Consider the following 109,517-nt stretch of genomic DNA (forward strand, 5'->3'; position numbering starts at 1 on the left):
GGGGGGGGTTGTTGTTCAGACTTTGTGTTATGTAGTACACTGTACTTGCATGATTTCATAAGTGTTTAAGGTCTTATAGCGACGAAAAATGTTAATTGTTATTATACAATTAAGATGATCGATATCTTTTGGAAAAGGCCTTTTTTGCCATAGTTTGGTCAATTTTTAGTTCGGAGTATTGTTGTATTGACAATTGAGTGTTCTCTTGTTGCGTTTGGTTATACCGCGCTGCATAAAAAAAATCTATACGAAATTCTGTCCATTTCGAGTGCTTGCATCACTACTAAACAAACACAGTTGTATTTGTACGGTTTGAACATACTTAAGCACTTGATGCTACAATGTAAATTTTCACATTGTACGATATGTTTTATAGACTATTGTTTCATTGTCTTTAAAAGTTTCTCGTAAACCATTTATGACAGAATGTTTATATTTAACTTACATTGGTATTCACTGACGCTGAAATAAGTTGTTGTGATTCTCTAATAACCGATATTTTAAACCGAGTTACTTTATTAAGTATTCCGTACAAGTAATGAAAATAAATAAGAAAGGCAAATACACATTTAATCATACATTTATTATACCCTTGGATATCGCAGAGACATGTACAAATATATTTATCGTTATAAATCTGCATCACATTAATCAGGTCATAGTTTGAGTTAAAGGGCACCGACAATTTAAATGATATATTAATACCACTGTCACTGTTGTTTCTTCTTCAAAAAAGGATTTCCATAGAAAGCACATGTTCCAATGGTTTCACAGAATTATGATAGTTTGAAATTTGATAATGGAAATAATAAGAAAAAGAAAATGGAAAAACAGACTTCACAAGTGAACCAACGCCAGAGCCTGGACCCAGCCAACATCACAATGTATCCAACATTACTATCTCTGAAAATTGGTTTCTCCAACTACTTCAATACCTAGATCCCACAAAACTACTGGACCTGATGAAGTCTGTTCTCGCCTTCTTAAAGAGACAGCCATGCAGTTTAAGCCAGCTCTAACACTGCTCTTTCAAACATCACTTGACCAAGGGAAAGTGCCACAGGATTAGAAATCTGCCAACATTACACTTCTCTTAAAGAAGGTCGACATAAGTGACCAGTTAACTATAGACCCGTCTCCTTATCATCTGCTACAGCAAAATTCTTGAACACGTAATCCACAGTCATTAACCCGACATACGTGTTACTTACAGTGAGACTGACTTAGTCCAGTGGACCCAAATCGATGACCTATCCAGGAGTGTGGATATGGGCGAAATAAGTCAATTGTATCCTTTTGTACGAAGGCATTCGGAAAAAGTAACCCCCAACAGACTCTTTATGAAATTCAAAGATCTTTGCCTTCCTCGCAAACTGATCGACTGGATTTCCAGGTTTCTTTTGTAGACAGAGCCCTTCGTGATCTTGACGGCAAAGCATCAGCTTACAGTACGGTTTCATCTGGATCCCTCAGGGCACAGTGGTTGGTCCACTAAATTTATTTCCTACTTGTAAACGACCACACAGAGGCAGTCAAATCAACCACTAGACTGTCTGCAGACGATTGCCTCTTTGAAGATCACCGGAGGACCAAGTTATATGTATCAACTGTATTGCTTGGCAAAACATTACCGTTGTACAACCAAGATCAAGGCTCAGTGCCACTCCACACTTGTTAGATCACGGATTACGCATCGAAAGTCCCAGGAAAGCATGGTACCATCAACCAACTGGAAGCATTACAGAGAATTGCAGCCCACTTCGCACCTGTGGACTTTCAACGTATGAACAGCGTGACATCCATGCTGCAGAACCTCTAACGGGAGTTACTACAGACCAGAGGAGGCACAGCAAGGGGGTTATGATGTCAATTAAGGAGGGTATATCGCCTAGTCGACATGCCACCAGACTCCTACCTACAATATAAATCATTGTGTATTCTTGGCCATTCCACAAGATTTCTGGTTATTTACATAACAACTGTACGCAGAAACTCCTTCTTTAGATATACATACCATCATATTCTGGAATTAGTTACCAGACACCATGACCAAAGTTGCAACACTATAATTAAAGCATTAAGTCCCAGCTGTGCGGGCTAATTAAATTCCTGTAAATATACGTCACACTCCCATGAAGAGCACGAATACTTAAGTTGTTTCCGCACTATACCATAAGAAAAGGGAGAAAAAATTGTGGCAGGAGAGAGAGAGAGAGAGAGAGAGAGAGAGAGATGTACGCTGTCCTGCGACTGAACGCATCCATATGGCTTACAAAATGTACATGCACGCATTCTTTATCGAGTCCTTTATTGAACCTACGAGTCTAATGAATTGACTAAACACATACATGCATGTATACGTACTGCCTAGCATATTTTAGGACTGACTCTTGCTTTTGTCGGTCTCATAGGGTGATAAAATCAATTGTGCGCGAGACAAAAATTGAAATGCAATTCCAAACTCAATGCATCATCCTTTGAGATTTAGAGAAGCAATTTGCAATCCTTAGATTAATTCAAATCATGCAAAAAAGCAAAAATATATAAATCATTTAAACAAAATAACACTGAAAATTACTATTAACATATGGAAAAAGAAAGGAAAACAATAATAAAGCAAAACATGAGAAAAATGCACACCTGGGATTAGAAGCAACATAACCCTTTTGTCATTGTCCGTACCTTACGCTGAGTAATGACAACCGTTTAGTCAATATGACTGTTTCGACAACAATCCTCAGTATTTTTTAAACTCTTGTTACCCGTTACATATTTATCTGTAGTCCCTATCTGAATATCGACTCGCCAGTTGTATGTAGTAAATACAATTTCAGTTAGTTTAACCTGTAAGCCTTACGACTTATAAGATACAAAACGTAATATTAATACATATTACCAGGTTAAACAGAGTAAAAGTGTACAGGAGAGTGATACTTGTATGTAATCGTATCATATACACACACACACAAGAATGTGATAATACTATAATGACTGAGAACGCTTTTAATAGCAAATCTCATATATTTACCAAGATTACACATTTTTTTTACTTTATTAACACTGAGCAATTGAACAAGTTTAAATACACTGGGACGACTAAAATAATATGGCTTCAGGTATCTCACCCGTAAATCTGATTAAATAGGACACTTAAGGATGAAGTGAAACTCATCCTCAATATCACGAGTATCACATAATGTACAAACTCTATTGGACCTAGCTAAATTATTGTATCTTCCACTTTCAATATTGAGATTATGAGAGCTTAAGCGAATACATGAAATACTGTTCTTATACAACTGATCAATATTTATTTTCAGGTAGTATTGCAGACCAAAATTATCTACTAAATGCTGATACAATGTTCCTTTTGGGGAATTCTGTATTTTAAACAATTTTTCTTGTACATGCATATCATAAAATGTGTGCTCCATTAACGTATACACAATATTACTTTCATAGCAGTTATTCGATAAATACCCTTATCCTAACTTATTCAATTCTGATACAAAAACAAATAAAGGAGGGTTCGGTTTCTCACAGAAACAAACACCTTACCCTTGATTTATGGTTTTCGGTTACTTAAGAGACTTCTTTTGCTGAAATTTTGTCAAATATTTCTTAAATGATAAAAGTATTTACAAGAAAGGAGAACTCGTTGAATATCTTGTTATATGACTTCATAAGAATACCATTTCTAACGGCGACAGATATCTTTGCCACACAGAGTCTTGGCCATAGATTATAGGTTTTCCTCTTCTTTATGTAACATTGCTTGGATGCAAAGGAATTTGAATTTAATTGATGAAGTAACAAAAGCTTGCACGGATCATACAGGTTTTCGTGTTTAGTTATTACTAAATAGCTATTCTGATATTGCTAGAAACCTTATCTAGTTATTACTAAATAGCTATTCTGATATTGCTAGAAACCTTATCTAGTTATTACTAGATAGCTATTCTGATATTGCCAGAAAAAGTACCCAGTTATTACTAGATAGCTATCCTGATATTGCCTGAAAAAGTACCCAGTTATTACTAGATAGCTATTCTGATATTGCCTGAAAACGTACCCAGTTATTACTAGATAGATATCCTGATATTGCCTGAAAACGTACCCAGTTATTACTAGATAGCTAGTCTAATATTGCCTGAAAACGTACCCAGTTATTACTAGATAGCTATTCTGATATTACCAGAAAACGTATCCAGGTATTACTAGATAGCTATTCTGATATTGCCTGAAAACGTACTCAGTTATTACTAGATAGCTATTCTGATATTACCAGAAAACATATCCAGTTATTACTCGATAGCAATCCTGATATTGCCTGAAAACGTACCCAGTTATTACTAAATGGCTATTCTGATATTGCCTGAAAACGTAACCAGTTATTACTAGATAGCTATTCTGATATTACCAGAAAACGTACCCAGTTATTACTAGATAGCTATCCTGATATTGCCTGAAAACGTACCCAGTTATTACTAGATAGCTATTCTGATATGACCAGAAAACGTATCTAGTTATTACTAGATAGCTATTCTGATATTGCCAGAAAACGTACCCAGTTATTACTAGATAGCTATCCTGATATTGCCTGAAAACGTACCCAGCTATTACTAGATAGCTATTCTGATATTACCAGAAAACATATCCAGTTATTACTCGATAGCAATCCTGATATTGCCTGAAAACGTACCCAGTTATTACTAAATGGCTATTCTGATATTGCCTGAAAACGTAACCAGTTATTACTAGATAGCTATTCTGATATTACCAGAAAACGTACCCAGTTATTACTAGATAGCTATCGTGATATTGCCTGAAAACGTACCCAGCTATTACTAGATAGCTATTCTGATATTACCAGAAAACGTATCCAGTTATTACTCGATAGCTATTCTGATACTGCCGGAAAACTCATCTGGTTTTTAATTGGTATCCCTTTAGTTGTTATAAGATAACAATTCTGATATTACCAGAAGATATATTCAGTTATTCCAGGATACAGTGTAGCTATTCCGATGTTGTAAAACTACTTCTATAGTTATTACTAGACGCTGTCTGATATTGTTTATGAAGCGTATCTAACTATTACTTGATAGCTATCCAGTTTTGCAATATATTTGGCTTTTTAATACAAGATTACGTGTGATGCAATAACAATAGAGCGGAAAATCTCCAGCTGACCCGTACATTATTCAGTAATAACGTAATACCTATCTTGTAATATTAAGGTAAATCTAGATAGGTAAATATCGAGATGACCCATTCCAGGTAAAGACAACTTCGTAGAACTTTAAATCAGCAGTAAGCACTTCCTGCATCACAGCATATTTGATAATATTTTCATTTGTTATATATATAGTAGCACAAATCTTGAGTCAATAATGATGTCAACTGATAACATCAGCTAGGTGTTACAAGATCTATATAGAAAGGTGACGGTATTATCAGTTGTTCTGTTGAAGTAACGGTTGTTACAGGAAGTGTTGATTTTAAATGAAGACCTGTTAAACATCACGTAGTTCTTTGTGTCACATTGCTGTCGTCTTACCTTACCGTCCGTGTTAGCTTATTGTAATAGGTACGAGACAGGTCACAGGGGTGTGGTATATTAAGGAATAATCATAATGATTCTGTTTAGGGTTATGCAGTATATACAGAAAAGACCCGTTAATTCATTCCTGATAAAAACATAATGCACAGAACAAAACTTTGCGTTGTAATTACATAACAACTTCAACCAAGCAGAGGTTAGAATTACTAATACCGCACCAAACATTGCAGTGTATGACGTCAGTAACTTTTATACCTTATTTTTAGGTTATACGATATAACTTGAAAAGGGTGCATCATTGGGAAATAGCCAACATTATAATTTCTATAAACCTACCACGGAGCTAGGAATTTCTGCCACTCCCTTCTTAAATAGGCGAAATGATGACATCTCTTACTACGCCCCGGAGACATTTGAAAGGTGACACGGTATATGACACGTTAGTATCTGGGGAAATTGTTATTCAGAAGCGTAATTACCTAGTGTTTTGTCTTTTGAAAAAATGGAAAATGTTTGGGATTTCGCGGTCACCAAACAAGCCGAATTCTTTTTGCCAGCAGTGCTTGCAGATAAAGATAAAGTTATGAGATGATTTGTTACACATGTCTATCATTTAGATTCAAGAAATACAGACTTGAGTTTTGTTGTCATTTAGTATATCAAAATGGTGATTACTATTTGTTTCACAAATACATATTCTGTGTTTTGTAGACTACTAAGGCGTGTAGGATGACAACTGTTTTTCGTACCTAATAGTGTCAGTCTGATGAATAGTATATTTAACCAGTGGTTGTGGTTAGCTTTGCAACAAATGCAATAAAACCAAATCGTATCAGAGGTCAACTCAAGTCTTGGAATATCTGGGCCAAGTACAATGTCTGAATCGAATAAACCGAAAAAGAAGAGGAAGATGCTGTCAGGAATCACAACGGTTTTGTATCTTCATAATCAAAACATATTGATGTTTACATAACAGTTAACGTTCAATAACAGATAGACTGTTTTCAGATGTCTATTTTCCTTATAATCTATACCGGAAATGACGCGTGTTTGTAAAGGTGTATGCATTTCAATGTGTGTGTTTCTGTTTGTACCGTTAGGAAATGTTTATCACGTAGATGATTTTAAATTCCATCTGGCGTTAATTTTGTAAATTGAATATGATTCTATAAACTTTCTAAACACGCAGATAACTGGACCCCGGTAAAATCACCTCGTTGCACTCTATTTTTTATCATTTGCCAAAGTTAAATTATTTCTAAAAATGTGCATATTTGTTAAGAACAATTTTTTACAATGCCTCTGGTTATAAATGGCAGAAGCTAAACCAATCACGCAATTTCTGTTCATTTTCTTTTGTGTATTGCTTTGAAAAAAATCAAAATGTTAATGAGGGCAAAATTGCCGGAACTGTAGTCGTACATATTTTCAAACACACTAGCAGTGACGGTCTGACATATATGACACCAATTCAAACAGCGACTGTAAGTTTTTTTATAAAGGACATTCGGGTAGTAAAACCACCTGTCATTTACATCTTATGTAAGTATTACATTATCTGATATAAATGTAGAAGTCAAACGATGAGGCTTTTCTTTTTACAGCTATTAAGGTATCTATAATGGAAACAAACGTGCATCACGAACACTGATATCTTTTGTTTAAAATCCAGACAATGGCAGCTAAAAGGAGGCCAGCTGTGTAAGCCTTTATTCGCCCCCCAAGCTGTCCGTCTGTCCGCCCGCCCCTCCGTCAGGGGCGTTGTCCATATCATATCTCCACATAACGTCACCGGCAATTATCAACCTTTGTATGCAGGTATGCTTGGAAAGGTGGAGTGATTTGTGTCTATAAACTGACCAAGGGGCTAGGACATTCTGCCACACCCTTCTTTAGTAGGCGAGATGATGACATCTCTTACTACGCCCCTCTGAGACATTTGGAAAGATCACACGGTATGTGACATGTTGATGGGTATCTGGGGAAATTGTTATACAAAAGCGTTAATGGAAAATGTTTAGATTGGGTTTCCTTGGTCAACAAACAAGCCTAATTATTTTTGTAAGCAGTGCTTGCATATACCGATAAAGCTATGAGATGATTTGTTACACATGTCTATCATGTAGATTGTTGAGTGTGGATTGCAAATCAGGTTCAAGAAATACAGACTTTTGTTTTGTTTTTATCAAGTATATTAAGATGGCGATAACTGTTTGTTTCACAAATACATATTCTGTGTTTTGTCGATTATTGAGGCGCGGTAGATTACAACTGAGTTTCGTACCCTCTAGTGTGAGTCTGATTAATAGAATATTTAATCACCTCAGTGCCACAATATCGCTTCCTGTTGTTGTGATTGACTTTGCAACAAATGCAATAAAACCAAATAGTTTCAGAGGTCAAATCCAGTCTTGGAATATTTGGGCCAAGTACAATATCTGAATCGAATACACCGAAAAAAGGGAGGAAGATGCTGTCAAGAATCACAACGGTGTTTGTATCTTCATAATTAAAACATACATGTATTGATATTTACATAACAGTTAACGTTCAATAACAGATAGACTGTTTCAAGATGTTTTTTTCTTCTAATATTTGATACCGGAAATGACGTATGTTTGTAAAGGTGTGTGCATTTCCAGCTTTTGTATGGCGGTGTGTGTGTTTCTGTTTGTATCTTTAGGAAATGTTTACGTTTGGTGTTTTATGGACGCACCGATCGCTTGTGATTGTGACGGAAATAATCACCATTTTTTGACAGCTACAAAGAAAATATGGCGGCCTCCATTGGACAACACGATGACTTTCGATTTAATCAAAATCCATGTAAAGATATTTAAATATAATTTACTTCATAGGAGTACCTCACTGTATATAATATATCTTATTTGTGCCAAAGTTTCAATTCTCAAACATGAATAGGTTATCAGTTCTAATATTCCCCCAAAATTGAGGTAAAATATTCACGAGTCACTCATTTATATTTCAAATAAGACTATTTATTGAGTGCGTGGCAAACGTTCAATCATGGCTATAGGGAGTTTGAATTAATAACTTCTAACATTGAAAACGACAATTCAGCACAGTTTGTAATAAATGTAATATTTACACATGAAATAAAGGGACCTGAAGGTCAATTATTAGTGTTTACATGAACCTTAATCCGAAAAAGGACACGAAGTCTAAAAGTTTTTTCTCCATGATGTGTCGACGTAATAGATAATTTAACCATTTAGTTTACCTTTCCCATTCTATCTACTGTAACCGTTCATATTTCAGCAATAATCTCATTTTACCGATTTCGTGTTTATAATCTTGCCATAATTTGGATTACTCCGATTGCAGTTACCTTATATAGTTTTCAATTGTGCACTTTGTATACACCAACATTGCTAAATTGGATTATGACTAAGATATGTGTGCGATATGGTAAGTATTGTGCAGGCATTGTGCATTACTTACTTACTTACTGCCTATTACGCCCGGTGGCGTTTAGGGCAGCAACAAAGTTCCTCCACACCTGTCGATCTTTTGCTAAACGCTCGATAGTTCCCCAGCTGTGATCCATGCCACTGAGCTCTGTTTCCACCGTGCGTCGCCATGTGGTTTTTGGGCGACCCCTCTTCCGTTTACCTTCAGGAGTCCAGTGTACTGCAACCTTTGTGATGGAGTCACCTTCCTTTCTTAGCACATGTCCAATCCACCTCCAGCGTCTATTCTTGATGATGTCTCTCATACTCTCCGTGTTGCACTGTCTCAGCAGTTCATCATTGGAGATTACTCTTGGCCAGGAAATCTTCTGTTTAGGGTTATGCAGTATATACAGAAAAGACCCGTTAATTCATTTCTGATAAAAACATAATGCACAGAACAAAACTTTGCGTTGTAATTACATAACAACTTCAACCAAGCAGAGGTTAGAATTACTAATACCGCACCAAACATTGCAGTGTATGACGTCAGTAACTTTTATACCTTATTTTTAGGTTATACGATATAACTTGAAAAGGGTGCATCATTGGGAAATAGCCAACATTATAATTTCTATAAACCTACCACGGAGCTAGGAATTTCTGCCACTCCCTTCTTAAATAGGCGAAATGATGACATCTCTTACTACGCCCCGGAGACATTTGAAAGGTGACACGGTATATGACACGTTAGTATCTGGGGAAATTGTTATTCAGAAGCGTAATTACCTAGTGTTTTGTCTTTTGAAAAAATGGAAAATGTTTGGGATTTCGCGGTCACCAAACAAGCCGAATTCTTTTTGCCAGCAGTGCTTGCAGATAAAGATAAAGTTATGAGATGATTTGTTACACATGTCTATCATTTAGATTCAAGAAATACAGACTTGAGTTTTGTTGTCATTTAGTATATCAAAATGGTGATTACTATTTGTTTCACAAATACATATTCTGTGTTTTGTAGACTACTAAGGCGTGTAGGATGACAACTGTTTTTCGTACCTAATAGTGTCAGTCTGATGAATAGTATATTTAACCAGTGGTTGTGGTTAGCTTTGCAACAAATGCAATAAAACCAAATCGTATCAGAGGTCAACTCAAGTCTTGGAATATCTGGGCCAAGTACAATGTCTGAATCGAATAAACCGAAAAAGAAGAGGAAGATGCTGTCAGGAATCACAACGGTTTTGTATCTTCATAATCAAAACATATTGATGTTTACATAACAGTTAACGTTCAATAACAGATAGACTGTTTTCAGATGTCTATTTTCCTTATAATCTATACCGGAAATGANAAAACATTTCTAAGTCTGGTTGTGTGAAATGTTGACAATTTCGATAAGTCTTCCCCTGTCATCCCCCAACATTCTGAACCATATAAAAATGTTGATAGCACACAGCTATGGTATATATGCAGCTTGGTTCTGGTGCTATACTGTGCTGATTTCCACACTTCCCTCATGCTTATGAGAACAAATCTGGCCTTGTTCAATCTGTTAGCGATGTCCTTGCTAGCTCCTCCATCCTTGCTGATTGTGCTTCCTATGTAGGTGAATGTATCAGTGCTTGTGAGGTCAGTATCCCCTTCATGTACTGGTGATGGTGCTTGCACATTGAGTGTCATTACTTCAGTCTTCTTTGGTTGATCTTGAGTCCAACTTGTTGACTGAAGATGTTGAGTCGAGTTGTCTTCTCCTGGATGTGGTGGTATGAATGAGACATCAGAGCAATGTCATCTGCGAAATCCAGACCCTCTAGCGCTGAGAACAGTGTCCAACGTATTCCTCTAGGTACATCTTCCGTTGTCCTCTATTCTATGACCATGTTAAACAGGATCGAGGACATGGCACACCCTTGCCGCACTCCAGTCTTGACTTCGAAGCTGAGGTCGATGTTTCCATCACTACATCTGATGACATTAACCATCTTAAGTGGTACCCCATACGTACGCATGATTCTCCAGAGTTGTCTTTGCCATTCTAAACACTGCTCTATGATGTTTCTAAGTGCAAAAATTTGGTCAGTACATCCTCTTCCCTTTCTAAATCCAGCCTGTTCCTTCCTCAGCAACGTGTCTATTCCATCTGTTATCCGCCTTACAATAATTTTACACAATATCTTGCTGGGTTTAGAAAGTAAGGTTATTCCACGCCAGTTGTTGCAGTCATATAGCGATCCTTTCTTTGGTATTCTTACAATTAACCCTCTGTTCCATCCTGATGGTATCATTTCGTCCCGCCATACAATCTTAAATAAGGGTTTTAAAATGGAAGCTGCAAGCTCTGGGGCAGCCTTGAACAGTTCAGCATTCAAGTTGTCGTGGCCTGGGGCCTTTCCATTCTTCATTAACTTGATAGCTTTAATGACTTATTCTCTAGATGGTATGTCGGTGCTGACATCTAAGTCGTCTATAGCCTCCTGTATGTCTGCTTCCACCGCCGGTGCCTGCCTGTTGAGAACTTCTTTAAAGTGTTCTGTCCATCTCTTCTCCTGCTCATTCTCAGTTGTCAGTAGTCTTCCTTTTTTGTTCTTTATGAGTGCGCTGTTGTTTGTGCGGCACTTCCCAGAGATAAGTTTCGTAATCCTATATACAGTACCTTATTCGTTGCGGGCTCCTGCTTCTTCTGCTTTTGACGCCATGTCATCAAGACTCTTCCCTTTGTCTGCTCTTACAAGGCTCTTCACAATTCTGGGTGCTTCTCTGTACTCTTCCAGATATCTTTCTTTCAGTCTCTCAGACTTTGCACCCATCACCTTCTTCTTAATACCGCGCCTTGACTCAATTGCTTTCCAGGTTTCATGTGTCATCCTGTCTTTTATTTTCTTCTTTCTGTAGCTTATGCATTTCTCGCTGCTCTGTCTATACACTAATGTTATCATGTCCCATCTGTTGTTAAGGAGCTCATCCTGTTCTCCCTCCATCGGCTCGTCATGGTTCTCTAGAGCTAGAAACCTATTCCTCAACTGAAGGGTAAATTCTGTTCTTAAACCTGCATCCTTTAGTCTATCTACGTCGAAACTTCTGTGACCTTTGGGCTTTGGACCAGTGCCTCTAAGCTTGAGCTTGATAGAGGCTGCCACCAGGAGATGGTCGCTACCAACATCAGCTCCTCTCCTCACCTTGACGTCCATTAGTGAACGTCGCCACGTCCCGCTAAACATTAAATGGTCTATTTGATTCTTGTCTCGTCCATTTGGGGAGCACCATGTGAGCTTGTGGATCAGTCGATGCGGAGACAAGGTCCCTCCAATGACCAGGTCATTCATGTTGCTGAAGGCCACCAGTCTCTCTCCGTTGTTCATGCTACCACATCCATGTTTCCCCCTAGCCCTGTCATCCTCTGTACCCTCATTCCCCACGGTCGCATTTAGATCACCCATCACGACTATAAGATCGTGCTTAGCTGTCTTTTCCATTTCTGCCTGAAGACTTAGGTAGAAGTTGTCTTTGGTCTCGTCTTCGCTGTCTTCGTCGGGGCATAGCACTGGATTATAGTGATGTTAATGTGCCTCCCTTTCAGTCTAGCTCCTATCAGACCACTGTTGACAGGCTCCCATTCTAGCAATGATTGCTCTACTCCCTTTTTCAGGATCAATGCCACTCCTTCTGTGTGTTGACCGTCATCTCTACCTGAGTATAGAAGTGTCTCACCCGTTACTGTCGTCTGTCTACCTGATCCTGCCCATCTGCATTCACCCACACCCATGATATGTAGGTTGTAGCGTCTCATCTCCGATGTTACCTGTGTAAGCTTACCTGCTTCGTACATAATACGGACATTCCAAAAACCACGGTTGGTTCTTGATTTTACGTTCAGAACTTCCATTGTCGTGCCAGTAGCCCCCATTCGGCTTTCACTACTGTCAGTCATACGAGTCGTTGCCCCTGGAAGATCTTTACACAGCGTTGTGTTAGATTTCTTCGTTGCTGTTTCCGTAACGTTATTATTTTTATAAGACTGGGTTGTTAGCCCTGTGCTCAACCCCAAACCTGGAGGGCTAGGGTGTTTCTGTTAAGGTTGTCCTTCCCTTAGCCACGGTTTTCCAGTTTTTTGAAGGCGCTGGAGGCTCGTCTTTCACCACTGTCATTCGGCTACTTAATATTGCTACTAAGCATTTCCAGGGCCAACGCGGAGGTGTGACATGTGGCTTGCTGACAGAACCTATTTGAGACGGTAAGGTTTCCCAGCATTTACAAGAGGCACCGTAGTGACATTAGTATCTCTTGCCGGGAGCTATATCAGCATTTGACCCCAAGCATTGTGCATGCAAAACCTTATCTTATAGGAAGGTCAAGAATTCATGAAGTGCATGTTTTAAAATTTGACTTTGAACATATGCTGTATACTTGGTCATTTTCACCCTCTGTAATGAGGTCGAATTTATCATAACTGTAAATATAAGTATGCAATATATTATATAAAAAACAAATATAGAGAGTTTCGTAGTACCTCCCTAGCGCTTTTATCTATTTAGAGGTTCATCAGGGGATCTATATTATATATATAATTAATTACGTGGAAAATGTGAAATTAATTCCAGGTGAATACAATTTTTACATATGAAGGGCGAATGTTTTACTGGGGTAAAGTGTCCCGGTATACAATAATATTGACAACTCACAACGTATATTTTTCAAAATAAATGCATGACCTAAAACTGAATTAGTGAGTCAGCATGCATTCTCTAGCCTGTTTTCTCCTCCTGTCGGTGTTTGTCATATATATACAATCTGTCGTACTTCATAGGGCTCTGACGAGTTAACTTTCACCCATTATATATATATATATATCAATTTCTCCCACAACCGCTATAGATTTCCTGCCTTTATCATGGGATAAAGATGCCAGGAGTTGGTAGCCACTTTTGGTTACCCACAAGTGGGTAACACCCTGGACGTGATTTCATTGGTCAATCTTCTAATAATGACTTCACGTAACAACGCTTGACAACGTGATCTGTCATTGTGACGTCATAGTGCAGGGCAATCGTTTCCCCGATCGGAAACAGGAAAATGTATTCACAAGGAAACAAAGATTTTCTAGATGTAATACAATCTGTATCTTAACGTTATACGAGAAAAAGTCCCGTGGTGGTTGTTAATCATATTCATCTATCTCTCGTTAAATTCATTCTTTTACAACCTGAGTAAACTCACTCGAGTCAGATAAACATGATAACCAACACTAGTAGGAAAAATTCTAATTAAATACAATGTTATATCAAGGACACTATAAACATTTTATGATTTAAACGACATTTTAAAGAATTACAATTATACAATTACATCTTTTTATCTGTCTATCACTCTCATCGGTATTTAACTAATATTGCGTTACCCACAAAGATGAAATCTCCTGAATAGCTAAATAGATCGCGTATGGCGAATGCTTTTAAATCATTAAGTAAGATACAAGTATTTTCCATTGACGTTAAATAATACATGATCGTGCATTCAATTATCAATGTTGATACAGTTTGTAAAATGTTTAATAGCATAACACACTGACTTTATTCTGAAAATACGAATTTATTTCATAACATGTGATTACGTCATTTTGTGTTTTTATGACTGTTCTTATCGACAAGTAAACTAACCTCGCTGGTATTTATCTGTTTGTTACTCAGACCGGTCAATACACTTTAACTGTCTCTGTCTTCCTGGTTTCTAACAATTGGCCAGCTATAAATTCAGCTTTGTAATTTATGATTCTTGGAAGGTTGTTTAAACTCTTGCTTCATAGCTATAATAAACTGCACGTTATTAGACTTTCTTCTTGGAATTGATTTTCATGCACATGACCACTGATTATTTAATGGACAGGTATCAAACGACAATTTCATTGTGGCAGTAAGGGACAATAACATGAGCGGTTTGAAGTGAAGCAACGTAAGTACCAATATAAGCCATGATATATCGATCATGCCCAAAACGTAATGATTGAAAACGGATTTGTTTATTGTCATTTTGTGGTAAATAATTATATGATTATATAGATAGATCTATATAGATTGTAAAACAAAAATTAATATACACGAACTATGATACAACTTTTTCACAAAACTTTGTTTTTTTGTTGTTGTCATATCGATTTTTTTTTAATGTTTTATCATGTTTTGTCAATACTGATTTTATAATAATATACAACATTTGATACGGCGCCCTATCTAGCTAACATAAACCACTCTAAAGCGTTTTATAGTACATAGATATACAATTTATACAATTAGCATAAACATTAATCAATACAATTTTTGAGGAATTTGCAGGCACTGCCTTATCAGGCGCTAACTACTAGTCCTATGCCACCTGGCTAATATCTTCCTATGTGTGTATGCCTGCGTGTGTGTGGGACCGTGCTTTGATTGATTGATTGATTGATAGGTTTTACGTCCGCTTCACTACCGCGTATTTCGGTTATCCAGCAGACGAAGAACAGAAAGGAAATGAGTAGAATGGATAAAGTATGGAGTAAAAGAGTAGAGGAGGGGGAAAGTTTGGAGAAGGGGCCGTCTATCCTATATATATTAACTGTATAAGTCTAGTTTTTGTAAGACGGCTCCTATGCCTAATAATGCCTTAACCTAACACTCATCGTACAGCATCACCAAGTCAGGACCGGAAGTGAGGTACTGTGCCACCTCCAGCCACACCAGCGCCTGCCTATTCTATGAATTTGGTTTGTGTATAAAATTTGGAAGTCCATCTAAATGTCTTAATAAAGAGACCCTAATTATAACGGCCTAAAATTTTGGATACAATTTTCACTATCCTCTGTGTCGGCGTTTAAGCGCCTACTCTTTTTCGAAAAACCCAGAGGGATTTTTTCCGTGCGTGATTGGACAGTTCTCACACGGGTCACCATTTATAGTCCCATCCGACGGACTGTATATTAGTGGTTAGTGTCATGCATGTGCTGTTTTTTTGTTGTCCGTTCCATGTACTCCTCTCCTCATCATTCGTCACTGAGAATAAACATGACTATACTTGTACCAATGTCATCTTTCTTATAAACCTCGACTTGTCTTTCACTTATTTCTGTTCATCGTTCCGACATTTATGATTTTTAGTGAATAGTGTGATCATTAGTATGGGTAAAGAGGAAAAACGGGNAAATAAATGCTGGTAGTCTGGACCGGAGTGGTGTTGGGGATGGTTTGTGGGAGGGGGGGATAGGTTGATTGGTTGGTTGGTTTGTGTGAGGATATTTTAGTGGTTGTTGTGTTTACTTTTAAGTGTATTTAGTCATTTATACACGTATATATAGTATTTTACTCTATTAGACATAAGATTGCTGTGGCGTGGGAGACTCGTTCGTAAACGGAACTACCCGCACGTGGTCAGAACACATACGTTGCAGCTTTCTTACATCAACCGGAAGTGAGATGTTTTATGTGTTTTGAATTTGATAAATGTTTATTAGTTTTTGTAAGATTAGCTTGCTTTGTTTATTATTTAGAGTGATTGGATATTTTTGTTATTACACTATTCGCTGTGTTAGATAAACAGATATTGATTATTAGTTCATTATTCGTTTATCCCGTCTAAAAAAATCAGTCTAAAAACGGCGTACCGCTTCAGGTTGTACATCGCCCCACGGTGGTAGAACACGTTTTTTTCTGAATATCCATGCGTTCGACGACTTCGGGGATCGAACCCCAGCCGCCTGCGTGGAAGGCCGGAGTGTTATTAGTGTTATTATTTTGCTGCTAGTTGTATTTGCCACTTTCTTATAAAGTATGTTATACACTTCTTCGCTAGCATTACTCCGCATTCATGTTACTTTACGTTTATTTAAAACTTTATGACACACACAATATAACATTTTATCTATTTTTTAAATATTGCGCGTCACCTCCATTTTCACTGTATAAAGCCCTTCGTACGTTGTAACGCAATGAAAACATTTCACAATAATAAGATACCAGAATGTGTATTTACGTGCGTTTTGTTTCTTATCCAATTACATCTTTCAATTCAGTTTTCGTTTTGCTCTTTTATACTTTCATATGCAATCTTATAAAATAGATAAATAATTAACGAGTAGACGAGTATTTTGTTTACATAAAGGATTGTTTAATTCCATTTATTATTCGGTTATATAAATATAACTCTTTGACAGACACAAATCCATAAAATATATTTCTAATGAGATGTTCCGTTTGAATACACTAACAATGAGATGTTTCGTTTGAATACACTAACAATGAGATGTTCCGTTTGAATACACTAACAATAAGATGTTTCGTTTGAATACACTAACAATGAGATGTTTTAAACGAAATATGTTGTGTTGCTCTGAAACAATTGCAATGACATTGCTAAATCTGCATAGCTGGATGTACGAAACGTAAAGTACTGCAACAATGACGGTGGTGCGTGTATATTACGACAGTCCGATACTTGTTTATAAACCTTACCAGATAGCTATGTAAATATGTACATTAGTAACATGAATACATTATGTGTATTGTATGATGTAGGCATCCTTAGTGTATCTTCGAAGCATCATGAGTAGGAGGATGTTAATGATGGCTCGAACAGCCACCTCCATTTTGTAATTCACCAAAACTGTTTGTTAAAACATAAACAGATACCCGCATTACCTATAATATATACTTATATCATATATATAACACATATACATGTTATAGAACATGTACATAAACATGTTTGATAAATATACTGGGATTCGCTTTATACAATTTCTGTATCAGCACCTGCCAAAAAAGCTAAAAAACGAATTGAAATAAATTGCCTTACATTAGACGTTTTTTATTGATTTAGTCATTTTTCTAATCGGAACATGTGCTCATCAAAACTTTACTCGACACAGGACTATTTAATGTGATAAAGTTATAAGGTGCAATGTCTTAAAGCAAATCAAAAGGTAGATGTGAGATGTATGGGTGACTATCAATGTTTGAAGCGTTATTTTACAGATACACGGAGCCAGGCTAGTCTTATCATATGTAAACTATGTACCTTGGTATGAGTATCATAAAAACTAGAATTCACAACAAATGACCAGCAAATAATTCTACAAATATTATTTTTAGTGACAAAACACGGAACAAACACAAAAATTGTTCATATTGTCACTTATGCAGTAACGACGTTGTGTAACGACACAGCAGCGTTTTACGATTTCAGTTCTAACTGACAATGCTTTTCGTTTTTTCCATTTGTTAAAAAACACGTTTTATTTTTAATCTTTTGACAATTTTAATTTAAGAAGAGCTCTGCAATGTTTATGCAATGAATAGAGCGATGTGTTTTTTATTATTTATTATAAATATCACTTTTATTAGAATTCCGTGATTCAGTATAGTTGGATGTATAGATATTTCGCTGCATTAATTGGGCGGGGCCGCAATGGTTGAGTGGTTAAGGCATCTAACCGTCTTGATCACTAGCTCTCCACGACTGGGTCGCGGGTTCGAGGCCTTCGTGGGGCAGTCGCCAGGTACTAGTCATAGGTCCTCAAATTACCATAGCTTATGTTATAATAGGACGTAAAACAAAAACGAACCTAACCAAAGCTTTAACAAGGATTTATACGCACTTAACTCGTTAAGTGCAGAAAAGTTACGCTTAGTCTGTGAAATGGATGGAGTGGGAAGGCATAATGTCCTATACACTCCTTACAGCTGTAGCACCACTGATTTTGACCCGTTGTAGATAATATCGCGTTAAGGGCGTTAACATTGGTTAATGTATCTGTCTCGATCTTCATGCAGGTATGAACTTGGGCTGCATATTAAATATAACGTCACAATCACTTACATTGGCGCATTCCTTGTAGGTATTGTAGTAACCGTATCATATTTTCGACGGGTTAAACGTCCTCGCAACATTTAGGTTATTATAAATACAGAGTGACGACATGATTATCTGTTTATTTTTTTCATTTTTTTTTCATAGACAAAAACATATACATTTTATCGTAATACATAGCAGTACAGATACATGTGTACATAAACACAAAAATGCATGCATGCACTCATACTTATCATACATATATAACATACATACATACATACATAATTAATTAACATACATAATTAACATAAATAATAAACATACATATATAACATAATACATAACATACATGAATACATATATACATACATACATGCATGTATACATACATACCCACATGTACACATACATACATACATACATACATACATACATACATACATACTTACATACATACATACATACATACGTACATACATACATACATACATACTTACATACATACATACACGCATGCATGCATGCATAACTACACACATACATACATACATACTTGTACTTGTACAGTATATTATTTGGCATTGTGATATGTTATAGGTATACAGTAAACAATTTGACCTGGTGATATGTTATAGTTATAAATTATACATTTTTTTGTTATACAATATCTGTTTATTTATAATGTAAACGAGGCAAAAGAGTCCCCCAACTCTCGTGATTACATGGGTTGTCACTTCAAATATAGACGACATGTGCAGACTTTAAACGTTAACAAAGCGAACTGTCCTGATCAACGGAGCCCGGAATTACGATCTGTTGTAAATAATCATGAGCTACAGTCTGTAACGATATAAATTCGAATCAAGCATTTGTTTTGAAATCTTTACAAAGGTCTGTTGGGTAAAAACTTATTTAATATATAACTTTTTCTTTTATACAGAACCCCGGGACAAGAGGAAACAAGAAACCAGTCGGGTTTTCTTATGATTTTGGTGAATAAAACATATTTTGATCGACTCACAAGAGAGTAACATCTTCATACCAGTGCCTTTGATATAAATATGGGGAATGTCTGTACAGGCGGAGTCGTCCCGGGAAGTACTATACGTGGATCCCACTATCCTATACAAGTGGCCATTCGCGTACAAGGTCCGAAAGAAAATCAATTTGCTGTCAGAAATTCTTTCAAACATTCCGAATCACATGGCGTCCACGAAATCCGAAATTATACCACCAATCATTGCTGGCTTCGATGCTTTGATGAACATGTGATAAAGCTCACTGATAAAACTGGCAAGGTGACCAAGCTATTCAAAGTGGACCAAGCGATTGACGGATTTACATTGCAAGGCGAGGATATCCTGCTTTGTTTCCTCGATAATACTGTTCGAAAGATACATATTCCGAGTGGAAGGGAAACTCACCTATTTGATACAGGACCTCTATGTCCTCTACAAATAGCTAACATGCCCAACGGTGATATCCTCCTGACATTGTGTGACAAGGAAACGATGACTGTAGAATCACACAGTCAACGAGTGGTGATACGGTACGATTTGAACGGCAATGAATTAAACAGGGCTCAAATCACGGCCAAGGGGCACACCATCTTCGTCGTACCTCGGCGATGGTCTACGAACAAATCCGGTTCCACCGTAGCTGTTACCAACAAAACGGCCGATTTATCTGCACATTTGGTGCTCCTTAATGAACAGTTAGAGCTAACTTTAAGATACACTGGACACGGAAAAGTACTGTACGGTGATGTAGCCTTCAGCAAGGCAGACGAGCAGTTCTGTGTCAATGATGTGAAGTTTACCTCCACTGGGGATATACTGATAGCCGAGGAATGGTCCAAAACGGTCCAACTTTTGTCTCCGTTCTGTCTTCCTTTGTGGGTAATTCTCCATGGCAACGTATCCCCTACATCTGTATCCATACAGAACAATGGTCATATATGGGTTGGCAACAACGACGGATCTGTGATGGACGTGTATTGACGAAGCCAGCTAAAGTGGTTACAATTTCTGTTATATAACTCCAAAGAGCTGAATGCCTTACGGAGCTCATGGAAGATATTAACCTTTGCTTTTTTAACAAAATAGCAATCTAAGCTATAAGCCGTGGTTCTTGCTTTCAGTACTTAACATTACTAGAATTAGACATAGATCTACAGGGCAGCTTTCATCGATAAAGCACAAGATGTTTAACTTTTCAGAACAGCTGGCCTTTTTACTGTACCATTTAAGTGGTCTCCGTGTTAATCTTTCCATTGTTTATATGTTGCCCTAGATTCATTGATTTTTACTTGGAATTACGGATTCGTTTTCACTTACGCATTTTTATCCAACCTTACTAACAAAATCATCAGTCATCATTCCGTAACAAAAAGGAAACTGCGTCGAATGACCCAGAAACCGACTATTCTATATAGGCGAAAACCCTACATTAACAGACCGCTTACCTGTAATACACCCGATCGATAAATGACATGGACATAGTTCTACGTACTAAACTAAATGGTTGTAACCAATGTGACAATGAAACTCAACCTTTATCGTGAACTCAAAACCGTTTACATAAATAGAATGAACTATTGTCAACTTATATTATATTATATAAATATTGTAACCAGCATATTCAAGTTAAAAGAACTTCTGACATCAAACACGCTAAGTGATCTACTACTGGCTGTTATCAATACCATAAAACATTTACAAATAGACACAGTCTGAATATGATATGCTCACCCCATAAATCAGCATGGGCTTGTATTGTGCACTTAGTAATTAATAGCAAGTAGTTGTATAATTATATTTTTAACGTATTATAATGTGAATATACCATACAATATTGACAAAGCTTATTCATAGTATTCAATGTACATCAGCTTAATATTTAACTATCTACGAGTCATTCTGTGTGGATTTTGAATTCTTAGGAAGGATCTAGTGAAGGAAGATGGCTAATATTCACTCATTATCCTGGTAAGGTCAAGATACAGCACAGTTTGACCTGTAATATCTAATCAGTTTGAGTTATCTCTCCTATGCCCTTGACTCGCACATTGATTTATGTTTTAAATATAATTTGTATCTTTTTTTCAATCTTTCATTTCACTAAAATTTATAATATATATATACTGTTTCAAACAAATGCGTGCATGAGAGAGCTGATTTAGGCATAGCATGTTGTTCGATCCCATTCCTTTGCCATCATGAATACAATTTGTTGAAATGAAGAAAAAAACCATGGTCGTAGCAAACAAGGCCACTTCATGGAGATAACACGTTAAATATCTGTATATGAATATCGCTGGTGTCTAAATTATATAGACTGTTATCCATCGGTAAACAGACATGCGCGTTGTGTCTTTATAATATCTTCTGTAGCTTAATTGTTTGTATTGATCTCCCATTTCTTGGGACTTTGTTATTGATTAAATTTAATATTTTCGGTTTCTTTGAATTCTATTAATATACCTAGAACGTTTCTTAGAATACAGATAGTACGACTGATACAGGAAGAGAATTGTTTTTAGAAACTACGCTCACGCGTTTTCGTGACAGTTGTTAAAAGATAAAGAGAACCAACATCTTTTGTATAGCGTCAGTACTTAGTAACCAAATTTCCATGACATGTGATTGTTACGGGGCAAACATTTGTTGTCTGCAATCTCACTATTATCATGTTTATATGTATTACCTTATCTGCCATAGTATTGTTAGATAAGTTATTTTTATGAATATATCAGGGAAACAATTTGTCTTTAAAATCGAAATCAACCGACAATAACAATAACAGAAACAAACATATACTCAAAAACAAATTGTTTTATCTTGGTTTTGAGCGTTCTCAAATCAGTACATTTTTCATTGTAACTTTATCATTTATATGCAACGTAGGTCATCCCCAATGTGTATTATGATTTTAAACATATGGTTTACAATCTTCTACAATTATAAGACTTCAGGTGAATAAAGAACTATCATTCACAAATGGTGTTTGCTTTGTTAAAGTGTTTCAGTCTGGTCACGGATGTATCAAAGTGTGAATTTGAAAGGTGAGATGATACTACAGTGTTCATATATAGGTAGTTTTCACTAGTTTATATCATGATGAATTGATACAGGTTTGAATAACGTACATTTTGAACCAAAAACGTATTTGACGTATCATAAAGCAAGAATTAACCATTAATCGTGAATATTTATATTTCATATTCTTATAAGTGCCTGGGCAGAAAAAGTGTTGATTGCTTTTTTTAAAATAAAAGGATAATTCAAATAAACAAATGAAAAATAAACAGACTCTTTATTGTCTTAAAGAGTCTGAAAACGTAAGCTGCACATACAAAAATCTGCAAATGCATTGAAACCATTGATTGTGGTATATGTTCACTACATTGTTTTGCCTCTGCTATTATGGGATACATATAGGGTTTCAAATAAACCTTGCCATAATAAACTACATCTACATGACCACGGCAAAAGTCGGGATCTGAGGGCTACAGGAGACATAATAATTTATGAGGTAAAATAACATATGGACAGGAAGATTTGATAAAACCTAGATATCCGTCACTATCCCGTTTATCCTGGGCTACTTTGTATAAGAAGCAAACAATAACAACGTGTCATGTGTATCTTAGCCTGAGCGAATTATCGGTGTTTTTTTAGACCTATAGTAAGGTTGTAGTTCATATATTGTTGTATATATTATATGTACGTTATCCATAAAAGTACAAACATCATATGATTCACGTAAAACAGTTTATGATGTCGGATGATAATGCGATTATAGTAATTATAATACCTTGACATGTAGCAAACGCTTTTAAAATACACAAAGGTTATTGAATGGTTTCCTGTTGAAAACACTTCACAATTTCACGAGCTTGGAAGTATGGCAATATTTTTCTCAAAAGCGTAACATGATTGAAGAAAAAACGGTTTATTCTGCCAGACGTGTGAAATATATATGTGGTATTCAACGAATTGTCTTCTGTCCGGGGCACATCTTTTGTACTATTTCACCTAGAGTAACTAGATATGTTGTATAAGGACATCTTTGGATGGCGGAGTGCAGAGTGCAAGAATTAGGTCACTGTGACCTATGGCTTGACCTTTGACCTTAACTTTTGAAAAATTTTGTCCGGGGCATAACGTCTATACTATTTCACCAAGAGTAACCAGATTTGGTGTACAAGGATATTTTGAGTTGGGGAAGTGCAGACGTACATCACTGTGACCTATGACTTGACCTTTGACTTTTACTTTTGAAAATGTTTGTCAGGGGCATATCTACTAAAACATTTCACCTGGAGTATTCAGATTTTGTGTACAAGGACATCTTGTGATGGTGGAGTGCAAGAAGTAAGTCACTATGACCTCACTGTGACCTATGTTTCCTGACATAAGTGTAATATGTGTTAAATATAGGAATCATTACCGGGTACTATGGATTGCCTTGCAGTACTTTGCATATGTCGACTACTGTAGCATATTCATAGGTTATTTCTTCAAAATATTCAATTTAGAATAACTAAAATAAACAACAAATTAAAATTGCACGTGACACTTTTATCTCATTACTGGTGTTTAAATTTCAGCGAGTTTATTTTCCGATTCTTTCATACGTTTTGAAATTAACTAGTGGTATTTAGGCAAATATGTTATTGAATTACTAGGAGTAAGGGGATATTTTCCTTAAAATACGTAACTATTATATCCCAAATTCTACTACTTCCAACTTCCAACCCGCATAGCAACGCAGACAATCGTATTAACTTTTATTACATACTTACTAATAAATACGTTTTTTTTGCATATGCGATACGTCACCATTGCTCTAACCCATATCACCCCTCGCCGTATCACACCCCAAACCCCGTATCAGCCCGCAAAACCCATATCACACCTCTTTTGGGAAAAAAATCGTTTTTCAATACTTCAAAAATAAAGATAAATCATAAGATAGTAGATTTTATTAGTAAGTATGTAATAGATAGAATAAAACACGCTTTTTCCCATATCATACCCAGTATCACCCCTCGACAAATATCAGCCCTCGCGCCTTCGGCCCTTGGGCTGATATTGCAGTCTCGGGTTGGTACTGGGTGTGATATGGAAAAAGGCATGTATTATTCTCTATATATATTGCCTAAATGCAGCATGTCGTCACAATAATTGTGATATTGCATTTTCGCGCAGTGCAGCTTACCAATGTGATTTTTGGATGAATTTTAGTTTCCTAAGCCATTACTCAAAAACTATTGTTGTGTCATTTACAATTAAGTTTGAACGAAGTATGTAATGGTTATCGACCTCAGTGGTGTCATTATGCATGGTTATACTGTTATAACAAGAGTGGAAATATGTATGGCCAGATCGGTATTCGAATGAGGGACCCCCGAGCTCTAGGTAGACGTTCCTAAATATTGAACAACCTGGTCGTCGGCTATCAACCAAGTCCATTGCGCTACACTATCCTTTGCCCGTACAACGCCCGTGATCTACAGTAGAAAATTAGCTATTATCAATCAATCACAAACTATAAAAATTAGATACAAATGTTGCTGTCTCTTCAGTTCTTGTTGTTGGTTCGGGTTACGGTGTCTTTCGTTCATTTGGATGGCGCCTTTAGTTAATGTTGAAGCTCGGAACTGCGGTTTCTTTCCCGGTGTCTTGATTTGTCCTTAGTATCTGTTATTATCCTGGTCTACGATGTTTTGTTCTCTCTTGTTTCTTAACTCCTGATCAGTTCCTATTGTTAACTTATTTCAACAGTTACAAAAATATCAGGACATTTACCAGAAAGTGACTAACAGTTTTACAAAAATAAAGCCATAATTTCAATTTTTAATTCATACGGTATAATAAAAACGAACAAGCTAATATATTACACAATATAGTACAATTCGAAAATTCTTAGGTCATGGTGTGTTTCGTTGTTTCAGATTCTTCGTTCCGTTTTGTCACGGTGTATGTCTGTTGAAAGATGCTTCACAATGTTTTGCCACGATGTATGCCAATGCCTGAGGTGATGGAACATGTTTTGTCGTTTAGTCTGTCCCGACTGCTGGAAGTTGGCTTATGTTCAGGTATACGATTTGTTCTTGATTTAGATATTGACCCTTAAACATGCTTTAGATTCAGATGTGTAACAGTATCAGATATATCATGCCTCAGTAACATGTTTGTTCATTAGCAACAGCCAGGGGACCAATATCCTTTGAAATGTTCAGGGTTGAAAGCTGCAGAGTTTTTTGCGAAATTAGCGGGAATCATCTGTTTGTGATATTCAGCTATTTTCTTACTCAGCTCCTCCGCAATATTGCTGTGTGACAGGGACAAGTCGTGATGTTCATACGGGTCATCTAAACACAGAACAAGAATATTTTTATTTTAGAAGATATCACATCTTACAGGTATGTGATGAACAAATATATATTTCACAATACGATTTGACATAAAATGTCTTGAAGCGGGTATTGTCAATCAAGCAGGACGTTTACCCTTCCGGAACACCTGGTTATATTATTAAGGATAAGATCTGGAGTTCCGCAAATGTAGAGATACGACCAGGTGGCGTGGAAGGGTAAGCGTCTTCTGCTTCATCGGCAAAATCCTCCTTGTAAATATAGTCTGTATTCAAGTAATGCCACGTCCTAATAGCGAGAACATTAACCCAACAAAACGAAGTCTACATACCCTTTAAATTGTATAGCTCCCTTCCTAACCGTTTAACGTTTCCTTATATCGCTCGTCGTCGGTGGTATTTATGTCATTCTTTTTCGTTTGGAGGTTTATTGTTTCCGTTTCCGGTTTGTACCATCCAGGATACAGTCCGGGGCATCCTTCTATCGGTTTGTAATCCCCCACTCTGTTCAAATAAATATTTAGCTAATGATAAGATGTATTGGAAAACATGTACATGTATGAACAGATACGTTTTTGTAGAATAAATTATTACATATTAGTTAGTGAAATATCAGAAGTAATTAGTTTGATAAAAACTTACTTATTCGCCAGAAGATAACCAAAAGCAGTATTAACCAATAAGAACGGTACGTTCTATTCACTGCAGATTTTCTGTTCGACGCAGATTAAGTGACAGTAAAATAAGCCTTTGTTTAGGTACCTCTTTGCTAAGAATACTTAATTGTTTACCTGACTTTTTAACATTTACATTAGCACATTCAAACTAGTGTGCAGTCTTGTTGTCAAGTGTGACGTCATATAAGATGATGTCGAAAATAACGCACAATTTACGAAACCTATGTATTAGTATTTTGAAACTTTCTACATGTACCCGATAGCCGCTTGTCCTTGTAAAGCGGGATTCATATCATCCAAGTTGTATATTAACTCGTTTGGACAGGGCACCGGTCCTCAGGCTATCCCATTGGTCAATTCCATCAATGTCCTTTTCTTTGGGAACATAAACAAGACAACGTTACGCTCAGTACACTTGAACTGTTAATTTTATAGTTAATATACATTCAAATTGTGACTCTCAAGTACGTATGTCAAACGTCTACGCGTTACAATATGTTCATTTCATATTGTGACGACAATCCGTTGATATGTTCAATTAAGGGGTATGCCGACGAACGCTTGAGTCTGGCGGCTAAGTTTAGTGTTGCCATTAAGTGAAGACTTGTGAACACCTTCTTACCTGAACGCACATTTCGACGAATTAGTTTTGACGATATTTCATTTAAAAAAATGCCGTACAGGCAACTTGAATGTTTGTTTTTAGAATACTGTGCGACATCATGGAAATTGCAAGTCGCCGTTCAATGCTATGGAATTATATCAGCATATTTCTCATAATTTACAAAGAGTTCGAAAATACGATAAATGTATGTGATACATATACATGTTAATTAGTTATAGGTAGTGCAAGTTGTTCGAAAAAAACCCACTACAAATATTAATTCAGACACGTGATAAGTATCACTGGTGAGGAGTTTTCGCCGATACCAGGCGGCGTGATTGCAAGTCTATAATAGGTATTGATTGGCCCATATAGGAATATTCTGAGCCATTGCTGAAGCTGTGAGGAATTGATCCAAAAATGGCCCAAGTACATACAAGCCTCTGAAGTGAGGAAAATATCAAAACCACTCACTTGCAACAGAAGCCTACTTCGTGTGATAACCGCCTGGAAAGTAGCAATATCCGGTGTCGTTAACACACAGTGACAATGTAACATTGTAATTTTCTCGTATGCTCAAATTTCCCCGGTTTTTTTCTTGGAACGTCTGTTGACAAACGAGTAAGAGTTGGCTCCTTTAGTTTAGTTTAGAAAAGGTGTTCTCGCTTCAGGAGGTGTCGGCGGTTCCCGATTGAGACTGATATTTCTTGTATCGCTATGTTCTAATTATGATTATAAAGGGCAATACATTATCACTTTACCGAACAATATTAACTGTAGCGATGATTAGGCTTACGAGCTATAAAGTGCTATCGTCTCCTTGAGTAACTCAGTGCTCAGATGTAGTTCCCCGGACGCATTTTTCAAGGGAAATATGATTGATGAAATTTGAGTACGAGAGAAAATAACGCAATTTTCTTTTTCTATTATATGATCAGTTTAAATCCAATCAGGCATGATGTTATATAGATGATGTATAATATCATTTGCATCATGTCCGATTTGACAGTGGATTGAATATCAGGATATAGCCCATATAACAATAGTATTATATTTCGTTACAGTATCTTCGAACATGTCTGTTTGCAATATAAGTTTGATCTGACCCGTTATATGTATATCCGTTTTTCCCCGTCCTTTTCCGCTGATAAAAGCTGTCGCCCGGGTACCGCCCTCGTATTTAGTAATTTTCCCGCCTCGAAGTGGGTAGTTGTTGCCGTGGAAGAGTGGCCACCCCCATTCTATCTACACAACAGATGAAAAATCAATCGGGGAAGTAACGATGAAATTAGTTTGGATTTTGAGTTTTGGGTTGATCGAACTAGATACTATTGCCGTTACCTTTGCCTAAGTTTGTCTAATTAGAAATATACAAAATCTTTGAAACATTATTTTCCAATTTTTACCTGAAGCAGACATTTTTTTTTCTTAAATTGACGTATTTAATTTAAACCGTACAATACTGATATCCAGATACAAGGTTAAAGTCAACTTTGAAGACTGACGGTCCACCAGCAGATATGTCACCATATGTTTTCTTTGTGACTAAAAATAATCATTAGAAATAAAAATTGAGGAAGCGCCTATTCAAACATATAATAATGCCATGCAGAAAGCGATAAAAGCATACATTCTTATTACATGTATTGCCAGTTCATCCTCATATAACTCATCAGTGGTTCTTAAGGTCAAAGTGTTGAAAATATATGTCCACAGTAATCCGAAATACATGTCAAATAAGCAAAGGAGGGAGATGCCTTGAAAACCCTTAAAAAGTTACAATTTTACAACCCATGTCTTTCTAGCCTTTACACCATGACTTACGTCGTTGGTGAAAATAATACTTGCTTGCTAAAATTAATAACCTGACTTTCGTCGGCTGTGTTGGTAAAACTGGTGTGCTACAGTTAATATCCTGACTTACGTTGGCAGTGAAAACAAAAGTGGCGTGCAACAATTAAGACCCCAACATTTGTCGTCGAGGAAAACACAATTGTATGCTTCAATGAACACCCTAGGGTGACTTATGTCGGCTGTGATCACGAAAAGTATCTTTTTCCAATAAACATAATCACTTACGTCGGCGGTGAAGACGAAGAGTGTGTCGTCATACATGCCATTTTCCTTCAGGGCGGCAGTCACATTCCCTACCAAGTCGTCCATAGCCGTCACCATACCTTCACATATTATTCTACACATTCACAGCTAAACCAAAACATTTAGGACATGTCTTTACTTACAGTTGATGTAAAGAATGCAGATGCATTTTTGAGAGAATTTCATTGTAATGGAACTTATGTTTTCAAGATTAAATAATCAAATACATCGATAGTTTTGAAAATATACATACGAAACTGATATTGTTTTATTTGTAAAGTTTACATGAAAGATGTTGTCTTAAATACAGGTTTGTTTAAAGATATGATAACATTGAATGTTGAGATTAAAAATATGGAATATGTAAAAACTTAGCGAATAATAAAAGCTGTTTATGTAACACAGCATCAATGCACTGATTTATCAACCCATCTATAACTCACCAGAGTATTTCCTTCTTCTTCATTCTTTATGTTGCTGTACATATTCTCATAACTTACGGGAAGCTGAAATCAGTATTCATTGTTTCTTACGGTCTTTGTCCCATATTTATGTTGGCACATACCGTCAAAAAGCATTATTAACAGGGACAACGAAAATAATGATATTAATTAATAAGTTTATAATTAAAAGCACTAATAGTGTATATCTTATGTAGGTATGTGGGATATGAATTTCTCTTACCCTGGACAGGTGTATCCGCACTTTTACCGGTGTGAGCTTAATAGAATCCATCCCTGATGTGAGGTATGGATAAGGTTATTCAAACCCAAGGGATAAAGTTTTGAGCAGGAGACCCGAGGCTTTGCCGCTCAATATTTTATCCCGAGGGTTTGAATAACCTTATCCTTACCTCATACAGTTAGAATTACGCCCAAGTATCCACCTAGGTTCAGTTCGTTCTGCGTGCGGCTTGCATGCGGCTTGCGTGCGGTTAGCGGTAGTCTAGCGTCTAGAAAGCGATCGTTCACCGTTCGAGCACCGTTCGTATGTTTCGTCTGTTTCGTTCGTATCAGCTAAATCGTTCCGTTCGGTTATTTCGACCGTCCCTATGGTCCAATTATTTCATTGGGTCGTTTAGTTCGGCTACTCCGTCCGGCTGTTCCGTCCGGCTGTTTAGTTCGATCGTCTAACTTACTCTGTCTTTTTGGGTTAGGATGCGCACGCAGTTTATCAATTCACTTAGGCAAATGATAGAACTGCAGAAGATCTCACGTTTATCTCCAGAATTACGAACCTCAATTATCAGATACAGTGACAAAGGCTACGCTATTAGAAAGATTATTCGTTGTCAAGCACATACGCACGCCGAATTGCGTATTTACGGTATTTATAGGAACTCTTCAATGCGGGAAACCACGTTGTTGTCGGTAAACATAAAAACAAAATGGAGAAAAGGAAGAGTACAGAGTATATTGGGCGAATTTAACTGGATTTCGGATTACGAAGTTGTTTTCGGAGCAAGAAATGGTCAACTATTAAAGCCTGCTGTTCCAAAGACTGGATGACAAAGTCGCAAAAGAAATGCAGTGTGGCTAATTACCGCCTGACTACTCGTAAGCTCCCCGAAGTGTTCACAAAATTCGCATTGTAAATTTCCCATTTATACAATACCCTTTTCACACGTTTATCAAATTAGTATGTCGTTGATTTAGTTTGTATAAAGTCTCGAGTAATTGTGTACACGTGTTACACTTTGAGAACTGTACTGTCTCTCTGTTCAATACATGGTGGAAAAAAAGTCCCGAAACGTACCCCCCCCCCCCAAGAGGTTTAAATTTCTTAGGTTTAAAAGCTTTATCATAATCAATGCACTATTCACACTTCCTGTACTACGACGTATTTGACCTTTGTCATACAAGAATTAATTTTGTCTCAAGCTTTTATATAATTCTCAATTGTTTGAAAATGAAGATCAAAGGAACAGAGTACTATTGAATAAATATATATTTCTACACTTAGTGTAAGAGGGGAACATACAGCCTTCAGTATATACTAGAAGGATCATGGTGATGCTGTACATCAGATATTACAATTCCCTGTCAGACTTGGATCATAAATGTTTACCAAAACATGTCATTACATGTAAATTTCTTCATGATTAAAGACTGTGATAAAATGTATTTCTGTAAACAGAAGTTAATATTTGCTTATTTTAGACACTCTAAATAACAATTAAGTTAGGAATTATTTGATAAGGTAAATACAATTCGTCTTCTCCCCCACCCTTATTTCGAGTTATAAATTTTGGTGTATAACCATAAATATTATATTATAAATATTGAGATAAGATACAATTGCATGCAAAACATTTAGTACACAGGATAATCCTGGAGGGCATTGACCCCTCAAAAATGAAATTGACCCTTCCATGTTCAAATTTAATCTTACATAGAATAACCCTCTTAATTTTGATTAGTCTTATTTTTTACATTATTATTTAAGGGAATTAATGGAAAAAAACTATAAGCATCACTTTCGGATAATATTAATGTTTTAATTAGTGATGAGATGAAGTCATGAGTCAATGGCAAGATCAAAATGATCTTTTTACATTTGAGATATATATTTAATTGAAATTGTCAAGAAAAGTTAAACTTGCTTCTATATTTGATATGATTTTTATGAATTTCACGGTCAATATGAATGCCTGTATCATGCAAACTTATCCTCAACCATGCCATTTTACACAATATTATTTTTGTATTTTCAGTTCCTATCTCAACTTAAATTGTTACCAGTCTGCCATCATAATTGGGGCACATTACAGCAACAGATTNGGTTGGATTCTATTTCTTACTTATTACCTAAAACCCGTAAAACAGCTCTTCTAGTAAAGTTGTAAACTGTCCGCACATTTCTCATTTACATATGAAGCCCGGATGGCAATTGTTAGTGACGTCAATGACCCTGACTGACCCCAATACGTCATAAAATAACGTCACGAACAATAGCGTGACCCCGAAAGGTCACTATAATTCCACCGCCAGTCTGCGTGTGTAAGCGATCTAGACCCGTGGGTAGGATAGAATTTAACAGCACTGCCGGAAATGCAAATATCTCGGTCTAGTATGCAAGAATTCCTTGTCTCACCCTGGGGTTGAGACAGGAGATTCCCCTATTCATAAAAATGGTATGACGTCACTTCAACAATACATTGAGGTCACGTCAGCAAACCATCAACGTCACGTTATCATCATTACATTGTGAATATGATATACAATAGGAGAACAGGGTAAGAGAAAAAGAAACATTCAACCCCTTAGGGGTGAGAGATTCTAGTAATCCCACATACATATACCTATATCATAATTGACTCCCCCCCCCCCCCCCCCCCCCCCCACAANTTTTGGTAAAACAGGACATCAACAATGTAAATACAACACCATTTGTAGATTAACCTACACACAAACTAAAATCATATTTGGGAGAGAAGAAAAATACCGTTTAGGTTTACCTGAGATTTAAAGGTCCATACAAGACCTTCATGGTAAGCTGTACAACAATGCTTACATTCATAACAGTTGTTACGTCATACTAAAACCCCTAACCCTATTGTGCCGTCATAATCCGACAGTCGATAAAAGATGACCGATAAATATAAGCCGTCACGTTTGTCCTGTTTTTTGCCCGTTGTTTAATGACATTAACATCCAGAGGGTTAAAATGTTTTAATAGTTCTCGAAGTTTTGCATTTCAATGACAAAGCAACATTACATTCGAATATGAAATTTAAGGTTTGGCTAAATGTATTCTCTCTATTCTTAAGTAGATTTAATATACGGTATAGATATATAAACAGTTTGATCTTTATATAAAATATCTTAAATTTTGTTTAAACCATAGAACAGCCATATCCAAATTCGTCATAACGTATGACGTCATAAGAATTACGGCGTCAACAATCGGACAATGTCATATAAAGCATTTAGTACTAAAAACTGCAGCTGACAGGTTTTGGTTTAAATACCTTTACCCTTATTTTGTTGGCATTCGGTGAACAGTGACAATACATTTAGTTATTATATTAATATAAAGTATGCTACCTCGATCGGCTCATGGACGGACTGGAATGGGAGATACAGGTGGAATGGCTTGCTCTTGTCATGTTGGGAGATCAACTTCCGCGCACAATCGGCATAGATATACCGAAATTAAATTGCACTTCATTAAACTGTTTTCCTTCAAATGCTTCATTGTCGAGGATATAAGTATGTTAGCGGAATGAACGTTATCGTTACTTTAATCTGTGTCTAATAAGATATTATAATTTGTGTTGATTCCCATTAGGGTAGAAATCTCACAAGCTCTGTTTTTTTGTCGTGTCACAAAGAAAGAAGTGCTCCAATTTGTTCAGCATTTTGTCTGACTTGGAGTTACTATACCAAAGCGTTTTATCCGATTGAAATTTATCAATTATCTTTTTCTTTCACCAAAAACATCACTGCTGTGGGGATGGGACTCCCGCGCCGCTTTGTTATAAAGCATGGAGATTTTCCACTGCGCTGCTGGTCATAATAGTCGTTTTGCATTTTCCAGTAACATCACCGGAAATATTCTCTTGAAAGGCTCTAATTTTATACATATTTTATTGACAATTTATTTGAACAAGGGTTTAGGCATACGTTATTACAACTTAGCACAGCCTTCTCTTGTCATACATTTACAATCACATTATAAAAATGAGAATAGGCATAAACATGAAATAGAATATCTAATATTCACACAAACACAAATACACAACATAAATAGACACCGTTGAAATGATATTGCTGAATTTGATAAAATGATGCACATGTCTAAAAACGTAACAGTTTAGGTCTACTGAAAGATCTGAGCTGACAAACAAAAGAAGCTCTAAATTTGACTCCTAAGGCATTCAAATGTCGAAACATAATACGTCTTTCATTGCCAAACAGTTGACTCTCAAAGACAAAGTGAAAGCCATAGTCTCACATGGATGTCGACAGATGCAAACAGGCCTTTCGAGAACATTCACTATAAAGGTAACTAGATAGGAGGTGTGGTTGTACATATAAGGTAAGAGAGTTTTTAAAAAACATTATGGAAGGCAACGATCGTACTGGTAGACCTGACGAGTTCCAGCTTTAAAGAGTGAAAGGTATAAAGGAGAGATTTTTAAGAGTAGCCCAAATAGAGGGTCTTGAAAGGTCCGCAACATATAATGCTCTTTATACGAATAAAGAGAAAGAAAAAGAAATCAACAGCGTAATAACTCAATTCAATGCCTGTATACAAAACAAAATAGTGGAGCTATCTACCTAAAACCTAAAGTACATGACTCTCTGTTTCTACCACGCTTTCACACGCGAAACATTTTCTTTCACTCAAAGGTTTTCTCTCATACCGGCCTGTCTCGATGCGTATCGGTGCAACCCCACACCTAAACTTAGCTAGCGCGCACTACGATGTGATTTAGGCATTACTAACATATTATAATTTTCTACCTCATTATCAAACTTAAATAATCTGTACGTACGTAGTTTGTTACCTCCAGAAATACAATTTTTGGCTCCGGGACGGTTAAGTTCCCTTATCCAATTTTCAATAAACAATTCCAAGCCAGTTTTTAAAAACGGCGGTAATCATTGATAATAATTATAGTATATATATATAATACTATAAAAACAAATACAAAGAGATTCTAAGTACCTCCCAAGCGCTTTGACCTCTTTAGAGGTTCATCAGGGGAACTGTATTATACTATATATATAATAAGGTACTTTTTCGCTAGGGAAACACTGACAAATTATCTTCTGGATGGAGTATTTCTAATGAAGTAAAATGAAATGTAGGCTTTTTTGTAGGGATCCCCTGTGGCACGTTTTCGGATTCAACACTCAAATTCACTAAACATTTGTTGAAATAGTAAGTAAGGTTTTATATGCCACCATATGTGGAAAAACGTTTGGGTCTGTATATTATAAAATATTCATACGATTTGTAGGAGGAGCAACGCTGGGACTGTGAAGCCGTCATTCCATTAAAGGGTCATTCAGGGTCAATAGTCAGTATGGTACATGTAGATATATAACTTTCTAACGCATCTGCTATTCTCTATATCCCTATCGCATTATTAATACCATGAAAAGTAAGTAAATGAGAAAAAATATTACAATGTATATTGTACTATATATATTCCTGGAGGTTATAAATTGTATACGTGTTAGTATACTTTTAATTTACATTGATAAAATTTACCACTTTGGTGTATACCATTCTTTATAGAATACAGTTTTGTTTCTATACCCATATCATTTAACAAATAAATGAAAAATATGAGGATACTACGGAGCCCATTTGGTGACACGATCATTTTATTTTTTCATGATCATGAAATAATAAATCGTGCGGGCGAAATAAAATAAATAATAAAGTGACATCAAAGGGTATTATATTTAGTGTTATTATGCCGTTTTCAGAGAAACCGGGATGTATTTACCAATAAAGCAAACGTTTGCAACATCAGCTATCTTAGCCTAGTACAGAGTTGAAATGATTGGTTTTAACAGACAGTGTTCGGTTATAGTGTACAGTTATATGAAGAAAAAGCATGGAAGGAGAGAATGTGTGGTGACCGCGATTTCTGCAGATTTATAATTGTTCATGATAATTTGGCTCCTCATATATTGTGGAAATTGTTAATAAAATTTCCTTAAAACAGAGAAGCCATACGTAGTATAATGAAATTGATTGTATCTCTAAGACATTCAGAAAAAACTGGATTATGTCATAAATGTGGACAAATGTATAACGATATATATACCCACATAGTTTTACAATGTGATTGTACAGAAGACTTACGAGAAATAGGCTACATTGAAGCATTGACCGACGATGTCGACATTCTTTGTATAACCGAAACTCATTTGGATCCTTCTATTACTAATGAAGAAATTACGCTACAGGGCTTTAGTGACAAACCGTTTAGAAAAGATAGGAATATGTTCGGAGGGGGTGTATTGTTATACTATTCTCCATCTCTCGTAGTTAAAAGAAAACTTGAGTTAGAATTTGCTAATGACGAAGTAATATGGGTACAAGTTTATTCAAATAATATTACACATATAATAGGAAATCTATACAGACCACCTAATCTAAATTATTCTGACGGTATATGGCAGAGACTAAAACATTCCCTCGACCTGGCATTCGATATTACAGATAATGTTATTTTGATGGGCGATCTAAATGTTGACTTTTTAAAATCCTCCAGAGATGAATTATTCGACCTTCTCACTTTGTACCAGATGTCAAATATTATAACCGAACCTACCAGAATAACGGACCATTCAGCAACATTATTAGATCCAGTAATTATCAGTAACACAATCAACACTTTTTTCAGTGAAGTTATTAATATAGACGACAATATAAGTGACCACAATGCTGTTTTTACAATAATTGAAGTACCGAAACAAACCCAAACAGTTTTCAAACGAAAGGTATGGCTATATGACAAAACAGACATCGAAAAGCTTAAACATTTTATCACAAATATATCATGGGTAAACCAATTTAATATGTTTAATGACGTTAATGACATGTGTGATTTTCTGACAACCACTATACTTAACGCTGTAGATATATGCATACCATCTAAATATGTGCAGATTAGACAACATGACAAACCCTGGATCAATAATATTGTCAGAAGACAAATACGTAATAGAAATCGATTAAAAAAGATACTTATAAATAATAATAATGATTTTAATAGGACGAAATTTAAACAATCAAGAAATAAAACAAATAATATGATAAAACGAGCAAAAGAACTTTTCTACGAAAATATCGACTCTATCATAGTCAAAAATAAATCTAACCCCAAAACATATTGGAAATTGTTAAGGTTTGTACTGAAAGGAAGCAAAACTACTGATATATCACCACTTTTTGATGACAATGCTAACGAATTCACGAATGATAATAACCATAAATGTGAACTTCTTAATAACTATTTTTCTTCAGTATCCAGTCATTCCGAAGTAGACCAAAACAAACCTATTCCCATTTTAGAAAAACGAACAGACTCTCTTTTGTCCGAAATTCATATTATACCTTCTGAAATAGTTGATATTATTAACATACTAGATGTAAATAAGGCAACAGGGCCTGACGGAATCAGTCATCGAATGTTAAAACTTGTAGCAAATGAAATTGCCATTCCCCTTTCCCTCATTTTTAATCACTCCTTAAACAATGGTATATATCCCGATAAATGGAAATTAGCAAACGTCATGCCGATCTTTAAGTCTGGCGACGCTCATAATGCTTCGAATTATAGACCAATATCATTATTAAGCTGTGTTGGAAAAATTTTTGAACGTGTAGTCTATAAACATATTTACAACTTTTTTAACTCTAATTATCTTATTTACAAACTTCAGTCTGGATTCTTACCCAATCATTCTTGTACGCATCAACTCATTGAAATGTACCATTCTATGATGTTAGCATTAGAAAACTATGAACATATAGCTTTTACTTTTTGTGATTTTTCAAAGGCCTTCGATCGAGTTTGGCATAGAGGGCTTTTATACAAACTTCAACAACATGGTATTTCAGGCAGTCTTCTTAATTGGATAACAAACTATCTTTTTGAGCGTAAGCAATCCGTCTTTATTCACGATTCCCATTCTTCTGTAAGAAATATAAACGCCGGTGTTCCCCAAGGTTCAGTGTTAGGCCCTTTATTCTTCTTGATTTATATTAACGACATTTCAACCGAACTCTCCTCATTATCTCGTCTTTTTGCTGACGATACGTCGCTTTCATACTCATCACCAAACCTAGAAAATATTGTAAGTGAAGTAAATAAAGACCTAAAAACTCTAGAGAAATGGTCTAAAAATTGGCTGATGTCTTTCAATCCTAAAAAAACCGAAATCATGATTGTTTCTAATACAAATCTACCCTTTCAACCCCAATTTATTTTTAACGATACTTCTATCCTTTTAACAGATAGCCACAAACACCTTGGAGTTATACTAAGTAGCGACGGTAAATGGAATAAACATGTAGACGAACTTATCAAAAAAGTGGCTAAATATATAGCAACCCTTCGTAAAATGAAATGGTTACTCAGTAGAAATAACCTTGAAAAACTATATTTAACGTACATTCGACCATTATTAGAATATGCATGTGAAGTCTGGGACAATTGTGGAATGACAAATTCATCAAAACTTGAAAATATTCAGATAGATGCTGCACGAATTGTTACAGGACTACCTATTTACACAAAAATTGAACATATATTTAATGAAATTGGCTGGGTTCCACTAAGTAATAGAAGGAAAAACAGAAAATTGTCCCTATTCTTTACAATTAAAAACGGTACAGCTCCTAATTATTTGTGTGACACCTTACCAGATAGCATTGGGGATATTTCTCGTTATAACCTAAGAAATTCCCAACATTTAAGACAACCAAACTTTAGGCTTGAAACAATGCGCAATTCTTTTTTCCCATCAACTACAAAAATGTGGAATGACCTAGATATATCTATAAGGAATTCGGCTTCTCTCAGTTCATTTAAATCAAATATAAAATCAAAAGGTAAACCACAAAATAAATGCTTTCTGGTATGGGGTTCCCGTAAATCAAATATACTTCATTGCCGTTTGAGAAATCGTGCGAGCTCCCTTAACTATGACCTATTTAGAGCAAATTTATCAAATACAGCTGAATGTGCATGCGGTAATCCATGTGAAGACTCTTATCACTTCCTTTGTGTCTGTCCCTTATACACCCAGCATCGCAATCTATTAATAAGAGAGCTTCAACCTGTTCGTGATGATTTAACTTTAGACTTGCTCCTATATGGCGATCCTAAATTCAGCATTAATGTAAATACCTCAATTGCAAAATCTGTCCAAAATTATATCAGCAAATGCAACAGGTTTGACTGAATGTGATCATCTTTCTCTCTCTATCACTCTTTTTTTTCTCCGACTCTACCTGTGTTACTATCATTTACTTCATTACTCTATCCGTCTTTTCTTCCACTCTATTTTTCATCTACTCTATCTGTGTTACTATCCTTTACTTCGTTTCGCTCTCCTTCTTTTCTTCGTCTCTATTTTCCATTTCCATATAAAAACATAATTAATGTATATTGCGTAAATTACCTTATCAAGTTATTGTTTATATTCATGTATTTGAAGAAAAGGACTTTGATAAGTTGGTAAAACTTGTGTCCAATTCTTTTGTAAATATTTATTTGCAATAAAATATGTTTAAATCAAATACTTACGAGATCAGTTATGGTGTCAAGTCATTAATGCATGTGAACTTATGATGTTTAGCGTATATTTACACTCTCATTCAGACTATGAATTGTTTCACCTACTGATTGGTGGCAATATAACGTATGAACTGAATACATTAGAGTTAACAGAATTTCGTATGGCATCAGTCAATCATATTTCAAAAATGCTTAATGCATACTTCAAATGAATATTCAATACTTTTGTGTATATCATTCTTAACATTATTAATTATGTATTCTTATGTAAACTGTACTCAAATTGATTAACCTATTCCTATTATGTTAACTTATTACGTTGTGCACTAATTTTACCTTACCATCTATTTGATTTTGCATTTATTATCTAATTTATCATTGTAACTACATTATTCTATTTGTAAAATCTTCTTAAAGGAGGAAATAAAGAGAATAATAATAATAATAATAAGACAGCAGTTGATGAAGTACATTTTGTAATGCATCGTTACTTGCCCCATCCCGGCTTTCCAGGACATCCTGGATATGTCACATGTCTAATTATGTATCATATTGATTTCGAAATAGGAAAGTATTTTGAAATACTGCATTGGCTTGACCGCTGATACTTTGATAGTATCTTCAGGGATTTAATCGTCCCCGATATATTGTATTCACGACAAAATTATTTAAATTCAAAGTTTAATAGAAATATCCTACAGGCGACAGTCTAGTCGATCTAATTGCATTATCTGTCGACACGTGATATACGCACTTGGACAACACCTACTTGTTGACGACAGTATTATTCAGGGTTTAAAATAGACGCTCTTTTGTGGCGGAGGTAAAATTGGTTGTTTTCGTGTTTGTCAACATTGAAAAGTAGGAGGAGTGACGTCTGCGGTAGGCTATAACGATGAATTCAACCTCGGACACTGACTGTCCGTTATTTCCGGACAAGCCCGGACAATGTGTAAGTCGATGTCAGATATTGGATAATCTTGACACATGTTTAAGTTAGAAAGCTTCGTCTATAGCTGGTCAATAGAATTGTATAATCGAGACTAAACTTGGTCGTCTCTACTGAATCTACGGGTCGGCGGGTTTGCCTCTCCCAGCGCTGATAGGTGTTTACTCTGTCCGGTTGCGGAAGTAATTAATGTTTCATATGTGTATTTCTTACCTTGGAACCGTCAGGATAACATGTATTTTAAATAACTATTTCTTAAAATGATGTCATCATTCTAATAAAGTTACCTGCTTATAATCAGCTGATAATTAGTATTGGTAAAAATTCGAATCCCAATCATCTATTTTTGGCAATGATGTGAGTGAAGGACGATTCTTTTATTCCTTCAGACAAAACTGAATTTCATGAACGTTTATGTTCTTAATAACATATCAACATGTAAAATGCAATAATTAATTCTGTTGAAATTTGGTACATGTCACAAACTACTTGTACCTGTTTCAGAAAAGAATATGTACAGTCACAGAATTTGATTTAGAGAATCCCTGCTATCTAAGTCCGTGGTACAGTGTATTACCATGTCCAGTGCTTTTTCATTTACATATATAAATATGTACATCAAAAGTGATCAATTTATTGCAAATCTAGTATTTGCACGCAGAACCTGTTTTACTAAGTAAGATATTGAAGGGACCTTTTCTCTGTAAGAAAACATTCAAAAGTCATTGATCAACAAGTTACAACTGTAATGCTTTTGATCATGCTGGTAAAAATATGTCCAGAAGAACGGTGCAGATTGCGTTATGAATCGTTTCATTTATGCAAGGACAAAGTTGTACCACAGGTATTTATACGAAGTGAAAATTTTACATATGAGTCCCGAGTGCTATATGTACTCATAAAATTTGGATAGGACTCATAATTGAATCTAACATTGTGTGACCCATTATAAATAAACACATGTAAACTGCATATTGATCATTGAATATTTGTTGATTTGTTTTACAGGATGTTTTGATAGCAATAAGACGTACAACTGGTGCTCTATCTTTGGTTGGTTGGTAAGTACATACCTGTTAACCCTTTTACTCCTATGTAACTTTAGTATATACTCTACCATGCATTGATATGGATGAGTTCATTGTAGTCTAACAGTGGTTAAAGGGTTAAAATACTCTGCAAACAGCCTCATTGGTAGAACTGGTTATAAATGAATTATTCGAAAATGGAAGGGAGCAGGAACACTACTTTACACAGTTTTGTCAACTACCGGTATTTATATTCGCAACCAAATAAATAACTTCTATGGGAACCTTCTTTTCAAAGTGCTAGCACTATCTATGAACATTCTTGGGAGAAACTAGGGTTTAAAATGATACTGCTAAGATAAACTAGGATTTGTTTCCTGGTGTCTGGGGCAACATGTGGCCAACATTTGCAAAATATATAAAAATATGACTAAAAATGCTAGTGTTACTATTGAACAAATTTGGTTGCCTGTATCTAGTTCATTGCTGTTTATTCATATTTGAAATCAAGTAAATCATGAAACAATGCCAATTAATATACTGTACAAGTAAAACATCTCACGATGCAAAATTATTTACGTATAAGAATATTATAACTCAATGTAAAATTGTATAGTGTATACCTTTAATGACTAATATGCTTACAGCACACAAGCGCATCTGCATGTGTGTGTTTGTGTGTGCATATGCACATGTGTGTGCATGTGTGTGGGTATATGTATATATATATATGTGTGTTCATCTGTTTGTGTGTGCATGTTGAGATGTGTATGTGCGTATGCATGTAAACTATGTATGTGTGTGGGTGCATATATATGTGCATGCATATGTATGTATGCATGTATATGCAACATGTGTACATGCATATGTATGTATGTTTGTATGCATGTATGTAAATATGTATTCATGTATGTTATGTATGTATGTTATATATGTATGTATGTAAGTATGTAAGTATGTAAGTTTGTATGTATGTATGTATGTATGTATGTATGTATGTATGTATGTATGTATGTATGTATGTATGTATGTATGTATGTATGTATGTATGTATGTATGTATGTATGTATGTATGTATGTATGTATGTATGTATGTATGTATGTATGTATGTATGTATGTATGTATGTATGTATGTATGTATGTATGTATGTATGTATGTATGTATGTATGTATGTATGTATGTATGTATGTATGTATGTATGTATGTATGTATGTATGTATGTATGTATGTATGTATGTATGTATGTATGTATGTATGTATGTATGTATGTATGTATGTATGTATGTATGTATGTATGTATGTATGTATGTATGTATGTATGTATGTATGTATGTATGTATGTATGTATGTATGTATGTATGTATGTATGTATGTATGTATGTATGTATGTATGTATGTATGTATGTATGTATGTATGTATGTATGTATGTATGTATGTATGTATGTATGTATGTATGTATGTATGTATGTATGTATGTATGTATGTATGTATGTATGAGTGCATGCATGTTTGTGTTTATGTTTATGTACACATGTAACTGTAATACTATGTATTACGACAAAATGTATATGTTTTTGTCTATGAAAAAAAAAAAAAAATGAAACATTTGTTTTCTTCAATGATGTTTACTGAAATGATATATTCATGTACTGCAATGTGCATATTCGCAAATTTTTTCTCATCATTAACAAATATCTACAGGGCTTTCAAGACAAAATGTATATGTTTTTGTCTATGAAAAAAAAAAAAAAATGAAACATTTGTTTTCTTCAATGATGTTTACTGAAATGATATATTCATGTACTGCAATGTGCATATTCGCAAATTTTTTCTCATCATTAACAAATATCTACAGGGCTTTCAAGTGCCATTTTGGACAAGATTTTGTCCCCATTCCAAATGAAAAATAGAGCTATTTTTGTCCTCACCTCTTTCAAAATTTCACCTTTGATATAATTTCAAAAATTGTTAATTAGAAAATACAGTCACATAAACAATTTTCTCAATTCCAAAGCCATAGGCCTTATTCAGAATATAGTTAAAAATCTCTGGTGTTCTGTTTCTTTAATTTCTTAATACCATGATGTATGATTAGCTAAAATGTGAATCTTTGAGGAAGTACAATATGGTAGAATTATACCAAAGATAATTATTTGTCAAGCAAGGCTCCATGTACAGTGGGTGTTTATTAAAGATAGCGTACAGTTTATAACATGGTGAGGTGGACATTTTTAATTACTCCAAACACAATGTGACCTATTTCCTACAGCGTATCTCTACCACTGTTTCCTTTATGTACACATGTATCACACATCAATAATGAAGACAGGATAATATATAAAAAGTAAACATAGTCACAGACTCAGTAGTAATGGATGAAATCTGCAAGACTATTTTCTGAGAGTTTAAGAATGAATGGTGTTAAATTTGTATTGCCAAGGAATGCCTCCATGGTTTTATGCCTTTATGGCTGTTGATTTCACTATCCTGGTTATGTGTAAATGCCAGTGTTTCAGCAATGAAACTGTTTAAGCTACAGCCGTTTCCTCTAGTCTGGATATGTTACTGAAATGAATTATTCATGATGGCGTCACCATCAGGGATATTGTCTGAAGTGACTACCTGATAATTACATTTACTGCAGCATGCTACATGTACAGAAAGGTGTGAGTTCTCATCATGTTGGCACCAACCAAATCTGACTGTTAAGAACATAACTAACTTGACACATACTTGTTACGGTGAAGTATTGATTTTACCCACCTACTGGTGCAATGTAGTCCCATATGGTGTCCATGAGCAGACCACCAGGATGGGGTGGAGGTAGTCCAGCCCCCCTCCCGATCTCAAACCCACTTACATTTTTTTGCCATCAGAATCATTGGTTCTGGCTGTATTTAATTGGTAAACATTTTAACAGAAAATCATCCTTATATTTCTGAGAAAATCTGTATTGCTGCTTTTGACATTGAAGATTAAGGCCCCGGTGTTGCATGGTAATGTGGAGCCCATGGTGAAATGAACACTCCACATTTTAATGGTAATATAAACAGCCCCCATGGTGAAATGAAAGCTGTCTGGGGTAGAGAAATTAAGGGAGGGGCAAAGGGGATTGGGGGTCACTTTACCGTAATGGTGAAATGAACACTCCGCATTTTAATGGCAATATAAACAGCCCCCATGGCGAAATGAAAGCTGTCTGGGGTAGAGAAATCAAGGGAGGGGCAAAGGGGATCGGGGGTCACTTTACCGTAATGGTGAAATGAACACTCCACATTTTATTGGTAATATAAACAGCCCCCATGGTGAAATGAAAGCTGTCTGGGGTAGAGAAATTAAGGGAGGGGCAAAGGGGATTGGGGGTCACTTTACCGTAATGGTGAAATGAACACTCCACCTTTTAATGGTAATATAAACAGCCCCAGTGGCGAAATGAAAGCTGTCTGGGGTAGAGAAATTAAGGGAGGGGCAAAGGGGATCGGGGGTCACTTTACCGTAATGGTGAAATGAACACTCCACATTTTAATGGTAATATAAACAGCCCCCATGGTGAAATGCAAGCTGTCTGGGGTAGAGAAATTAAGGGAGTGGCAAAGGGGATGGGGGTCACTTTTCCGTAATGGTGAAATGAAAGGCACTTAATTACAGTAACAACATCAGAAAAAAATAGTTGATAATCAGATCATCATCCTAACATATTCTAATGTATCATGGTATAATTAAAATATTATTGATTTTAGTGGAGAAATAATCACATTAAAAGATCACAGTAAAAAAAAACATGGTTTTACATAATTATTTGACAATAAGTTCAATCTTAAATAAACCACAGAGCACCTTAACTTCTGTGTTGGGCTTCACCCTAAATTAGTATCTCAATACACAGTTTTTTCAAACTATGAACTATTTCAAAAGAGTATTAATTCCAAATTCTTTAGGCATCAAAATTTTGTTTGAAAACCCACCTGCAATTTGTATGTTGTAGCTACGAAAAGAAATTTTGCCTGCTAAAAGTTGCTTGCTAATTAGCAGTGCAACTCTTTATCAGACTGGAATTTGTTGTAATTCTACTAAGGTGCAATTAAAAAAACATGAATGCTGAACATCAAACAACTGTTTAAATGACCTAAACCTTGCCTTAGGCTAGACATTTGAGAATCTTACCCCTTGGGTTGGGATTTTTTTGTCTTATCCTGAAAAGGGGAATGATTCTTTCAGTCATTGCCCATTCATATCTGATTTGTGTAATTTTTCAATTTCAAATATATTTTATTGATTAAACAATCAGATTGGGCAACGGGGATAGCATATATATATATATAAGCCCTCTCTTCGACTTTCTTTGATGTAACAATATTTGTGATTTGTGTGATAAAAGTAAGATCAAATCAAACTAGAAATACATTGGTCATGCTTTTCTTTAATTTCTTATCAATGGAGAATAATACTTTCTTTCAGTATCTTCATGATAGCAGTGATTTGGCTTTTCAAAAAATATGCTGCTTTTTCTCAAGTAAGTACACTACCAGTATTTAATTTAATTTTAATAATACAGTATATTATCTTGTGCATACTATGTATAAATTTGTGTAAAACGAAATCTCTGTATATGAGTTGTTTAAATTTTCAAATGTAATGTATAATGTTGAACGAAAAAGGTCTTACGGGGATATTTGTGGCAAGGAGATACACTACACTACTTTAAATAGGTAAATTTATAATTGATAAAGCTACCGTGCATAACACAAAAAGTAATTATCTCTGGGTTTCTTATTTGACTGGTTTTCAATTTTGTAAAAATGTTCACACTTTCAGAAAAGTTTACTTCTGAGTAAGATGTTCTGACATATCTTTAGACATCAGGCTGCATATTGAAACAAATGTTGAAGCAAAAATATACTGATGTGTGTTTTGTGGTTTTAGCGACTGATCCTCTACTTGAGTATTGGTGCCCTGTTGAACTCGATATCCTACCTTATGGTGAGTATTGTGCTTATTTATAGTGAGTGCTGTCTCTCAATATTCAATATTATGTCCATTAAGAAATCAAGAAAAGATGATTCCCCAGGAGATTTAACACTGCATTGTCAAGAACTTTGGATTATTGTAAGAAAATATGTTATTACCCTTTTTGAATTTTATCACAATTTTTACAACTTTTGAGTAAGAAAACAAATAGAAAAAATCAATTGATGACAGTTAATTTTCATTTTTTAACGACCCTGGAGTTTTTAAAATGAAATACCAAAATACATTTCTCCAGTTATCTCCCTTTAGTCTACAGTGTACATAAGTTTTCTTTCTGTAACAGGACAGAAAAAAGCTTTCCTGCCTTTGTTTTGGGGGCTGAATTCCAAAGGGATTTAGACATTTTTATTCTCAAAGTTATTAAGAAAAAGTTTTGAAACATATCATTTAAAATATACCTCATTTCTTTTTCTTTTTATCATTTAAATTTTATAGTAGAAAATAATATCAGCACCTAATTTTCCTTATAGATGCTTTATAACCAGAGGGTCCTATAGAAATTCTACATCCTTCCAAATAAAACTAGTTGGACTCCCACTTTAACTCATCAATTTAATAGTTACAAACCTAAAGAAATTGACAATTTCATAAAAAAAGGTAATTGGTAATAAGTGAAAGCAACAATTTCCATGATTCTATTATTTTGTAGGGAGGTTTGAGACCTGATGGGCCAATGTGTGACTTCCAGGCGTGGTGGATGACGTTTTTTGGTAGGTTGTTATTTCCATATTTATAACTGAATCAGTAAAGGCTAAAATACACATCTCATTTCAGATATAATGACAAAATTATGATTCATTAATGCAAACCTTGTCCGTTTTTATTACCAAATTAATTATAATTATGATAATATAGCCACCTACAGTTACTCTGATTTTTAAAAGAATGTGGTAATTTTTGACAGGTATAAATGTTAACTTTTTTGGCTGAAATATATCAAAACTCATATTTCCAGGAAACATTAATAAAACATTAATTTATTTTTTTAGTTTCACTTTTTTTTTAAATATGTAAAGAAGTACATTATTCCGGTATATGTTTAAGGAAAGAGATTACTTAAAATCAAATTAAGTTCATATTTTTTGTTTACTGTTTTAATAACTATGAAAAATATTCAGATGTGGGTTCTTTTTGTTCAAGAAGGAACAACACTAAAGTAGATTTGGTTGTGGTATATATTTAGATATGTATGTTTTTAAATGGGACTCTGTTCCGTTTACTTTAGAATATGTTTATTCAGCAATGAACACGGTCTGAAAAGACACACAAAGTAGTGGTAAATTGCACAATGATAATTAGCATGAATTACGTATAGAAACTAATCATAACATACAATCCTCTATCTCCCCCAAGTCTTTGGTACATGCGAGTAATAGGGTCACTCGTATTAGTCCTAGGAACAAAGACTGATGTGAAATATGAGTATTATAAAGAAATGTCCGACTAATTGTCCTAAAATAAACAAAATGAAGCACTGAGTCTTCGTGAATAGTTGCAAAACAGATTTAAAACTTAGGAAATGTTCGAAGTAGAAACAAGTCAATTGTCATTTGGACATTTTATAATCTGAATGCCAAGCTGGTTTCTTTGTGGCCCGGCCAGAAGTCCGGATCGGTGCAGCGGACGGAACTACTGCTTGTGGCGTATGTGTCGAGATAGGTGGCATCGTTGCTGTGGTGATTTTGCTCACTGGGGTTATAGGAAAATTAAACGCTAGATGACGTCGACTGAAGATGTCTCGAATACAAAATGGTGGTGAAGGGTGATCAACATCAGATGATGAACGAGGCGAAGGTTGTATGGTTCTAGTAGTCAACAGAGTGGATGGTGGAGGACTCGTATCCTTAATGATTCCAGTCTTGTCCCATTTAAGGGGGTGAGGACCAACTTGATTTTGGATGCGGACATGATCTCCAACTGCAAGAGTTAAGAGGCGTTTGGTGTGTTCAGACCAACGTTCACTTTCTCGCATGTGACGATTCCGTAACGCCTCCTCGCGAGCTGCTAAAGTTTCCAGCCAAGTGTTGTGTGGAATGTACCGACCGGGTGGTATATGAATAAAGTCTCGTATAGGACGACCGAACACGCACATAGCAGGGGATAGTTTTGTGTCTCTGTCAGGTGTGTTACGACACTGGAGAATAGCGCGTTGGAATGCGTCGGTGTTTAAGTCGCCATTGGGACTGGTGTTACCAGTGATCAGACGCTTCACTGTTTTGACTCCCACTTCAGCACGGCAGTTATTATGGGGAAAAGCTTCAGATGACAGTCTAAGGTGAACGCCCCAGTTCCTTAGAAATCGATGTGTGGCCGCAGAAGTGAACCCGGGTCCACCATCTGATGCTAGTTCATCAGGGATACCAAAAGTAACAAATGTCCTTCGGAGACAGTCTATTAAACCATTGGAACCATCAGAGGCCTTCTCCACCACCGGCCAGTTGGAATAACGATCAACTACCACTTGGTAATTACAGCCCATGTAGTGGAAAAAATGTGCACACACGCATTGGAATTAGTCAGGAGTTATCAAAGGCGTCGGTGGTGCATTCGGGTTAGATGGAACAATATGGTTGCAGTGGTTACAAGTTGCGCGTAGGAAGGCGATGGCAGGTGTTTAACGCCTGCATGTTGTCATCGATGGTAGTAGTGGTTCTAACGCGCTCCCAGGTGACGGATCGTAAATTGATCGAATCTAGTGTTGAAGAGGCTGATGCCACGACATGCTCCTCGACAAATGCGAGTCCTGATGAAGGCATGCGTAGACCACTCATTAGACCAAAGTGGGCGATGTCGACGGCAGAAAATGACAGTGCTGCAATGTCGTCCTCAAGCACAAGTTTCTCAGGCTCACCAATAGGATGTCGGGAGATACAATCCGCAGCACGATGTTGTATGCCAGGCACATGAAGCATACAGTATCGTACCTCCTTGAGGTTACGAAGTCTGTTGTTAGGAATGTTTTCCAGTGATCTATCGCCAAATAACTTCAACAATGGCTTATGATCAACAGCTATGATCACTGTTGCACCCAAGAACGAAGTGTCAAGCTTTATCAAGGGCATCTGCTACTGCCAGGGCCTCGCCCTCAACCGGCGCGTAACGCGTCCCTGACGCATGTGTGAACCGACTACCTACGAGTGTAACTTTCCAACCATCACGGCAGCATAGCAGGCTTTCATTAGCACAAGCGCAGTGTTTCTGTAGCAACCAAAATCCAATGCCAGTCTTTGACCAGTCTGTCGCGAGACACGTCAATTTACTTGGGTCGAAAAATCTGTACACCCTGCTCAATCGCGTTGGCAATGACAATTTTTGATTCCTCAGTCCACTGAAACGGTTGATCTGGTTTGAGCAACTGACAGAAAGGAAGCATATTCTCAGTCATACTGAAGGCATACAACACCTGATTGACTAGTCCAAACCATGACCGCACATCTGTGATGTTCCTGGGTGTCGGAAAATCCAAGATGGCGCGTAGGTATTTCTGTGAAGGCCGTACACTATCGTTGGTTATTTCAAACCCAGCGAATTCGAGTGTGTCCTCTGAAAATACAAATTTGTCAGGATTCAGCATTATACCGTTACGGCCGCATATGTCAAGCCACTGGACTGCCTGAAAGAAGCTTTCTTCAACAGTGTCTGACCATAAAAGAACATGGTGGACACATTCGATTTTGTTGGGGATGTCCGAAACAAGCTCGTCGTAGCGCCTGGTGTATCCGTCGCCCGATGTAATGTAGCCTTGGGGTGGAGTTTTGTAACGGTACCTCCCCCAAGGAGTAATGAACGTGGTCAAGTGTCTGTACTCTTCGCAGATGGGTACACTGTGATAACCGTTCCATGCAACAAATAATGTCTTCTTCTTTCCATGTGGAATAGACCGGGCTTGGTGGAATGGCGAAGGGGTATGATGAGTCTCGCGAGTGGCATGTGCATTTAAGGGTTGGAAGTCAACAGTGCGCCGAGGTGTACCATTCTTTTTGCACAAATAACCATTCTATGGCACCAAGTGACAGGCTCAGCAACCGGAACAGGTTCAATAGCCCCCAAACGAACATCCTGGCTTAGTCCAGCCTTTACTGCACCCTGCCAGTGGATTGGAACGAGTACTGGTGTATGGTGAGCGACAGGTTTCGCGTTGGGGTCCACCATGAGCTTCAAGGGAGGTCCATTCATGAGTGGTAAAGTCTGGTGTTCACATGTGTTGAATGTGCTAGACTTGTAGTGGTCAAGAAGGTAACCTTTTAAGTGACCAACGTTTTCCGTTGTAGCAGGGAAAGGCAGTTTTGTCGGAGGCGGTGGTGGCAGTTGGCGTGTAGGACAATCGCATGCTTTGTCTTGGTGATCCGGTAAGTAGAAAGTAGCATCTACATGTATGCTAGCTGAAGGGACTTGAGCTCCAACGGTTGGAAATGAATTGTGGATAATACCTAATGCAGCGCAGGCTTCGCCACTGAGGAAGAGCTTGTCTGATGAGCTTGTGACATATGTCATCTGTGTAGTCTCCTTGGTGTTTCCTGCCTTGTCTTTCCCAATCAAGCGAAGAATGGTCGCCCCAAGAATTTTGATACCACCGTATGTAGCCGTGTGCATCTGCATCGTTACAGGTATGAGGTCTGATACTGGTAGACCAAGGCGGCGGATTACTTTCAAGCCAGCGAGGCAACTCTGACATCCCGTGTCAGCCATAGCCTGTATTGAGACGATGCTGGTGTCTCATGTTAGTTTGAAGCCTAGGGCGGCGTATTCCTCAGCGGTAACTTTAGCCGTCACGTTCACGAATGGTTGTGGCTTGGAGCGTTGTTTTACCCAGGAATTTGTCAGTTCATCATAGACCTGGTGGTCGATGCAGATTGAGCGTTCGATGCCAGAATCACTAACGGTACAGTGGTGATGTTGTAGGGAATCATAAACAGAGCACAATGCGTCGAACAAAGCACTTCCGGAAAGTGTATCACGGTCTGTCACTTTGGGTTTGTCCTTGCTTCTACATACAATTTCGAAATGATATTTGCAATGGCAATGCCCACATATGTGTCCATATTATAGGTGTGTTGTATACTGTGTGGTATATATTTATATAGGTATGTTTTGTGTTACAGACTGGACTGTACTATTATGGGTGTGTTGTATAACCTTCAACCTTTACCTAAATGTCATCAAGATGATTACAAAGGAGTCATTGGAATGGTGGGTACATCTTTTGTTTTTCCATTTAAATGTTCATTCATAGGAATACTGAGTTTTCATTTTTCAAAGGTTCATAATTGTTTCTTAATTATCACTTGACTTGGCCAATAGTAGAAATTTTAGGGCTGTTCCGATTATTGTATTTGCCGATTGTAACTTGTGCTTTGCATGTGTTGGGTCTAACTATTTGTTGTTTTTGCAGGGTGTACCATGTGCTGTGTTCGGGCCTACTATATATTGTATTTTCAGGGTGTACCATGTGCTGTGTTGGGGTCTACTATATATTGTATTTTCAGGGTGTACCATGTTCTCTGTTGGGGCTTACTATTTGTTGTATTTTCAGGGTGTACCATGTGCTGTGTTGGGGCCTACTATATATTGTATTTTCAGGGTGTACCATGTCCTCTGTTGGGGCTTACTATATATTGTATTTTCAGGGTGTACCATGTGCTGTGTTCGGGCCTACTATATATTGTATTTTCAGGGTGTACCGTGTGCTGTTCTGGGACTTACTACATGTATATATTGTATTTTCAGGGTGTACCATGTCCTCTGTTGGGGCTTACTAATTATTGTATTTTCAGGGTGTACCATGTTCTCTGTTGGGGCTTACTATTTGTTGTATTTTCAGGGTGTACAATGTTCTCTGTTGGGGCTTACTATATATTGTTTTTTCAGGGTGTACCATGTGCTGTACTGGGGCTTACTATTTGTTGTATTTCAGGGTGTACCATGTGCTGTTCTTGGGCTTACTATATATTGTTTTTATTCGCCCGTCGAAGACGGGGACATATTATGTTATCACGCGGGCGGGTGGGCGGGCAGGCAGGCGGGCATGCGAACGATGTCCGCTCGATATCTCAAGTAATTATTAACGGATTAACTTCAAACTTCACAACAAGGTTAATTACCATGAAACTTCAGACAAGTTCGATAACCGTCATTATCCGACCATAATTTGTGGAGTTATGCCCCTTTATGGACTTGCTGAAACAGTGTCCGCTCGATATCTCAAGTAATTATTAACGGATTAACTTCAAACTTCACAGCAAGGTTAATTACCATGAAACCTCGGACAAGTTCAATCATACAAACAACTGCTCATTCAATGTGTGACGGGCGTATTATATACTGCTCGCGGTAACCTTGTTTCAGGGTGTACCATGTGCTGTTCTAGGGTTTACTATATATTGTTTTTTCAGGGTGTACCATGTGCTGTTCTGGGGCTTACTATAAATTGTTTTTTCAGGGTGTACCATGTGCTGTGTTGGGGCTTACTATATATTGTTTTTTCAGGGTGTACCATGTACTGTTCTGGGGCTTATTATAAATTGTTTTTTCAGGGTGTACCATGTGCTGTGTTTGGGGCTTACTATAAATTGTTTTTCCAGGATGTACCATGTACTGTTCTGGGGCTTATTATAAATTGTTTTTTCAGGGTGTACAATGTGCTGTGTTGGGGCTTACTATATATTGTTTTTTTCGGGGTGTACCATGTACTGTTCTGGTGCTTACTATATATTGTTTTTTCAGGGTGTACCATGTGCTGTACTGGGGCTTACTATTTGTTGTATTTCAGGGTGTACCATGTGCTGTACTGGGGCTTATATAATTACTATTCATTGTATTTCAGAGTGTACCATGTACTGTTGTTGGGCTTACTTTATATTGTTTTTTCAGGGTGTACCATGTGCTGTGTTTGGGGCTTACTATAAATTGTTTTTTCAGGATGTACCATGTACTGTTCTGGGGCTTACTATATATTGTTTTTTCAGGGTGTACCATGTGCTGTGTTTGGGGCTTCCGCTTCTTTTGTCATGTCTGCCATTTATTGGGAATCACTATGGCCCTGCGGGAGCTTGGTGGTAAGTAAAGCTATACTAACCCCTGACAATGTTTATAATGCTAGTCCATAACAATGAGAACTCTAAATTGTGACTCCAGGAAATCAGGAATCAGAAACTTAAAGGTTAACTACGATGAGGGGGGTATGCTTGATTCAGCTTGTCTGCCTGTGTCAGAAACAATAGTGATCAATATCATTCCTTCCGACTGATTTCAATGTAAAATTTATATATAATTTTTTAACTTAATTGTTAAACTCATTTTCAATTTATTTGTGAAGGCTATAAGCTGGTACTGTAATACCACAAGATAATCTTAATAAGATGCTTCAGAATGGCAACCACAACTTAATCTTAAGGAGATGCAGGGATACTCATTAGCCTGTAGCTGATATTACTAGTTTTAATGTTCCTTTTGTTTTCGGTTCATCGCCTGTGAACATAGCTGTATGATATACATTTTTTCTCTAGCTGGATTGAAGACAATTGGCACTGGAGAGTAGGAATGTAAGTATGACATTCAATTTATAATCTCTTATTGTACAATACTGAATTACAAACTGACAATATTAAACTTGTCAAACGAGACACATTTTGTAACCGATTATCCGAAAAAATCTTCTGACTGAGTAACCTGTTAATCAGTCAGTTTAATGATCAAACAGTAAACAACATGATATGTTCAGCGAATGTTCTATTCAAAACGTATATACATTACATATTTATTAATTAGCACAATAGCTTACTAATGTGTTCCAAGCTCTCAACACCTAGACGCAGGAAAAACATCCATGTTAACCTGGCATCTTTTATTGACAACATTGATCAGATTGAAACAGGCGCGCTAGGATACACTACAGGTTATTTTTACTGGAACTCAAATGTGGAAATGTTCTTGAGAAACATGATCTGATCAACAAACCTATTTATAGTTTTTTTTGTCTTTAATGTTTCGCTGATATTATTCAATATTGTATTCTCTTGAGATTATTTTTTCGTCCCACCCATAAAAGCAAGTGTAACCTCACAGACTTGGTTTTTAGCAACTTTGTACTATTCTGGCTGTCTTTTAAAATCTGTTAAGCCTTCTTTTGGTGTTGTCAGGATCTCTTTGTCTTTTTTAGTGTTGAGTATATTAAACCAACACTCAAACAAGTCAGTCTGACATTGTTTTATTACCCCCAAATCCAATATCGGTCTCATTAATAGATACATTTTAGGTATTTCAATTTCAACAAATTTTATTGATAAACATGATCTATTGGATTGAACATCAGGCTTAAAGCCTATATTAAGTTCTTTCCATATTACAATACATCTTATTTGAATAATATCCGGTAGAAATGGAAATTAAGTAATATATATACAGTAAGATTAAGTTTATCATATATTTTAACATTTGACTTATTACACTTTTTTTTGTGTAATTTGATTTTAAGTTTTGCAATGATATAAAAGTTTAATACATGCTGATAAATACAAGTGCAGCTGAGGGATAAGTGCCGAATCAACCCCCCGAGTTTCTGACTGTAAAGTCCGTGGGTTCTTCACCCTATAGTCTTCCACTCAGGAATTGGTTGCACACATAGCTCCCAGCCACACGTAAAAAGTGCATGTTATTTCTTCAATGTTTACAATAGACGAAATCCAACCAATATAAAGGAGATGAGATTTTATCAGTATATCAATTAACTATACTTCTCACAAGTCATCAGTGTTCATCAAGGTGCACAGCTCCGCAGTATATATTATCATATTCAATATACATTTTAGGTATAAACCTGGTAAACATATGGGGACCATTGGAGGTAAATAAATGTCCAACTATTTGGTTATTGATATTGGTGACTGGTTCTCAGTCTTCTGACCAAATAATCGGCTAACTGTTGACAACCCTAGTTAATATACGAAGAGGTGTAATGAAAGGGTTTTAGAATTTTCTGAGGAGCATCACATTTTTCAAAATTTTGTTACCGGAAAAATAATGAAATCATACTAAAATAGATATGCATAAAAATAATTTCAGTGAGTGCATAAAAATGCTTATCCTGATAATTTTCTTTACAGATGGTATGGTCCACTTTTTCTGGCGATATTTTGCTTGTTTGTTGTGTACATTTACATCACCTACATTCTCAACAGGAAGGTACGTTTTATATAAGGTAGACATTTATAGTCACAGAGAAATCTTCATTAGTTATGCCGGACGTTTTCCTTAATGTCATAGAAATGTGTGGTTCTTTTAATTGGAAAATCACAACACAAGTTCGCAACATACTGTCACTACTAATTGTAATGTACCTGTGTTCTACCTGCATTTTTAGTAAAGGAAAAGAGACCATTAATCAACCTGTAAATGAAATCTAAATGTCTATATCATTATACGTATTTGAAACCTGAGAGATTGAATATGAATTTTTGGTTAAAGGCAAGTAGATGTGATATAAATAGCTTGGTTTCAAATGTCAAATGTGATATATGATAATTTTGTGATAATTTTGTGATAATTTTAATTAAAGGCATCGTCATGGCAAGGAACGTACGATCCTGACACAGAACGTCATAAGGAACTCATGAAAGAGGACATCAAACCGCTGCGTGCCTACCCTTGTATATACCTAGCTGTGTCTATATTCCCTCTCATCAACAGGTAACTGAGCTAATTCATAGTAGTTCTGTGTAACATGTCTATATGTGTCCCCAATAATCCTAACTGTCAAATGTATTCTTTTCAACATTATTGTCCTTTTTTCCAATTTATTGATAATAACATTTGAAAAAAAGGTGGATCGGTAAGTATGATGCTGTTTGGACTAATTTTAGTCAATAGTTTGTAATTAAAGAAATATTTTATTTTCACATTCAGTTTCAGTAAGGTTCTTGGTTGATTCTGCAATGACATGGTGAATAGAGCAAAGGCTGTCAAATTGTGAAAATCAGATTTGTTTTCACTATCTCCAATATAGAGAATCCAAGTTAAAGGACAGACACAGTAGTCAACCATTTCGCAAGGAACTTCCCTTTACAAACATGGCTATTTGTAGCTCTAATCTGGTATCAAAATGTTAGACAACTGTCAATTATATTTAATATATATATTGTTTTAAAAACTGACAGAACTGAAAAAAATAAAATTGCATGTATGAAGGTATATATTAGGTTCAATACTTCATGTGTCTAGTATTGTTTTAAAATGTTGTCATGTATCTATCTTCTCATAAAATGTCCACACAAAATTCATACTGCCTGTGTGCCAAGCTAAATATAGTTTAAATGTGTTTTTCATTGATTTTTAGGTCACCTGAGCTTTAGCTCAAGTGACCTATTGCTATCCGTTTTCGTCAGTCGTCGTCCGTCGTCCGTCGTCCGTCGTCCGTTAACATTTTACATTTCAAACTTAAAGTCAAGTTCTGCTGGGCCGATTGAACTGAAAGTTGGTAGGAATGATCGCCTCATGGTCCTGACAAAGTGTTGTTATTTTTCGGGTCGATCAGAAATCCAATATGGCCGCCACGGCCGCCATTTTGAAAACCTATTTCAAACTTAAAGTCAAGTTCTGCTGGACCGATTGAACTGAAAGTTGGTAGGAATGATCGCCTCATGGTCCTGACAAAGTGTTGTTATTTTTCGGGTCGATCAGAAATCCAATATGGCCGCCACGGCCGCCATTTTGAAAACCTATTTCAAACTTAAAGTCAAGTTCTGCTGGACCGATTGAACTGAAAGTTGGTAGGAATGATCGCCTCATGGTCCTGACAAAGTGTTGTTATTTTTCGGGTCGATCAGAAATCCAATATGGCCGCCACGGCCGCCATTTTGAAAACCTATTTCAAACTTAAAGTCAAGTTCTGCTGGACCGATTGAACTGAAAGTTGGTAGGAATGATCGCCTCATGGTCCTGACAAAGTGTTGTTATTTTTCGGGTCGATCAGAAATCCAATATGGCCGCCACGGCCGCCATTTTGAAAACCTATTTCAAACTTAAAGTCAAGTTCTGCTGGACCGATTGAACTGAAAGTTGGTAGGAATGATCGACTCATGGTCCTGACAAAGTGTTGTTATTTTTCGGGTCGATCAGAAATCCAATATGGCCGCCACGGCCGCCATTTTGAAAAACTATTTCAAACTTAAAGTCAAGTTCTGCTAGGCCGATTGAACTGAAACTTTGTAGGAATGATCGACTCATGGTCCTGACAAAGTGTTGTTATTTTTCGGGTCGATCAGAAATCCAATATGGCCACCACGGCTGCCATTTTGAAAAACTATTTCAAACTTAAAGTAAAGTTCTACTTGGCCGATTGAACTGAAACTTTGTAGGAATGATCGACTCATGGTCCTGACAAAGTGTTGTTATTTTTCGGGTCAATCAGAAATACAATTTGGCTGCCATGGCCGCTATTTTGCTACTAAGTTCTAATAGGCCGATCTCACTTAAAATTGGTCTAGGAATGATCAGCTCATGGTCCTGACAAAGTTAAGTTAACATTATACTATTTTTTACTCAAATTGGTACATATTTCAACAACAAAAATAAATATTGTAGGACTCAGGTGACCGTTAAGGCCCATGGGCCTCTTGTTTATATTGTGACAATATTAAAGTTCCATTACTGTTTTTGTAGAATACAGAATGCAGTATCACCAGAATACCCAGTGTTTCCACTCATGGTGCTTTCAGCTCTGTCCTCTCCTATACAAGGTTAGTATCAGTATCAGCTCTGAGGGCTGCCTAGTTAATAGCAGTATCTTAACCTCTATGTGCTGGTGCCTAGGTACAGCTTTACTCCCAGCATAGGGGATACTTAAATGTTGAGGCTGGTGAAATGTTTCGTTATGAAGATATAGGCTGGGCTTGTACGTTTTTCAAGTCAGCCTGTAGGCTAGTACCTTACCTTGTATTACCTTTTTTACTGTATTACGTAAATCCCCTCCATGGTTGTCTAGTATACTGGACAAGGTATTATGTAAATCCCCTCCATGGTTGTCTAGTGTACTGGATAAAGTTATGGCTACATGTATACTTTTTCTGTTGTCTTGTACATTAATCATTGTAATTAGATTTTTGACATTTTCAAGCAATGTAGACTCATAAAAACGAATTCTTTGTTGCTATGCATTATAATGGATTTATACAGCTAAGTCTGAAACTCTTACTTTCTGTAATGAAATTCAAAATTGCCCACTGAAGTTTTGGAACGGCTGCCGGCAATACAAGTGATTGTGTCTCAATGCTCATTATGGTAAGGTTTGGGCATATGTAAATTTAAACCTCATACCCCTCACAGTAATCATTTTAGGTTTTCTTGTTTAGTTCAAACAACATTGTCCAATATACTACCAGGAAGTATTGGTAATAGTGTTAAATTTTCCTCTCAGTGAATTGGTTTATGATTTAGGTGCTGTCAATGCTATAGTTTTTGGACTGGACAGGGAAACATTTAGTCGTCTTACCCCATCACAGATCAAGGTAAGTGTATCCCCATTTTACTGGCAATGGTGGTGGTGCTTGTGGTGGAGGCAATTAGGAGGAGGAGTGAATACGAGTATGGATGGGGGAGGGTGTGTGGATGGGAGACCAAAGAGAGTCAGAGAGAATCTGATAGAGTATTGTTTTGAAATTACCTAGAGGTACAGATTAAGGGAAAAGAAAGACATGATAATATAAACATTTTATATATGGGTTATTTCCAGAAATTTATACTCTAATGTACTGTGGGGACAGGATGGTTAGATAATGGCTTTGTAAGTAAAATGTGGATGATAAAGTACACAAATAAAAAAAATATGTCGTGATTACAAGGGGAAAAGAAATTCTGAGTGATGGGGTCACAGAATTTATTTACTGTATACCAGGAAATATTAACCCTGTGAAATATTTGTCCTTCACTGGTAAAATCCATGTTTGCCCAGTGTTAATTTTGCCCTTAAAATGTAATAACTATAATGCTGTTTATTTATATTTGATGTTCTGAATAATTTGAAAATTTCCTGGTGTAAAGTATCTGGAATAACTGTTAAAATTAAATTATATGTTTGGGTTTATACAGACCTCTTACACCAGAAATTATATTTTCGTCGATATTACAGTCTCCTGAGTGTTAATGTTATCTCACAAATCTAGTTTACATTAATGTACTTGACGTTTAAGATTGTACAATGATAGTGTGAAATAGAAGTTTTGTATCAATTGCTTGCTCGAAGGACTATATGACTTGGTTAATATATGTTCAGTGCTGTTCATAAAGCACCATATCACAGTATTAAGGTGAACAAATATAGTGTTATGGATGCATGAGATGTTCATCCTGGGATAATTCTTTAGAACCTGTCTGAGTATTATTGTCTGTTTGCTCTTAGCATATCGCCTGCATACATGTACCTCATATCAGAAGAATTTGTGTAGTCCCCTCGGCAGATCTTTAGCCTCATTTTGAATTTCTCTTCTGGTCAAACCATGCATATCTTGTCTAGTCTACATAAATTAGATAGCATAACCATTTGTATTATAGAAAGAAAACAATTGAAAACTACAATAGGGTTGCATTATGTTTTTCAAAACATATTTGCCAAATTCATTTCATGTCATCATAGCCATCATGTAATTTCCCCAAGATTCTAAGGTGGTATTAGATTAAGTATTATATCAGAGTTGAAATGACACTGTACCTAACGGAAGCAGAGACGTTTCCTACTGTCGGGCTCAACCGGCAGTAAGAGACCCGAGGTACATAACAAATATAATATATATACCTCCCTATAAGAACAGGAATATATGCAATAAATACACTTTAAAAATAGACAAATATTTTTATTTTTTAAGTACATATATACAGTAATATAAGCCACATTGGCCAATTTCGAGTCCCCTCAACGACACAAATACATTAGTATGGATCAACAATCACAGATACATCATCCGGCAAGACACACCATTTCGGACCAAGGAGTCGTCTCCAAATTACAACACAAGATAAGGATAGGATAGAATAGACGACTCCTAACCACCCCCCGAGAGAAGGCAACTTCCCTCACGCCGACTGAACACTGACTTCCGTCAGTGAGATGAAACCTGTAAGGGCGGATTCATGTAGGCGCAAAACCCGTCATCCATCCATCCATCCAGCAGTGTAACTGACGATGTTCGTTTAACATACATAATTGTGACCATACTCTTGGTCTTTCCTGTTCATTGTTCATTGGTTGTCCTTCTTTTCTTTTTTCCTCCGAGTAGCCTTGCTCACTGGCAGTCACCAATGTCCATTTATTCAAAGATTGCATTATATGGTCTTTCTCTGTCTCTGCCTTGTTTTGTTTTACTCTGATGTTTTCACACCTGCCAAGAAAAGTTCTTACAACATCCAGTTTGGGCACTGGCATATCGCGAGTTAAAATCAAACCAACGTCATGAACTATTCTTCTTTACTAATAACTAGGATGTCCAATAATGAGCGTCTCCCACCTGTTTCCTCTTCAGCTGTACATTGGATAGAGTCGGTGAAATTCACCTGATTGAAATGTGCTTCTCAACCTTCCCACTCCTGATTACTTTTAGCGAATCCTCTGATCTCTTCCAAAAGTTTGGAAAACATTCATTCTTACTGTTGTCTTGTCTAAGTACCGAATCAGCTGTTCGACCGTACATTAACTCATGGAGCAATGAATAACCCCACCAAGTACGAATTAACCTGTGAAATATTGAGAAAGGAAAATTAAATCAGAATGATATATTTCGCTGCAGTGACTAAATAACTAAATAATTAAAAATACAGAATAATAAACCAAAAGAATATAGGCTTAAACCAGAAGAATAAAGGCTTAAAATGTGGACAGTTCTTATTTGGCATTTTCTTTGATTCTGGTATCATATAAGTATGTCTTAAACGAGGTTTCCCCCCTGAATTAGTTAGTTATTGCGACGTTCAGAGGCACTCCCACTGTTTGTTACACGGTCATTTTCTTCCGTTTAAAGACCTTTAAAAGGATAATTAATGGTCTCATGTCATATATTATTTATATTTCATTTGTGTGGCAGAGAGGTTACCTATCGTAATGTGACATAGTCAGGCTGGATTACTACATTCCTAGCTGGCTGGGCGTGAGCAATATTTTGTCAGCAGCATAATGTCCTTACATTTTCACCTTCAGTCATAAAATTGCTGTACTTATGTATCTTGAGCAGACAAAGTGTCGCACACTAACATTAGGTCTTTTGCTCAGTTTATAAAATGGGTCTTATTAGATGCATCGTGGTATATGACGGGCCTATCATTTTCTGCCCCGAGGTATCTTCACTATTTATACAAGACCTGACAAATTCCCCCTGTCGTGTCATTGCCACATACACTTAATTGAATTAGTGTAATTGCATCTGTTGTATATTCAGCAATATTTCCATATGCTTGTTTATTACATGTCACTGAGCCCTGCTTTAACAGCCAATATATTTTCGTGAGACATACTTATTCCATATCTGTACTAGTTATCACAACAAAAACAGGAAGTGTGCAAGATGTTAATGACAAAGTTATGTCAGTCATCCCAAAACATTCCAGTGAGTCATTGTACCAGCCTTTCATTCCCTATTGGTGGCTTATTGTCATTTTTAAAGGTGACTGTAAGGAAAACGATTGGATGCTCAAAGGTGTGAAATTAAAGGACAGTTGCGATCTCACAAATGTAATTATCCCTCCCCCAATCTTGATTGTATTTTGAAGACCATGTTTAATGGACAAACAGAAGTTGTCCCTGAGCCAAACTTTCAAACTTGTGCCTACCAGAACTCGAGGGTTCAAATCCTAATAAACTTTATACGGGCTTGTCCATCTACATCCTACCTGTGGTGTCCTTTCTACATCTTGTTCCTAACTGTAACTGATGAGGTCTAGAGTCGGTACACAGATTACCTGTTATAGTTGTAGGTACATTCCCTCCTGAACAATCTAAATAGGCAAAACTTTTTTAAGCTTGTTTTTTTTTGTGCGTAATAAATGAAGACTCTTATGCTAATTAAGTGATATACTAAATTCTAGAGTATGTAACCTGATTGGCTGCCGTGTTGAATTGCAGGTCCAGTTTCGTTAAGTGAAACATTGAATCAAGAAAAAATGGTTTCCTGGTCATGACTCTTTAAGCTTGACAGTGTATATCCTGCAGGTATTAAATCATAGCATACTGCTTGAGGAACACAAATGTTACATCATGTATATACTATATGTACATTGCACAGTCAGTTTTGTTTACTTCAATGGTCGCTCTTCTAACTATTTTTCAAAGGGGCATGTGTCTTTGAACTTTGGGAAATATCACATACAAAAAATGGCATGCTTTTGAGAAAGTAAAACAATTTTTCGCAACAATATTTAGAAAATACAGCAGAAACTATCTGGGGGACGGGGCTTCTTAACGGCCAAACATTTACCCTGTAAAGTCTCCTTTCAATGGGGGTTTATTATGGATTTTAACACGCATGAACTGTATACTATTATATTGTTCACTATTATTTTCAACCTCAACAAAATAAAAGGCTCTCATTAAAAGATGGCTGAGTTTGGTGTATACTAACAGTACTTTGAACAGCTGACATAAATATATAGCCTGAGGTGACAACGTATCAGTACACGATGCTCCGTTAACCCTTCGTCAATAAAACTGTAATCGCTTGGTCTATGATAGAAGTAGCAAATTGATGTAAATGTCATTTGATCTGTTATGTTTGGATGTCTTAAGCTTGTTAACACAAAGACTAAATACCTGCATTATCATAACTTATGAAGGAGTAGTCCAGTCTCAAACAAAGTTATAAAGAATACCAGGAGGTGACCTGACATACACACTGCTATAATAGATAGAGTAGGCGACTTAACACAGCATGACAGAGGAGATTTGACACAAACACTGTTGTGATGTGTTGAGGAATCAACATCAAACAGGCAGTTTTGTGAAATGAACAGAAGGCATCTTGACGCTAGTACCGTTATAAACGATTAGTGTAGGAGATTTGACACATGCAATATTTTGATGGCTAGGGGACGAGTCGCCTCACTGTGGTATAAGAAAGGGATTGGCCACAAGTACTATCAGGCATTGTAGCGGCAGGGCTTTATAATGTGGGGGTATTGGGGGGCAGGATAAAGGATGTGTTACAGATTGTATTTGAAGCTAACTTGATCAGTGTATTTTATGTACAGCTGTTAAATAAATTTAGTCGATGGTCATTTTTTCTTCAGTTAAAAGTTTTTCACTTATTAGGGTGCCCTATAGTAATCACTCTGTCTGTCTGTCTGTTTGTCTGTCTGTCCGTCCGTCCACAAATTTTGTTCCTGGCTGATTACTTTGGTATTTATTGACTGATTTACATGAAACGTGGTCAAGATGTTCAGTACACAAAAATACACACTGAGGTAAAAAGTCAAGGTCAAAGGTCAAGGACATTATCTTCAAAGGTCAAGGTCGAAATTTGCATATTTTCACTGATGAACATTGATCAGAATTAAACAAGGAGTCAACTGACCAAAGGTCAAGGTCAAATTTTGTAGCCTTTACTAATGATCATTTTATGACATTATGAAGCGAAGTTGGTCGGAATTAAAGAAAGAGACACGCTGAGGTAAAAAGTCAAGTCAAAGGTCAAAGTAATTAGGTTCAAAGGTCAAGGTCAAATTTGGTTCTTTTCACTGATGAACAGTTTGTTATGACATTATGAAGCAATTGACCAAAGGTCAAGGTCACTGGGTCAAAGTCAAGGTTAAATTTTGTATCTTTTTCCTGATGAACATTTTGTTATGACATTATGAAGCAAAGTTGGTCAGAATTTAACAAGGAGTCGACTGACTTAAGGTCAAAGTCACTGGGTCAATGCCAAGGTCAAATATTGTATCTTTTACTGATGAACATTTTTTTATGTTATTATGAAGCAAACTTGTTCAGAACTTAACACGGTGTCAACTGACCAAAGGTCCAGGTTGCGGGGTCCAAAGGTTCAAGGTCAAGTTTTGTATTTTTCACTGATGAACATTTTGTTATGATATTATGAAGCAAAGTTGGTGGGAATTAAAGAATAAGTCAACTGACCAAAGATCAAGGTCACTAGGTTAAAGGTCAAGGTAATTTGGGTACAAAGGTCAAAGACAAAATAGATCTCTGACCCTGGCTCTTGATGGGGGAGGTATTTAAGGTGAAATAAAACAAATCAAAAGCTAACAAATGAGTATTGTACCGGTATTTACATTTCTGTTAGCCCAGCAAATATGGAGGTGGAAGGAAACAAGACTCACATTATAGTACATGTAAAATGTATACTTTGCCTCCTTGCGATTTTTTTTGAAGTCCAAATGTCAAACGTCAAGCTCAGTTATATAGGCAGATTGCTTCTTGATGATTATGGGGGATATATTGCCACAAGACGGAGCCCTTACTGACATGTCGGTGTTCTGGTTTCAATTTAAAGAAAATACTTTGCTATAACCTATGACACAATACTGGGTATGTTTGAACAGATTATGGATTATTTATACATTATAGATTGTGTTACTAGTATTGTTACAAACATAACATGATACTGGTAGGTCAGTGGACTTTGGATTGGGCTAATAATGATGTTGACAGTTTCGTCACACTTTCACATCTATCTTTGTCACCTACTTTCTTTACAAGGTATTTTTATTTTTTTTTACTTGCCGGGAGCTCCCTATATCCCCTCTAGTAATCATTCTTACAGAACGCATATACATGCTTTCAACATCTGTTGTTATTGTAGCGACCAGTGTCAAATTCCTTTCTGCAGCGTATATGTGTCTCTTGTTAATTCATGCAATTTTTCATTTTTTTGTGATTATTCTTAATGTCAATTGAGAAGTTTTTTAATCTTTTCTATACAAACACATTTAAGACAGCTTTTTTAGCGGTATAATATTTTTGACATAGGAAAATGAAAGTATCTTGTGTTCACCTTCAAGTATGTCTGTTTCTTGGAAACGTAGTTTAAAATGTTTTAAACTCTCATGATTTCTTTTTTCTGTAAGTAAATTAATTAATGCAAGTATAGACACTTAGTTAGTCATTGTCCTTCAAGCAAGTTTGAATTTTCTTAGCAACTTCTTTATTCAATAGCCTCAATTGCCTGAAGGTGACTAAATCCACATGTTATTTATGACAGATTGGTCTTAAAGGTTTGTAAATATTACTAGAGGAGTAACAAAGCATCGACGTATTTTACATATAGCTTGGGTTGGTTGTTCTGTATCAGTTAATATTAGTTGTTTTCTTTGGACATCAATGGTAAAGATGGAAGTCAAGGGATTGAAATAGTTGACGTATGCAATATTGTTCATATTCAACTTTCGGCAAAAATTGTCCTGGCCGAAATGTTTAGTGTGTAAAAACATGTATGATGATAGAGATGACTGAAAGTTGTTTAGCCTAATAAATATATTTTGCCAGAAATCTCCGTTTAGCATCGATAGCGAATTCAAGTGTGACGCAAACGATAGCACTTGCAAAGCACAAGATACATATACGTTGAATAAAACGCAAATTATTTCTCGCGTTAATGTATAGAGAAAGGTGTGGGAAGTGTAATGTGTCCTAGCTAGTTATTGGTAATAACGTCACTGCAAAATATCTAATCCCTCCTTTGTGATATTTAACAGTGAAACCTCGCTAGTCCAGACATTGATGTTCCGAAAAAAGTGTCTTCTAGACGCAACATTGATATTTCGTTTCCATAAATAATAAAAAAATTAAAATGATATATAATCAAAGCGTTGAATATCGAGGTTTCACTTAAAGTAAACATATGCTTGCTAGCGTAGTTGAAACTATTTGCTTAGAGGCATAGCATTTATAGACAGAACTTAGATCTGATGATACCCTACCTCTGATTATGGGACTCCCGGTCATAAATTATTACTAAGATTTTTATTGTAGGGTTTACATTCCTTCTAGTTATTAGATTTTTTGTTTATATTAAATTATCTAGATATGGTAATTTCTATTAAAGTGATTTAACCTACACATTTTACAAATAGATTAAAATCATTTATCGTATCTGAGTATTTAGTTTAATGAACACTCGATCGGATGTATTCATTAACCTACTGCTTCCATTAACTAACCCACGCTTTGTTATGCATTTGTACAAAAATGTAAATTGTAAAATCTTATATCGTCTAGTGACAGAAAAATATATTGAAAGAATATTCTTTGCAGTTATTCTATATTGTAATATTAATAAAGAATATCCAAAATTATTTTAAAATATCAGCTTTAACTAAAATTTAATATCTCCCGCTCAACCAGTTGGCGGGTGATAAAAAAATGGGTTTGTCAGTGCGTCCGTCTTTGCACATGGTTGAGAAGAATTGCTATCTTCCATATCTTGCCTACTACAATTGCTATGTTAATTAAACTTACATCAATTGTGTATCTAGGATAGCTCTACTGAATGAATATTGTGGATGCAGGTTTTAACCATTTTTTTACGCTTCATGTTAATGACTTTTGTACGGCGAGCGAGGGATATCGATGACAGCGTCTGATAAACGATAAGTTAAACAAACAAAAAGTATAAGCTCTTACTGGCTTTTAAAAAATAAAATTAAAGGAATACTCTGAAAGTGAAAATGTGGCTTTTTTTCACGTAATTTGCATCCAAATCTTACAATAGTGGGAAACAATCCCACTTGAACGTACAGCCATTCAATGATATAGGTCTTTTTGTAACAGTTCTAATTTGAACATTTCCACCTACTGCATAAATGTACGTGTCAAAATTCATAAAATATAAGTACATTGTATATGACTTTTGATATGTCAACGGTATTTGATTGTGGGTCTAGAACACACGGGGTTCAATACTTTGATAACCCGTCGCATTGTGTAGTTTTGAATTACCTGTTGCATTGTTTTTTTTTATCTCACCTGCCCGAAGAGCAAGTGAGCTCAATTATGCCATTGTGCAGCGTCCGTCGTCTGTCCGTCAACTTTTCCTTTAAGACACTACTAGTCCTGAACGGCTCAGTGGATTTTAACTAAGTTTAGTTTGGGGCATCCTTGGGCCAAGCGCTCTAAATTTTGTATATATGGTTGGTGTGGCTCCCCTGGAGTTGGAGGGGTGGGGCCAAATAGGGGAAATAAGGTTAAACCTTTAAAATCCTTCTTCTACCATAGGAATGAAGGGATTTCATCCTAATTTAGCTTGGAGCATCCTTGGACCAAGGGAACTCAATTTTGTATAAACGGTTGGTGTGGCCTCCCTAGGGGCAGAGGGGAGGGGTCGAATAGGGGAAATAGAGGTAAAACCTTTAAAATCTTTCTTCTGCCGTAGGAATTAAGGGATATTATCCTAATTGAGCCTGGAGCATCCTTGGGCCAAGGGAACTCAATTTTGTATAAACGGTGGGTGTGGCTCCCCTGGGTAAGAGGAGCGGGGTGCAATAGGAAATAGAGGTAAAACCTTTAAAATCCTCCTTCTACCATAGGGATTACCCGGTTAGGGATTTCATCCCAATTTGGTCTGGAGCATCCTAGAGCAAAAGGGACTCAATTTTGTATGAACAGTGAGTGTTCCCCACCCCTCCCCGGGGGCAGAGGAATGGGGCCCTATAGGGGAAACATAGACATTTCTTCAAAATCTTTCTTCTGTAGGAATGACAGGATTTTGTCCAAATTTGGTATGAAGCACCCTTGGGTGAAGTGGAACCAAATTGAATAAACTGTTGGTCTGACCCCCTGGGTCCTTAGGGTTGGGGCCCAATAAGGGTAATTTAGCAAATTCTGTTTATTTTGAAGGAATGTCGGGGATTTGTCCGTATTTGGTCTGAAGCCACCTTGGGTGAAGGGGACTTAATTTTGTATAAACAGTTGATCTGAGCCCCCGGGGTGCATAGGGGCAGGGCCCAATAGGGGAAACAAAGCAAATTCTTCAAAACCCTTCTTCTTCTGTTGGAATGACAGGCTTTGTCAAAATTTGGTATGGAGCACCCTTGGGGAAAATGAGGAAAACATGCTTTATAAACAATAGGTCTGATCCCTCGGGGCAGAGAGGCGGGGCCCAATAGGGATATAGAGGAATAGCTTCAATATCCTTCTTCTTTTGTTGGGATGAAGGTATTTTGACCAAATTTGAACAGTAGCATCCTATGGGGAAGGGAAATTGGTTTTGTATGTAATGGTGAGGTTGACCCCTCGGGGGCAGAGGGGCGGGGCTTATTAGGGAAAACATAGCCAATACTTCAAAATCCTTTCTTCTTCTGTAGGAATGACAGGATTTTGTCCAATTGCATATAAATATAACCCCTGACTAACCATGTAATACACTTCCAGGAACATCGGGCTTTTTCAACTTCCTTTTGCTAACATTTCCAGGTGAGCGATACAGGCCCTCTGGGTCTCTTGTTTTTAAATGGCGATACAGGAAAGAGACATTAAATTGCATCTCATCAATATCTTTTAGTAATTGAATAAACGATCATTGCGACAGGTGATTTGTCTGCACATTGCAAAATTTATCCATGCACTGGATACTATGGAGTTGTTTTAATCAGAATATTTATTGTTAACAAAAACTGATCACTGTAAAATAGAGTGTTATATACACATCGTTTATGAAGAAATTAACTACTTTAGTTTGTGATGTATTCATAAAATGTATAGTTACAGACCATTTGATAGTTCAAACGTCTTTGGCTCGAAATTTGCAAATGTATGGGAAAAGATAAACGATATAGAATTGTTATATGATATATATTTTGCGATTGAAATGATAATCAAAAACAACTCCAAAGTAACTTATGGTGAGGTGTCCGCACTCTGTTTAACCAGTACTATCTTTCACTTCAGATGGCCTTTCTAAGCCACAACCAGGCCCCGCGGGTGAGGGAGTACCCCGTGGCCTTGTACTCGCAGGACACACCTTCCTCTCCCCTGACTGCCGATCCCCCTCAACCTAGGTTTTCTCATGTGTCCTACTCCCGACTGACGTAATCACTCCATACCTAATACCAAGAAACAAGGCTAAGTCCGGTACTAACCTGCACTCACACTGAGAGACCCAGAACAGATTTCTTGAAATATTCATTCTTCCATGATCGTTTTTTTCCGAGAATTTCCTTTTGACGATTTTCTTTTTTTTTTTTTGAAAAATTTAATTAATATATTTAACACGAATGGTGGTGGAGTCTGAGAATAGAAGCGACATCTTTAATATTTTCATTAATTTACCCAAAAAAATCTCTTGATTGTGCACAAGCCTAAGCGTAATATGAGAATCTTTTCATTTTAAACGAGGAATACACAAATATGTTTATTTTTCGATGAAATTTCATTAGAAAGTAAACGTTATGGCTTCACTATATATTTTATTATGGACTCTTCAAAAGCAATTTCAACTTTTGTAACAGACACAAACTTAATTCTTTACAGCTCGCTATACATATGACCATATTCTTCCGAATTTGATCGCTTTTTTTGTGACACCAACTTCCTGTTTAAAGATAGTATTTCCCAGACTTCAATTGAATGCCAAAGATGAATTGAGTTTTGAGAAAAATATCACCATTTTTACCATTTTTTACCATACAATTAATCAAAACACTTTAGTAAGGACTGTTCCAGGTATTTCTTTCTGGAAGTCATTTTAAATCCATATTCCTTACAATAATATTTGATATTTATCATTTTAGGCTACTCAAGTTTTGGTCAAGTACATGAAGAGAGTACATACATGTATTAGTAGTTTAGACACATTCTGAATTTTAGACATGGAAAAACATTTCCAACTTTGAATTTGTTTAAAAACTTTATCTTATTCGCTTCATAGAATTTGCATGCTATGTGGAAATTTAAGTTTAACAAACCCTTACGATATAAAAAAACAACTTTGCTACAGTAAGCAATTTGTTGAGATATGTTTGTTGTAAGGAAATATTGTTTCTTTCATAATAATGAATTACTTATCTTTCTTTCTTTCATTCTTAAACCGATATCTAAAAACATATAATTTACTTTCTAACATACATGTCATGCATGTGAAAGTTTCCAACTTAACCTTTCATTCCAATTAGCACGTGTAGGAAAATAAAAATTTAAAATGACTTTCACATCTTCTCAGTGTGTTATGGATGTTGCAAGTACATTGTCCTAAAAAAACACAAATTTTATCCAAACTTCTGAAGTATGTCATCCGATTATTTAGGTCACCTGCGACAAAGTCTCAAGTGACCTATTGCGATCGCCTTTTGTCCGTCGTCATCCGTCGTCCGTCGTCCGTCGTGCGCCCGTAAACAATTTACATTTTCTACTTCTTCTCCAAAACCTCTTAACCAATTTCAATGAAATTTTGCAGAAACCTTTCATGGCCAAAGGTCAACTAAAATTGTGAATTATATGGTCCCCAGCCCCCAGGGGCCTGAGGGATGGGGCCCAAAAGGGTAAAATTGACTAAACTTTCAAAAATCTTCTTCTCAAGATCAAGATATGGTAGAATCAAATACTCTTCATAGATGGAAGGGTCTTAAGGTGCTTTACTAAAATTGTGAATTTCTTGACCCTGGGGTCTCTCGTTTCCCCCTGGGGAGGGGGTAACCCCCTGGGGAAGGAGGTGGGGGGGGGATTTGTTATGGTTTATAATGGCAAATGATACGTTGAATATTACTTGTTGATTACTTGATTGGAATTATAATCCTAAGTTGACAGTTTGATACTTTGTAAATTTTGAGCCATCACTACCCCCAAGGGCTGTAGGGTGGGGTCCAATGGAGTCTGTGTGCTAAAATAAAATTTCTTCGTTTTCCTTGTTTAGAATCAGAGGTGCTAGTTTCAAAAACTTTTCAGTCTTAAATCTGCATGCTAGATATTGAATAAGGTGGTTTTATTGTTTTTTGTCACTTTGAATAATATTTCTGTTCATGTTAAAAACAAAAATCAACTCTCTGTATAAATATATCAGGTGACCGTTAAGGCCCATGGGCCTCTTGTTTTGTTAACTCACCTGGTCCGAAGGTGAGCTTATGCCATACCGCGGCGTATGTTTTCCTTTAAAACGCTTTTGGTCATGAATATCTTTATATATTTCGACTAAATTTGGCCTTATGCATCCTTTGGCAAAAGGGACTGAATTTTGTATAAACGGAGATTGTGGCTTAATCCTTTCGGGTATATATATATAATACAATATGGAAAATTGAGGCTAATGTTAAAAATTTACCCCCATATAATTATGAGGGCAGAGAGGAGGGACCTACTGGGGGACGAGTCTTAATGAGAGACAGAGCCAATATTTGGAAATAGCGGTATTATATGTAATAAGAATATTTTCCCATGGTTGCTTTATCATCCAGGTGAGCAATACAGGCCCTCTGGGCCTCTTGTTACAACATATAACCATATAGCTTTGATAGGTTAGAGACAGAAATCCTTCCAAAAAATAGTATACCAGGTACTTATTTGCTTTTTTCTTAACTAATAAGACATTGTCTAGTTTTTGCTAATTAACCTCGATTTACCAACTTCAATGCATGACTCGTTGCAATCTTGGTCTAGATTGTTTGATATCTTTTTATTTATGATTGTACCGCGGAACTTTCTAATTGCGGACTCTGATAACTTGAAGATTTTTTTCTGGATGCTCAGTCTGTTATACATATTGAACATTTCTGGTGTATGGCTATTCCAAACTTAATACTGAAACTGTAGTGTCTGATCAAACAATGTTCCTACGTATATAGATACAATTTTAAACAATGACTAATATCATGGTAAACATTAAAGCACATTGAAACCTCGTCAGCTGAAACTATATTTTGAATACTCCTTTTCTGATCTTGTTCACAGCCACTATGACTTCCCTAGTTAAAACCTATGTCTGATAAACAAGGTTCCATTGTATAATACCTGGTCCCTTCATAAATATTATATATTTTCTTTTCCCAGGCGGCCTTCTTGAAAAGAATCAGCCGTGGTCCTGGGATCCAGGAGTATCAACACCAGGAGGATGGTGGAACGCCTTACTAATAAGAAATGGACTAAAACCCGAAGCTATCTCACCAGAAGTACTGGACAAAGGAAAATGAAGGATGGCTGTAACTTGAGGGAAAACTAGTCCGTAGTATCCTGTATAGCGGCCAAAAGAAGTATTGATGCTTTGTACTAGATGTGACGCTTTGTGGATCAAATACACTCATTAGGCCCATATATTTTTGGGGATAGAACTTGGGAATACAATTTATTTCCATGTATAGTATCATCGGTAATATTATCACACAGATTATCTACAACGTTCGCAGTTACATAGGTATATATATATTGATGGCAACGTTGAATCTCAAACACATTTACTAGCAGGTAAAACAGTGCGAAAACAGACGAACTGATCAGTGAATGAACAACTAAAACCTGTTTAAACCATGTGAAGAAAAAGAAAAAGATTGAACATGCCTTATTTTAAAGTAGAGAAAAAGTGTGAAATTTTGTTTTCCAGACATTATCGTTTGAAATTCTCAAGAAATATATTTCGCTGTAATTGTGCAAGGTCAGATTTTCAACCTAATTATATAATGCATTATAGAGAGTGTAAACAGCAAAGCACAACACATAAAATGAGCCTTAACGTCACTGTGTTGTCAGCCAACACAACTGTATGACTAATAATTACGTTCCTAGTAGACCAAAAAATAGCAAGATTTTCCTTATATTGGTCAGTATGACCAGTAATTGTGAGAAATAAGTTAACGCTTCTAAAACGTAGTTTTTTTTTTATATCGGACAAGATTTGAAGACCCATTTCTTTGATGTTTTTTATGTTTTAACTTTTTCAACCGATAAGTTCCGCTATTTAATGAATTGCAATAAAGTACATGGCAAAACCACAAAAATTATAAATAAAATGTTTAGTTTCAACATTAAAAGTTATTTTCGATAAAAGGTTCAGTCCACATTTAAATACACTTATACTAAACCTCCCGCGCGTGAACAACAATTATCGGGAGGTTATTACATTCATTGTATTATCCTTCTTATCATATTGGATGAAAAACGTTTTAAAACATTCATCCATTGCATTTTTGTATATTATTACATACAATAGTTTGCTTTATAATAATCATGCTTTTTTGTCTTTATGCTTTTTTGTCTTTCAACTGTCAAATCTACAACGACTGACATATTGATATGTTCTGTTTCGAAAGTAGACATCTCAAAGGGCTATTTCATGAACCTGTCTGTGGTTACGACATGTTGATTATTTTGCACGTAAGAAATATTACTTCAAAAAACCTATTGATGCATGCGGTGTTTATGTAAACACATTCCCCATAATTTACTGCGTGCATTAGCAACGATGTTGATGTGTTACATGTGATGTTAATTGTCTCTCAGTTAAAGGTCTTGACAATTTAAAACGACAGGTAAGTTATAATATGTTTTGTGTCTTGTCACTGTTAGAATAAACTTATGATCATAAAAAGATGTACAGGTATCACATTTGTTTCACTGTTATTGATGAATTATCTCGTATAACGTTTAAGATTGTGTAATGTCAAATACCGCCAGTTTAATTCACGAACGAGAACTGCTCCAGTGTGTTGGTCTTTATGCATTTAAATAGGTATGTGTAATATGAGAGAATACAAGGCTTTACGGCAGATGCTATATATGAAGTTTCAAGTTTTCCATCTAGTACACTTGGTAAAATTGTCTTTGTTTATTGATTTTAAAGTAGTAGATACCATCGAGCTGGACGATTGACACAAACTTATTTTAATTAGCTTATCTGATAAAACGTTTGATGTCAGCCTAATTGAAACTGATTTCAACTAATACAAGTTGAACACTGAAAGCTTATAAACCCCTTCTTTTACTTTAAGATGAGCAATTGTTTTTTTCCCCAGTGTTAATTAAATAAACGTTTTTGTCATATCTTTCAACTCGGGGACTTTATAGCAGAAAAATAATACGTATGTGTCTCAAAACGGTATGAAGTACCCAAATATCGTCTGCATTTTGTGCAATACCCTTTTTAGTAGAACATAATAATTCCACAAAACCTTGTTGAAATGTGTTTTTTTTTAATGTGGTTTTTCATATGGAATCTTGGTACAAAACTTCCTAAATCAGGAATATTCCTTCAGTCGTTATGCAATCCTTTGCAAAATAATACATCCTTCAAAAGATTATCCTCGAAAAGTTATGATAGTATATGTGCCGTTGTCTGTTGATTAATATTAAAGTTTATTGGTGCTTTTATACAATATTTTGTGTCTCACAATTCTATTTTGTATTCAAAAGTTGAATTAGTCTTTCGCGGTTTTCTTGTTGATTTTTGTTTGGGGGATTTACTTTTTCCTATATTTTGCTGATACTTTATATAATTTTTCTTTTGAATGTTACTTCATTCATTTTTTGTACATATTGAATTGCTTGAAGTGTTTCTTCTCAATTTAATGTATGGTATTTTCATTACATAATTTATTCATGTCAGAGTGGTATATGAAAATTTAAAAAAGGACCATCTTGGTCCTATGCGTTGGTCCGTTACCTTTGCAGTATGATAAAATCCTATAGATATTGTATCTTTTGAACTTTTTATCATTCGAATCAATAATATGTAAAAAGTTTGTGTCGTGAAATATAGACTTAATGAACAGGAGAACAAATTAATATTCTATACATTTTGATTTCCTCCTGAGGTACTAGTTAAGAGGGCTGGTTGCAATATTTTTCGCGTTTAATTGATGCAGTTGGCAGAAATTGTTCCGAATCTTACCTCTTTTCGGTGTTGAGTTATCTATTTTTCAAAGTCATAGTACAAGATTTTGCATTCTCATTATGTTTCTCTTAGAGAAATTCTGATTGTGAGATATTGGCGAAGTCGATGGATAAAGGGTCTTTGGAACATGTTAGAGTATTCAAAGTAAAATATTTAATGATTCATGGGCATTTCATTCCCGGGCTTTTACGTTGGGAAACTAATATCCTAAATTATATCATATTAGTTATGCATTCCCCCGATGTAGAAGGAAGCGTTATCCTAATGGAAAAGTATCCACAAAAAAGTATAAACAATTACACTTGTTGGGGCTGAACTGTCATGAATGGCACAATGATAAATACAATGTAAATATCTTGTTTGCATAAAGTAATGTGATAATTTTGATGATTATCCATATGTAAAACATCCATTTTGAAACCGTGTTGCATACCTAAACACGTGATTCCTGTTATATTTTACAATATGCGTAAAAGTCTGAACAATAATGTTTACTTCATAGTGATATACGTGTAAGCAACGATAGTTTGTGATGATATTGTTATTATTCATGAATGGAAGATAACTTATTTGCATTATATGTTTATGAATATGTTTTGATCTATTTTTGTTCGTATCGCTTAGGTCGCCGCCACTAACTTCACAAGCTACAACAGTTGTAATTTAGAAAGAACAGTAGACCAACAGTTGTTTGTTTGTGTAGAACAAATAGAGATTATGAGAGGCAAAACTGCCTTAGAGATAGCCTCTTGTTAAACTACCGGTTTTCAGTCTTCTAAGTGCTTCATTATTTAAAAAAGTAAATAAAAAAGTACGTAAAGTTCACTCCTCTGATTATTTGGAGATATTGTGCACAATAGGGACAATTCATTATTCACCATGCAGATGTATATATTGTTAGACTGTTTTATCTACTTACTTGTTCATCATACAATTATGCTTAAATTTCACGGTGGTTTTATGTTCGCTTTGTTCACGGTCTTAACATGAAATAAAGGTAAGGACTACTTGCTATGAACGGTTGCGGAGAAAGATACTCTGTTCAACGAAGTTTAAGCGCTATGTCGTTCATTTACTTGTTTTGTTCCACCAACGTGATCTAGTGACAAAAATGTTGAACAAATGTATATCAAATTATTCAAATATATAATTTAAAAAACTACGATGCATCTTCAATATATAAACCAGCAATTTCGTTTCATTTCAAGAGATTGGAAAAGCAGCAAGAGAGTACTGAATGTTAGCAAAACTATAATTCGATTTCAAAATCAATAAAATTAGGCCAAATATGAACAAAAAAAAAAAGATTAACTTGAAGACACTTAGCAAAGTACAAGGAAATAAGACCAGACGATCCGGAAGGGAATGTGTCCTATGCTTAATCGACGACACTCGCAATGTAAATCTAAGTCAAATCCAAGGAATACCACGTCCTAACACCGCGAACTCTGTTAGTGTACAAATGAACATAATCAAATACATTGACCTTCATATCATAGAAATAGCATATCTGACATATTTAAGTGGTTAATATCTTTACATCGTTTGCTCCTATAAATTGCTGACTTTTTTTAACAAATTATTTGAATTCAGTTGTGTAATACGTCATAAATATAATGATTGATATGACACAAACGTTATCATATATTTTGTAGATATCGTTACTTGTGGAATAATGAGTGGTAATGTAATAAGGCAGATTATTTACGAATTATTGAAGCTTCTACTGCTGTCACAGGAATGGCAAAGTATGAGTATATTAACCGTTAATTTGAATATTATACACATATTTAACATTAACCTCGCAGCAAACAAAAAAAATTGGTATTATTAATGACATCAATGGAGAGGTCAGCCAAGGAGAAGCGTATAACTTTCGCCGCATCAAAGTAATTTTTCAAGGAGATTGTTTTTGTCAACGAAAAAACACTATCCAATGTTTTCATTTCATCGACTTTCTACCTATTGGGCATAGGTTTCGGATATAAGATTTGGAATTTTTACCAAAAATATCCCTCCGTCATACAGTTTCATTCTTAAATATTAAGCATCAGCCATAATGTAACAAGAAGATATGTGTGCGTATAAACTCACAACAGTGCGCACTGTATTCGGTTACGAAGTCAATGTGATGGGGATTGTTGCTATATGTATGTTAAAAAACTATTAATTGTAGATTTTGATATTTTTGGTATTGTACTTATTGAATCGTCATCTGTTAATATATTTTTGCCATTGTACTTATTGAAACGTCATCTGTTAACCTATGTGTGGAACTTTAATATAACATTGCAGTTAACCATATAAAACTTTTTGATGGGTTTTCGTGTACAGTATTGGGATTATTTTGTAATTTTGTAAAACACATTATGATAATAATAAATCTTACTGAAGGCTGAATATGATAATTGTGTTCCTTTTCTTAATCTCCTCTTCCCGTCATTTCATGATGTCAAATAGTGTTACCCGTCCCTTTACATCGCACTACATACATGTCCCTCCCGGTTCAGGCTTGTAACACTCAAATGAGTGGTACCAGTTTGGGCCTTCTGGTAGCTATCACCGATAACTTTTTGCATATACATTCTTTGGGCGAAGAGTGGGGGACCAAAATCACAAATGGCCTCTTTTTGACAAAACTGCATGTTATGTTTTTAAACTTCATAATCTTTATATATTGTGTTACAATAAAGCTAATCTTCAAATAATTAAATTAAGCGAAAGAAATCTAGCATATTATCAATTAACTAGGTACGGTGACCTTGTTATATATGATGCATATCGGCTTAATTGTGTCATCAATACTCTTTAATTTTTGCCTCAATACACATCAAATGCAATCAATAATCTTACCACCTTTTGTCGACCACAACATCACAGATGAGTTCTAAGAGGACAAACAGCCGTAATATACATTTGCTTCCAACTTTTTGTCTTACGTTTACTTTCAACAAAGCGTGCCCGGGAAACCATACCATATTAGATGATCATTTCGGTTTTGAAAATACTTAGTAAGTTATTCCAATTAACTATCTACAATTATCACTGCCAGGATCTCGATGCGACTATTGGTTGCAAATGTTGAAAATGTATTCATATAAAAACAACATATTTATAATTTACTGCGTTTATGAGCCAAGTTGTGTGTGGTTTGTTGGAAATGTTGTTTTGAGGTTTATGGTTCATATGATCATTTTTTAACCTTTAGTTCATGGTAAATATGTACATGCTAAAATAAGATTCCCAAGTTCTTTTTAAAAAAAAAAGATTTCTCATTCTGTCAGTCCGTAATATTTGCCAGCCGTTATATATAGTGTATCTCCGAAGTTGCGTTGGTTTTTCAATTGCCAGCACAAGGTGTTCATTTTGAATTTGTATTTAATTACCTAAGTAAGGCGACTTATCATTATAATATTGTATACACCCAATGTCAGAATGAGTAATATTGAAGGAAGATAAAAACAGTTTCATTAATATTATGCAGTACACATGAACTGGCAGTACTAAGGTGACAAAGTTGCTTCATTAAATATAATAAAAAATAATCTGCAAATAACATTTCACCTTAACATTTTTGATAAATAACTACATCCTGTACTTTTATCCTGAGATTGTGCTTGACACAGCCGGTTTTGACGTTTACTGGTTGATACAGTTTAAGGAAACGTTTAAGTGACACTCATGAGACACCAAAAGAAAGAACACATTAATCGCTGTAAGTGGTTACCATAAAATGCTGTGTTAGCAATTACATCATCATCAGTTTCTCTTGTTTTCTTTACGTGTTAACTTATGTGTTATTTGTCTTTCGCTGAGTTTTTTCATTCTATAGAAGCGTTCCCTGAAATGAAATGAGCACATAACCACGACGTTATCTCCTAGGGAACGAAGTAAAAATGCATGCAGCGGTTGTTAAAATCGAATCTATTGTATGCGTTGCGCAGCGCTGCGTCCATCCTTTGTCCTTAAGTCCGTCATGTTTCCTTTTTATAATTTAAGTTTAGAGATTGTGCAAATCAAAGGTTCCCAACTCACACAAACATAAATGCAGAGGAACTTAAACAGAAGTATAGTAATCTTCAATGTTTCTACGGAATTTGATTAAATGAAGTGATGATGTAAAAATGTAATGCCCAAAGAGAAATAATGGTTGATCTTTAAAACACTACTTCTTAAGTATGGATGAAGGAATTGTGACATATTTTGGCATTCAAAACCGCTTGGTATGTGAATCAATAAAGACTATATGACCATATACCGATACGTTTGTCTTGGAATGTAACCATTCAAGTCCACTCTTAACATGTCCATTTGGTCCATGATAACATGCACACATTAATACAGCTTCAATTTTAAAGAGGCAATACAATCTAAGGACACTCAATAAATCAACAGGAGAAACTGTTCTATCTTGTCTTAAAGGTAATTCTCAAGATTTCTGGCGCCATTTACATCATGTACTTTAGGTAAGTAGAGTGTAGAAAAGTTCATAAAAGTCTGCAATAAACACACCTATCTATTCTCACCAACAATTAAATATAGGTGCATGACTATTTTGTATGCGAGACATTACAGGTAAACATTAATATAACGAGTTAATTAATTCCTGTTTAATTGCAGTACATTTCAAGGGATAACATATATTTAGCATATACTCATGCTGATATGATTTGTAATACCAGTACCATGTGTATTACCTTTATATGTATACAGTATAGAAATATTTCTAACGGTGACGTTATAAGTAACAAAACGATGAAGTCACAAATACATTGATGATAACATTTAATATAAAAAACGTGAACTTTTACATGTTTTTGTTCAGCATGTGATAAAAAGAACATTGAGCTCGGTTTTTTTCAGCTGACTTCAACCAAATGATTTGAATACATAATTTTCAAGATTTTTCATGTTAACTGAAATATTATTGTAATATTATTATCGTTGCGTTAGTTTGCAGAGAGATTTGTTTCGAACAGTTATCGATAATTTATTCAAGAACATTCGGAACAAGGAAACATTTATCTCATTTTGCGATTTTAAACCTTGTTTATTCAAAGTTTCTTTTTACATACTGTCTCATCTGTAATTCAAACAATTCATGTTTTGATTATCGATTTATATCTCAATATAATCCTTTGTGAATAGACATCTTTGGTATTTAACTAAACACTTTCATAGTAAATCATAGAATTGGCGACATAAATGATGATGTATATGTGTGATAAACAGATACGTAATTATCGGCATGTATTAAGTTCCTTTTGATACATTATTACATATATCCATTCGTGATACACATTCATACACAATTAAATGGATGACATAAATAAAAATATGTTCATTGTGACCATTCCATTGAACATTTATGTTTCAATATGAGTGATAAACTATCATAACTACAAAATTGTTTTCATAAAATTAGGTCATATATCCTAATCACTCTGCGACATGACGACAAAAGCACACATGGGTGATATTGATCGCTTTTTCGTAGTTAGTGATTACACATAAGTTATAACAAAGGTAAACATAATGGTTAAAGCATGAATACGTATCCAATGTCGGCAAATATGGCAGCATTTCACTGCCATGTAACAATTATACTATGATACCAATTACGTTAGTACTGTCAAAAAGCATGTTTTAAATACAAATGTGATTACGTTCATGCAACATAAATATAGTATCTCCTATATTCCCCCCCCCCCCCACCACGATTGTGAGTGGTTTCTTTCATGTCAACTACGATGTCTCTTTCAATGTATAATCACAAAATCTATGGTTTACATCTACTTAATTTACGTTGTAAGATCATGTCAAAGAATTTGAATACCATGGCTTCTAGGATAATAATTGACATGAACCTTTTGCTCCAATAATAAACTGTATATAGATTTGATTATGAAACAGTGTTTCTGTTTCAGTTATGTGAGAAATATCATAATAAACATTGCATAATTTGCTGGTTCAAGACTGTTTGATATGTATACAGTTAGTTGAGCTAAAATAATTCATAAGAATGCAGAAATATAATCAAAACTGTGAAAAATATAATTGTTACAAATTGTGCCGTCGTACACTATTCAAGTCATTGAATTCGCCAAAACTGCATCACATACTACTAAATACATTTATCATTTAATATCAAACTTAGGTACTTAATGTAAATACATTTAACTGAATCAATATTACCTTTCATTTAAGATGCCTTAAACTTTGTGTTACAGTATGCAACGATCGAGTCCAGTAAAGAGGACCTATAGAGTTCCTGTACTAGACACTTACTCTAAGTAACACTAAGTATCACTTTTGGAAGTACAAAAGCAGCATATATCTACATTATAAGAATTTGAGAGTATTACAGATTTGATAATTTCGTCATCTGGTTTGTGAAGGTTGTAAGGTCCAAGTGAGTTGAGTACATCAGCATAACACCCCTTTACGAATATTTCTCAATCTTTCATCGCTATCTACATCCACACTTTATTCAAGAACTACAATCTTTTAAATACCAAGCACCGCGTTTCGACGGAAGGGTTCAGCACTGATATCAAGATACGGAATCAATTACGTTTACTGGTAATATGCATGAACAAATAGGATTATATGCAGTGGATGATCATGAACAATGATTAGTTTCATTTTGTGACGAAAATTATTTTCGAATTAAATCTAACATATCAAAACAATTGAGTAAGCATAGATATAAAAGGTAAAGATCACAACAACGCATACCATTAGGGATACAATTTGAAATACGTAAACCCGTTATTTTTGGATTTTTTCTTGCCAATATTTTGGAGTTTTTCTGGAAAAACATCGTACCCGAAGAGAACTGCGTCCACGTACAGAGCTTCCTTTAGCCTGTCCATAGTGACAGGGGTTAGAGTACTATACGCCTCAAGGAAAGCCTCCTGTCGGTTCTTTTTACGCACTGCGGGGTCTCCTGACTGCGCATGCGCATCAAGTAATTGTCTTTTAAATTCATTTGGATGAATATTATCAGCATAATTTAATGGGTACGGAAATTTGATATGTTTGCTAATAATGCCTCTTATTTGTAATTTTCTCCATGCCCGAAACAGGGCCTGAGTCAATGTCATACATTTCTGTATCGGCCGACGCATTGAGTATACATAGTCTACGGTATCTACAATGGCGTCTGTTTCAGTCTCATTCTGAAAATTATTAAATGTCACCATTTTTTCTAAATTAAGTGTCTTCAATATATGAAAAGTGTCTTCTTTAAACGTTTCCATTTTACCGATGTAATCGTATTCTATCTCGCAAGGTCTGCAGTGCTCGAAACTAGGCACAAAATGAGCGTCTCTATGTTCGTTAGTACTCTGGGAATATATAAAATACTCCACAAATTCCTGGAACGTTATATCATGCCCGCATTCTGCGCTGTGATTGGATGGGTTCTCCCGGAACCTCGTGACGATATATCGACCGATGAAATTCCAGTAAGCCGCGTTCGGTGAGTACAGTTTGTCCACATATCCTGATAGAAGCCTTTCGAATGGCTCTCGCACAAACATGAATTTTGTAGAATGCGCAAGTATATTATAAATCTTGTCGAATGGCATTCGCTTGGCTGTCTGATACCCTTCGTATGCATGGATACCCTTGATACGAAAAGGGTCTGTCACATTTTGCCATCCGCTGAGAATTTGAAACACTCTCTTCCAAAATGTGCAGCCAATCTTTTCAATGGCACAATATGTGATCCTGTTCTTACTGTCTACAACCAAGTGCTCCTTTACTGCAGCCTCCGAGTCCTGTACAGCGTAGTATTGTTTTAGGGTTTGGCACCCATCACGCAAGACTGTGTTTCTTTGTAGAAATCGGTCAGCAACAGGGTCATCTGATGCCTGTAAGAAAAACGGGAAGTTAGAGCTAGCGAAAATGATCTAAAAAACACACCGACTTAAAGTTAGGTCTGTACCAATACCTTTTTTAATACTAATACTCTTTTATTTTTCCATAGATGTTTTTAAAGTCCATGTGATATTTGAATCAACTTAACTAGAACAACGGCATTATGGTTAGTGTATCAGACAGTTTTTGTGATGTTATGTATTGCCGATGATTATGTTTCGGTCAGAAATCTTAATTCATGCTTTCGTTTCTACAAACCTGGTAAATATTTGGTATCCGGCTAGTACGTGAGATAGGGTCTACAGCCACGCTGTCGTATGTAGTATTAAAATCTGTAAAAGGAAATCGGTATAGATTAATAATGATATCGTATATAATATCAATATTTGAAACAAGGATTGCATTCAGTCAAATAGTGACATCGTATGTGAAACCGTAAAAAAACAATTATATTACCATAGAAATGTATCAAATGACATTTCAGAGAATGCTATGAATGTTTCTCCCAGTATGCACATGTACATTCTCACTTTTTCAAGGGCATAGATTATAAGACTCTTTCATGCCCAGGGGTGTAAGATAGGGAAATTCCACCCGAGGGGTTTCCAAATTTGGTAAAACCCTAGGCTTTGCCGAGGGTTTTGCCAAATTTGAAAATCCCGAGTCTTATATTTTTCTCTCAATCCAACCACCAGAATAAGCCCATGAAATGCGTTTGGACTGGCCACCATTTTGAAAATATCATTTTTTCTCCCGAGCTTTTAAGACGAAAACGAATCAGCCAGCCAGATTAAGTATATCCCATATTTGCAAACAATGTTTGCTCAGAAAAATTAATCACAACTTTCTAACGTTTACGGTAAATATATTGTAAAAGGTTTTAAATCATCACGTCGCCTTTTCCGCATGGCGCCATCGGATCGTCACGTCATTGTTGAACCATTGTGACGTCATGTCACGTGAAATCGGGCGTAAGATAGACCTTTCCTAAACTTCGTACTTATCCTGGGTACCGTTTCACAAACCGGGTGTAAGTTACACCCTGTTTGTGATACGGTACCCTGGACAGCTCTTTCTTACACACAGGGAAATGAGAGAAAACCCTATCTTTACCTTCGTATGAAAAAGACAGATCACAAGCGCTATTATTCTCACATTGTTACCATCGCGCCATTTACGCTAGGAAATTCTGAGAGAAAATGATCAATTATTTCATAGTGATGAAGACAGAAATTTCAACTCTTGGGATATTTTTTTTGAAGTTTAGAACTCTGCAAATTCTCGTATTAGTCTTCAATTTTAACTCACAGATGAGTGATAGATTCAGTTGCTGCACCTACGCAATGATCTTTGTAAAGTTTAGATGGAAAGATTTACATAACTGGTTACATTCATTAAGTCAAATATATGTATTTTCAACAACTGGAGAGAACAATTAAACATTAATTTTCGCGTGGTTTTTCATCTTCATATTATTATTTGTATCACAGAACATAAAAATCGCTAGATTTCCATAAAAGAAAACACTAAAAGTATAATTGTGACGTAATGGAATAATTCTCATTACTAGTTTGAAAAGGTATATATATATATATCGATAAAATTAAAAAAGGTAACAAGCTGTGGCGTTACCTTTAAGCAATACTGTTTATGAAGTTTTTAAGATTCGTCTCGTCATAATATCTCTGTGCATGTATTACCGAACCAACATATTTAATTTGCAAGAGGGCACCCATCCGGCCACTAACCATTGTTGCCGAACTTATAGTGAGTTTGGATTATACCAAATCGTTGGAAAAGTTAGTTTGCTGGTAAGTCAGTATTTCCCCTTTTAACTTATACACAGATCATTAGGATCAATTGTATAACGCCTTTCCTCTATAATCAATCAATTCGGATTGAAATAGCATCATTTAATTATTATTTATATCAGCATTTCATATCATTAACCCATTATGAATTTTGACATCATTATTCAATTAAATCGTTTTATGAACTTCGACCTCATACAGTGGAAATATATCTGTAGTTATTACATTATTATACAAATTTAATGGACTCTTCATTATAACATCATCAACGTTAATCATGTCTTAAATCATTCTGTAATTAGTGTTACTATCATATTAATTAAATCGTTAATATGTACGTCTGAACCTATAAAGTACTAAAAATAGATGTCATCGTTATATAAATGTGTAATCATTACTTTATCATACAGGTTGACGATATCCTCATTACGACTTCATCAACGTAAATCCTAAGTGTTACGAGCTTTCCTATCATATTTGCCAGCTGAAACTGGTTCCATTAAATCGTAATATACTGTTTGTACTTTTGAACTCATACAGTGGATGTGTTAACTACGTGATAAATCACAATAATTATGAACTACGTGTAACTATAAATATTTTTCACTTCATCCTAAAATCTGCCTCAACTGGTTAGCATAAGAACATGCCCAATTGGAACGACGTATGTCACATTCACTTCAACATATGCTTACAACACTTACATTTTTATGAGCAGAATAGTTGCATCCGTAAACTAAATGCACCACTTGATATTTTATTCTTCATACAGTTGTACAAGTAATGCATCTCAATAAAAGTTTGGAAATGATATCAAACTGACAATGGTTTCTGTTTAAACTAAATGTATGTGAGGTTAATGTGATTTTAAGGTAAGCCTATGTAGATACTTATGACAAGGGTAAAGATGGTATAGTCTAAGATGAAGATTTATTGGTTAATTCAAGCATAAATACACCGTTATGGTCATAAATAGGTTAAATATGTTCTGAATCTTAATTGATATCAATATCCTGGCATCAATGTACTTACGTTATTTTCGTTTCATGTTTGAATAACTTGTTAAATGTTTGGTAAACATGTGTATACCGTTTTGATAACTTATTTAATCCTTTAACTAATTTGTTTGAATTTTAGGTAGCTAGTTTGATAAAATTAGTTTATTCTTGCCTGACAAGTGTATTGCTTAGTTAACTTGTTTGCAATCTTTAGTTTACATATTTAGTCATTAATGTATTTATTTCCTTTTATTTATTTGGTTTCCAAACATATAGAGATCACAAATTAGTCCGTTAAATAGAGGAATCAACGATACGCTTTACTATTGTCTTGGTAGTAAACTATTGCACTTATCTTTTTGGGAGTCCCTTAGATTTTGTTATCGTAAACGTTTTCATTTGTAACATTGTGAATTATTCTGTTATCTGCACTGGTATGAGTAACAAGAGTTAATCCATATCGCGGTTATTTTAGTTTTGATGTTAAGTGTTTTACACATAGACATATCGATATCATCATAGGAAAACCTTTATAGGAGACCATGCCTGAAGGAGCCCGGCTGTAGAGAAGGTTAGACCATCCCTACAACATCTACACACAGGGATAAAATCAGAACCAAGATTCGACCACGCAACGTTACAACAGGAACAACGACATCAATAACGCCCAGCACATACCCCGAGGCTACAATAGGTTCTCTTTTTCTGTGATAAATAATGATACGGTAAGCCTGAATATCAGTTTCACCTATTATTTGCTTAGAGAAAGATGTTTGGGTTAATAACCTTGCAAATAAAAAATCGTTGACATGTTATTTCATATATACACAAGTCGGTGAACAAAAGAACACGGATATCACTAAGACATTGATTATTTCAAGGCTGCGAGGTTCAAATTGAGGTGTTAATCGTGATCAAAAAAATTACACATTTATTAGGGTACTCTATTTGATTTGATTATATTATAAGTATTTTTTTCCAGATATTAATTAAAACACCTGTTTGGTATCTGTGATGAATTGTTATTGGTAGAAAAATGTAATTACATCGGGGGTCCAAACCCACGAGACCCTTTAGCTAAAACAACTGATTCATTTATTCTCGCTGAAAATAGTGAAGTCATTATAGTAAAAAAGGTCCCGAGTTCTACTCGGCATTTCTTTCTCATTTTGTCTTTTTTCAGATATTCAAATTTCTTTTTGTCTTTTTCAGATTTTCAAATTTCATTTTGAACAATGGTAAATCTATATAAATCATCGTAACAAATGATGATTTAGTATTTTACAATATTGAAAATGGTAGACATATCGTTTAACTGGTTGGAACCCATTACCCTTTAACAGTGTTCTCAGTGATATAGTATAGTTAATGCCAAGTTATGTAATGCCAAAGGTCCGCACGCAATATCCGCGTTTGCTCAACATCATGTCATTGAACCCCACAGAGAATGCGATACATTTATATGGTGCGATACTGTAGAGCCTTTCGCTCAGGTGACCACTAAATTGCTATTGCTGACATACTTAATAAAGCCCATTGTTGGTCTTTATGACGCTTGTCAGAAATATCAATGCTTATAACAACACCACAGTTCATCCGTTAAGATATTCATTGCTTACAAACGTTTGCTGTTTCATATTCTTTGCAATATTATATATTCTATTGTTCATTTGAAAGTTTATTTTACAAGTGATGCCTCCAGGAAATGTGGCATGAAGGAAAATGAAAAAATGTTAATTACAGCATACAAACCGGTATTTACATACGTTTCCTTGTAATATATATTAAATTATTCTTTGTTAACAGTGCAATGCGTTGTTCTGGCCCTATTGCATCTTTACACTCAGTTTTTACACTCAGTTTTTTACTCTCAGGACATGAATATACATTTATTATTATACTTTTTGTTATTTTCTTGTTTTGATAACAATTTCGCAAGGTAAATTTTTTTCTAGAAATGATTACAGCATAAAGGCAAATGTTATGCCGGAAAAAAATCAATGCAAAGTTTACAGTTTCAGGAAGTGGTGCGTATATCCTTACTGTACACTTATTGTCGTTTCACCGACTTATTACATAATTATGTTAACTGTTAATCCTGGTTTTTAGTGGAAGGTTTCTGCACTAAATGATATGCACTAAATTGTAATGCAATACCTTTGAGAGAGCACTATGACAATACCTTTGAGAGGGCACTATGGCAATTAACTTTGAAAGAGCAATATGACAATACCTTTGAGAGAGCACTTTATTGTATGACAATACGTTTGAGAGAGCACTACATTGTATAGCAATACCTTTGAGAGAGCACTATGACAATACCTTTGCGAGAGCACTATGACAGTACCTTTGAGAGAGCAATATGACAATACCTTTGAGAGAGCACTACATTTTATGGCAATACCTTTGAGAGAGCACTATGACAATACCTTTGAGAGAGCACTGTATTGTATGACAATACCTTTAAGGGAGCACTATATTGTATGACAATACCTTTGAGAGAGCACTACATTTTATGGCAATACCTTTGAGAGAGCACTATGACAATACCTTTGAGAGAGCACTATGATAATACCATTGAGAGAGCACTATGACAATACCATTGAGAGAGCACTACATTGTATAACAATACCTTTGAGGAAGCACTATGACAATACCTTTGAGAGAACACTATGACAAAACCTTTGAGAGAGCACTATGACAATACCTTTGAGAGAGCACTACATTGTATGACAATACCTTTAAGAGAGAACTATGACAATACCTTTGAGAGAGCACTACATTGTATGACAATACCTTTGAGAGAGCACTATGACAATACCTTTGAGAGAGCACTATATTGTATGACAATACCTTTAAGAGAGAACTATGACAATACCTTTGAGAGAGCACTACATTGTATGACAATACCTTTGAGAGAGCACTATGACAATACCTTTGAGAGAGCACTACATTGTATGACAATACCTTTGAGAGAGCACTATGACAATACCTTTGAGAGAGCACTACATTGTATGACAATACCTTTGAGAGAGCACTATGACAATACCTTTGAGAGAGCACTACATTGTATGACAATACCTTTGAGAGAGCACTATGACAATACCTTTGAGAGAGCACTACATTGTATGACAATACCTTTGAGAGAGCACTATGACAATACCTTTGAGAGAGCACTATGACAATACCTTTGAGAGATCACTATGACAATACCTTTGAGAGAGCAGACTTATCTCGTAGCCCAGGACTAACGGTGTCTACTTCCAATAGCACAGTAACTATCCATACTTCTTCGCTTTTACGTTGAGAAATCTTGAGCTAACCTTATAGTGTTAATGAGTATTAGCCTAATGGGGAAAATATTCTTTAAAGAACAATGTTCTTTAATGGGTGGACGCAATGCGGAGTATGTAAGACCTTTTTTGTGATTTTTGTTTGTTTACAAAGTGGCATACCGACTACTTGACGCTGCCTGCAGATATAGCATGATCATTAGACTACGATGATCAGTAATATTTAGACAGCATTGTTTACGTTCTATCGTAAACTAATCAATGTTATTGGTGCGATCCGTCAACAAGCTCCTGACTAATAGACAACAGGTATGTTTATATACAGGTATATGTTCTTGTGTGATAAAAACAAGGCATTCTCCGCTAACAGATCTAGATCGCTATAACGCTGTGTGTGCCAGGACACCGCGAATGGGTCGTACAATGTATTAACGTGCATGCTTGGCAGTTTTCCCTGTCATACGTCTTTGGTGCCATCTTCTTAGAGAACATCGAAGATACCAAAATGAATGGTTCTTGTACAAGGAAGGTAAATGTGAGAGGTAGCATCATATTGATATGTTGGCTGTACAGCAGTGCAGATAAATACATGCATGTCATCACACTAGTCATTGCAATGTTGTTTTCCTTGCAAGAAAGAACAACGGCACGTGACACTGCATTCATTTCACTCGCACAGCTTGTTTTATGTTGTAACACGCCCATGCAACTGTCACTAAAAAATCCAAGGAATGAATCGGTCATCAAAAGTTACAAATACATGCAAAGTATCTATCAGGTTGTTGAATCATTCGTACATTTACATTTTCCTAAAAACTAACCTTATACCGGTTACCCACATCAATTAACGTTGCTATTACTATTTATCAAGTCACGATCATAGTTTTATCATAACGACTGGGTTGTTAAGGGTTATGAGACGTAGTATTCCACTGTACACGACTATGACACAGTCCTTTGTTATTCCAGTGAGAATCATCAATCACCCAAGAGACGTATAAAATAGATGTTTCTGATCACTCTCTACAACGGCCGTAAACAATATTGACCACAACAAATCTTCATGTTCTACCGGAAATCATCTCACAGGAATATCACGTTACTCTCGTTATCAATCAATCAATGTCCATATGAGTTGTGTACACTACATTTTTGTTGTTGCTAATTATCTGAACCGGTCACCGTTAAATAGCTTTGATGAGAAGACCATTAATAAAGATAGCTGGCGCTTCCGAATCTATGTTTTTGTCACCATGGCAACATAAAAACTCATACATGAGTAACGATGGTAGTTTATAATTGGTAGTTAAGTATATATAGAGAAATAAGTACATGTATAGCCTACTCCATCAGGTCACTGTACATATAATACCGTGACGTCTATCTAGATAGCCACCTCGCCAAGTCACCTTTACGTATACTGAGAGATATATGATACCTTGCAAATAACCTGTGATTTATAAGAGGGTCATTTCCCCTTGTTAATCATTTGAAATAATCTAAGCATTTCATTCGTATTTATCCATGCTTTCCTTTGACGCTATCTAGATTCACTTCTCCTTCCTATACATTATTCTTAATCAGTTTCTTGTAAACGGAACTCTTCTGTTAAGGAGATAAATCAGGGTAAGGTAACATATATCGTTAATGTACAACACCATAGATGACGACATTCTCGCTCCCCGAGCCTTGTAAGACCTACACGTACATCACAGGTGAGTAAATGACATAGTTAACTACCTCGGGACATCTCCACCTATTTTTCACCTGTCACCATTATCAAAACGAAATAACGTGATACATTTGTTACATCTTTGTATGCTGTTCTGTGAGGTCATGTGACTTGGCCCCAGGCTCACGTGTAAATAACCTGTTACGTGTTTCCCTCGACTGTTAAAAGTAGTATGTTATCTTAAGATGCGTTTTGTCTTGTCTAACCTATCTCGTGTTTGTTAATTGCTTCACAACTTACAGACGACAATTTCGGTCTGGGTTTTTTCAACAACTACATGCATGTCTGAATCATCGCCGCACAATTCACATATGTCTTTCCTAACTGTATACGTATTATCTATATGGTTTTTTTCGATACTGACCATTAAGTGATCGAGAGTGAAGAAAATTCAACTTCTTATGTCCCAAGTCTGAGTGGTGACATTACATCTCAGTTCAATGATCAATGAATGCTGTGACATGTATAGAACGACAACTCTATGGTTACATATATAACGATATTGTACATATGGTATGTTGTGTCCCTCCAATGGTGGCCATCAGGTACACGAGGAACAGAATCAATAACTTCCATGTCAGTCGTTCGAGTTGTGAGTGTTTTAAAACCACCGTATGACATCCTTTTCTGAAAATTCATATTTACATTTATAAGACCAACCTTTTCTATTGTGCCTTATGTATGATATTTCCCTCAAATCGACACCAAAGTGATAAAAAGGAATATGAGAAACAACGCTAAAGCGCAGACACAAAATGATGTAGCTTTGCTTTCTCTTTTTTTGTTTTTAGTCGTATTTTGTTAATTATCTTTTGCCATTTTGTGACAGCTCTGTGGTGTCTTTTTGTCATTTGATTGATTGTATTTTCATCCTTCGCATTTTTTGGTTATTGTGTCTGTCCGTTATTTTATGAGCCACCATAATTGTACGTCCCCTTGTAATGGTTTCCCCTTATCTATGTACATTTCATGTTTGTTGATAGTTCAAGCGTTCAGCGTTAATGCTACAGAGCAGGCAGAAGCAGATTCAATATTAAACATTTATTGCCCCTGTAGTCGGGAAACGATAATCTCCGTGTCTACGAAATAAGTCATGTTTAGCAAAGCCGTTGTAAAACATGAATAACCGAAGCACACCAAAAATCATATTTCTCTATCACATGATAATAAATATTTCTATATTCCGAAACAGACCAACAACATATCTGAAAATATGAACAGCTCACGTGCCGTTGTTGTCATCTGCTTTAGTCTCACGGAACTCGGGTGTAGAGCCTCTTGCTCATTTGTTCTAAAGAGGTTCCAAATGGGGAAAATACGACCCGGGACACCAGAGCGCGTGAGGAATCTATTGTTATATTTTTTCCGCCATGTGATCAATATAATAATATAAAGGAATCCTGTCATAAAGATGAGATATCATACTAGCATTACAATATATGTGTTTAGGTTGATGACAACTATAAACTATCCAATGGTCAGTCTGGTCCATATATTTACACTGGTGTATAGAAGTATTGGTCAGTGCATTAAAGAGAATGCAATGGACACATAGGTGACACCTTAAATCTCCGACCAGAAGACGACTTATGAGTGTGTGATTAACTGTCAGTTCGCTGACGACACGGGCCCCGGGGCATGGACTAGAATAGGTCGTGTCCTGATGGTTTATATACCGTGCTCGTGTAACAGGGCGATTTGATGGTAGCCGTACGTGTACACAAGGTGAACACTATTAAGACCGTGTCATCTAGGTAACACGTATATTAACATGCATACATCAAGCTCAAGTTTCAAAATACAAGCATAATTGGCATTTCATAGAAAATCCCACTTTCAGAAAAAAACTACATTTCTATCGTTTGAAACATATCCATTAATGTACGCCAAGTGGCCATCTTGGATTTTGCTGGCGAACGTTTTACCACTATTACAAAGGAAGGACTGGAGAGATCTTCAGCAAATTTCACAACTTGGTTCATCTTTGCCTGCAGATGTACATGTTCAGTTTCGGTAGTGACCAGCCAGACATATTGAATCTGAACAGTCGAAGTGCGTTATTGCAATTCCACAGAATGCAATTACATACCTGACTAGAACGTGTTATCAGAAATCAGACAGTCTCTAGATCTGTTTTCACATTATTCTAGAAATTAGGTCAAAAGAAAGCCTCACTTTGAATGGGGAAATGTCAAATACACTAGGAGTATTTTTAATTATACTATTATTTTACTGCTTGCATGATTATCAATGCATAGAAATAATGAAGGTTTTACAACGAGTAGTGCCATTATTCAACTGGTTTGAAATCATAAAAGACCCCATTTAGAATTTTGGGTAAGAATTTACACCGCTTTTCATTCGAAGTCGTTATTCCGAACAATTAATAACCTTAACTTGTCAGGATAATTAAGCAGACGTAATTTTCTCTGTCCCAAAATAAGATGCTAGTAAGAAGATGTCACTACGGATAGCCTGTCCAGGTAAACAGTAGTCGTAACAGTAAAAGTGAGAAGGATACACCAGCACAGAAACTCTGGGGAGACTCTGCGTATGTCGCCCTGGTAAAATACTAGCCGCTTCCCACCGACTCGGCTAGGTAGAAATGTTCTCTTTAGTTCAGTCGGCAGAGCGTAATACTAGTAAGCCAGGGGTCCCGGGTTAGACTCATAGCGGAGATATTGAAAAAATAATGACCTCTGTTACATTGGTACCCGCGGAGCCGGGAGCCGGGACCCGGGAGATATGACAAAAATACTCAGCGAAACTTGCAAAGGCATCGCTTTGACCACTGGAAAACTCGGGACGAGTTTTTTCCTGGAGGGGGAGAATGTCGCCCTGGTAAAATACAAGCCGCTTCCTACTGGCTTGGCTACGGAGAATTTCTCTTTCGTTCATTCGGTAGAGCGTAAGACTAGTGAGTCAGATGTCCCGGGTTCGACTTCTAGAAGAGACATTGAACAAATAATGGCTCCTGTAACACGCACGCTGGTGTGTTTTCCTTCTTGCAATAGTGCGGGCATCTGATTCCAACATTTTGGTGCTAACTACTGAAATACCATGTTGAAGACACCCAGTACAGCATTCCGCCCGGACACATTATATATTTACTGACGCCGGGTAATCATGTTTTTTTCCGTTTACCCTAAATACGACACGTTAAGCAGGGAAACCAATTACCCTTTTAAGGACGTTGATATGTCCAGGCGAAGGGACAGAACCCATTGCCTTCCTCACCTGGGTGAGCATAGACTCAAATGGACACTAGTTACAGGACCCTTTGCATATAGCTATCAAGACACGACCAGAAAAGATCTTGCAAATTTAGTCTACGTGCTTAATAATCTAGACCAGACCATAAACTGTGTTATGGTTGACAATACCAGAGTTGGAGTCAGGAATAATGTCAAAGACGGCCTGAAATCATACGGATATTAATGACACCATGATGATACCTAGTAAGAAAATAATGATAATAGGGCACTTACTGGGTACAATACGGTATAAATCATTGGCGTATATGTTGTGAAATCTTACATCCCTCTCCGAATCCATCAATCATCAGCGATTCATTACCATAATATATTTAATTACGGCAGTAGTATATACCGCAATTACATGGTAATTAATTAGCTTGTAAATATATGTAAATTAACTGCAAGATGGCATCTGAGAACATGCATGTAATTATAGAGCTGTCAAATACCTTATTTAAAACATCAACTGAGATACTGCAAATGTGGCGGGGTAAAATTGAACGATAGGTGTTTATTATATTTTACCTATTCCCACGGTCACGGTCGTCGTTATCTTAGATACTTTTTGTCAACGAAACTTGGAGTTGTGAAATTATTGCCATCTTGAACGAAGACGCTGATAAAAGGTTAAAAGTTTCCCAATATGCAACGAAATAAATACGATATCCATCGTTCCAGGTATTTACCATTTTAACCTCTAAGTAACCTCTAAATATTCGAAAATATCGAGCAAACCAACCCGCATATGTTGCTTCTCCGGATCATTTACCATTGTAATGAACTAGGGATTATGACAGATCACGAGACAGGTTTGATATTACAGTAAAAAAATATTCATATTTTATTTTAAATACTCCTTTTAAAAATATGTGTAAATAGCCATGACATCCTGCATGATCAATTTGAGTAAAGTTAAAAGGGTCGATGATGGACCTTTAAGTTCAATATAATGATCTGTTGATAGCGGTAACAGACAAGTATCGGAAAATACATTTTCAATATTAATTGCCGAAATGTTGAGGTTTTCCCCCCAAATATACAAAGAGTGAAAAAAACCATGACTAATATCAAAACAATACACGGAAAAAGAGAAAACAGCAAAACAAAACCATCTACATTTACATTTAAATTTACATGTGATACTTTACGCTTGATATGTTTGTGTGTACTTGTGACAAGGACCATCTGGATCTTATTTAGAAATATGATATACATATATGACATGACGCATGCCTGATATATTGCGCATCTTTGTGTTTATTTCAAGTTTTACAAATATAGAAAAAAATATACTTAAAAACTGATACATAAAATATAAACCTGAGTAGTAAAGTGATTTCACAATCTTCAAAAATCCCTGCACGTCTTATTTAGACCCTTTTTTAAGGCGTCTTCAAAATTTAAATTACGAATAAATTACTATGAAGACCAAAACCTGAAATTTGTAGCTTTCATAGACAACTTTGAAATGTTGACTGACAAAATTTATTTAAATTTTTTACTTTTCTGGTAAAACGGCGCCCAAATTAATATATATGACGGATGGTCTGACAGAAAGAGATTCTGGTATGCAATGCCTGCAATTAAGCTTTCGAAATTACAAAATGAAAGTTTTAAGACCAATATTAATTACTTAAAAGCGAGATAAAGGTATAAAATCACGTCTGATTTAAATACTTTCCTCGTTTATAATTTTCCAAATTTAACCTTTCTTTTATCTTTTAAGGTTTATCTCACTGGATTTGTTTTCGCACTATTTAATTGAAACGTACGGTGAAATAGATTCACCATGCCTTGTCCAGATGCTGTGTTATGTAGCATTGTACATATGAAATATATTTGAATATGCATGTTGACATGGTGAGTTAACACACGCGACATGTAGCGTAAGAGAAGGCATAATGTCGATTTAATTATCTTGTAAAGTTGATTTAATTATCTAATTTGTTAAAGATATCAATTAGTATATATTTTAACACAGCATGTCAAAACAGATGCAATTAGGCTTTCTTCGTTTTGTTTTACTGCCATTGACGAGTTGAGTCATGTATGACCAACGCAATTTAGGAAACTAATATGTAAAACGTTGAGGATGATGTTTTTTTGAAAAACGACAAATTGAGATACACCATCAATTCATAGAATATAGACAAATAAACGATATATGAGATACATATAAGTTATTAAAAAGGTAAATTTTATGATTGAAACTTACATTTTGAATACATCCGATATCAAATCGTATCCAAAAATATGAAAAGTGTTCAACTTTGAAGAAACAGTTTATACAAATTCATATTCTAAATTGGATATAGCAAGAAACGTTAATGGCATTATATGTGCACCTGTGGTAGAATCCCAAATTCCAATAGAGACTTATTATCAATTACAACAGAAATAAATCGCTTTTAATCTTTAAATTGGCATGACATGTTTTAGATAACATACACATTGCTGAAAGAGATACCATTTCACCATAGATTAGAATCAGGCAGAAGCCGTGGGCGATTATGTCTCATCAAGCATCAAAACTGTTCGATGGGTGATCGACGTCACATTCGCGCTTGTAACATACCGCCCTCGGGACACTATGGATGATTGATCTCGTTTTTTATCATCATAATGTGCATATCTCATGAACAGCGTGTCAGGTCAGCTTTATGTGCAACAAAGGTGCTTTTTGTTTAAGTTGTCAAATCTTTCCGACACACAATGGCATGTTACATGTTCACACATCATTTACAGCACATTAGGGATAAGTAGCAACAATAGAGAAGTTGACGATACGGCCACAGTGCGGGCGTGCTATACAGCACTATAACTGCTTTCTCGTTTCCTAGTAATAAAGGAGGTGTTTTGTGTTGGATTCTGGGAAATGCTAGCAACAATGATTGTAACTTTACGTCATTGGTACCTGCCTTGCTTTTGCTACTTTTATGGATGGAAAGGCATGTTCTTAACATTTATGGTAGTTATGATTACAAAGTGACATATTTTATGATTTGATGTAGGGCTGGTTTTGTTTTGTTAATGAGTTTTAGCGACAAATTAAAAGCTAAGGTCATTTGAATTTTGTCTAGGCGCAATATGGCAGCATGGAGAATGTGTTTGTTGGAAACTGTATTTCATACCATCATAAGTGCCAAATACAGGCATTTCATCCGTTTATTTAAATTCAAAACAACAACAAAATTACTTCTATGTCATATTTGTGTATTTCTTTTTTACCATTTCATTTTTTTAGCAAAGCTAAATATTTAATGGGCTGGACAGGCGTGTTAGCAAAAATACGCTTTTTATGGTACAATCTTTAACAATATCAGTCAAGCGACACGGCTCAATCGGAAACCATTCGGGAATTTTCAACAACATTGAATTTGAAGTGATGGCAAAATTACTCCGCCATTTCCCTTAACAGTATGATCGATACACCAAACACTTTTTGTATGGAAGTTATCATTTTATAACAATATTTTCTAGGATCATCGTGAAACTGTATAACAGTTATATAAACCGTCAAACGTGGCAAGACAGGTATGGATAGGTCGGTGACAGTTTTGACATCTCAATCGACTGTTCAATTAAGTTGCAGGAATACGGGTTAAACACTGGCTCAGAGTTTCCATTAAGTTGTATCGGTTTTACATTCCTATCATTAAAGGGTGCAGATAACCTTGGTGGTGACAGTAACCTTTTGAATTTCGAGAACGCTATCAATGAAGCATTGCATGAACATTTAAGGAATTTTTATTTTCATGTAAGCTAAATGTGGTTTGTAACCCAAATGTCATTCAACGGACGGTCTTTTAATTATTCTAATTTGAAATAAGACGAATATGGAAAAAAATGTCCCATTCTTAAAAAAGGATCAGACCCTTTTTCTTTACTATTCGAACGTTTTCATTTTTCAGCGTCAAATTTTGTGTTAGGGATTAAGTGCAAAAAGAGATTGACGTTTTATGTTAGAAGTCAATATGTGATGTTTGTACAGATGAATAGTGATTTATGTGATGTCGGCGCCTGGTACACAAGGATATCATTCATTAATTTGTTTAACATACATATGCAAATTAAACTATATTTGTTATAAAAAGGTATCATTGGTAATATGCAATTGATTACAATAAAACTAAAAGTTTCCTTAAAAAACCCCACTAGGACACGATGCGTAATTTACACATTTACCGGCTTTATAAGACGGTTCATTGTGACGTCATATATTATTTCCAAGTCATTACCATGGCAAATTATGCATAATCACAGCAACGTATAGCACAACATCCCATAAAACACCTATACGTTGGCAATTGTGCATCGATCATTAACCTCATAAACCGACTTCCGGTCATGTTGGTCTGAAGTGATAATCTAATCGTAGAGTTGACGGAGATGACACCTCGTCACAAACTCTGGTATATTACTACAAATGTCACGTGATATGTGGTCACACGGAGTCTCGCCACACTCGTATTTTACTCGCCAACGACATACATCACAATATGCTCTATATACGAGCATGGCTTTCCTTAACAAGGCTATTTTCAGATGTGTTACAATGGTGATGCTATTTTGCTGACCTAGTAATGAACTTACAATGCAGCATGCTAAATAACTTGGTTTCCATTCGTTCTCCATCAATTAACATTTACGAAATGATAAAGGGATTTATTAGCCTATTTTCTTAGAACACGTCGTCCGACGTATGACAGTCCAATAACAAGTCTACTGCCAAGAGCAGTACCAACTTTACCGTCGGTATACAAATATTTGTAACTAGGAGTCCAACTAGTTAGATCGGCTGTGAATCCTGAAGTTAACCCTTTATCAATATACGTTGGCGATGCAAAGATTTGTGTTGTTATTCAACTTAATCTACCTTTCTTGGCAACACATATGATTACGTAATTCTGGTCCCGAGGTTTCAGTGTATAATTAATGGTAGAATATTGTCTCGTTTATCAAGTAAAGTATGAAGGTGGTATAAAAACCAGCATACATTATAAACAGATACAAACAACACGGACTCTAAAAATATAGAAATATTTCTTTTTTTAAGAGATTTCCAACTAAGAAGCACGTGCAATATTATTTGTGAATGGTACTTTACATATGCATTTATTGATTGATACACCGCTAGATAAATCGTATAAATACCCACAAGTTTGGATTTATTCGATGATATAATCGAACACATAGCTCCAGCATAGTATCTTATTTGTAACAAGTGTCCCTCACTAGCAAACACAGATTTGTAGATCAGAAATTTATGTTTCGACTATAAGTGAAACTTCTGTCACAGATAAACCATGGAAGGTCTGGTAATCCTGGAGGCTCTGTCACGAATGAACCATGGAAGGTCTGGTATTCCTGGAGGCTCTGTCACGGATAAACCATGGATGGTCTGGTAATCCTGGAGGCTCTGTCACGGATACCCCATGGAAGGTCTGGTAATCCTGGAGGCTCTGTCTCGGATAAACCATGGAAGGTCTGGTAATCCTGGAGTCTCTGTCACGGATAAACCATGGAAGGTCTTGTAACCCTGGAGGCTCTGTCACGGATACACCATGGAAGGACTGGTAATCCTGGAGGCTCTGTCACGGATAAACTATGGAAGGTCTGGTAATCCTGGAGGCTCTGTCTCGGATAAACCATGGAAGGTCTGGTAATCCTGGAGGCTCCGTCACGGATAAACCATGGAAGGGCTGGTAATCCTGGAGGCTCTGTCAAGGATAAACCATGGAAGGTCTGGTAATCCTGGGGGCTCTGTCACGGATAAACCATGGAAGGTCTTGTAACCCTGGAGGCTCTGTCACGGATACACCATGGAAGGTCTGGTAATCCTGGAGGCTCGGTCACGGATAAACCCTGGAAGGTCTGGTAATCCTGGAGGCTCTGTCACGGGTAAACCATGGAAGGTCTTGTAATCCTGGAGGCTCTGTCACGGATACACCATGGAAGCTGTCACGGATAAACCATGGAAGGTCTGGTAATCCTGGAAGCTCCGTCACGGATAAACCATGGAAGGTCTGGGAATCCTGGAGGCGGAGAGGGTCGTGATATGGGTGTGTTGCATGATTTTGCACGTGCCTTGCTTCGTTTTAACGTATCTTTTCATAAAGGCTCTGTCACGGATAAACCATGGAAGGTCTGCTAATCCTGGAGGCTCTGTCACGAATAATCCATGGAAGGTCTGGTAATCCTGGAGGCTCCGTCACGGATAAACCATGGAAGGGCTGGTAATCCTGGAGGCTCTGTCACGGATAAACGATGGAAAGTCTGGAAATCCTGGAGGGTCTGTCACGGATAAACCATGGAAGGGCTGGGAATCCTGGAGGCTCTGTCACGGATAAACCATGGGAGGTCTGGGAATCCTGGAGGCGGAGAGGGTCGTGATATGGTTGTTTTGCATGATTTTGCACGTGCCTTGCTTCGTTTTAACGTATCTTTTCATAAAGGCTCTGTCACGGATAAACCATGGAAGGTCCGGTAATCCTGGAGGCTCTGTCACGGATAAACTATGGAAGGTCTGGTAATCCTGGAGGCTCTGTCCCGGATAACCCATGGAAGGTCTTGTAATCCTGGAGGCTCTGTCACGGATAAACCCTGGAAGGTCTGGTACTCCTGGAGGCTCTGTCACGGATAAACCATGGTAGGTCTGGTAATCCTGGAGGCTCTGTCACGGGTAAACCATGGAAGGTCTTGTAATCCTGGAGGCTCTGTCACGGATAAACCCTGGAAGGTCTGGTACTCCTGGAGGCTCTGTCACGGATAAACCATGGGAGGTCTGGGAATCCTGGAGGCGGAGAGGGTCGTGATATGGGTGTGTTGCATGATTTTGCACGTGCCTTGCTTCGTTTTAACGTATCTTTTCATAAAGGCTCTGTCACGGATAAACCATGGAAGGTCCGGTAATCCTGGAGGCTCTGTCACGGATAAACGATGGAAAGTCTGGAAATCCTGGAGGGTCTGTCACGGATAAACCATGGAAGGGCTGGGAATCCTGGAGGCTCTGTCACGGATAAACCATGGTAGGTCTGGTAATCCTGGAGGCTCTGTCACGGATAAACTATGGAAGGTCTGGTAATCCTGGAGGCTCTGTCTCGGATAAACCATGGAAGGTCTGGTAATCCTGGAGGCTCCGTCACGGATAAACCATGGAAGGGCTGGTAATCCTGGAGGCTCTGTCACGGATAAACACTGGAAGGTCTGGTAATCCTGGAGGCTCTGTCTCGGATAAACCATGGAAGGTCTGGTAATCCTGGAGTCTCTGTCACGGATAAACCATGGAAGGTCTTGTAACCCTGGAGGCTCTGTCACGGATACACCATGGAAGCTGTCACGGATAAACCATGGAAGGTCTGGTAATCATGGAGGCTCTGTCACGGATAAACCATGGAAGGGCTGGGAATCCTGGAGGCTCTGTCACGGATAAACCATGGAAAGTCTGGTAATCCTGGAGGCTCTGTCACGAATAAGCCATGGAAGGTCTGGTAATCCTGGAGGCTCTGTCCCGGATAACCCATGGAAGGTCTTGTAATCCTGGAGGCTCTGTCACGGATACACCATGGAAGGTCTGTTAATCCTGGAGGCTCTGTCACGGATAAACCATGGAAAGTCTGGTAATCCTGGAGGCTCTGTCACGGATATACCATGGAAGGTCTGGTAATCCTAGAGGCTCCGTCACGGATAAACCATGGAAGGTCTGATAATCCTGGAGGCTCCGTCACGGATAAACCATGGAAGGGCTGGTAATCCTGGAGGCTCTGTCACGGATAAACCATGGAAGGTCTTGTAATCCTGGAGGCTCTGTCACGGATACACCATGGAAGGTCTGGTAATCCTGGAGGCTCTGTCACGGATAAACCATGGAAGGTCTGGTAATCCTGGAGGCGGAGAGGGTCGTGATATGGTTGTGTTGCATGATTTTGCACGTGCCTTGCTTCGTTTTAACGTATCTTTTCATAAAAAAAACTATTTTTGTTCCGTTTCTTTAAAATTATTTTTATACTTTGAAATTTTATTGTGGAACATTATCTTTTTATAAATTATATTTATATTGTCCATTCAGCTTTGTTCAATAAAATGGATATTTGTTTGTCCTCATACGCTTAGTTCATTATATATTAATCAAATTTCATCAACCATTGGCAGTCTGTCTTACATCTACGGCCATACATGGTTTGTAATCATATTTACAACGTAAACAGCATCGATCTTATGAAGTTTTCAAGCAGGTTGTAAAAATGCCCGTAAGTGCACTAGCTATGCTTGTCATTGATTATTGATTAATGTAAGTAGTGACATGTAAATTTTAATGTACAGATTAAAACATTCGTTGCGAATAATGATAGATTTTGACAGTTACAGACCACATCTAGGGGAAAAAACATCTGCAATAAATATATACGGTATTTTATGAATATGCACTTCATGTAGGGGAACGGTGATGAACGTTTACATAGAATATACAATTCATTTTGTAATTCAGTTTCATACATCCCATAGTAATTAAGTTTTATGTACACTAGATCGTTTTATAACAATCCTAACGAAATCCCCACCATCACTAACGTTATGGCGATGTACATTTTACATGTAATGAAATAACCCTACTGACCGTTCGATAACGCCTTTATCGCCGTGTCTTGCCCCTGGGGACATAACAAGGTTCTACGATAGTATAAAGAATATATATACATTTAACTAGACCCATCAATCAGATTTTTTTGTGTGTTACAACTGCTTAAATATACAGGGCCATAGTGAAAGGATGACGCTTTAAGGCATCATCTTTATACAACAGAAAACAACACCTTCACTCCCTAACAAGACAGATGAAATCTACATACATATAAATAATTCTGTCAAATATGTTATATACACTGCCAAATACATATTTCTAGTGTCCTGTTTCCTTCCTGTTGTCACTTTTGTCAAAAAAACCCAGGTTCCTATATAATTTTACTGTTGTCCGTGATTTTACATATATAAGGATATCAGTTGTTGTTCAAACGCGTTGATTCAACGTTTACGAATACACCGAGTCTTCGCCCTGCTGGCCATTTGCAAAGCAAGCATTTTCTTCAATAACCCACGAAAGCTATTTTTTAAATACATCGATATTCTTCCATAAAACCCCCCCAAATGATCACTTTGCATCCGCTTGAGAATAATTAGCCCAACACTATCGTCTGTTCACGTGAACATTCCTGGAGCAATGTACCAGATGCTACATTACGATAGAGGTGGTGATTGATACTGTCGAAAGTGGCCGAAGGTTATGTATAGTGATTGAACATCATTGTATAATGAGGTGCTGAACCTCGTTTCTTTTCTATCGAGAGATGAAAATATGTCCTCGAATAATTTGTTGACGGACAAATGATTTGGCAGTCACACTGCCATGTTTTCTAAAACCTATAATATGTTACTACAATTCATAACACAATATGTATGAGTATTTTTTTTTATTTCTGTTAATTTGTTTTGTTTGTTGTAGTTTTACATTTTTGCAACAGCTAAGGTCATCTGACCAACGTTCTAAGCATATAACTGATGGGAAGAATATCATTTTGAAGAAGGATATATACATGTACGTATGATGTGAATTAAGAGAAATTGCCTCGTTTTGTAAACATTTGCCATATCCCATTGTAACTTCTGTGGCAACTAAAAACTAAGCTGAATTAGGAGAAAATGCATATATCATTACTAGTAACAATTTGGTGCCGAAATCGTATAACACACAGTGTAAATAGAATCACGCTTACCAAATTCTGATTATCTGGAGAACATGCTTTTAATGAGTTTGTAAAAAGGTGTTCGGAACATATAGCTCACTGTATATCATTCTAGGGGCTCGATGTAACTATAAAATATACAACTGTACACATGTTTTTAAGTCACACGCATCCTCTTATGGTGTTGTTTTCAGTGCAGGTGAGTACTTTTCACAATATACTCTACAACGTGATTAGTAAATTCGTTTTTGTCTGTAGTTTTGGAAAATTAGTTTTGTTTTAGTTCTCACCTGTACGATGAGTGATACGGTCTCATTGATTGAGTCACACATGCATGAAAAAACATGTAAATAAACAAGTTTATACACTTACCTAGAGCGAAGAACAGGAATAGAAGCACACATAGAGAACTTAAAACAATCCACCAGCGATGTTTAGTCAGAAGACGGCGGGAGACACAGCGTGTCCTCATACTCCTAGTGCTCCGGACAATCTCGGACAGTCCGGTCAGAGAGGATTGGACACTACATCAAGACTGGACACTGTCGGCCACACGAGAATCATTGCACTACATGTACACTGGCGGAGGTGTGCATCAGGCCTTGTACGTACAGCAGTGCTCCTACACCTTCTCAGTCTCTGTCCTGGACACGACAGACAAAGACAGGTACCATTCATCACAGCCTAGGGAGGCCCAGGGCGGGATATCCCAACGCATAACAATCTGGACACCGCCCATAAGGCCCAAGGCGGGAAATATAAAAACTTAGCACCTGATGAAACACAACAATACGCATGACCTTTCCATAGCAGTTATCATTATGTAAATCTCTGTAGCGGATATGAAGATAATACAAATTGTACATATACTAATATTCTAATATCAATCTATGTTAAAAGTATGTGCTTCAGCTAGGATCGTTAAACGTCGATAACGAATGTTAACGAAAGATGCTACAAATATAAATGAACATTTGTTTTATTTACCCTCACGACAGATCCTGCTAGGCAATATAATGTAAACACAATACCTTTGTCAACCCTCTAAGTAGACAATGATTATAGGAGTCGATACGTGTTACAGACTAAACAACATATTGAAAAGAATATAATGCAAACAGCTTCATGAAAATTCCTGATGAAAGGGCTACTAAATGTTCAATAAAGCTAAGTTCAACGTAATTCGATGATATTATGATGTTATTTGTGTTGACTTCGTTTTTGATCTGGTTGGTGTTGCAGACGTTTGTGATCCTCTGGCTTGTGTTGTAGACAATTGTGATCTCATGGTTTATGTTGTAGACGTTTTTGATCGTTTGGTTTATGTTGTAAACGTTTTTGATCGTTCAGTTTGTGTTTTTTTTACGTTTGTGATTTTCTTGTTTGTGTTGTAGAGATTTGTGATCTCATGTTTGTGTTGTAGACGTTTGTAATCACATTGTGTATACTTATAGAAGTTCGTTATCTTCTAGTTTGTGTTGCAGACGTTTGTGATCTCATGGTTTATATTGTAGAAGTTTGTTATCTACTTGTTTGTGTTGTAGACAATTGTGATCTCATGGTTTGTATTATAGACGTTTTTGATCGTCTGATTTGCGTTTTTGTACGTTTGTTATCCTCTGGTTTGTGTTGTAGAAATTTGTGATCACATGGTTTATATTGTAGAAGTTTGTTATCTCCTGGTTGGTGTTATAGACGTTTGTGATCTCATGGTTTGTGTTGTATTCGTTTTTGATCGTCTGATTGTGTTTTTGTACGATTGTTATCCTCTGGTTTGTGTTATAAAAGTTTGTGATCACATGGTTTATATTGTAGAAGTTTGTTATCTCTTGGTTGGTGTTATAGACGTTTGTGATCACATGGTTTGTGTTGTGTTCGGTTTTGATCGTCTGATTTGTGTTTTGTTACTTTTGTTATCCTCTGGTTTGTGTTGTAGAAACTTGAGATCACATGGTTTATATTGTAGAAGTTTGTGATCTCCTGGTTGGTGTTATAGACGTTTGTGATCACATGGTTTGTGTTGTGTTCGGTTTTGATCGTCTGATTTGTGTTTTGTTACTTTTGTTATCCTCTGGTTTGTGTTGTAGAAACTTGAGATCACATGGTTTATATTGTAGAAGTTTGTTATCTCCTGGTTGGTGTTATACACGTTTGTGATCACATGGTTTATATTGTGGAAGTTTGTTATTTCTTGGTTGGTGTTATAGACGTTTGTGATCACATGGTTTGTATTGTAGAAGTTTGTTATCTCCTGGTTGGTGTTAAAGACGTTTGTGATCACATGGTTTATATTGTAGAAGTTTGTTATCTCGTGGTTGGTGTTATAGACGTTTGTGATCACATGGTTTGTATTGTAGAAGTTTGTTATCTCCTGGTTGGTGTTATATAATTTGTGATCACATGGTTTATATTGTAGAAGTTTGTTATCTCCTGGTTGGTGTTATAGACGTTTGTGATCACATGGTTTATATTATAGGAGTTTGTTATCTCCTGGTTGGTGTTATAGACAATTGTGATCATCTGGCTTGTATTGTAGACGTTTGGGATCTCATGGTTTGTGTTGTAGATGTTTGTGATCCTCTGGCTTGTGTTTTAGACGTTTGAGATCTCATGGTTTGTGTTGTAGACGTTTGTGATCCTCTGGCTTGTGTTTTAGATGTTTGAGATCTCATAGTTTGTGTTGGTTTAAACTTTGTTTTATTCAAATTTGATTGGCAATACATCGAAATACATGTTTTATAAAACAGAAAAGGAAACAAAAACAAGTGTCGTGACACTTATGTAAATTTGTTACCTGCTAAGTGATCAGCTTTTCAACACTAGCTACAAGAATGAAGTAATATGTACAATAGAATAATTCCGGGAATAGGGGAGGGGGTAATGGATTGGTATGCAGTGGAAACCAGGAATGAATAACATATCAATATACATATGATCATCAGATGGTAATATCATATTGCTCTATTGCGATGAGTATGTGGAACACGGTTCTGTAAAATATAACAATGGAATAGTAGATGGAAATGTCAGCAGTCCTGTAAGTGGACACTCGAAAAAGGTTAAAATGTATATACAAATTACATAGAATAAATCACCACTAAATCAACTATTGACAAAATTAGTATGTCACAAAGCACCGCCATGATTATTAAAAACGTTGCAGTTCACATACTAGCCATCACACTTATCAAATAAAAAAGTCCATAAAACACTTTCCCGCCTCGTCCCTTGTACGTCCTGCTCTTTCAAGGTAACACATCACTTTTATCAAACAATCATAATCATGGCGAGTTAGTGACATAATATGGTATAAAGAAATGCAATGGCAAAATCACTGTATAAGCATATAAGTCCAAATACATTTTAAAACATAGTAGTAAAACGAATGCAACACAACATACATATATATATACATATGTCAAAATGAAATTGTTAAGGACTATTCGTTTATTTGAAATCTTTTAGTTTTTAGTATATAATTTTGGACGGCTAGAAAAATCGTAGTGTTATCTTGATGGGTTAGAGAGTCATCACCAAAGATTAAAAGATTAGTTGATAGTTGATAGGGCAAACTCAGAATATGAAGCTGTCTAAGTGCTGTATATTTTAAGACATTTTAGCAAATAATGTGTTGAGTTCTCAATGGCACCACAGGAACAATTCGGGGATGGAATGATGTTTTTCGTAAACAAGTGTTCTTTTAGGGAGCTCCATGACATACGCAGTCTTGCGTGGTAGATTTGACCCAGACGTGAACCCTGAAAGTAGTATGAAGGTGGACATGATTTACTATTAGATTTCAGAAAGGCTTTTAAATGGGAAATGGAAGGGTTATTTCTAATATGTAATGGAAGAGAATTCCAATTGTTTACAGCAGAAGGAAGAAATGCATTTAGATAAATATTTGTTTTACAAAGATTATGTGTCAGACATGATGGGTCAGAAAGTCTGGTATTATAACTATGAACATCACTAACTGAATTAGGTTAGAGATTATACAGATACTCTGGAGTATTTTGATAAAACATTTTATGGAATTGTAACAATTTATGATTAAGTCTACGGTCTATTAATTTATTCCATCCAACTTCTGTATATAGTTTGTCTAAGCTTACAAGTTTAGTAGCACCTGAAACAATCCTAGCAGCTTCCAAGTTAACATTCTCTAGTTTAGAAATATATTCTTTGGGAATGCTATCCCAGACAGTATTAGCATATTCTACTAGGGGTCTAATAAACGAAAAATATATTTTGTAATGTTTGCCTGTCGAGTTTAAAATTTAGAGATCGCATAATATTTAATCTAGACGTTGCTTTCTGAATTATTTGTTTAACATGTTCAACCCAACTGCAATTATTCGAAAAAAGAACTCCAAGATGTTTATGCAACAGTACTTCTGATATTTCTTCATTGCACATATGTAAGATTGGATGTGGTTGATTGTTTCTTTTTGTGCTAAGGGTCATGCTTTCCGTTTTTTTAAGGATTGAAATCAACTAACCAAGATTTGGACCATTCAGTATTTTTTTCTAGATCTGACTCCATAATGTTGTTTGTTTCTAAGGGGTTTTCAACTATCATGTACAGAGTAGTATCATCAGCAAATAATTTGATAGAAGATTTGATATCGTTGACTATGTCATTAATATAGATTAAAAACAACAAAGGTCCAAGTATTGAACCCTGTGGAACTCCAGCCTTAACTCCTGCCCAATCAGAGTGAATATTATTGATTATAAGTCTTTGTTTTCTATTCGTTAAGTAGCTTTCGAACCATTTTAACAGTGATCCAGTTATTCCAATTTTTGATAATTTATACAACAGCCCTTTGTGCCAAACCCTATCAAATGCTTTGCTGATGTCACAAAATACTACTCTTATTTCTTTACCTGAATCTAATGCCTTAATAAAATCGTTGGAAATACTTAATAATTGGTTAATAGAGGAATCGCCTGGTGTAAAACCTGATTGATATTTTGTTATTACTTTCAAATCAAGAAGAAAATTATGAACATGTTTATAAACGCACCTCTCGAACACTTTACCAATTATACTTAAAAGTGAAATTGGTCGATAGTTTTTAACATCATTACGGCTATCTTTTTTATATATAGGTAAAACATTTGCTTCTTTCCACGATGATGGAAATATTCCTTGTGATAAGGATTTATTAAAAA

General features: G+C 36.1%; 4 protein-coding genes and 1 long non-coding RNA gene across 6 annotated transcripts; 2 read left to right on the forward strand and 3 right to left on the reverse strand.

Annotated features, from left to right (window-relative positions):
* Positions 1 to 11,630: 11,630 nt before the first annotated feature.
* LOC110460567 (craniofacial development protein 2-like) lies at positions 11,631 to 12,449 on the reverse strand. Its single transcript, XM_021513543.1, has one exon. It carries the CDS (start codon positions 12,447 to 12,449, stop codon positions 11,631 to 11,633), a length of 819 nt encoding a protein of 272 aa, XP_021369218.1.
* Positions 12,450 to 14,839: 2,390 nt separating this feature from the next.
* LOC110460582 lies at positions 14,840 to 22,738 on the forward strand. The gene is made up of 2 exons (XM_021513564.1): positions 14,840 to 14,922; positions 19,736 to 22,738. Exon 2 carries the CDS (start codon positions 19,857 to 19,859, stop codon positions 20,793 to 20,795), a length of 939 nt encoding a protein of 312 aa, XP_021369239.1. The 5' UTR covers positions 14,840 to 14,922; positions 19,736 to 19,856; the 3' UTR covers positions 20,796 to 22,738.
* A 2,933-nt stretch (positions 22,739 to 25,671) lies between these two features.
* LOC110460572 lies at positions 25,672 to 27,214 on the reverse strand. Its single transcript, XR_002464030.1, has 3 exons — positions 27,109 to 27,214; positions 26,508 to 26,679; positions 25,672 to 26,173 (listed from the first exon to the last, which is right to left on the reverse strand). It is a non-coding gene; the product is annotated as an uncharacterized LOC110460572 (long non-coding RNA).
* A 13,208-nt stretch (positions 27,215 to 40,422) lies between these two features.
* Positions 40,423 to 78,029, forward strand: LOC110460564 (cyclic AMP receptor-like protein A). 2 transcript variants are annotated; one of them, XM_021513539.1, is made up of 14 exons: positions 40,423 to 40,775; positions 41,781 to 41,833; positions 46,262 to 46,316; positions 46,727 to 46,783; positions 47,481 to 47,541; positions 51,934 to 52,021; positions 53,797 to 53,886; positions 54,337 to 54,372; positions 55,933 to 56,011; positions 56,385 to 56,515; positions 58,487 to 58,563; positions 59,261 to 59,331; positions 69,702 to 69,884; positions 72,792 to 72,880. In XM_021513539.1, exons 1-13 carry the CDS (start codon positions 40,719 to 40,721, stop codon positions 69,843 to 69,845), a joined length of 999 nt encoding a protein of 332 aa, XP_021369214.1. In that variant the 5' UTR covers positions 40,423 to 40,718; the 3' UTR covers positions 69,846 to 69,884; positions 72,792 to 72,880. The 2 variants fall into 2 exon arrangements, with proteins under 2 accessions (XP_021369214.1, XP_021369215.1); XM_021513540.1 differs by lacking the exon at positions 69,702 to 69,884 and having other exon boundaries at positions 72,792 to 78,029.
* Positions 78,030 to 80,392: 2,363 nt separating this feature from the next.
* On the reverse strand, positions 80,393 to 105,022 carry LOC110460585 (carbohydrate sulfotransferase 14-like). The gene is made up of 3 exons (XM_021513570.1): positions 104,712 to 105,022; positions 83,767 to 83,840; positions 80,393 to 83,501 (listed from the first exon to the last, which is right to left on the reverse strand). Exons 1-3 carry the CDS (start codon positions 104,809 to 104,811, stop codon positions 82,365 to 82,367), a joined length of 1,311 nt encoding a protein of 436 aa, XP_021369245.1. The 5' UTR covers positions 104,812 to 105,022; the 3' UTR covers positions 80,393 to 82,364.
* Between the last annotated feature and the right edge of the window lie 4,495 nt (positions 105,023 to 109,517).

This window comes from Mizuhopecten yessoensis, unplaced genomic scaffold, assembly GCF_002113885.1.
Source record: "Mizuhopecten yessoensis strain PY_sf001 unplaced genomic scaffold, ASM211388v2 scaffold10439, whole genome shotgun sequence".
NCBI lineage: Eukaryota > Metazoa > Mollusca > Bivalvia > Pectinida > Pectinidae > Mizuhopecten > Mizuhopecten yessoensis.

What these genes read in the sequence shown, in the direction of transcription:
- LOC110460567 (XM_021513543.1), bottom strand. Translation starts at nt 12,449, where the DNA reads ATGGAAAAGACAGCTAAGCACGATCTTATAGTCGTGATGGGTGATCTA.
- LOC110460585 (XM_021513570.1), bottom strand. Translation starts at nt 104,811, where the DNA reads ATGAGGACACGCTGTGTCTCCCGCCGTCTTCTGACTAAACATCGCTGG. An exon ending in ATTCCTGTTCTTCGCTCTAG is followed by an intron (nt 83,841 to 104,711) that starts GTAAGTGTATAA and finishes TTCCTTTTACAG; the next exon opens with ATTTTAATACTACATACGAC. An exon ending in GGATACCAAATATTTACCAG is followed by an intron (nt 83,502 to 83,766) that starts GTTTGTAGAAAC and finishes TTTTTCTTACAG; the next exon opens with GCATCAGATGACCCTGTTGC.
- LOC110460564 (XM_021513539.1), top strand. Translation starts at nt 40,719, where the DNA reads ATGAATTCAACCTCGGACACTGACTGTCCGTTATTTCCGGACAAGCCC. An exon ending in TGGCACTGGAGAGTAGGAAT is followed by an intron (nt 54,373 to 55,932) that starts GTAAGTATGACA and finishes TTTTCTTTACAG; the next exon opens with ATGGTATGGTCCACTTTTTC. An exon ending in TCTGTCCTCTCCTATACAAG is followed by an intron (nt 58,564 to 59,260) that starts GTTAGTATCAGT and finishes TTTATGATTTAG; the next exon opens with GTGCTGTCAATGCTATAGTT.
- LOC110460582 (XM_021513564.1), top strand. Translation starts at nt 19,857, where the DNA reads ATGGGGAATGTCTGTACAGGCGGAGTCGTCCCGGGAAGTACTATACGT.